This window comes from Pan paniscus, chromosome 11 (assembly GCF_029289425.2).
Source record: "Pan paniscus chromosome 11, NHGRI_mPanPan1-v2.0_pri, whole genome shotgun sequence".
NCBI lineage: Eukaryota > Metazoa > Chordata > Mammalia > Primates > Hominidae > Pan > Pan paniscus.
This window is the reverse complement of record NC_073260.2, coordinates 9687445-9818684: the sequence shown is the minus strand read 5'-3', so window position 1 is coordinate 9818684 and position 131240 is coordinate 9687445. Positions and strand designations below refer to the sequence as shown.

Sequence of the window (131240 nt, the reverse complement as noted above, 5' to 3'; positions counted from 1 at the left end):
GGCCACTTGTTCTGTCCCAACCAGTTCTGCATGGGCACAGTTCCCTGCAGGCACAACCCGACAGTATTCTCACCTCCGGTCCCCACGGGCTGTTCCGTGCTTGCTTGTGTTCAAAATGCTATGGGATCCACTCAATGTCCATGCATGTGCCAGATGGTTCCCCAAGACCAAGAAATCAATCGTGATTAACATCAAGCAGTGGCCAGATCAATCATGTACTTTCATACGAGTTCTCCCTTTTTTTCTATTCCCCCCTCCTTCTAGCTTTCCTGTGCTTGCGCTCCCTAACAGATTACTAGCCCTTCACTTTTACTTCAATTCTCAAGCCCTAGACAGTGGCCCTAGAAAGCAACCTTTGGTTTGAGATTTGGTGTTGGATTGTTCAGATCATACTTAATAGTGAAAGACTGAATGCTTTCTCCCTTAAAATCAGGAACAAGGCAAGTCACTACTTTCTGTCACTACTGCTAGTCAACACCATAAAGGAATTCCTAGCCAAAGCAATAAGGCAAGGAGAAAAGACATACAGCCAAGAAAGAAGAAAGAAAGAAAGAGAAAGAGAGAGAGAGAGAGAAAGAAAAAAAGAAAGAAAGAAAGAAAGAGAAAGAAAGAGAGAAAAGAGAAAGAAATCTGCCTGTCTTCACACACAAGACTGCATACGTTGGCTGGATGAGGTGGCTCATGCCTGTAATCTCAACACTTTGGGAGGCTGAGGAGGGCAGATCACTTGAGGTCAGGAGTTCAAGACCAGACTGGCCAACATGGTAAAACCCCATCTCTACTAAAAATACAAAAATTAGTGAGGCGTGGTGACACATGCTTGTAGTCCCAGCTACTTGGGAGGCTGACACATGAGAATCACTTGAACCCGGAAGGCAGAGGTTGCAGTGAGTCAGCAGCATGCCACTGCACTCCAACCTGGGTGATATAGTGAGACTCTATCTCAAAAAAAAAAAAGAAAAAAGACTTTATATGTTTAAAAATCCCATAGAACTAAGAAGTTTAGCAAGGTCACAGGATGTAAATCAATATACAAAGATAAAAAATAAATAGTATATTCCTGTATACTCCCAATGAATGACTAGAAATGAAAACTAAGAGATAGTGCTGAAAAAATAAATATTTGAGTATAAATCTGTATGCTGAAGGCTACAGAACATTAATGAAATAAAGAATACCTAAATAAATGGAGACATATACCATGTTCATGGATTAGAAGACTCAATATTGTGAAGCTGTCAATTGTGGTCAAGCTGATCTACAGATTCAATCCAATCCCAAAGAAAATCTAAGGATAATTGTTAGTAGAAGTCAACAAGCTAATTCTAAAATTTATATGAAAAAGAAAAGGAATTGGAATAACAAAAAGAGTTTTTAAAAAGAATGAAGTTAGGAGAGTGACATCATCTGATTTCAAGACTTAGTATTAATATAAAGCTACAGTAAGCAGACAGTGTGGGAATGGTAAAGGAACAGACATATAGGTCAGTGGAGCAGAGAATTCATAAATGGAACCACACAAATGTGGCCAAGTGATTTTTATTTATTTATTTTGGAGACAGAGTCTCACTCTGTCACTCAGGTAGGAGTGCAGTGGTGTGATCTCAGCTCCCTGCAACCTCCAAGGTTCAAGCAATTCTCGTTCCTCAGCCTCCCAACTAGCTGGGACTACAGGCAGGCACACACTACCATGCCTGGCTAATTTTTGTTTTGTTTTTTTTTTTAAAGATGGGTTTTTGCCATATTGGCCAGGCTGGTCTTGACTCCTGACCTCAGGTGATCTGCCTGCATCAGCCTCCCAAAGTGTTGGGATTACAGGCATGAGACGCCGCATCCGGCCAGCCAAGTGACTTTTGAGAAAGGTGAAAAGGCAATCTAATTGAGAAAGGATAACTTTTTTTTTTTTTTCCAGAAATGGGGTTGGAAAAACTGGATGGCCACATGTGGAAAAAAAAAAAAAAAAAAAAGAATGTCAACCCTTATCTCACATGTTATACAAAAATTAACTCAAAATTTATCATACACTTCAAAATAATATGTAAAACAATAGAGCTTTTAGAAAAAAAATTGGGGAATTGTAACCTTGGGATAAGCAAAGTGTTCTTAGATATGACACCAATGCATGATCCATAAAAGAAATAGTAAACTAGATTTCCTTCAATATTTAAACATTTACTTGTATTAATTTTGTTAAGAGAATGAAAAAATAAGGCCAGGCACGGTGGCTCACACCTGTAATCCCAGCACTTTGGGAAGCCGAGGCAGGCAGATCACCTGAGGTCAGGAATTTGAGACCAGCCTGGCCAACATGGTGAAACCCCGTCTCTACTAAAAATACAAAAGTTAGCCAGGCGTGGTGGCATATGTCTGTAATTCCAGCTACTTGGGAGGCTGAGGCAGGAGAATCGCTTGAACCCGGGAGGTGGAGGTGGCAGTGAGCCAAGATCGTGCCACTGCACTCCAGTCTGGGTGACAGAGTGAGAATCTGTCTAAAAAAAAAAAAAAAAAAAGAATGGAAAAATAAGCCGCAGTTTGGGAAAAAATATTTGCAAACCAAATATCCAACAAAAGATTTATATCCAGATTATATAAAGAACTCTAGGAGCTTAACAATAAAAAGACAAACAAGCCAGGCACAGTGGCTCACGCCTATAATTCTAGCACTTTAGGAAGCCAAGGTTCATGGGTCGCTTGATCCAGGTATTTGAGACCAGCCTGGGCAACATGGTGAAACCCCACTTGTACAAAGAATACAAAAATTAGCCAGGTGTGGTGGTGCACACCTGTGGTCTCAGCTACTTGGGAGGCTGAGGTGGGAGGATCAGTTAAGCCTGGGAGGTCAAAGCTGTACTACTGAGCCATGATCACAGCACTGCACTCCAGCCTGGGTGACAGAGCAAGACCCTGTCTCCAAAAAAAAAAAAAAAAGACAAACAATATGGTTTTTTTTTTTTTTTTTGACACAGTTTCATTCTTGTGGGTCAGACTGGAGTGCAATGGCACAATCTTGGCTCACTGCAACCTCCACCTCCTGGATTCAAGCAATTCTCCTGCCTCAGCCTCCCAAGTAGCTGGGATTACAGGCGTGAGCCATCACGCTTGGCTAATTTTTGTATTATTAGTAGAGACGGGGTTTCACCATGTTGGCCAGGCTGGTCTCAAACTCCTGACCTCAAGCAATCCACCCACCTTGGCTTCCCAAAGTGCTGGAATTACAGGCCTGAGCCGCCGCACTGGGCCACAACACAATTTTTTAAATGGGCAAACGATTTGAACAGATACTTATCAAAGAAGATATATGAATGGTAAATTAATGAATGAAAAGATACTCAATGTCATTCCCTAGTCACTAGGAAAATTTATATGAAAACCACATTGGGATGCTATTACACTTATTAAAATGGCTAAGTTCTAAAAAACAAACAATATCAAGTGCTATCAATATCATACCATGACCAAGCTGGATTTATTCCAGGAAGCAAGAGTGATTCAATAATTTTAAGAGTTTAAAAAATCAACCAACATAAGACTGAGCACGGTGGCTCACGCCTGTAAACCCAACACTTTGGGAGGCTGAGGTGGGAAGATCCCTTGAGCCCAGGAGTTCGAGACCAGCCTGGACAACATAGTGAAACACAGGCCAAGGTGGGGGGATCACCTTAGGTCAGGAGTTTGAGACCAGCCTGGCCAACATGGCGAAACTTCATCTCTACCAAAAATACAAAAATTAGCCAGACGTGGTAGTGCATGCCTGTAATCCCAGCTACTCCAGAGGCTGAGGCAGGAGAATAGCTCGAACCCAGGAGGCAGAGATTGCAGTGAGCCGAGATCTCACCATTGTACTCCAGCCTAGGTGACAGAGTGAGACTCCGTCTCAAAAAAACAAACAAACAAACAAAAAAACAAACAAACAAAAAAAACAGATTAATAAGAGAAGAACATAACAGAGGGCCAGGCGCGGTGGCTCACACCTGTAATCCCAGTACTTTCGGAGGCCGAGGCGGGCAGATCACGAGGTCAGGGGATCGAGACATCCTGGCCAACGTGGTGAAACCCTGTCTCTACTAAAAATACAAAAATCAGCTGGGCGTGGTGGTGCATGCCTGTAGTCCCAGCTACTTGGGAGGCTGAGGCAGGAGAATGGCTTGAACCAGGGAGTTGGAGGTTGCAGTGAGCAGAGGTCGCACCACTGCACTCCAGCCTGGTGACAGAGTGAGACTCCTTCTCAAAAAAAAAAAAAAAAAAAAAGCCGGGCGCGGTGGCTCATGCCTGTAATCCCAGCACTTTGGGAGGCCGAGGTGGGTGGATTACCTGAGGTCAGGTGTTCAAAACCAGCCTGGTCAACATGGCGACACCCCGTCTCTACTAAAAATACAAAAATTAGCCCGGTGTGGTGGCGTGCACCTGTAGAACCAGCTACTCTGGAGGCTGAGGCAGGAGAATCACTTGAACCTGGGATTGTGCCCCACTGCACTCCAGCCTGGGCAACAGAGCGAGATTCCATTTAAAAAAAAAAAAAGAACATAATAAATATATTTCATAATAGTTTTACTTGATTATGGGAGCTTTCAGAATGAAGACCCAAAGACCCAGGGTGAACTGTGCACTTTTATACTTAGGTTCAATCAAGTATAGACAACTGCATAGAAATATGATTGGACCAAAAGGGTGTGATCTAATAGTAAGAGGCTGAGTATGGAAACCCAGCAAGGCCAGTCTGTTTAGACTTTTCTTGGCCTCTCTGTGCACGTTCCTTCCTTCCAGGTATGCGGCAGGACGTTCCCTGGAATGAGGGTCCCATGACCTACAATCAAACAAGGTAGGTCAGAAAAATGTCTTTCTGGCCAGCTGTTACACAGAAAGGTGAAGGAGGGTTAGGGTCATATTTGTAGGCATTGTGGCTGGCTTCAGGGAAGAGGGTTCTGGTTTCTATGATCCACTTTGGGGAACAAGAATTGTAGTTTCCATGGCTCGCCTCAGGGGAGAATGAGGGGTGAGAGACAGAAGGGCAGGGAAAGGTCAGGGAGAAACTTTGCTTCTGAAGCTTTCACTTTGAGGTATTGTTTTCTGAGCCCCAACAACCTCAAGCCAGAAACAACCCAAATGTCCACCAATAGGAGAATGTGGAGCTATATTGTGGGCTAGTCACACAATGGAATACTAAACATTAAGAACAAGTGAACTGGCCGGGTGCAGTGGCTCACGCCTGTAATCCTAGCACTTTAGGAGGCCAAGGCAGGCAGATCACCTGAGGTCAGGAGTTCAAGACCACCCTGGCCAACATGGTGAAACCCCATCTCTACTAAAAGTATAAAAATTAGGGCCGGGCGCGGTGGCTCATACCTGTAATCCCAGCACTTTGGGAGGCCGAGGAGGGTGGATCACGAGGTCAGGAGACCGAGACCAGCCTGGCCAACATGGCGAAACCCCGTCTCTACTAAAACTACAAAAAATTAGCCGGGCATGGTGGCAGGCACCTGTAGTCACAGCTACTCGAGAGGCTGAGGCAGGAGAATCTCTTGAACCTGGTAGGTGGAGGTTGCAGTGAGCTGAGACCGCGCCTCTGCACCCCAACCTGGGCAACAGAGCGAGACTCTGTCTCAAAAAGAAAAAAAAGGATAAAAATTAGCCAGGCGTGGTGGTGCATGCCTGCAATCCCAGCTACCTAGGAGGCTGAGGCAGGAGAATCTCTGGAACCCGGGAGGCAGAGGCTGCAGTGAGCCGAGACTGTGCCACTTCACTCCAGTCTGGGCAATAGAGCAAGACTCTGCCTCAAAAAAAAAAAAAAAAAAAAAAGAACAATTGTACAATTGTGCTTCAGAACATCACACGTACTCCATAAATATATACACCTATTATGTACCCACACAAATTAAAAATTAGGCCAGGTACAGTGGCTCATGCCTGGAATTCCAGCACTTTGGGAGGCCAAGGTGGACGAATTGCTCAAGCCCAGGAGTTCGAGGCCAGCCTGGGCAACATGGTGAAACCCTGTCTGTGCCAAAACTATAAAAAATTAGCTGAGTGTGGTGGCCACACATCTATAGTTCCAGGTACTCAGGAGGCTGAGGTGGGAGGATTGCTGGAGACCAGGAGACGGAGGTTGCAGTGAGTTGAGACTGTGCCACTGTACTCCAACCTAGGCAACCTTGTCTCAAAAAAAAAATTAAAAATGTGAAAAGAGAATGATTGAGCTATTGTTACACAGAACAACATTGATGAACTTCACAAACATAATATGAATAAGATAAGTCAAATGTAAATGAATATACTGAATGATTTCATTTATAAAAATTCCAAAAACAGGCAAAACTTTTCTATGATGATAAAAGTCGAATCCATGGTAATCTTCTAGGAGTTAATGACTTGGAGGGTATGAGGAACGCTTCTAGATGCTGATCATGCCCTAATCTTGATGGTAATTACATAGGTGTGTTCACTTTGTAAAAATTTATCAAACTAAACATTTAAGATTTCTGCCATTTTCTGTATTTTATTCATTAATAAAATGTTTACTTGGCTGGGCGCGTTGGCTCACGCCTGTAATCCCAACACTATAGGAGGCCGAGGCAGGCAGATCACCTGAGGTCGGGAGTTCGAGACCAGCCTGACCCACATGGAGAAACCCCGTCTCTACTAAAAATACAAAATTAGCTGGGCGTGGTGGCACATGCCTGTAATCCCAGCTACTCAGGAGGCTCAGGCAGGAGAATCGTTTGAACCCAGGAGGCGGAGGTTGCGGTGAGCCGAGATCGCACCATTGCACTCCAGCCTGGGCAACAAGAGCGAAATTCCATCTCAAAAATAAATAAATAAATAAAAACAAAATGTTTAAGCAAACAGCTTTGGCTTGTTTTATATAGATATCATTCAAAAATACTTGATAAATACTAAAAGGTATAGAAGAGAATAAAAATGACCCATATTCTCCCACTCCTGTTCACACTCTGGTGGACCACCCCATTCAGTGTATACATATCCTAAAAGCCTCACTCACTGAAGACAAAATTTCACAAGCCATAGATCAAATGCTCAGGCTAGAAGGACACTGATATAAAAACTGAAGGCACCGGGCACAGTGGTTCACACATGTAATACCCAGCACTTTGGTAGGCTGAGGCAGGAGGATCCCTTGAGCTCAGGAGTTCGAGACTAGCCTGGGCAACATAGTGAGACATGTCTCTACAAAAAATTGATATTTATTCTTATTTTTTTGAGACAGAGAGTCTCACTCTATGGCCCAGGCTGGATTGCAGTGGTGCAATCGTGGCTCACTGCAACCTCCACCTCCCGGGTTCAGGCAATTCTCATGCCTCAGCCTCCTAAGTAGCTGAGATTACAGGCATGCACCACCATGCCCAGCTAATTTTTGTATTTTTAGTAGAGACAGGGTTTCACCATGTTGGCCAGGCTGGTCTCAAACTCCTGGCCTCAAGTGTTCCACCTGCCTCGGCCTCCCATAGTGCTAGGATTACAGGCGGCACCACCATCCCTGGACTTTTTTTATTTTCAGTTTTTTTGTGGACAAAATTTTTTCAAAAAAATTAGCTGGGCTACTCAGGAGGCTGAGGTGGGAGGATTGCTTGAGCCCAGGAGGTTGAGGCTGCAGTGAGCCATGATTGCACCACTGCACTCCAGCCTGGGCAACAGAACAAGACTTTGTCTCAATAAATAAATAAATAAATAAAAGCTCATGAGATGGAATAAACTCTTGACTAGACACAAAGAGAGAGGTGGATAATAGAAAGCTAAAACTGAAGAATTCACATAGAAGGCAATACAGCAAAAGTGATGAAAAATATCAAAGAAAAATTAGGAGAAATGGAGGATAATATTAGAAGGTCAAGCATCCATATGATAGGAATTTCTAGAAGTACCATATAGAGGGAATGACAAGAGAGGCATAGTCAAAGGCATAAAGGCTGAGAATTCTCAAAAAGTGAGTAAGTTCTCAGAATAAAGAGACATGAGTTCTCAGAATAAAGAAGTCCAATGAAAGACAGGCTAAATAAGTAAAAATACACATTTCGCCTAGATACACTGTAATTCAGAATGCCAAAAATAAGGATAAAATCTTAAAAGCAACTCTGAGGGAGAAAAACAATTACCTACAAAGAAATGACAAATAAACCAATAGAATTCTCCTGAGCCACAAAAGGAGCAAGAAAACAATGGAATAACACGTTTAGGGTGTTGAGGAAAATTAACTACCAACTCAGATTAACATACCTAGCTAAACTGTCAGTAAAGAGTGTGAGCAGGCTGGGTGAGGTGTCTCATGCCTGTAATCCCGGCAGTTTGGGAGGCCAAGGTGGAAGGATCGCTTAAGCCCGGGAGTCGAGACTAGCTCTGGTAACTTAGCGAGATCCTGTTTCTACAAAAAATTTAAAAATTAACTAGGCATGATGGCACATGCCTATAATCTCAACTACTTGGGAGGCTGAGGTGAGACAATCCCTTGAGCTGGAGAGATCAAGGCTGAAGTGACTCCTGATCATGCCATTGCAGCCCAGGCCGCGTGACAGAGCTAAAACAAAAAAGGGGAATGAAAGGAAAATGTTTTCTTCTTTTTCTTTTCTCTTTTTTTTTTTTTTTTTTTGAGATGGAGTCTCACTTTGTTGCCCAGGCTGGAGTGAAGTGGCACCATCTTGGCTCACTGCAAACTCCGCCTCCCGGGTTCAAGCGATTCTCCTGCCTCAGCCTCCTGAGTAGCTGGGATTACAGGCACCCACCACCACACCTGGCTAATTTTTGTATTTTCAGTAGAGATGGGGTTTCACCATGTTGGTCAGGTTGGTCTCAAACTCCTGACCTCGTGATCTGCCCACCTCAGCCTCCCAAAGTGCTGGGATTACAGGCATGAGCCACCGCACCTGGCCCAATGTTTTCTTCTTCTTCATTTCAACACTATCCACTTGGAGAGGAAAGCATTTTCAAACCTACAAATCCCAAGATTTTTCACCCCCAAACTTTTGCTGCAAAAACTCTTAAGAGAGATTCTCTGCCAAAAAGAAACATAAATTAAAAGGGAAGGAGTATCAAGGAGCGGTAGTGAACAAATAATTTAATAAATGATATTGGTAAATCTAGTTATTATCCTAGGATAGAAGTTCAGCTGCTCTGACAGAGATCCAAAATACTAGCAGCTCACAAAGATAGAATTTTCTTTCTCCTTAAGTAACAGTCTGGGCATAAATAGTCATACGGCAGCTCCGAGTTGTTGGAGACTCAGGTTCCTTATGTTTTCTTTCTTTCTCTCCTTTTTTCTTTTTTTTGAGACAGAGTCTCGCTCTTGTTGCCCAGGCTAGAGTGCAGTGGCATGATCTCAGCTCACTGCAACCTCCACCTCCCGGGTTCAAGTGATTCTCCTGCCTCAGCCTCCTAAGTATCTGGGATTACAGGTGCCCGCCAGTATGCCAGCTGATTTTTGTATTTTTAGTAGGAATGGGGTTTCACCATGTTGGCCAGGCTGGTCTCAAATTCCTGACCTCGTGATCTGCCTGCCTCGGCCTCCCAAAGTGCTGGGATTACAGGTGTGAGCCACCACGCCCAGCCCGGGGCTTTTCTTTGAGACAGATCTTTGTTCTTGTTGCCCAGGCTGGAATGCAGTGGTGCAATCTCAGCTCACTGCAACCTCCGCCTCTGGGTTCAGGTGATTCTCCTGCCTCAGCCTCTCAAGTAGCTGAGATTACAGGTGCACATCACCACCCCCAGCTAATTTTTGTGTTTTTAGTAGAGACGGGGTTTCACCATGTTGGCCAGGCTGGTCTCGAACTCCTGACCTCAAGTGATCCAACCGCCTCATCCTCCCAAAGTGCTGGGATTATAGGTGTGAGCCACCACGCCCTGCCCCTTATGTTTTCTTGCTTCTTGATCCCTGTAATGTTGCTCTGAACCCCCTAGTTCAAGATGGCTCACCACTGCACCCTCCTTCCCATCAACAGAAACAGGGAAAGGGCAGGGTGTGCTGTTTCCTTTCAAGAGTAGGATCTGTAAGTCACACACACTGTATCACTCCTCTTACATCCCATAATCCATAGCTAGCTCCAAAGGAGGCTGGGAAATATAGTTCTTATCGGGTCTACCACATGTCCAGATAAAAAATTTTATTACTTTGCAAGACAGGAAGAGTGGATATTGGGGGACAACCAGCAACTCTGCCACAACCATTGTCTGTAAAAACTATATAATCCTAATGAAATTTTTGACATGAAATAATATAATTAAATCAAGAAGGAAATGTATCTAGGCAAGAAAGCCTGGAGCAGGGATATGTATTGAATGATCATTTGTACAGTTTGCAAAATGACACTCATTCAGTGTCAAGTGTCTGCAAAAGAGTGAAATTTCCATCTAAAATCAAGAAGTTCCATCTAAAATATAATAAGAAAAGACTAAGACTTTCACAAAGATGGAAGACCATACAAATGACAATGTTAAGAATTAGATTGAGAGCCGGACGCGGTGGCTCATGCCTGTAATTCCAGTACTTTGGGAGGCCAAGGCAGGTGGATCACAAGGTCAGGAGTTCGAGACCAGCCTGGCCAACATAGTGAAACCCCGTCTCTACTAAAAATACAAAAAATTAGCCGGGCATGGTGGCAGGTGCCTGTAGTCCCAGCTACTTGGGAGGCTGAGGCAGGAGAATCACTTGAACCCGGGAGGCAGAAGTTGCAGTGAGCCGAGATTGTGCCACTGCACTCCAGCCTGGGCAACAAGAGCGAAACTCTGGCACACACACACACAAAAGAATTAAATTGATACACTAAGATATGTCAAATCACATTCAGAAGATGGGCAGTAAATTTATACCCTATCTAACTGTTAAAAAGGTGGAGTTCAAATTTCAGACAAAAGTAACAAGGGTTATTTTTCAAGGTTTATAATATTTCCAGACTTACTATAATGCTACAGTAATCAGGACAATGGGATGTTGGCCTTAGGACAAACCAAAAGATCAATGGAGCAAGGAATCTAGAAATAGACCCATATATATATATATATATATATTTTTTTTTTTTTTAAAGGCAGCTTAAAATAACAACTATATCTTCTTTTTTTGTTTTTTGAGACAGGGTCTTGCTTTGTAGCCTAGGCAAGGAGTGCAGTGGCATGATCACGGCTCAGTGCAGCCTCTCAACCTCTCAGACTCAAGCAATCCTCCCACCTCAGCCTCTCGAGTAGCTGGGACTACAGGTGTGTGCCACCACATCTGGCTAATTTTTAAATTTTTTATAGAGATGGGGTCTTGCGTTGTTGCCCAGGCTGGTCTGGAACTCCTGGGCTCAAGCAGTCCTTACCTCTCAGCCTCCTAAAGTGCTGGGATCACAGGCATGCACCACCACACCCAGCCAACAACCCTGTCTTTGAAAACTAAGAAGCACATTTCTATTTCATAGGTTCAAGAGGAAATTGTTGCAGGAACGTTATTTCCTAATCTTGATGCTTCCTTCCATGCAGTGGGAGCTAAATCTGCATGACACACCTAGCCTCTCCCTTCTCCTTTCCACCCTCAGGCCTGGAGAAAGAGTGACTTACCTGATTGGTGAATGTGGGAACCGTAAAATGGGCCCACTTGACTCACCCACTCCCTTTCTCTTCCTGGGAGTGAGTGAGCCGCCCACAGGCAGTGGTCATTCTCTGCTCCTGCACCTGCCACCGCCAGCATCACAGTGACCAGGGGTTAAGGTGGCCAAATCCCCCTTTTCAGAAACCCATTTGGCTGTTTTACCTACCCTCATCCTCCAATCTTATTTCTATCAGTTTTTTTAAAAATGATTTTTTAAGGCCGGGTGCGGTGGCTCACATCTGTAATCCCAGCACTCTGGGAGGCCAAGGCAGGAGGACCCCTTGAAGCCAGGAGTTCGAGATCAACCCGGGCAACAAAGCAAGACCCCCATCTCTACAAAAAAAAAAAAAAAAAGTTTTAACCGCAAAAAAAAAAAAAAAAATTTCCCTCCTCTGCTGACTCTTGCCTTATCTCTCAGTTAGTTCAGAATCCAGGAAGGAAAAGGGAAGTTATTCACTGAGCCCACTCAAAGACAACAGAAATCCCAATGGGAATTATGAAATATTTGCTCAATATGAAATATTTGCTCAATACAAAACAAAATTTGCAGAATGCAACTAAAAGGACATTTATGGAGAAATATATAATCTTAAGTGCATTTACTTTAAAACAAGAATGACTAAAACATACATGTGTAAAGCTTTCAACTAACTAAAGAAGCTTCAAACAAACAAAAAACAACAGTGGAAGGGAATAAACAATAAAGATAAGAGCATCAATGAAAAGGAAATCAACAATTACAGAATATTCAATAAAGCCCAAAGCTGTTTCTTTGAAATGACAAAATAGAAGAACATCTAGCAAGATTAATCAAGGAAAAGAAGAGTAAAGGCACAAATATCTAATATTAGGAATTTTAAAAAGTATGAAACTACAGATAGACTGGAAGTTTTAAGAATCATAAATGAAATAGAGAATTTACAGGAAAGCATAAATGATCAAAGTTTATTCAAAAACAAGAGAAACCCTGTCGGGCGCGGTGGCTCACGCCTGTAATCCCAACACTTTGGGAGGCCGAGGCAGGTGGATCACGAGGTCAGGAGATCAAGACCATCCTGGCTAACACAGTGAAAGCCCATCTCTACTAAAAATACAAAAAAAAAATTAGCCGGGCGTGGTGGTGGGCGCCTGTAGTCCCAGCTACTCAGGAGGCTGAGGCAGGAGAATGGCGTGAACCCGGGAGGCGGAGCTTGCAGTGAGCTGAGATCGCACCACTGCACTCCAGCCTGGGCGACAAAGTGAGACTCAGCCTCAAAAAAAAACACACACACACACACACACACAAAAACAAGAGAAACCCTAAATAAATCAATGGTCATTAAAGAAAAGAAATCAGCATTTTAAAAAATCACCCTTTGGCCGGGCGCGATGGCTCATGCCTGTAATCCCAGCACTTTGGGAGGCCAAGGTGGGCAGATCACAAGGTCAGGAGTTCAAGACCAGCCTGACCAACATGATGAAACCCTGTCTCTACTAAAAATACAAAAATTAGCCAGGCGTGGTGGTGCACACCTGTAATCCCAGCTACTCAGGAGGCTGAGGCAGGAGAATCGCTTGAACCCGGGAGGCAGAGATTGCAGTGAGCTGAGATGGTACCACTGCACTCCAGCCTGGGCAACAGAGCAAGACTCCATCTCAAAAAAAAACCAAAAAAACAAAAAAAAAAATGAGCCAGGTGTGGTGGCATGCACCTGTAATCCCAGCTACTCGGGAGGCTGAGGCAGGAGAATTGCTCGAACCTGGGAGGCGGAGGTTGCAGTGAGCCGAGATCGTGCCACTGCACTCCAGCCTGAGCAACAGAGACACCATCTCAAAAATAAATAAATAAAACTTAAAAAAATAAAAAATCACCCCTCCTACTCTCCACCTCCCCAGAGAAACCCCATATGCGGTGGACAGAAATGAGACCGAGATGTTTCTCAGAGGCAGAAGGAAGACAGGAACAGCTAGAGGTCTGGAAGTATTTGAGTCTCATGATCTCATCCTTACTCAGGGCTGCTCCATTCCTGTCCTTATCCCTGTTTTGTTTCACGTGGACTCCTAAGTTCTCCTTTTCCTTAGGCACATTCGGCTTGGTGTCTGTCATCGTATGTAACCTGAATACAAGCAGGGTACTAAATGTCCCAGTCATTTTCAAAAAATGATGGAGTGGCACAGTGTCTCACACGGTCCCAGGGTTCCCCTTTACACAAATACTTTCAAAATTCCACATTGGTGGCCACTGCTAAAAACAAGCTTTCCTTCTCTGTCTGCTTCTGAAACACCTCCCTAGCAGCTGATCCTACGTGCTTCCTTCCTTTGTGCCACATCAGCCCAGTCTTGGGTGGGGGGCTTCTGGTCCCACCTGCTGTTCTGCTCTTGGAGGGCCACAGAATCCTAGATCTCCATGCCAGCCACGCAGCCCCCATCCTCCCCAGTCCCCTGGGGAAATCTTGGTGAGGAATTTCAGGTAACTCAAGTTTGCCTTCCTGTTGTACTGAAACCCATTCTCTACCTCTCAGAGCTCTTAAGAGGATTCAGTGCAAGGTGTTCAGCCCCGGTCTGACACAGGGCTGGGCCTTAAGAGTTCAGTATATGACGTATCTCCTTCATCCTCCACCCCAATGCCAACACAGAGCCTGGCCAAGCAGCACTTCCTCTAGAGGGAAATTTCCTCTAGTAGAAGGCAGAGAACGGGAGGAGCTCTAGACCACTGGGTAAGAGACTTCGGGGGCTACCGAATGACAGAGTTAAAAGGGACTTCAGGGCTGGGCATGGTGGCTCACGCCTGTAATCCCAGCACTTTGGGAGGCTGAGGCGGGCGGCTCACTTGAGGTCAGGAGTTCAAGACCAGCCTGACCAATATGGTGAAACCCCGTCTCTACTAAAAATACAAAATTTAACTGGGTGTGGTGGCGTGTGCCCGTAGTTCCAGCTATTCGGGAGACTGAGGCAGGAGAATCGCTTGAACCTGGGAGGCAGAGGTTGCAGTGAGCCGAGATTGTGCCACTGCACTCCAGCCTGGGTGAGAGAGCGAGACTCCATCTCAAAAAAAAAAAAAAAGGAAAGGGAAGGACTTCAGGTGTGAGCAACCAGGTTATTGCTCGACCTTGAATTCTTCTTCTGGAAGACTCTGGCATACACAGTCCCTTGTAGTAAGCTCCCAGCATGGAAGAAGGCACCAAGACAGAGACTGGATAAGAACTGAGGGTCCATTGAAAGTCCTTAGAATCAATGCCCTTGAGCGGACAGACTCCCCCAGCAGCCCTGCAGGCATCGTCAGAGGATAACCCGATGTTCTAACCCCTCCTGTCAGGCCACCATCATTCAAGCACAACTACACATGTGGAGGCCCAGCCGGGAAACCAGTAGCTGGTCAAACGCGTTGCAATAAATATATTTTCAGCCAATGATAACTATTTAATTGGGTCCTAATTAATGAATGTTCACAGAGCATTTGTGATGCTTCAGAGAACATCCCCTGAAAGACACAAGTGCTATAAGTCTATTAGCAGTGGCATTTTAAGGCACTCAAAATTGCAGGTGTGCTAGATCCCAGAAGATTACATTCACTGAAAGTGAACATTAAAATTAGTGCCCTTGTGTGACCCCACCTTTCTCCACTCCTTCTTTCCTCCTTCCTGCTTCCAGAAACATCACGGGTCTGACAGAGCCATGTGGTGTGACTAAGGCTCTTGTAGACTCACAACATTTGACTCTCAGGCTGAGAACTAGACCTTCTCACCTGGGACTCCACGGGGGCAGGTGTGGGTCTCCTTCATTCATGGCTGCACCCCAGCCCCTAGTGTAGGGCTGGCCTGGCACCAATAAGGGGCCTCATCTCTCAGAAGGATGAATACATGAAATGTTAGCCTCAATTTATCAGAGCGCTGGGCTCCCAGCCTCTCCATAGCAGGATCACAGACTGCTGGGCTCCTAGCACCCTAGACTGAAGGATGTGGAGGGCAGCACCCCTATTCTGCAGATGCAAAACCAAGAAACTTCAGGGCTGCCGCCTCGCACTTCTGGTTGTTGGAGCAGGAGAGGAATGGAGAGAAGGAAGGAAAGGGGGCGAAGGAAAAGTCTTCTCTCCTGGTTATCAAGGGACACCCCATGAGCTGGGACAGCAACAGAAGCTCCCTCTCCCCAGAGGGCCCCAGGACCCCTCCACTTTCCCTGCTCTGCCCTCATTCTCCCCTCCACAGGGCCAGGAAAGGCAAGGTAGCTCTGGGAGCTGGGAGGACCCTGAAGGAAGAGTGTGGGCTGTGACCTGCCCCCATGGGCTGCACTCTCCCTCTCCCACGCTGGGGAATTCCACCAGGGCTCAGGGAGTTCTTTCGTCCGCCCCTGGGTGAATCTTGGACTCTTTTTTTGAGATAGAGTTTCATTCTTGCTGCCATTACAATGGCACAATCTTGGCTCACTGCAACCTCTACCTCCCGGGTTCAAGCGATTCTCCTGCCTCAGCCTCCCAAGCAGCTGAGATTACAGGTGCATACCACTATGCCTGGTTAATATTTTTGTGTGTATTTTTAGTAGAGATGGGGTTTCATCACGTTGGCCAGGCTGGTCTCGAACTCCTCGAACTCCTAACCTCAGGTGATCCGCCTGCCTCGGCCTCCCAAAGTGCTGGGATTACAGGTGTGAGCTACCGCGCCCGGCCAAAACTTGGACTCTTTTATTGAGCTGTTCTCCCCAATCCACCTTCCATTTCCGCTCAATGGGACTCACTAGTTAGCGGGCTATGGATCCACTGGGGAGGGTTGTGTGGCCCAAGATGATGGAGAAAGAGCTCCAGTTGGTCCTGGGAGGCCTTGGCCTTTTTTGGACCAGTTTCCCTGACTGGAAAATAAGCTTTGATTAGAAGAGCTCTGAGCCCCCTTGCAGCTCCAATCTGCTCAGATTTTATTTTTTTATGGACTCCATTCTTGAGCAGTGCAGCCTTGGGCAAGTCACCAAAGCAAAACCCTGGTAGCTCATCTGTAAAATGGGCACATTACTGGAGGAAGCCTGGCAGCAGGGGGGTAGGGGAGCTTCTCACCACTGCCCACTCCTTGCTGCACGTCTCTTGGGTCCACCTTGGAGGGGGTTCGCAGCTCACAGTTAAGAGCTCAGACCTGGGTGTCTGGCAAGGCTGGCTTTGAGTTCCAGCTTCACCGGTGACTGACTGCGTGTCAGCAGCTCAGGCCCTGCCTCTCAGTCTCCTCATCCATAGAAAGGAATGTAATGAGTACCAACTCCCTAGGATTGCTGGGAGACAATACCTTTAAGCTCATGGCATGTCCTAAGTGCCAACTCAGTGCCAACTGTCACTTTGTGATTGGCTGAAGTTTCCAGGGCTCACGGCCTGGAGAGGGCCACTGGCTCAGGGACAGAGCCAGAACCAGATCTTGAGGTCCCAAGGAGTGATGCACATGCAGCAGTGAGCACAGGCTGTCCCTGGCTGCCCTGTCCCCTCCCCCACTTGCTACAAACCTTTCTCTGAGAAGCCCAGGATCTCACGGAGGCTCTAAGATCTGCAAGGGCCCGACCCATCTCTGGAAGAACCCTATGTGACAGGCCTCCTTCCCTCGTCTGCCCCTTCCCAGGCTCTGCAAGGCCAACTCTCCCAGAAGGCAGCAGCATGTCCTGCCTGCTGCTTTGCTGGGCTCAGAGGAAACCCTGTCCCAGCCCGCCGGAAGGTGGTGACTTCCCGGGCTGCTGTGTCCAGAGGCAGGCGGCCAGGCTCCACCAGGACCCGTGAAACAAGAACTGGAGCCTTGACCCTGGTTGGTCTGAGTGTGTGTGCGTCCTTGTGGAAGTCATGCTTTGGACCTTTGCTTTTGGCTCCCTGTTTGTTCCTGGAGTGCCATGATACACCCACCAGCCCTGACCGAAATCCCCCTGCCTCCTGGACACAGCTCAGGCGTCTCAGCTGAGGCTCCCTCTCTATTTATGCACTGGGCTCCAGTATTTGCAGGCTTCTTTTAGAGCCTTAATAGTAAACTTTCCCGACTGGGGCTCACACCCATGGTTGTGCTTGAATGATGGTGGTCTGACATGAGGGGTTAGAAAACTCGGTTATTCTCTGATGATGCCTGCAGGGCTGCTGGGGAGTCTGTCTGCTCAAAGGCATCGATTCTAAGGACTCCAAATGGACCCTCGGTTCTTGTCCAGTCTCTGTCCTGGTACTTCCTTCCATGCTGGAAGCTTACTAAAAGGGATCGTGTATGCCAAGAGCTACTGGTGTTATCTCCTTAAACCCTCCCAACCTAGCCCCATGAGGTGGCGCCGACTGATATTCTATTCCCATTTGACAGCTGGGCCAGCTGAGGTTCCAAGTATAACTTGCCCAAGGACACACCCAGCCAGGAAGTGGAAGGGCGGAATTTAAACCCAAAGCTACTGACTGGACTCCAGAGTTCAGCTCTTACCCTCCTCCCTGGGCAGCCTCCACTCTGCCTGCCGGGGCCTGAGTTCCCAGAGGGCAGGGGCTGTTTCCGGCTCAGCCCAGGTGCCGTCCAGGGCCCAGTGCAAGGCCCAGGACCTGGTTGGTATCTAGGTGGCACCGAATGCATTCAGTCTACTGACAGAAGCAATACAATGTGTGTGCGTGACAGAGAGGCTGTCAGACACACAGGAACAGAGGGAGAGGAGAGAGAGAAAGAGAAAGAAAAATAGGAGGAGGCTCACGGGGTAGGCCGGTGTCTGGTCCAGAGCCCCTCAACCCACAGCCCAACCAGAGAGGAGGACCCCTGGTGCTGGAGAGTGGGACACCCGAGCCTACCCGCGGTGCTGGGCCCTACTCAAGGCTGTAAACCAGAATGTAGAGGTGGTAATAGGGAGCCGCAGACGGTCCGGGAGCAGGGGAGTGACGCAGTGCGGTGCCCACACCACCTGATTGGGTGCAGAAGACACCAGCCCAATCCCACGAGAGCTGGGCGGACCCGGCGGACCGCGAGGGAAGGAGGGGGTGGGCGCAAGTGGCAGCCCTCCTGCCCATGTCAGAGCCCACGCGACCGCTCCAGGCGGGCTCGTTCTGGGGGGAGAGGGGACGGCCAGCGGGAGCGGCCGGACTCTGGGATGTGGGGAGGCCGTGGGGGAACGGTTCACTGGCCTTCTGGGGCGGAAAGCGGGCGAGGCGACCCCCAAGAGAGCCCCGGCCGGGACGCGCGGACCCCAGAAGCTCGGGCGGGGGCGCCCCTCGGAGGAATGTTTCCGGGGCCCGGGCCGCGCCGCCGCCGCAGCCTTTCCTCCCTCTCCCCGCCCGGCTCGCCGGCCGCCCTCGCGCCCCCTCCAGGGCCCCCCATCTTCCCCCACCCGAACCCCACATCACTGCCCTCCGGGCCGGCTGCGCCCAGGCACTTGGTGCAGATGTAACCTCTCCGCGGGCCCCGCCTCCGCCGGGAAGCCGCGCGCGGTTGCCAGGAACGCGGCAGGCGCTCGGAGCTGGACGGCGGCCCGGGCATCTCGGCACTGGTGGCGCTCGGCCCTCCTGGGCGGCCCTGGCCCGGCCCTCTCCCCACTGGCGCCGCTGCGCTTGCTCCGATTCCCTCCGCGGGGCTGAGCTTCTTCACCGCGCTCCTACCCTCCGATTCCGGTCTCTTCCGCTGCCTCGGATTATTTCCCTCCTGTGTTCCCGCTCCTCCCCGATCACCTCCTACTCGCCCCCTTTCCTTCTGTAGCAGAGAGTACAAGAAAAGGGGTTCATCCACCCCACTCTTCGCCAGCCCGCTGTGGGGTGGTTGGGGTCCCCATGTCCCCCTTGGTAACACCTTCCCCACCGTCTCCCCAGGATCTCAGGAGCCCCCTCTCCCTCAGACAAACAGATCTTAAGCTGGGCTTTGTGGATGACCTTGGGTGGGGGGTGTCCCTGAAATTCTGTGTCACATTTGGGGTGCATTTGTCTGGAAAGGATCCAAACATTTCGTCGGTTTCTCAAAGACACCAGTGGTTAAGAAAGGTTAAAAAAAAAACAGTCCCAGGTCGGGCACGGTGGCTCACGCCTGTAATCCCAGCACTTTGGGAGGCCGAGGCAGGCAGATCACTTGAGGTCAGGAGTTCAAGACAAGCCTGGCCAACATGGCAAAACGCCGTCTCTACTAAAATACAAAAATTAGCTGGATGTAGTGATGCGCACCTGTAATCCCAGCTACTCCGGGAGGCTGAGGCATAAGAATCACTGCAGCCTGGGAGACCGAGGTTGCAGTGAGCTGAGATCTCACCACTGCACTCCAGCCTGGGCGTCAGGGGGAAACTGTGTCTGAAAAAATGAAAACAGGCCAGGTGCTGTGCGTGGCTCACAACTCTAATCCCAGCACTTTGGGAGGCCGAGGCAGGCGGATCACTTGAGGTCAGGAGTTCAAGACCAGCCTGGCCAACATGGTGAAACTCCGTCTCTACTAAAAATACAAAAATTAGCTGCACGTGGTGGTGCACGCCTGTAATCCCAGCTACTTGCTAGGCTGAGGCAGGAGAATCGCTTGAACCTGGGAGAAGGTTACAGTGAGCTGAGATCGAGCCACTGCATTCCAGCCTGGATGACAGATCAAGACTCTGTTTCAAACAAACAAAACACCACAGCCCCAGTGATGCCTCCCATGCACCTTACTAATCTATGCAGCACTTATTTATTGAAGACCTACTATGCTCCAAGTGCATTCTAAGCCCTAGGGCTGCAGCTAGGAACGCTAGACAAGGACCTCACAGGAGACAAAGGGGTCATGACAGGTGCTCTGGGGCTGGGAAGGAACTGGGGAGAGGCATGAAAAGGAATGACAGGTGGGCTTCACCCAGGGCTGAGGTGTGGGGTGTCTCTGAGGACTTTGCAGGTGCACTGGCACCTACCTGGCCTGCCCCCAGCCTCCCCACTTCCAGAACTTACCTTAGGAGTGCAGCTGTTGCCCACTCTGTTCCCACAGCTATGGTAAATAGGACTCAAAACATACTTGGGCCGGGGGGGTGGAGGTCCCCAACTCTACCCCACCCTCTGCTCTCAGTGAGCTGAGATCGAGCCACTGCACTCCAGCCTGGAGTTGAGCCCAGAGTGGCCCAAAGGTCTGTTATATGGAGACAGGCTCCAATTTTGAGTCTGTGTTTGTTCTGTCGTAAGAGCAACAGCTAGCATGTATTGAGCACTTTCTATGCAGCAAGCACTGCAGTAAGCATTTTTTGTGCCTTTATTCACCACTTGAGCAAGTTTTCTACAGAGCCCCTCCCCTTGCCAGGCACTGCGCCAGATGCTGGGGCTATGCAGTGGGGAGGCAGACAGGCCCTTGCCCTCATGGAGCTCACAGACTGGTAGAAGAGACAACAAATGAATTCAGAACGAAGCGCAGCCTGTCATAAGGACCAGAAATGAAATCAGCAAGGTAATGAGATGGACAGCAACCAGCCAGCAAGGGAGGACGGGGCGGCTGCTTTGGATAGGGGTGGTGTCTTGGGCTATAACAAAATGCCTTAGACTGGGTCATTTATAAACAATAGAAATTTATTTCTCACAGTTCTGGTGGCTGGGAATTCCAAAGTCAAGGCACCAACAGATTTAGTGTCTGGTTAAGGACTTGCTCTCTGCTTCCAAGATGGTATCTTTTAGCTGTTTAGCTGTGTCCTCACATGGAGGAAGGGCAAAAAGGTCCAAGCAGACTGCTTCAAGCCCTTTTTTTTCTTTTTCCTTTTTTTTTTTTTTGTGTGTGTGTGTGTGTGTGTGTGTGTGAGACAGAGCCTCTGTTGCCCAGGCTGGAGTGCAGTGGCAATCATGGCTCACTGCTACCTCTGCCTCCCAGGTTCAAGCTATCCTCGTGCCTCAGCCTCCCAAATAACTGGGATTACTGGCGCCTACCACCATGCCCAGCTAATTTTTGTATTTTTAGTAGAGGTGGGGTTGTACCATGTTGGCCAAGCTGGTCTCAAACTCCTGACCTCAAGTGATCCTCCTGCCTTGGCCTCCCAAAGTGCTGGAATTATAGGCATGAGCCACCACGCCTGGCCCTCAAGCCCTTTTTTAAAGGGACTAATTTCCTTTGTGAGGGCAGAGCCCTCACCACCTAATCATCTCCTGAAGGCCCTACCTCTAGTGCATTGGGGATTCAGTTTCAACGTGAATTTTGGAGGAACACAAACATTCAACCCATAGCAGGTGGGCAGGGGGCACTGGAGCTGAGACCTGAGGGTGAGAATGAGCTGGTCTCTCCAAAAGCCAGGAAGAACTTCAGAGGCAGAGGAACAGCCTATGAAAAGGCCCTTGTCATTTTCACAAAAATCTTGTCAGGTGGACACCAGTACTGTGCCTGTTTTACAGATTAGGAAATTGAAGCTCAAAAAAGTGAAACTCCTTCTTGGATGGAGTCACCCCTCTGGGACGAGATGGAGCAACCCCTGGAACCCAGAGCTCCCCTCCCCTTTTCTCTGCCCCCTTTCCCCGACTTTGATCCTAAGAACTGGCCAGCAGGCCTTCTGCAGGCAGCAGTGTGTGGCAATGTGCAGGAGAACGTGCTCAAGTCTGGATCAGGAGGCCTGAGTTCTAATCCTGTCCCTGCCTCTCCCAAGCAGGGTGATGTTGGGTGATTCACCTACCCTCCCTGGGCCTCAGTTTCCCTTCTGTGTCATCACCCCGGCTAGCTTAAGCAATAAGCATATCCTTATCCTAAGAATAAGATACAGCATGCCTCTCACAAGGTCACAGTCCAGCAAAGTCAAGGACATAGAGAGCTTAACAGACGATGCACACCCAGAAAGTGCTTGATGTAATCTGATCATAACTGTCATCCGATTAAATCAAGTGTTGTTACAGAAGTGGTTTTTAACCTGGCAAAAATGAGACAGGGTTTTTTGTTGCTGCAGGGCATCAAGAGAAAGGGCATGAGGGGTTGCCTTCTGGGTCTAGCTCTGTCACCCAGGCTGCAGTGCTGTGGTGCAATCATGGCTTACTGCAGCCTCGACTTCCTGGGCTCAAGCAATCCTCCCTCCTCAGCCTCCTGAGGAGCTGGGACTACAGACGCACACCACCATGCCCAGCTGGTTGTATTTTTTGTAGAGACGGGGTTTTGCTATTGCCTCAAACTTTTGCTAAAGGGTCTCTGGCAGCATGGCCCCATACCCCCTTTAATGCTCTTCCCCAAGCACTTGATCTCTGTGTGTCTCTTAAGGACGCAGCTCTAGCAGGTGCCATCTGCACCTTTGCCCATCAGGTACAAGGAGGAGATTCTGCTCACTTAGTCCTTTCCTCAGCAGGAGCTGACTCAGACCCCACTGTGCTCCCCCGCTGAGGTGCAAGAGACAGGAGGCAAGAAACGCTGAGCTGAGAGAATGGAGAATCTCACAGCTGGTGGTAAATTAGCAGTGAGGGCCAGGCGGGTGGCTCACACCTGTAATCCCAGCACTTTGGGAGGCCGAGGCGGGTGGATCACCTGAGGCCAGGAGTTTGAGACCAGCCTGGCCAACACAGTGAAACCCCGTTTCTACTAAAAATACAAAAAATTTGCCGGGCATGGTGGTGCACGCCTGTAATCCCAGCTACTCGGGAGGCTGAGGCAGGAGAATCACTTGAACCAGGGAGATGGAGGTTGCAGTGAGCTGAAATCGAACCACTGCACTCCAACCTGGGTGACAGAGCAAGACCCCGTCTCAAAAAAAAAGTAAAGAGAAAAGAAAAAAAGGAAAGAGAAGGTGGGACCAGGTCTTCGAGGCCTGAGGGCCACACAGGGGAGTCTGCTTGGATGGCATGGCTTCCTTTTCCACACGCTGCCTCAGAGGGGATGCTTTTGGCTGTAAGTAACAGGAAATCTGACCCCGGCTAGCTTAAGCAATAAGGATATCACATGGCACAACACAAGAGGAAGCCCAGAGGTGGGCAGTCCTCTGGAGTCCCTTCTTCAGTGGGAGCTTATTCCTCAGGGAGCAGCGGAGGCCACCTGCTTCCTTCCTTGAGCCCAGCAGGAGGGAGAGAGGGCCTCCTGGCTCCAGCCTAGACCAACCTAGATCCCCAGGAGATGCTGCTGTGTGCTGATTGGCTTAGACCAGACCTCCTGAACCAATCAACTGCCAAGGAATTGGCTGAGCCTAAACAAGGCCGGCACCTAGAGCTGGCTCATCCCCCAATCCAGTGCCGCTACACACTGATAAAACAGAAGGGCAGGCCAGCGAGGTGATTCATGCCTGGGAGACTGAGGTGGGATGATCACTTGAGTCCAGTAGTTCAAGACTACCTGGGCAGTATGGCAAAACCCTATCTGTACAAAAAATACATAAATTGGCCAGGCGTGGTGGCACATGCCTATAGTCCCAGCTACTGAGGAGGCTCAGGTGAGAGAATCCCTTGAGCCTGGGAAGTCGAGGCTGCAGTGAGCTATGATTGCACCACTGCACTCCAGCCTGGGCGATAGAGCAAGACCTCATCTCAAAAAAAAAAAGGAGGATGTTTGGTTCTTGTTTGCAAAAGACCATTCACTGCAGGGACAGGGACAGGGGCTTGGAGCCTGAGCCCCCCCTCAACCGGGCTTAGAGTGTGAGGGGCTGTGTCCACCTCTTCCTGGTCTCTGCCGCATCCAGCAAGCACAGGGCCAGGCATTTCTCAGCCCAGCATAGTCTGCACCACCCAATGCCTACAGATGAACCCACAGATTAATCATCCCGTGCCAAGTCCTGTGCTGGGCACTGGGATGCAAAATCTCTGGTGGGGACCACGGAAAAGAAATAGCACAGGGATAAGATGGCAGCAAATAGCAATAAAGGCCCCACTGTCAGAGGCATGTGAAGCAGAGCAACTCCATCTTGAATGGGGCTGGGTAAGATCAGGCTGAAACCTACCGGGCTGCATTCCCAGATGGTTAAGGCATTCTAAGTCGCACAGGATGAGACTGGAGGTCGGCACAAGGCACAGGTCATAAAGACCTTGCTGATAAAACAGGTTGCTATAAAGAAGCTGGTTAAAACCCAACAAAACTAAGATAGTGACGAGAGTAACCTCTGGTCGTCCTCACTGCTACACTCCCACCAGCGCCACGACAGTTCACAGATGCCATGGCAACGCCAGGAAGTTGCCCTATATGACCTAAAAAGGGGAGGCATGAACTGCCGGGAGCAGGGCCAGCAGTTGGGAAAGTCCGGGCGGCCCTCTGTGTCAGGCTGGGAAGGCCCTTGTTTAGCATATCATCAAGAAATAGCCATTAAAGTGGGCAACAAGCAGCCCTGGCTGCTGTGTCTATGGAGTAACCACCCTTTTTTATTTGATGGAGTCTCACTCTGTCGCCAGGTTGGAGTACAGTGGGGAGATCTCAGCTCACTGCAACCTCTGCCTCCCAGGTTCATGTGATTTTCCTGCCTCAGTCTCCCGAGTAGCTGGGACTACAGGCACTGGCCACCACACCTGGCTAATTTTTTGTATTTTTAGTAGAGACAGGGTTTTACCAGGCTGGTCTCTAACTCCTGACCTCAGGTGATCCACCCGCCTCGGCCTTTTGCCCAAGATCCAAGAACCCTCTCTTGGGGTCTGGATCGGGATCCATGGTGGGATCGGGATCCCAGCATGATAACAGAACCAAAGAACAAGATCTGGGGTGAAGGGATGGGAGATGCTGTGAGACCAGGTGGTCAGGGACGGTGTCTCTGAGAAGGTGACAGTTAGGCTGAGACCTGAAAGCTGAGAAGGAGCCAGTCACTCCAAGGACAGGGGCAGAGTGGCTCCTGGCTGACAGAACAGCATGTGCCAGGGCCCTGTGTCAATGCCTGCTCCTGGTGGGGTACTGGGGAATAAAAAGTCACATCAGTCCCTGCCTCTCCCCAAAGACAGGTGACCCACAGCAGCTTCACATATCATTGCCCAGGACCAGCAACAATGGGCCTGGCCATAAGCAAGGGGATGAACAGACAGGGAAATACTACTGAACAATGGCAGGGGAGGGCTACGGAGACACGCCTGGACAGGGACAGGTCCCAAATAGTATGCTGGGCAGAAACCAGGAGAGGCAGAGTGCGTGCTCTGATTCCAGTTGGGTGAAAAGGCAAAACTGTCGGTGGTGATGGAGGTCAGGCTGGCGGTTCCCTCTGGAGGGATGGAAGCCATCGGCTGTCTTGCCAACAAACATGTAAGAAATCGTGGGCTATACGTTGAAGATCAGGGCATTTTACCAAACGTAAAATATACATCAAGAAAGTACTAAAAAGAAAAAGTACTAAAAATAAGAGAAGATACTATGTGGCCTACAAGGAAAGAAAGAATCCCCCTCCCCACAGCCCACCTCCTTCAAACCAGGAATCTCCTGGCAAGCGTTGGTCCGAGGTCAGATTCGGGGCAGAAAACAACAGTCCCCGCTCCCTTCCAGAAAAACAACCCAAACCCCATCCCCCATCATCTACAGAGGATGGGGCTGGGGCCTTCCCCCTTCTCTTCTCCTCCCGGCTCCTTCCTCCTCCCTCCTAAGGCCCAAGGTCCAGAAGGGGGTCCCAGGGTGGGGACAGGGTGGACCAGGAGCAGGTCCGGCAGTTGGGAAAGTCCGGGCAGCTCTCGGTGTCAGTCTGGGAAGGCCTGGGCCTCGCCCGCAGCTGGGCTGTAACCCGAGCCTCTGGCTAAGCGGATTTCTCCCAGGGCAGGACCCCCTCCGGTTCTGGAATGCAGCCTGGGGCGGGAGGTGGAACTGAAGAGGGGGTAACAAAGGGTGAAACCGCTTTGAAACTCCGCTTCCTGCCCCCCACCAGCCTCCAGCCTGAACAAACACGCCCTCTCCTCGCTGGGCCTTTGTTGGGAGAGGTGGGGCTGGCCCAGGGCTGCAGTGGCAGCTTCCGCCCCTGCCAGGGCAACCCCAGCCAGGCTGGGGTCAGGGCTTCCACCCTCACCCCCACCACCCATCCTCCAGGCCCAGAAGCCCGAAGCCCACCTCCCACTCCCCTCTCCCCTTGGTTTCTCGAGGGTTCCGACTTGAGTGGGGACGCCAGTGCTAGGCCCACCCGGTCAGGATCCAGATTGGCCCCCCATGCTGGGGACCTGGCTGTCAGGGGGGTCGCACCACCTTCCCAAGAGACACCCTGTCCCCACATCCCCACCATGGTGGTCCCTGCCTCACCCCTGTCCGCTGGGTTTCAGTCTAGCTTTTTCCCTGTCTGTCTCCTTCTTACCCTGCACACCCTGAAAACTCATCTCCATCCAACTCTGCCTCACTCTCCTCTCCCACCCCACCATTCCCACGTGCACCCCGGGGCCCCAGCACACAAGAGCCCCAAGCCCAGGCTGTCCCGTCCCAGTGCCAGGACAAGACCACCAGCCCCGGTCCTCGGAGCCTCCCTCTCCCCGACGCCCCCTGGGACCCTCCCCTTGGCTGCTCACTCCCCTGGGGACTGTCCTCTGGCCATCCTGCTACAGCCTCCACTGCGGGGACCCTCAGTCCCCTCCTCAGCCACCAGGCCACAAACCCTGCAGGACAGCCAGGCACAGCGGATGGGGTGGCCTGGCGGCCAGGCCACTGGAGGCAGTCCCCAAGGAGCACTGGCGAAAGGGAAGCAAGGATATAAGTCATCTCGATGGCAACAGCCCTGAGGAAAAGGGGGTGCCGCCGAAGGTGAGCCAAGCTGGAGTGGGCTGGGAGCCTGCCAAGGACCCTGACGGCACCAAACCAGTGGGATATGGGCCAGTTGCACGGACCCTGCTGGGCTCCTCGGGACGTCTCCCCTCCACTAGCTGTGCTGATTTCACCCACACTGCCTGGGGGTCTCCCCTGGGCTCCCTAGCACTCCTGTGCCATCCCTGCCATGCACTGACCACTTTGAGCTGTCCTTGTCTCCATTGCCCCGCCCCCCCTCCCCTGCCCATCTGGACTCCAGGGCCCTGCTAATCGCCAGGCACAGGGTGAGGGAAGGAAGAAAGGGAGGGAGGGACAGAGGGAGGAATGCTCCACCAACTACTCAGGTGCAGGCTGCCCCGACCTTACGGGTCACACCCACCCTCCGGGGAGGAACTGGCCCCAGCCTGGTGCTGGTCATTAACTCAATGCCCGGACTCGCCTGGTTAATGAATAATTAAGCTGGACAGAGTCTGACCTCGGGATGACCTTGAGCTGCCCGCTGCAATGTCCTCCCCCAGTTGGATATGTGACCCATTCAGAGCGACCCTGCTCTTCTTCCTCCCTATTGGTAGGTTCTGAATCCTGGGGAAGGACCAGACAGGAGAAGTCCTGACCCCAACTCCCGAGGGCCCCGGCCAGCCCAGGAGGCCACCACTCCAGCACACAGGGCATGGGGGACTCCTTTCTCTCCACACTCCTTGCACGTGGGCCTCCAGCGCTGAGCGACGCTAGGTCCAGCTCTTCCCCTACCCACAGCCACCCCACCCCTGAGTTTCAGTTTCTCCATCAGTCACCCAAGGAGGATGGGCTCAGGATGACTGTGATCCCCTCCGTGTGGCTGTGGAAATGGGTGAGCATGTGGCAGCTGGAGCCAGATGCCTTGGAGATCACTTTGTCATGCATAAAACAGAACTTCAGAGCCGTAACCAGCTAGAAAGAAGCCCACAGCAAGCTGGGGGGACTGGGAGGAGGATAGGGTCTGCTGACCCACAGTCCTGGCCTATCTCCCCTTTATGCTAACCCTCCCTGTTGGGCTTTGTCCATTATTCAATTCAATTCATTCATTCATTCAGCAGCTATGTTAGGCAGGCCTCCGCATGAGCGGCCAGGGTGAACCAGGCAGGGTCTTGCCCTTGGGGAGGCCCAATCCAAGGGACGGAACCATCCAGAGCACTCAGCGCAGGTTTGCAGAGGACAGAGGCCCCTTCCCCTACCTGAGAGGTCAGAGGGCACCTGCAGCAGGGCCTCTCCCGTGCTGAGCCTCAAGGAAGGGAAGAGAAGAGGGAGGCAGGAGCTCCTGGAGAAGCAACCGCAAGAGCAAAGGCCTTGCAGAGAGAATGTTCCATTGGGAAAATTCCTAGCAGTTCGGTTTGCTTGGCTGTATTGAGACCCAATGAGCCACAGATAAGAGTTTTAAAAAAAGACTATAAGGAGCAAAAGGTTTGAAGCCAGGGTTTGAACCTGGGGAGAGTCTTGGTCAGATCTATTAAGTAATTGCGGTTTTTGCAATTCCTTTTTTTTTTTTTTTTTTTTTGAGACAGAGTCACTCTGTCGCCTAGGCTGGAGTGCAGTGGCGCGATCTCTGCTCACTGCAGCTGTCGCCTCCTGGGTTCAAGCGACTCTCCTGCCTCAGCCCTGCCCCCCCACCCCCCCAGGAGCTGGGATTACAGGCGTGCGCCACCATGCCCAGCTAATTTTTGTATTTTTAGTGGAGACCGGGTTTCACTATGTTGGCCAGGTGGGTCTCGAACTCCTGACCTCAAGTGATCCAACTGTCTTAGCCTCCCAAAGTGCTGCGATTACAGGCGTGAGCCACTGTGCCTGGCCTACAATTACTTTTAATTGCAAAAACCACAATTACTTTTGCACCAACCTAATACACTCTGGAAAGACAGCCCTGGCTGCTGCTGCGTGGAAAATGGCTTGAATGGAGCAAAGCCGCAGCCCTGGGTAGCTACAGGGATCACCCGGGCAGAGGGAATGGGGTCTGGATCAGTGGCAAGAGGTGGGAGAAAAGTTGACATATTCCAGCATTATTGGTGATTGACTTTCTTTTACTTTTACTTTTTTTTTTTTTGAGACGGAGTTTTGCCCTTGTTGCCCAGGTTGGAGTGCAATGGTGCAATCTCGGCTCACTGCAACCTCCACCTCCCAGGCTCAAGCGATTTTCCTGCCTCAGCCTCCCGAGTAGCTGGGATTACAGGCATGCGCCACCACACCCAGCTGATTTTGTATTTCTAGTAGAGTCGGGGTTTCTCCATGTTGGTCAGCCTGGTCTCAAACTCCCTGAGAGGGAAGCATGAAGGAGAAGCAGGTGGGGAAGACTGGGGTGGAGGGAACCCGGGTGGCCCGCAGGGACACCGAGGGGAGGTGTTCAAGGGCAGCAGACGTGATGGTTCTGGCGTTTGGAAGGTGATTAGACCGGAGATAGAAGTCTAGGAAGCCATGAGTGTGATGGACACTGCCCGGGAGAGCTGAGGGCCAGAACACACCGTCAGTTACTCGAGAGGTGAAGCAACAAGCGCCACGTGGGCGGCCTCATGAGTGACCTGCAGAGAGCCAGCAGGGAAACCGAAGGATACGTGTCAGAGATTGGGTTAGAGTGACAAGGCCATTGCTTAAAGGTCAAGTCTGGTGAGGCTGGTCTGGGTTCCCCCAGCTGGGGCTGGCACCAGGGCGGAACTATCACAGGATATTGTATGGAAAGTGGTAGGCGTGAGGAGTTCTGGGAGGGGTGGGATCTGTGGGGACAGAGGGTTCTGGAAGACGGGGGTGAGCTTAAAGTGCTTCTGAGGACAGTGAGGGCTAGGTGGCCAGGGGCAGTGTGGAGCTAGGGATATCTGACCTTCAGACCTCAGAATGGGGCCGAGGAGGCAGTGATCAGGTCAGGGTGTCTGTGGTACACGGGTCACAGTGGAGGTCCCTGAGGATGATGGGGTGCAGGAAGGGAGAGGCCAGCGTGTCGGCCAGGGTGTCTTTCTGGGTACCCAGAAGGGACACTCTGAGTGGGGAGAGAGGACTCTGGGTGACCCCAAGTCTTTAGAGGATGAGGGGTCACACCAGAAGGTGAGTAGCTGATCCCCGGTGCAGGGGTGACAGGAACACAGAGAGAGGGCGTTCGGGGTTGGCGTAAAGTGTTCTGAATTACTGAGATATCGCCCGCAAGCTGATTTTCTGCACCGGGGGCTACATCGCTGTCAGCCAGGATGCAGCCCAAGGACAGACATGCTTGTGTGTCTGGCTTGCCTGGGCAGCTCCAGTTGCGGAAGAGGAGAGCCCTGGCCCACCCCCGGCCTGCACTTTGAAGCCAGGGCTGTGAGATGGAGAAAAACTCGAGAGAAGCCAGGATCCACAGCCGGCCACTGGAGCACGGCACCTTTAGAAAAGAGGCCCGGGCGCAGCTGCGAGGAGCGCACACAGTGGACACAGGAGCGCAGCACGGCTCAGTAACCTCAGAGGCGCTTGAGAGGCTCCCTTGGCAAGGGGCCCAGGAGATCTCAGCCTGCTCGAGGCTGCGGCAGGCTCCCGCCCCTACCAGCCCTGCAGGCCTGCGGGAAGCAGGAGGAGGCCATTTTCCTGAACCCCAGCTGGGCAGTGGGAAGGCAGGGGTGAGGGGCAGCTGGGTGGCGCTGGATGGCTTTGGCCTCCCTCAGCAACCCCCATCAGGCAACCAGCAGCCGAGCTCCACCCCATTCTCTCTGTCCTCCAGCAAACCTGGAAAAGCACGCTCCTCCCCACGGCAGGCAGTGTGCTGTGACCCCTAATGAGTGTGCCCTTGCACACACCCAGGGCACCTCTCAGAATGTGCACAGAGGCACAAGCACCCACAGAAATGTTCGTGCGCTCAGGGGAAGATACCCACACAGACACACGTGTGTGAAGGGGAATGACACAGATGCATATGCAAAGAAACCACAAAGGTGTGCACAGAGATTGTGCATGGCACTCATGCATGCAACTACACATCAAACGTACAGATGTACATACAGCCATTACATACGCACCCGTGCAACTCCCGCAGCCACAAAGATGCCCGTTCCATGTGCTTATAAACATTCACAGAAATTTTCACCCGCTCGCAAATGTGCACTGAAAACCAAGTACAAATGGATAGACATGGGCACATGTAAGATGCACATACAAATGTCCACAAAGATGCACATATACATAAATGCTCACATGCACGCGAACATATACATGGTTGTGCATGCGTGGAGCTATTCGTGTTTCCACATCTGTCCATGCAGTCAGCATTACACAGACACAGCGAAGGAATGCAGGGAACTTTATCCCCCAATACGGCTCCCTGGTATCATGAGTGTTTAGAATTAAAGACCCTTAGAGATCAATAGATGCTAGAAGAGACTTTTCCCCTCCCTGCTTAAAGACCAGACAGATCCACTGAGAACAATTGTCCCCCTGCCCACCCAGCTCCTGTCTCTCAATCTTCCGCCTCTTCCAAAGCACAGGCTGAGGTTCCCTTATCTGCCTAGAGTCCAGACCTACCAAAGAAGAAGACAAAGACCTCTGGGCCCTTCTCTGAGTTTTCAGTAACTAAACCCATATCACAGGAAGGAAGACAAAGTCGGTCAATGAATCTGGATAGACTTTTGTCACAAATGATTGTCTGCTCTGCAGGCTGAATAGACTTACCATTGGATGTTCTTTGAGCCCATCGAATTCCCCAAAAATTCGTGTTTTTTTTTTTTGGTTTTTTTTTTTTTTTTTGAGACAGTCTTGCTCTGTCTCCCAGGCTGGAGTGCAGTGGCACGATCTCGGCTCACTGCGACCTCTGCCTCCTGGGTTCAAGCGATTCTCCTGCCTCAGCCTCCTGAGTAAGTGGGACTACAGGCACGTGCTACCATGCCTGGCTAATTTTTTGTATTTTTAGTAGAGATGGGGTTTCACTGTGTTAGCCAGGATGGTCTTGATCTCCTGACCTTGTGATCCACCCGACTCAGTCTCCCAAAGTGCTGGGATTACAGGCGTGAGCCACCGCGCCAGACCCTAAAAATCATTTACTATCCCCTTAAAGTCACCCATGCTTCCCCATCTCCCTTTCCCCTAAGAAGTAGGGTATGCAAGCATCTGTATCCCACTGGGATATGGGGCAGTCACTCTGACTCTCCCCATGTGCAATGGAATAATAAATTTATATGCTTTTTTTTGTATTAATCTAACGTTTTTTTTTTGAGATGGAGTCTCGCTCTGTTACCCGGGCTGGAGTGCAATGGGGCGATCTTGGCTCACTGCAACCTCCGCCTCCTGGGTTCAAGCAGTTCTCCTGCCTCAGGCTCTTGAATAGCTGGGATTACAGGCGTGCATCACCACACCTGTCTAATTTTTGTATTTCTAGTAGAGATGGGGTTTCACCATATTGGTCAGACTGGTCTTGAACTCCTGACCTCATGATCCGCCCACCTCGGCCTCCCAAAGTGCTAGAATTACAGGTGTGAGCCACCGCGCCCGGCCTAATCTGACTTTTTGTGAGGTGATTTTTCAGCAAACCTTCAAGGGTGAAGGTGAAGCTTTCCCTTCACCCTTACAACAGTCGTGTCCATTATGGTCACAATGCACATACACTTATATACATACGGAGACGTGTGTGCAATGTGTCCTCATGCTTAGAAAAGCCTAACTAGGCCAGGCACGGTGGCTCATGTCTGTAATCCCAGCACTTTGGGAGGCTGAGGCGGGTGGATCACAAGGTCAGGAGTTCGAGACCAGCCTGGGCAACATAGTGAGACCCCCCCATTTCTTAAAAAAAAAAAAAAAAATATATATATATATATATATATATATATGTTAGCCAGGCATGGTGGCACACACCTGTCATCCCAGCCACTTGGGAGGTTGAATGGGAGGATCCCTTGAGCCGGGCAGATGGAGGTTGCAGTGAGCCGTGATCCAGTCTAGGCAACAGAGATCCTGTCTCAAAAAAATAAAAGGCTAACGAAAGGTGCACACACACATTCCTCCAGATACTCACCCAGATATACACGTGTCGCCTTCACTGAAAACTATGAGGGCCAGGGCCATGACCCCCCTAGCTCACAGCTGCGTGTCTGATCCCTGGTACAGAGGTTTGCTAGACAGAGTACCGGGAATAGCCTAGGAAAAGCCTCAGGGGCAGGAGTATGAGAGGTGAGTGTGAGGAGTGGCCAGGTGTCCCATGTGGCTGGAAATGAGACACAGTTCAGGGGGCAGAGGAGGAAGGGAAAAACAGGACTGAGGATGGGCCTGGTTGGCCATGGCCTTGAGTGTCATGCTAGGGAATGGGTATTCAGGGCCCAGCAGCTCCCTGAAGTTCATCTTCCTCCTACTCTCCTCTTCCTCCTCTCCTTCCCTCCCTGCACTCCTCTGCTCACCCCCATGTGTCATGATGGCAGGTGGGATGTCAGATATTGATGAAGGGGGCAAACACAGGGCAGGAGGGAGGTGGGTGCCATGGAAAACACGTGGCTTTGTGGCCTTGTAGCCAGGTAGGCAGGTCTTGTTTGAAATCCTGGCTCTATCTCCACACTGGAAGACCTGGCTGAGTCACTGATTTTCTGCATGCCTCAGTGTTCCTAGGGCCAGGGAGAAGACCAGATGGTTTTGTGTTTTTTTTGCTGTTGTTGTTGTTGTTTTTGAGATGGACTTTCGCTCATCGCCCAAGCTGGAGTGCAGTGGCGCAATCTCAACTCACTGCAACCTCTGCCTCCCAGGTTCAAGGAGTCTCCTGCCTCAGCCTCCCAAGTAGCTGGGATTACAAGCATGCGCCATCATGCCTGGCTAATTTTTTGTATTTTTAGTAGAGGCGGAGTTTCACCATGTGGGCCAGGCTGGTCTTGAACTGACCACATGTGATCCGCCCACCTCAGCCTCCCAAAGTGCTGGGATTACAGGCGTGAACCACCACACCCGTCAACCAGATGGTTGGTATTTTTTGTTGTTTGTTTGTTTTTAAGACAGAGTCTCACTCTATCACCCATGCTGGAGTGCAGTGTTGTGATCTCAGCTCACTGCAACCCCTGCCTCCCGGGTTCAAGCGACTCTCCTGCCTCAGCCTCCCGAGTAGCTGAGATTACAGGTGCCCACCACCACACCCAGCATATTTTTTGTATTTTTAGTAGAGACGGGTTTTCACCATGTTGGCCAGGCTGTTCTCAAACTCCTGACCTCAAGTGATCTGCCCCCCTCAGCCTCCCAGAGCGTTGGGATGACAGGCGTGAGCCACCGCACCCGGCCAACCAGATGGTTTTGATCCTGCGATGCCATGGCTAATTCTCTCTCAGTGGCCCCTGTCAGCAGGTGCATTCTATAGTCACAGGAATCCCAGAAACCAGCCAGGTGTGCTCTTCAGACCTGGGGGAGCTGGAGACAGAGCCCTCTCCAGCGGGTACATGCCTGGGCTCCTTCGGGACCCACTGCAGTCAGGTGAGGGCTCAGTTCCCCCAGGGCCTCACTCTTGTCTTCTGCCAAAGGGGATGTTTGCGCCTACCTCACAGGCTGCGGTCAGCCACCAGCAGCTCAGAGAAGTGGCATTTTTTTTTTTGAGACGGAGTCTTGCTCTGTCGCCCAGGCTGGAGTGCAGTGGAGCGATCTCAGCTCATCACAACCTCTGCCTCCTGGGTTCAAGCGATTCTCCTGCCTCAGCCTCCTGAGTAGCTAGGATTACAGGCGTGTGCCACCAGGCCCGGCTAATTTTTATATTTTCAGTAGAGATGGGGTTTCACCTTGTTGGTCAGGCTGGTCTCGAACTCCTGATCTCATGTGATCCGCCCGCCTCAGCCTCCCAAAGTGCTGAGATTACAGGCATGAACCACTGCACCCAGCCCCCAGTGGCACTTTTTGTTGAAGTGTGACACATACACAGAAATGCATCCCAGGTGTTCAGCTCTGTGAATCTTTACAAAGTGAACTCATCTGTAATAACCATGTCCCAATCAAGAATAGAATATAGTGTGGCCCCCAGAAGCCAGGGGAGGACCAATTTTTACAGGACATAAGGCAGCCCCAGTCCCAACAGGCCAGCTTGTCCCTCTGTCATTTTCTGTGTCCCCTTGCAGCGAGCAAGGGGAGTCCAGAGGGGAAGAGGCAGGAACAGTGACCCCCAGCACTGGCCTCCAGCCCTCCCGCCCTGCCTCTCCTCACCATCAGGCCAGCGGAGGGGCTACCCATCGCCTCCCCTGTCACCAAGGAGACCTTGTTCTGGATCCTGAGGACGCCTCTAGAATCCCATCTGGGGAGCCAGGAAAGCTGGGAGAGGGAGAACACAGGGCCCCTTTGAGCCGCTTGTTGGACACCGCCCAAGGACTCACGACTTATAAAGGAAGACTTGAACCCAGGGCTGTCCCCACCAAAACCCACAGCCACTACAGCATTGGAGGCTATTACAGAATAGGAAACTGAGGCTCAGAGAGGCCAAGAACAAAACCAGACCTCCAAAGCAGGACTTCTGCGCGCAACACCCATGGGCGAACAGGAACACACAGGCTTCCCGCCGAGGGGCCGGACTTGACCCTGTCCCTCCGCGATCGAATACTTTGTGTTCCTCCGCCTTCGGGAAGGGGCGTAACCTCCTTCGCAGCACCCCCAAGCCCACCACGGCCTGGCCCTGCCAGCCTCATCCTCCTCACCTGTCCTCCGGCATTCTCTGCCTCCAGCATACCAGCCTTTCTCTGTTTCTGCAATGCTCAGAGCTCCTTTTGAACTTGGGCCTTGGCTCGTGTCGTTTCCCCGCGAAGCCTGCTCTTCCCTGCCCCTGCCACGTCCTACCTTCAAATGTCACTGACTCTGGGAGGCTTCCCCGGTGACCCACCCACCCCAGCGCACATATCCTGTCAGTCCCCTTGAACGCCCCCCAAGGTGTAAGTGCACGGCCATACAATGGTTTGCTTAATACCCATCTTGCTCCGAGAGAGCTGTGACAGGGGCTGTCTTGTCCTCAGCTGTATCTGCTGTGCCCAGCACAGTCCTGGCACACAGTAGATGCTGGATGAAGATGTGCTGAGGGCCGAGCGCAGTGACTCACGCCTGTAATCTTAGCACTTTGGGAGGCTGAGTGAGCGGATTGCCTTAGCTCAGGGGTTCGAGACCAGCCTGGGCAACATGGTAAAACCCCCATCTCTGCTAAAATACAAAAAACATTAGCCAGGCATGGTGGTGCACACCTGTAATCTCAGCTACTCAGGAGGCTGAGGCGGGAAAATCCCTTGAACCCGGGAGGTGGAGGTTGCAGTGAGCTGAGATCATGCCACTGCACTTCAGCCTGGGTGACAGAGTGACTCTTTCTCAAAAAAAAAAAAAAAAAAAAATGTTCTGAGACTCTGAGATGCATGAGGCTGTGGCTGGCAGGCAGAGGGGAGCCCGAAGGAGCCTTGAGGGACATAGGACCAAATACCATCTTTGTAGGAGGCCTGGGGAGGGGCAGGGCCTTGCTCAAGGTCACACCACCTAGTGGAGCCTCAGGATTGGAACTCACATCCCCTGCTCTCCAGCCTGGCGCCTCCCTTCCAAATGCAGCCTAGTGCTGGGAAAGGAGAGGGTGGCAGGCTGGCTCTGGGCAAAGACACTCCCCTTCTCCTCTTTGCTTCCCTCTCCTTCCTCTGTCCCTCCCCACTCTTCCTCTCCAACCAGGAGGCTGCCGAGCCAATGGCTCAGCGAGGGCTGGGGAGCCCTGACCTCCACCCACGCTCTACGATCTGTCAGCACCACTCTGCTAAGACCTCCCAAACCTCCGCACCCCCGCAGGCTGACAGGGCTGCAGGTGCCAGCGCTGACCTCCCGCTGCTCCTGTTCCTCTCCTTCCGCAGGCACCCCTCCGCCCCCCACCGCCACCTCCAGCCGGGTTCTGGGGTCCTCCTGGGCCACCTGCTTACTGTGTGTCCCTGGACACGGCGTCTCCCCTCGCTGAGTTAGTTTCCTCATTTGTAAAACGGGGATATGGCCCGTCTCCTAGAGTGACCGGGAAGATCGGTGGTATCAACGCAAACTACAGCCCGGCAGCTTCCAGGCGAACTCACTTCTCAGGACGCCTCTCCTGCTGTCCTCTCAAAGCGGGGGACGAAGCCACCACCACCCAGTTTACAGATGGGGAAACTGAGGCTCAGGGAGATCTGGAAACCTTCCCGGGCAGCTGGGCTCCGAACCCAGGGCTGCGAGCACAAGGGCTGGCTCCCGCCCCCGGCCCTGGTCCCTCCTTCCCCGGGGCATGGCCCGGCCGTGCCAGGCGCTCGGTGACAGCCCCCGCGGGGGAGGCCGGGCTGGGAAAGGAGAGGGCAGCGGGCGGGGGCGCCTGGCCGCGCGGGGTCGGCCGCGGGTCGATACGGCGGCAGGATGAATGGGAGAGGGGAGCGCGGGCGGGAGGAGGAGGGAGGAGGAGGGGGAGGAGGGAGAGGCCAAAGCAGGGGGAGGGCCCGCCCCCGCCGCCCCCCAGGCCCCCGCCCCGCCCAGCGGGCTTGGCCGGGTCTGCAGCCGTCAGCGCCAAGCGCGGCCCCGCGGCCCCACCGAGGGATCGATAACTAATTTCACCGCGGCAGCCGCCCCAGTTTTTTCCCGATAATTGCGCGCCGGCAGCTGCGAGCAAGGCCCCCAGCCCGGCGCGCAGCCCCGCCCGCGCGCGATCAATTGACACCGCCACCGGGCGGCAGGAAAACTCATTTTTCTCTCCCTCCCCGGCTCCGGGTGGGCGCGGGCTGAGCTCTGCCAAGGGCCGGGGGCTACGCGGGGCCGGGGCCGGGGCCAGGCCAGGGAGGGAGGGCAGGGCCCGAGGAGGGGGCGCGGGCGCGGGTTTGGGAAGGAGGCTTGCAAGGAATCCGAGGAGGCGGGGTGCCTCAGTTTCTCCACTCTACCACAGGGGCGTGGCCGAAGGCGTCAGGGACCTGGGGTGCGGGCGGGGCTGTCCCAGCCCCTCTCAGCTGTTGGCGGACTGGCTGATGGGAGGAAGGGCTAAGTCAAGCGCCACGGCCTGAATGCGTGGGTTCGACTCTGGACTCCCACCAGGGACCACTGTGTGAGGTTGCATCCGTTCCTTCCCTTCGTCTCTTCCTCTCTGAGCCTCAGTTTCCCCATCTTCTGAAAGGGGCCTGGCATATCCTGGGCAGGCAGATGGTGCATCAGAGGCAGTGATGCCCACAAGGAAGTGCTCCCCACAGGTGGCTTGGAGGAAATCCTTCTTCCTCAGCACTCATGGAGGTCCCCTGTGGGCCAGGCACTGTTATAGGCCTTCCGGGTGAGGACCAAGCAGTGACCACAGCTGACAAAACCCCTACCGTTGTGGAAGGAACATTCTACTGAGGCCATGGACGTACAATACCCAAGTAAGCAGTGAGAAGATGCCACTTGCCATGGAGAAAAATGAAGCAAGGTCAGCAGGACAGGGTGTAGGGTGCAAAGGCAATGCAGCCCCCAGGACCCATGGTGGGCCTCACCCTAGGCCCTCCTTGCAAAGCTCGGAGCTGCTCACTCCCAAACTGCCGGTTGTTCAAGGTCATGGGAAACCTGCAGACTTGGCATTTTCCAATGAGGATGGCCAGGAGGAGGGAGACCAAGAGGAAGGAGAAGCCAGGAGGTGGGGTGGGACAGTCTCCCTCTGGAAGAGTCCATAAGAGGGCCAGAGAGAGAGAGAGGGGTGGGGACTGGAGGGCACCAGGGCAAAGGGGGTACAGTCAGAGCTCCAATGGACACAGTGTCCTGGGGGGTCAGGTCAAGAGAGACTTGGGTTTGCTGGCCTGGTCCCAGCTGGGCCAGTGAGGCCCAGGGAAGGGCAGGGGCTCGCCCAGCCACAGTACTTACGGGAGACAGAGATGGGCTCCTAGATCCTGCCACCAGGCACAGAGAAGGGCAAGAGGGGCCAGAGAGGAAAGGAGGAAAGAGACTTATGGAGCGGGGGTGCCATTCTCTGTTTAGAGGGGTCAGGAGCCCCAATTTGCTTCCCAGAGGCCAGCTAAAGCTTCCTGGGAGCACCATGGGTGGTGCTGGGACTTCTACAGGACTCAGCATGACTCAAAGGGCCCTGGGGAATGTGTTCTGTTCCCCAGTACCCCACCCCCCAGCTACCAGAATGACAGAGGCTCCCCGATGGAGGCGGGTAAGCCGGGCAGGGGTGGCGGCCTAAGGCTGCTGGGGAAGTGGGGTGTTCCAGTGCTGAGCAGACCTGCTCCCCCGCCTCGGTTTCTTCATCTTAAAAATGGAGCTGGTGTTGAGGTGCTGAGGTTCTGTCAATCTTTCTTCCCTCCAAATTCCTGGCACGCCCAACCCCACGTCTGGGTTGAGAGTAGTGACTCAGCAGAAAATGAAGGCTACTGCTAGCAACCAAATGAGGTTAGCAGGGGGACTGGCAGGACGCCGTGGGCTGGGATTCGGAACAGCACATAGCTGGGTCTCACCCGCCTGAGGCCCCATCTATCCAACCACCTAACATTTACTCATCATTCAGCAAATATTTAGTGAACACCAACTATGTGTGAGGCAGTATGTGGGGCAGTGAGTGTAAGGTCCCCCCGCTTCCCCATCTCCTTCCTCTCCCCGCAACCCCCACGTCTCCACCTTCATTTTCTTTTGGGGTATGGTCAAAGGAGGCCTGGATTGGGAGTCAGGACTAGACTCAGGCCTGCTGGTGACCTAGGCAGGCCCCTTGCCCTCTCTGTGCCTGGGTGGCCCAATGGTCATTAGTGGACTCTGTGTCCTTCCTAAGAGAGGAGAGCTCTGGATTAACAGCAGCTGTGGGCTCATTCAGTCCCCATGAAGTGAGATGAAGGAACAGAGACCAAGATTCACCCAGGGTCCCAAATCCAGGAGGGAGAAGAGGGCAGAGCTCAGGTCCGCCTGACACCAGAGCCCTGCCCACTTGTCTGAGCTGGAGGGGAAGGAGTGCCCATCAGGAGAAAGTTTTGGATCCTGGATAGAAGCTGGGATGTGGGGTAGGGACTAAGGTGCTCAGAGTCCCCTTGTCCTGCCCCTCAGTTAGTGGCTTTGGCCACCAGCCATCTCAGAAAGGCCTCTGTCGGTCAGAGGAGGAGCTGCCCCAGAAGGCCATGTGGGGTGACCTTGGCCTCCTCGACGTTCCCTGGGCCAGCACAGGCACAGAACGATACTCTTTTTGTAAAGAGACATGTACTCACTGGGTCAGCAGTGAGGCAGGGGAGACAGCCTCACAGCTACAAGCACAGGATTTTTAAGGCTGGTCCCCAACCCAGCTCTGCTGCCCGCTAGCCCTGGATCCTTGGGCAAGCTGCCTCCTCCCCTGAGCCTCAGGCTTCCCATCTGTAAAATGGGCATAGTGGCAATTCGGTAGGCCCACTGTGCCAGATCCTGTGCTGAGCCTTCTCTGTGTCTGCACTCTGAGCCCTGTGAGCAGCACCCGCTATTCCATAACCCTCGTTCTTCTCGTCTTCACCTCGGAATCCAGCCATGGCAGTAGTTCTGTGCCACCTGACAGATCTCCATGCCGCCACTGCATCCAGAATGCAGCTCGGAATGCCCCATCTGGAGATGTGGGATCCTGCCCACCTAGGCCCCGGACCTAGGGACACAGTTTATGGTGAGGAAGGATCCCAGTGGGCACATGAGCGTGATGCCCGCCGGTCTCACCCTGGAGTCCGGGCCTGATGGAATGTAGGGGCGGCCAGCTTGTGCAACACCCCAAGCACAGAGCCAACAACCAGTCACAGGTGCCACGTCCCCAGAAGCTGGAACACATGGTCCAGGGACAAGTTGTAGAAATAGGATTGCCCGCCCCCCCGACCCCATTCCACCGGGGACCCCCTTGTGGATTTGTGCTTCTTGTCCCTGCAACTTTAGGTGTGTCAGATGAGAGGCCCCAGCTATCTGGGACAGGGGAGAGGGGAGAGAGGGCAGGGGAGAAGGGAAGTAGGGGAGGGCTCCACTGGGCACAGTGTGGATCCCACCGAACTCAAACCTGTGACTGCATCTGTCACACTGGGGCCTTTGTGCCAGGGACCAGGACCAACATGCAAAGAAAGGGGTTCCCACTCAGGTGGGTTCTGAGCTCTTCTCGGTAACCCTCTAGCATGAGCTGTCTGCAGGCACTGCAGATACCAGCACCTCGAAGGGGACTCTGACGGTGGACCCAGCGGGGGGCAGGGGCGGGGCTGAGTGCTACAAGGGGCGGACTGTGTTGAGCAGCTCACCTGAACAGCTTCAGACCTCTTGGCTTCACCTCCTAACCCAGGCCCAGCTGCAGTAAACAGACCTCACAGGCCTTGACAAGCTCCATACAGCTGTGAGCTGACAATGGCCCGCCCTAGGCCCCTGTGCTTGCCTCTTGCTTCCAGCCCGGGGCTTTGCTGATGCCACAGTGTGGGATCCCCCCACCTCCACCCCTCCACAGTAACCCACTCGGCAGTTACACATGCTCAACTGCAAGTGCAAAGGTGTGAACACCCTACAGGCCAACGCTTCCTCAAAGGCAGCAGAGCCCTGGAACCAATGCTCCCTCCTTTCTTCCCCTGGGCGGATGGTTCTGAGATGCATTTTGCAAGGCAGCTCCGATGATCCTGGGGGATCTGGCACCCCAGCTTCCATAATGGTGAACTCAGCAATGCACATTTGCATTGGCTTTCTTTTTTTTTTTTTTGAGACAGAGTCTCGCTCTGTCACCCAGGCTAGAGTGTAGTGGTGCGATCTCAGCTCACTGAAACTTCCACCTCCAGGTTCAAGCAATTCTCCCACTTCAGCCTCCTGAGTAGCTGGGACTATGGGCGGGCGCGTGCCATCATGCCCAGCCTTTCTTTTTTTCTTTTCTTTTCTTTTTTTTTTTTTTTGAGACAGAGTCTCACTCTGTCACCCTGGCTGGAGTGCAGTGGCACAACCTTGGCTCACTGCAACCTCTGCCTCCTTGGTTCAAGTGATTCTCCAGCCTCAGCCTCCCAAGTAGCTGGGATTACAGGCACCTGCCACCACACCTGGCTAATTTTTGTATTTTTAGTAGAGACGGGGTTTTGCCGTGTTCGCCAGGCTGGTAATTCTTGTATCTTTAGTAGAGACAGGGTTTTGCCATGTTGGCCAGGCTGGTCTCTAACTCCTGATCCCAAGTGATCCACCCACCTCGGCCTTCCAAAGTGCTGGGATGACAAGCGTGAGCCACTGCGCCTGGCCTTTGCATTGGTTTTCTTGCCGCTCCTGTTTTGCTCTTCCCGCTCCCCATCCCTCACTCTTGCCCCTAGGAGTACTCGTCCCAAACAAACTACAAGTACAACAGCCTTTGAGGCCTACTTGCAGGGGAGCCCAAACCAAACCAAAGCAGATGTTACAGGCTGAATCGTGCTCTTCCAAATTCATATATTGAAGTCCTAACCCCCAGGTCCTCAGAATGTGTCTGTATTTGGGGACAGGGTACTATGGTCTGAATGTTTGCATCCCACCAAAATTCAGGTTGAAACCTAATTTCCAGTGTGATGATATTATGAGGTGGTGGCTTTTGGGAGGTGAGAGCTCTGCCCTTACGAATAAGATTAATGCCTGTATCAGTCCGTCTTCGAATTTCTGTCAAGAAACACCTGAGACCAGCTAATTTATAAAGAAAAGTTTGATTGGCTCACGGGTCTGCAGGCTGTACAGGAAGCATGGTGCTGGCATCTGCTCAGCTTCTGGGGAGGCCTCAGGAAGCTTCCAATCATGACAGAAGGTGAAAGGGGAACAGGTGTCTCACGTGGCCAGAGCGGGAGGAAGAGAGAGTTGAGGGGGAGGTACCACACACTTTTAAACAACCAGCTCCCATGAGAACCCACCACTATCAGGAAGACAGCACCAAGCCATGAGGTATCCACTGCCAAGCAAACACCTCCCACCAGGCCCCATCTCCAACTTTGGGGATTACATTTTTTTTTTTTGAGGTGGAGTTTCACTCTTGTTGCCCAGGCTGGAGTGCAGTGGCATGATCTCAGCTCACTGAAACCTCCACCTCCTGGGTTCAAGCGATTCTCCTGCCTCAGCCCCCCAAGTAGCTGGGATTACAGGCGTCTGCCACTATGCCTGGCTAATTTTTTGTATTTTTAGTAGAGATGTGGTTTTACCATGTTGGCCAGGCTTGTCTTGAACTCCTGACTTCACGCGATCTACCCACCTCGGCCTCCCAAACTGCTGGGATTACAGGCGTGAGCCACCGTGCCTGGCCAGGGATTACATTTCAACATGAGATTTTGGTGGGACAAATATCCCAACCATATCAATGCCCTTATTAAAGAGGCTCCAGGGGCCGGGTGCGGTGGCTCACGCCTGTAATCCCAGCACTTTGGGAGGCTGAGGCGGGCGCATCATGAGGTCAGGAGATCGAGACTATCCTGGCCAACTTGGTGAAACTCTGTGTCTACTAAAAATACAAAAATGAGTTGGGCGTGGTGGTGCATGCCTGTAATCCCAGCTATTCGGGAGGCTGAGGCAGGAGAATTGCTTGAGCCAGGGAGTCGGAGGTTGTGGTGAGCAAAGATTGCGCCACTGCACTCCAGCCTGGTGACAGAGTAAGACTCCGTCTCAAAAAAATAAATAAAAAGAGGCTCCAGGGAGCTTGCTTACTCAGTCCACCATGTAAGGACACAGCAAGAAGGCACCATCTATGAACCAGGAAGCAAAACAGTCCTCATCAGGCACCAATCTGCTGGCACCTTGATCTCGGACTTCCCAGCCTCCAGAACTGTGAGCAATAAATTTGTTGTTTTTAAGCCGCCCAGTCTGTGATATTTTGTTTTAGCATCGCAGACTAAGTAAGGGTTTAAAAGAGGTGATTAAGTTAAAATGAGGTCATCAGGGTGCACCCCAGTCTGACATAGCTGATGTCCTTATAAGAAGAGGAAATTAGGACACAGACATATGCCATGTGAAGACTCAGGGAGAATGTGACATCTGCAAGCCAAGGAGAGAGGCTGCAGGAGAAACCAGCTCTGCTGACACTTTGATCTCAAGCTCTGGCCACCAGAACTGTGAGCAAATAAGTGTCTGTTGTTTAGGGCACCCTGTCCATGGCACCTTGCTCCGATAGCCCCAGGAAACGAATCCACAGATATGTTCTCTTATCATCTCCATTTTACAAGCCAAGAAACCCAGGCTCTGAGAGGCAAAGGATTCACCCAGAGTCCCACAGCTAGTAAGAGGCAGAGCCCGTATTCAAACCCGAGTCTTTGGGCAGCAGGGCGCAAGTCCTTGGCGATGGGGCTGCCAGAGGGCCAAGCTGGTCTTCAGACCCTCAGGTCCAGAATTCTCCCAGTCTCCTCCCCTGCGTTTGGTGGCTTCTCCCTCCAGCCACCCGCCTCCTTCCTTCACCTTGTTGGAGGCAGCTCCACGTCCCTGCCTCTGAGTCCCTGCCTCTGAGCTGCTGGCTTCAGCATTGCGGGGGAGCAGCCTTTCTCCAGCTCCTTTCCTCCCGGCCCTCCACTGAAGGCTCTTCTGCCAGCTGCACACGTGTACACACACACACACGCACACACACACACACACACGCAAACTCACACACACACACTTGCAAACTCACACAGTCACTCTCACAACTCACTCCTCACACACTCCTTACACACGCACTCCTCGCACACACCTCACATGCACTCACACACACGCACACACTCCTCACACTCCTCACACACTCCTCACACACACACTCCTCACACACACGCACTCCTCACACACGCACTCCTCACACACACTCCTCACACACACACTCCTCACACACACGCACTCCTCACACACACTCCTCACACACACACTCCTCACACACACTCCTCACACACACGCACTCCACACATTCACACACTCCTCACACACACACTCCTCACACACTCACACTCTTCACACACACACTCCTCACACACGCAGTTCTCACACGTACTCCTCACACACACACTCCTCATACACTCATGCACTTCTCACACACACTTCTCACACACTCACACTCTTCACACACACACTCCTCACACACGCACTTCTCACACGTACTCCTCACACACACACTCCTCATACACTCATGCACTTCTCACACACACTTCTCACACACTCACACTCCATGCTCACCCCTTTCCAGCAGCCACCCGAGGCTCTCCCTCCTGCCGTCCTGAATGTCTGTTGCCGCACAGCGGCTTTGGGGGCTCCCCTGGGGACCTCCACGCCCCCACCTGACCCTGCCCAGGTGGGTGCCCTTCTCCTGTGCCGTACCAAGGCCTGGAGCGGGGAAGGGTGCTGCTCAAGGAGGCGCCACAGCCCTCGGTGGGGCTGGGATTTGGCCCTGGTCTCGGGGCCAGCCCATCTCCAGAAGTGGCCTAACTCAGAGAATGAGACTGATTCCAAAATGTCGCAGCTAACGCAGGTCCTCCCCTGAGAGCAGACAGCAGTGTGGAGTGGGGGCTGGCATGTGCAGTCAGGGGTCACCCTGCCCTTCCTGCCGCCCTGGGGGCTCCAGTACGGCTGCCTGGCTCCTCAGGCATCCGGGCGCCCCGCAGAGACCCTCAGAGACTCCCACCGTGTGGGGAGGGGACGCGGGCAACCGCACGTGTCATGGGCCAGGCTCCTTGCCGGCTGGAGCCTCGGCACAGAGAGCCAAGCCAGGCCGGAGTGCGTGGTCTAGCCGAGGAAATACGTGCAATTCTTCACAAGCGGATGTCACTTCCTGCCCGTGACAGACGCTGGGAGAGGCTTAGGCAGTCAATAATGGGGTGATTGGAGCCAGTCTAGGGGGAGGCTGGGGAAGGCTTCCTAGAGGGATTGGCACCAGGGCCTAGATCTGAAGAATGAGTGGGAGTTGCCTGGGTGAAGAAAAAGGGAACAGCATTGCAGCTGGAGGGGAACAGCATGTGCAAAGGGCCTGTGCAGGGAGGGACCCGGGAAGTAAAGGGGCAGAGAAGGCCTGCCAGGTGGAGCCCAGTGACCTGGGGGGAGGTGAGTCTTCCAGATGAGGCTGGAAAGGCTCCCAAGGGCTGGGCCGTGCAAGGCCCTAAGGCCATGATGAAGACGCTTGTCTTTATCCAGCACAGGTTTGTGCTCAGAAGCCCCTACACCAGCTGCTGCGTGATGGAGAACAGGAGTCAAAGCACGGAGGCCGGCAGAAAATCAAGAGGCCGGTCCTGTGCACGGGCAAGAGGCCTCAGGGATATATTAGCTGGTAAGAATATTAAAGAAAAAAAAAGAAAAAAGACCAAAGACTCCAGCACAGCAGTGACTATAACATTCAGTCTTTATTTCAAAACTGGAGGAACCTTGGAGATTCCTGGTTTATGGACTCGTTTTAAGATGAGGAAACCAGAGACCAGAGAGAGGAAGTGCATTGCCCCTCAGTGGGCAAAAAGTATTCATTCAACAAATATTTATTATTTATTTATTTACTGTTATTATTATTATTTTGAGACAGAGTTTTGCTCTTGTTGCCCAGACTAGAATACAATGGCACGATCTCGGCTCACCACAACCTCTGCCTCCCGGGTTCAAGAGATTCTCTTGCCTCAGCCTCCCGAGTAGCTGGGATTACAGGCATGCGCCACCACGCCCAGCTAAATTTGTATTTTTAGTAGAGATGGGGTTTCTCCATGTTGGTCAGGCTGGTCTCAAACTCCCAACTTCAGGTGATCCACCCGCCTCGGCCTCCCAAAGTGCTGGGATTACAGGCGTGAGCCACCGGATCCGGCTATTTATTATTTTTGAGACAAGGTCTCACTTTGTCACCCAGGCTAGAGTGTAGTGGCAAGATCTCAGCTCACTGCAATCTCCACCTCCCAAGCTCAAGTGATCCTCCCACCTCAGCCTCCCATAGTGTTGGGATTACAGGCGTAAGCCACCATGCCTGGCCCTAATAAACATTTATTGAGCACCTACTAGGTGCCCAGGCACTGTGCCAGGGACAGGGGATATAAAGATGAGTGAGAGACCTGTCCTGCCCTACTAGGGGTGCACTAGGAACAAACAGCATGGTCTGAATGCAGGAAGGAGGAGAGGAAGAAAGGCAGGAGGGAGGCGGGAGAGAGGAAAGAGATGATAATGATGATGACAAAACTCTACTTACTGAGCATTTTCCAGCGCCAGATATTGTGTCGAGCCTTCTGTAAGCAGGAGCTTGTTAATTGCTGCAAGACTACTCAGAAGGGCTGCTATGCCATTTTACAGATGTCAGGATTAGGGTCAGGGAGGGGAAGCGACCCGCTCCAGGCCACACAGTCATGGGCTGCCTCACCCCAGGCATGAGTAAGGGGCAGGGCCCGCCGTCTGGGCTCCGAGGCCAGGCCAGGCCCTTATCCCCTTTTCCCCCAGAGCCGCTGCTCTCACCTCCTCCTGGCCTGACCAGGGGCCCAAGGAACGAGCTAAGGGGATGGCGGCTAGAGACACCAGAAGGGCCACTGGGCTGGTGACCCTGGGAAGTTCTGCTCCTTCCCCATCCAGCGGAAGGGCCCAGGCTGGGCAGATGAAAGTCACAGAGAGGTCAGGAAGGGAAGATGAAGCAGAATGTATTGGCACTGCTGGCGTCCACCTCCCCTCTCACCCTCTACTCTCTCTATCCTCCCTCTCCCCCAACAACAAGGCAACCTCAGTAAGTCCACAGTCTCCACAGGGAAAAGGGGTCTGGATGGGGAGTGGGCACCCTGTCCATCCCCCTTTCTCCAGCCCCTCTCCAAGGCACAGTCTTGGCCAAATCTTATATCTCCCCACATCACCTTTGCACACGTGCTGCAGACCCCTTCTGCACTGACAGCCTCCTTGCTCATGCATCCAGATGTGTGCATTCATCCATTCATTCATTCATCCATTCAACAAGTGTTCTGAGCCTCTACTCCGGGCTAGGCCCCATGTTGGGCACTGGAGACAGGGGGCACATGGCCTCAGAGTGCAGAGATGTCATGAGTGATTGTTGTAGATGTAGTTAGTGCTGAGACCAGGGGAGCAAATGGGGGATGGTGATGCCATGGGTTCAAAGGGGAGGGGCAATCACTCTGGTGGAGTAGCAGTCAGGGAAGGCTACCTGGAGAAGGTGATAAATTCAAAGACTGAGTAGGAGCTAGTCAGGAAGGAGGACTGAGGACAAGTGTTCCAGAAGGAATGGCATGGGTGAAGGCCTGGACTGCCATGAAACATGGCCCGCTTAAGGAATGGATAGGAGGATGGCAGGCCTAGGTCACATGGTACAAACTGGGGAGTTGGGGGGATGAGGCTGAGAGGCTGACAGGTGCCAGGCCGGGCAGGGTCGTGTTGGCCATGGTGAAGATTTCAACTTCTCCCTGGAGCAATGGGGGGCTCTGAGCAGGGGAGTAACATGGCAAAGGTGAATTTCAGAATGCTCATCCAGGCTGCAGATATACCTGCACACACATACCTCATGTGCCTTCTTGTACACACATGCCTGCAACCTGTACCTGTACACACATACCCGTATACAAGCACTCCTGCATACATGCATACCTGAACACCCAGACACCCACAGGGGTGCACCTGAGCACCCAGCCCTGAGCTGAGCTCTTCACAAACATGGCATCCCATTGGGTCCTCCAGGTAAGCTCATCCTATTATCTCCATTTTACAGAGGAGGAAGCCGAGGTTGGGAAAGGTGGAGGGACTTGCCCAAGTCACACAAACGACAACTCAGCAGAGCTGAGAATTGGCACCCAGGGCAACTGGAGTCCATCCTGAGCTTGTCACTGCTGGGCTCTGAGACCTCCTGGTGAAGAAGGACAGTGGCAGAGACAGCCCGACCCAGAGAAACCCAGCAACGCTACTTTCTAAGGACATTTTTCCCTCTCATTTGGAATCCTGAGCCTCCTGCTCGTCCTGTAGGCCACACCCGGCAAACAGGCGGGTTTCATTTCCTGGAGAAACCACAGATGGAAAGTCCCAGCCATGGGCTCCGTGTGACCTGGTGGCCTTAAGAAGCTCCCCCCGCCGCCCCTCAGCCCTTTAATCATTTACAAAGCAGGGCCACACAGAGCATCTGTTTTCTTTCTGGAACATCAGAGCTGGCTGGGAACTGGGAGAATAGCTGGAGCAACAGCCTGCATCCATTTCCTCTTGCTGCAATAACAACTGATCACGAGGTCAGTGGCTTAAACAACACAGATTTACTCTCTTACAGTCTGAAGTAAGAGTCAAGATGTCAGCGGGGCCGTGTTGCTTCCAGAGGCCCTAGGGAAATCCATTTCCTTGCACTTCCAGCTTCTAGAGGCCACCTGCGTTCCTTAGCTTGTGGCCTCATCCTCATTCTTCAAAGCCAGGCATGTAGCATCTTCCGGCTCCTCTCTCTCGCTCGGACCTTCCTGCCTCTCTGTTACAAGGATCCACTTTTGTGGCTAAAATGGGTCCATCCTCCCCAGCCTGAATGTGAAGACCCCCTCCTCCACGGCACCCCATTGCGCAGGACAAGGATGGGGCCCATCACTGCTGCCCAGAGGATAGGGATACCCTGTCCAGGTTTCCTGGGAAGGCATCAAGATGTTCCCAAGGCTCAAAGAAAAAAGAAATGGCTGGGCATGGTGGCTCATGCCTGTGATCCGAGCTCTTTGGGAGACCAAGGCAGGAGAACCACTTGAGCCCAGGAGTCTGAAACCAGCTTGGACAGTGATGGGCAAACCCCATCTCTACAAAAAATAAAAAAGTTAGCTGGATGTGGTGGTGCACACCTGTAGTCCCCAACTATTTTGAAGCGAGATCACTTGAGGCCTTGAGGCTGGGAGGTTAAGGCTGCAGTCAGCCATGACTGCTCCACTGCACTCCAGCCTCAGCAACAGCGTGAGCCCTGATCTCAAAAATAAATAAATAAACAAATAAAGATGCTCCCAAGGGTGCTGGGCTCTGTTGGCCCAGGCCTGTAGTCCTGCTTCCTTGCCAGAAGTAAGAGCTGGCCTAAGGGAGAGCTGAAGCTTGCTCTGACGGGGACCCCTAAGTCCCTACAGATTCTGCAGATTCTCCTAGGGATCGGTACCTCCTGGTTTGGGGAATGGTCCCAGGAGCTGATTAGTTGGGCCACACTAGGCTCTGGACCTCCCTTCTGGGGGGAAGAGGAGGGGACTCCAGGGCCTGGGACAAAGGGCATGTCCAGGGAGCTTGGAGCAGGGAAGCCCTGCCCTGCCCTATACCTACTGAGCAAGAAGCAAGAGCAGAAGGACTCTTGCTCCCTCTCTGAGCCTCAGGGGTCTTGTTAGGAAGATGGGGATACCCTCAAAGCCTCCCTCCTGGGTCCTGTGGGTCAGTGCAACTTGTTGAGCACGCCCTGCGTATTTAGAAGAGGCAGGGACGCCAGGCACAAATCTTGTGCGAAGCAGACATGGGCCTTCATGGGGCTTCCATGGTACCATGAAGACAGCCATGGCCCTGCCTGGGTCCTGGAGAGAAGGGGATGCGAAGGAGAGCTGCTGCTCGCTTGCAGCTCAGCTGACACCCAACACAGGCAAAAAGATCTTTCTGCTTCCAAGGCACTGAGACATGGAGGTTGTTCATTACCACAGCACAATCCAGCAAGAGGTGACCAACACACTTTCCCCAGCTGCATCTAGTTGCAGCTGGTGCACTCCCTGTAGGCCCTCTTTCTCACTTCTGTCTGCTGTTAGGGACTCTACAGCCCAGGACCCCAGGCTGGAGAAATCAGGAAGCTAGTTGATTTCTCCCTCTCCCTCAATTTCCACAATTCTTCAGTTGCTGGGGTCACATGACTCTGCAGTCCAGAACTCCTCCCCCTTAGCGATCGGCTCTTCCCCAACCCCTCCCCAACCTCTCTTCCCTGCAGCCCGAGAACTCCCTGCTTGCTGGGCATAGTGTCTGCACCCCAATTATGGGAGCAGAACAGAGGTCCCTCACCTGGGGTATGCCATGAGTAGAACTCAGGACATTCATGAACTTGGATGGAGAAAAAAAAATCCCATCTCCATTTTCTCTAACATCTAACTACAGTGTAGTATTTCCTTCCATGATGATCATACCCAGCAAAGCCAGAAGTCAGTGGTACCTGCGGCACCGTTACCGACAGAAATCACAGCTGTCTTCTGATGACAACAAAGCTGGTGCGGATTTCTCAAAATCTCACTCATCACTCCGTTACAGACCCGCCGCCACATCTTGTTAATGCTTAGTAAAGAGGCACATTTATTATCACATCACAAATGTGATTTATTTTTTCTTTTCTTTTTTAGATGGAGTCTCACTCTGTCAACCAGGCTGGAGTGCACTGGCACAATCTCGGCTCACTGCAGTCACCTCCTCTCAGGTTCAAGCGATTCTCCTGCCTCTGCCTCCTGAGTAGCTGGGATTACAGGTGCATGCCACCACGCTCTGCTAATTTTTGTATTTTTAGTTGAGACGGGGTTTCACTGTGTTGGCCAGGCTGGTCTGGAACTCCTGACCTCAGGTGATCCGGCTGCCTCAGCCTCCCAAAGTACTGGGATTACAGGCATGAGCCACCACACCTTGCCACAAATGTGGTTTTTAAAAATATCTTGATAGCCATATTTCCAGTGACTCGGTTTCCTGTGTAATCCTACATATTTGTTATGCATGTAACAAAGAAGACAGGGCATGAAGGTGTCACCAGATGCCACAGCGGCCCACAGCACAGAAAAGGTCACAACCACCTACTTCAGAGAAAGGCACTGGGGACCTTGGCTATGTGGACAAGAACCAGGAGCCTTGGGCTTCCCAGGCACAGCGGGGAAGCCTGCAGGGGCCTGACAGGTGGATAACCTAGTGCCCAAGGCAGGGCTGGGTGGAGGAGAGAGTGGCACCCTCTGATTGTCTGAGATCTCCATCCCTAGAGGACAGTACCACAGATTGGAAGCCAGGTCTTTCCAGAGTCCCTGTGACCTCCTCTTTCTACACGAAACCCAGATTGAGTAGGAAAATGTCCCCAGGAGGAAGCAGCCACTGCCCAAGGGAGACAGCTAGAGACTCGCTGGGCAGTCTACATCCCTGGGCTTCTCTCGGACCCGACAAGAGCCTGTCCATCCCTTCACCTCCACTAAGATCAGGGCACCCCAGGAGTTCCATCCCTTCACCTCCACTAAGATCAGGGCACCCCAGGAGTCTCGGCAGGGCCACCCCAGTCTCTGCTCTGCCCTGGAAAGGTCCTCGTTTCACACTGACTCAGTTTCAGTTTTGGAAGGAGGTCAGAGGTTGCCTCCATGTCCCTTCTCCCCACTGGTTCTCTGGAACCCTCCATCATAGATGTCCCTGCCCTTCCTTCCCTGCTCAGGAGCAAAACCCCCAACCCCCAGGAGCTGGCCTCTCTAAGTCCTCTTGGATCAGGCCAGGCTCAGCCCTGGAGGCCACAGCTCAGGCCCTGAGCCAGCCCAAGGGGCAGGGCAAGGAACCTATATTGTTGTGTGCCCAGCCCCTTTAAGGGGCCCATACAGACAAGAGCAAATTCAGTAGGTTGCATCATCCACTCTATAGTGATTAAACAGGGATGGTGGAGAAGTAGAGAAGTGTCAGCTCTGGAACCAGGTGGCCCTAGATTGAAATCCTAGCTCTGCTATTTACCAGCCAGGTGGCCTTGGGTAGGTGATTTGACCAATACCGTTCCTCCGTTTCCCCACCTTGAGTGTTATTGCAAGGATTAAATGAGCTACTACAAAGTAAAGTACTAAATATAGATCAGCTATTATTATTATTACTACTACTATTATTATTATGAGCCAGGAGATGGGGACTGAGACATAGGCTGCTGGGTATCTTCTCTCCTCTCCTCTTCCATGAGAATAGCCCACCCCATCCTTAGCTGGGTGTATGGCCACCTGGCCTAAAACTACATTTCCCAGCATCCCTTGCTGCTAGATGTGATCAAGTTCTGGCCAATGAGATGCCAGGAGAAGTGGTTTGGACCACTTCCTGGGAGTTTTGTTTAAAGGACAGAGGCAATGCCTTCTTTTTTTCTCCCTTCTGCTGACCAGAATGTGAGCATGGAGTCTGGAGCAGGAGCAGCTGTTGTGCACTGTGAGGTTGAAGCCGTGTGTTGAGAATAGCAGAGCAGCTCCTAATGGAGCTGGAGCCCCCAGGGGCCATGAAGCCCCTACCAGCCCTGGACTGCTTAGATTTACTTGAGCAAGAAATAAACCCTTGATTGTTTAAACCGGTGTGATTTGAAGTCTGCCCTGTTGCAAGCACAGCCAGATCCTCTTTAACGCAGGCACAGCGGTGAGTAACATGCACAGCCCCTGCCCTCTGGGAATCACAGTCTAGTTGGAGAGAGAGACAATAATCATGTAAACAAAGAAGGAAGTCGTGGTGGTTATGAAAAGAGCTATGAACGATGGGCCAGAGAACGTGGTGGGGAGTGGAGGAGGCATGGACCGACCCTGGGAGGACTCTTGGAGAAGGAGGCAGCTAGCTACCATCTAACTGGGAAGAGCAGGGAAGAGTGTCCCTGCAAAGGGAATGAAGGAGCACAGAAGGAGGCCGCTCAGCTCTGTGATTCAGAGCACAGGCCTCAAGAGTCGGGGGTCCTGGGCCCCTGGCCTGGCCCTGCCTCTTCCCCGGTGTGGGACCTGGGCAAGCCACTCCCCTTCCCCTCTCTGAGGCAAAGTGCTCAGCAAGTTCCTGACACATAGTAGATGTTCAACGAGAGATCATGGTTTTGGGTGGGGTGTGGTGGCTCACACCTGTAATCCCAGCACTTTGGGAGGCCTAGGCAGGCAGATAGCTTGAGCCCAGGAGTTCAAGACCAGCCTGGGAAACATGACAAAACCCCGTCTCTACAAAAAATACAAAAATTAGCCAGGTGTGGTGGCACAGGCCTGTAATCCAGCTACTCAGGAGGCTGAGGTGGGAGGATCTCTTGAGCCTGGGAGGCAGAGGTTGCAGTGAGCTATGATTGTGCCACTATACTCCAGCCTGGTGACATAGCAAGGAAGGAGAGAAAGAAACAGAAGAAAGAGTGAGAAGAGGGAAAGAAGGAAGGGAGGGAGGGAGGGAGGGGAGAGGAGGGAAGAAGGGGAAAAGAAGGAATAAAGAAAGATTACTGTTTTAGAAGACACAGGTGAAATGTGAATGAAATCAGAGATGGGGTAAAGCCTGGGAGGGTCTATTAGGTCTTTACAGCAGAGGGAGCATTTAGATTGGGTCCTGAAGGTTGCATAGGAGTTTTACTAAGATAGTGGGAAGAAAGGATATTCTAGGGGAGTGGATCACAGGCCCTTTCTATTCCCCATCCACTAGGCCTCTTCAGAGCCTAGCTTCCAATTTCTGTTTCTGTCTCTGGCCAGTCCATTCAAGGTGGGGTCTGAAATCCAGATTGAGATGTTCTTCTAACCCCAACTAAGCCCTCCTGCTTTTTTTTTCCTTTTTTTTTTTTTTTCTGATGGTGGAGGGGAGGGGACAGAGTCTCACTTTATCTCCCAGGCTGGAGTGCAGTGGCACAATCTCAGCTCACTGCAACCTCCGCCTCCTGGGTTCAAGTGATTCTTCTGTCTCAGCCTCCCGAGTAGCTGGGACTATAGGTGTACACCACCATGCCCAGCTAATTTGTGTATTTTTAGTAGAGACAGGTTTTTGCCATGTTGGCCAGGCTGGTCTAGAACTCCTGACCTCAGGTGATCCGTCCACCTCGGCCTTGCAAAGTGCTGGGATTACAGGCATGAGCCACCGAGTTTGGGCCCTCCTGCTTCTTTGGGTCCCATCCTATGAGTTTCCTCAACTGGGGGATGGGGACACTGTGGTCTGGATTCTATTGGTGCCCAGGTCCTGCAAGACCCCGTAGCAGACTCCCTGCCACCACTTTACCTCTGCCACATCAACCTGCCCTTCCCTCAACAGCAAGCCCTTCTTCTGTCTCCCCTCATAAAAGCCAGCTCACAGTTCCCACTGCCCCCTACTCTTCCCCTCCCTCCACTCACTCTCCTTAGCCCTAACCTTTGCTTTCAACTCAACCATGTCACTTCCTCCCAGAAGCCTTCCCTGATGTCTGTGGCTGGTTTAGGGCCTTTACGCTGAGCTGCCTGTAGTCTCACCATCACAGCACACATTTGTGGGTGTCTTTGATTCATGTCTGTTTCACTATACAGTGAGCCTATCCACAGAGGTATCCACAGCATTAGCACAGGGCCAGTACATAGTAGGTGCTCAGTAAGGAAGGAGGAGACTTAGTCCAGCCCTCCAGGAAAGATGAGAAAACCCGCTGAGAAGCTGGGCCCAGGTGGGTCAGGTCTCCTGTCTGCTGCCCCCAGGGGGAGCCCTCCATCCGGCCTCCCCTCTCCCCTCTGCCTGCTGAACCTGGCAGTGGAGTTGGGTAGGAGTGGGGGAGTGGGAGTTGGTGGTAGGAGCTGCAGATAGAATCCCCCAGGGAGGCAGAGGCGAGAACGCTGAGCTCCCAGATCTCCAGAAGAGCTACAGCTGGCAGGGAAGGAGGCGGATGAAGCTCACATCTGGTTCCACCCACCCAGGCTGCGGCTCTAGTGGGCAGCACCGCCCTCCCTGCCCCAGGACTAACCCCTGCCCCCATCTTCCCTCCTCCCCACACTCTCTGCCTTCCTAGGGAGGCACAGCTGCAGATTTAGCCGCAGATTCGTATGTGTGCATACAGCCCAGTTATATGTGCTGTGTGCGCATCAGAACACCAACTCCTGAGAGCTGACATTGAACCCCACCTTGAGACCTGAGGCCAATCTGCTATTATGTTAAACGTACTGAGCCCCTGCTCATCCCGGACAAATGGACGGCACCTGGGCCCCTCACCGCCCAGGTGGAATGGACGGCACCTGGGCCTCTCACCTCCCAGGTGGAATGGAGTTCCAGGTTTGATCTTGTTGGGATAGAAAGATTAAGGAAGGTGGCCGGGCGCAGTGGCTCACACCTGTAATCCCAGCATACTGGGAGGCCAAGGCGGGTGGATCACTTGTCGAGAGTTCGAGACCAGCTTGGCCAACATGGTGAAACCCCATCTCTACTAAATACAAAAAATTAGCTGGGTGTGGTGGCAGACACCTATAATCCCAGCTGCCAGGGAGGCTGAGGCAGGAGAATCGCTTGAACCCGGGAGGCAGAGGTTGCAGTGAGTCCAGCCTGGGCAACAAGAGTGAAACTCCGTCTCAAAAGAAAAAAAAAAGATGAAGGAAAGAAGAGGGGAGAAGACAGCTGTACAGTGGAGATGGATTTATTGAGAGTAAACCTGAGAAGGGCTCTGGCCAGCAGGGTCAGGAGCAAGCGACTCTTACAGCCTGAGGCTTTTTAAAGGGCCCGGTGGGGGAAGTGTGCTTTGAGAGAAGATCCTATTGGGAAGGAGTTGGGGAAGGGCTGGCTAGTTATGACGAATGGGGACTTCGTTAGGCTCTGTTGCAGTTAGGGCCTATGCTCTGTTGAAGCTATGGGTGGGACTGATATTTGCGGATATTTCTGAGACATGGAAATTTGATACTTTAAGATGGTGGAGGCCGGGCGCAGTGGCTCATGCCTGTAATCCCAGCGCTGTGGGAGACCAAGGCGGGCGGACCACCTGAGGTCGGGAGTTCGAGACCCGCCTGACCAACATGGAGAAACCCCGTCTCTACTAAAAATACAAAATTAGCCGGGCATGGTGGCACTTGCCTGTAATCCCAGCTACTTGGGAGGCTGAGACAGGAGAATCACTTGACCCCGGGAGGCGGAGGTTGAGGTGAGCAGAGATTGCGCCACTGCACTCTAGCCTGGGCAACAAGAGTGAAACTGTCTCAAAAAAAAAAAAGAAGATTGTGGAGTCTCGTTAAGATGGCAGTACTCTTGTCCTATCAATCCAGACTCTATGGTTAGATAGGGAGATGGGCTGGCGTGCTTTTTCTGGCTACTTCCTGCTGAAAGGGGGTCGTGAGATTGCTGGTTTTGGATTGACTGGAGGAGTAGCACCGTCTTCAGGTGTTGTTGGGGGGTAGTTTGTGAGATGGCTGTGATCCTGTCGGTAAGGAACATTTAACCAGGAACTGATTTGTTTGGTTTTCTTGTCGCTCCCTCATTCTTTGAGCTCTTTCCTTAAGTTTTGGACGGCATCCCTTACCAAGCCTGGCTGGTTGAGATAGAAGCAGCATTCTTCCCCTAGAGAGAGGCAGAGACCTCCCTTCTCTGTTGTAAGGAGGTCGAGTCCTCTCCGGTTTTGGAGGACTCCTCCGGCTGGGGAGTCTAGCTGGTCTTGAATTCTTACAAGGCCCTTGGCTATATCTTCTGAGGATTCTTGTAGGTCTGTGGAGAGAGACTTAAAATTTGAGAGTGAAGTGGCTAATCCCCCAGCTCTTAAACCAATGCCTGAGCTAATGCCCAGAACAGCCAATAAGGCAATGATTTGGATTGCCCTTGTCTGTTTGACATGCTGAATGGAAGGCACCGGCAGGGCTGGGTTAGGGGGAATTATTCCAAAGCCTGGAGAAAGGGGGGCCGGAGTACAGGTGCCTGTCCAATCGGTTGGGAGGCAGAGGTAAGTGTTGGTGCCAGGCAGGAAAACAAGCCTGCTTCGGAAATGCAGGTAGAGATATGAAGGGAAAAAAGGTGGATTAAGGGCCTTTGGTTGTTTGTGGTGGGTTCCTGGCTCCAAACAGACAGTGTAGATGCAAGGAGGCTCTGACGATGGTGAAGATGTGCTGGGAGTCAACCTTTGAACATTTGATGCGATCTGGAGCAGCACCAGTTATGGATAGCCACGGATAGAGATGTGTGTTGGGGATAGAGCAATTAAAGGAGGTAGCCGTGATGTGGGGGGTGGCTGTAAAGCGAACTGGTTGGAGGAGCAACCCACTGGCTTCTGGTGACACTTGATATTCAACCCGGTTAGTCTGATGGTCTGTAGGGTGCTGGAGAGAAATGGTTTTGTTACATTCTCCTGGAATGAGGGATCCTATGGGGCACATGCCCTGTGTGGCTGAAAAACAGTGGAGCCCATTGAAGGAGAGGGATATGAAGAGTAAGGGGTCCTTCAATAGAGGGGGCGGGGGGAGCATATTTTGTGTTTTGTTTTGTTTTTGAGACAGGGTCTCGCTCTGTTGCCCAGGCTGGAGTGCAGTGTTGCCATCTCGGCTCACTGCAACCTCCGCCTCCCGGGTTCAAGCAATTCTCCTGCCTCATCTCCCCGAGTAGCTGGGATTACAGGTGTGCGCCACCACGCCCGGTTAAAATTTTGTATTTTTAGTAGTGATGGGGTTTCACCCTGTTGGTCAGGCTGCTCCTGAACTCCCGACCTCAAACCATCTGCCCGCCTTGGCCTCCCAAAGTGTTGGGATTACAGGCATGAGCCACAGCGCCTGGCCGTGGGCATATTTTGTTAGAGAGTTATAATATGTTTGGAACAGTTTATTGGCTTGGTTAGCAAATTGGGTAGGGTAATTGCCAAGTACAGTGTCTGCCCTTTCAAAGCAGGAAGACCGCTTTTGGAGTTTATAAGTCAGGAATGTTTTTTGAGTTAACGTTGTAGAGAGAAGCGCCGATTGGGCTGTATATGCCAACAATGAGGAGAGTGATAGGCACATCCAACAATTATGGGCATAGGAAGGATTAGCTTGCCACAGCAGGGACTGAGTGAGATTCAAAGAAAGTTCCAGATGCTTAGCTTTGAGGAGTGACTTGATGCGGGCTGAGGATCCCATTGTAGTGAGGAAAGGTAAACTTAGGGGAGAGGGAACATCAGGCAGAAGGAAAAGAAAGTTATTTGGGTGGGGGAGAAATCCTAGGAGGTACCTTGAAGCCATAAGTCCAACAGAAGGTTAAAGGTTTGATTAGGGGAAACTAGAGGCTCCTCGTGAGGGGACCAGGTAATGTCTGAGCTAAGGAGTGTGAGGAAGAGGTGAAAATTGTGGGGAGAGAGCAACATAGAAGATTGATAGGCTTTTATTTATTTTTATTTTTATTTTTGAGACGGAGTCTCTCTCTGTCACCAGGCTGGAGTGCAGTGGCACGATCTTGGCTCACTGCAACCTCCAGCTCCCAGGTTCAAGCAATTCTCCTGCCTCAGCCTCCTGAGTAGCTGGGATTACAGGCATGGACCACCACAACCGGCTAAATTTTGTATTTTTAGTAGAGACAGGGTTTCACCATGTTGGTCAGGCTGGTCTCAAACTCCTGATCTCGTGATCCACCTGCCTCGGCCTCCCAAAGTGTTGGGATTACAGGCATGAGCCACCGCGCCCGGGTGATAGGCTTTTAATAGAGAGGTTTAGGTGGAAGTTTCTTCTTTGGGAATCCTGGTTAGGCAGACAGATGTAGGCCCCGTGGAAACACAGGAAAAGGTTGAGAGGGTTTTATTCTGAGTTGGTGGGGGGCTGGATGGTTTCTTTGAGGGATGAGGGGTGGAACCAATTAGGAATTCCCTTGAGCTTAGTGGCTGTGGGGTAGCCAAAATAATCTAATAAGGGCCATCCTGCTTGGGCTTAAGAGGGTTGCTGGGGGTTTCTCTTGGGGTTTGGAGAACCTAGTCTCACTGATGGAGAGAGGGGTTGTCTGTGCTTGGGAGTGGTTGGGGTAAGGTGCAGTTCACACATTTCCAAAGGAAACTGCGGACTGCCTGTAGGAGTGGAGTAACAAGGGAATCGGGGAGTGAAGGGGTTTTTTTGAGATGGCGTAAAAGAGGCAAGAGGTCTCCTGTACATGAATTAAATGCACTAATCATTAGGGGTTTGCGAGGGAGAGCCCTAATTTTGAGAAGGGCGAGGGGCAATAAGGTGGTCCAGTCTTTGTGGGTTTGTAAGGAGAATTTTGTGAGAGTATTTTTTAGAATGCAATTCATCCTTTCTACCTTCCCAGAAGATGGAGATCAGTAAGGAATATGGAATTTCCAGGTAATATGAAGGGCTTTTATAAGATTTGGGGAGGCCAGGCCTGGTGTCTCATGCCTGTAATCCCAGCACTTTGGGAGGCCAAGGCAGGTGGCTAAAATACTAAAGTATTTTTTCTACTAAAAATACAAAAAATTATCTGGGTGTGATGGTGGGCACCTGTAATCCCAGCTACTCAGGAGGCTGAGGCAGGAGAATCGCCTGAACCCGGGAGGCAGAGGTTGCAGTGAGCTGAGATCGCGCCATTGCACTCCAACCTGGGCAACAAGAGTGAAACTTGGTCTCAAATATATATGTGTGTGTGTGTGTGTATGTGTGTGTGTATATATACACACACACACACACATACACACAGAAAGTAGTTTGGCAGCCACAGTAGAGGCTCTTTTATTGGTGGCAGGGAGGCTTTCAAGGGGCATGAAACCATGTCTCTAGCTAAAAATACAAAAAATTTCCAGACGTGGTGGCACACGCCTGTAGTCCCAGCTACTCGGAAGGCTGAGGCAGGAGAATCGCCTGAACCCGGGAGGCAGAGGGTGCAGTGAGCCAAGATCGCCCCACTGCACTCCAGCCTGGGCGACAGAGGACAGAGCAAGACTCCATCTCAAAAAAAAAAAAAAAAAAAAAGATATTGGGGAATTTCTTGATTTGCTGAGGTCATTCTGGCTCATTTGTCAGCCTTGCGATTTCCTAAGGAAATATGACCCTCATTTGATTGGTGTTCCCTGCAGTGAATTATTGCCACTTTTTGGGAGCAAGGCAGCCTGTAACAAATGGCGAATGAGCTTTCCATTAACAATGGGGGTTCACTTTGTGGTGAGGAAACCGCGTTCACTCCAAATTTGGGCATTGGAATGAATGATGTTCTATGCATATTTGGAGTCAGTGTAAATATTGACCTGTTTTCCTGCTGCTAGGGTTAGGGCCCTGGTTATGGGCCTACCTGCTGGGAGGATGTGCCTGCTGGTAAGAAAGAGGCTTCTATGACTCTTCAGGGAGGGAGGACGGGGGTGTCATCACGGTATCCTTCCATGATAATATACCCTGCTGAGAAAGGAGGAACTCTGGACACACTGCTATCTAGAAAGCAGCCTGGAGCTCCCTTTATAGGTGCGTTGGTTAAATGATGGAACGTGATAAGGGAGTCATCAGTGATATCAGTGCGGCAGTGCAGGGGTGACTCTAAGAGGGGTGTTGAGGGTAAAAGGGTGGCGGTGTTAGGAGGGGAGCATTTACGGAGGGAGAGAAAGGATTGGAGAATGGCTGAGTGCAGGGTCTGGATGCGGGAAGGGGATACTGTTTGAAGTGCCCTGTGGCTGAGCATATCTTGCAAGTCATGTGATGAATAAACTTGCAGGGGTTTATAGAAGATGAAATTTTGTGCCTCTGGGATAATTAAAGAGGCTATGGCTAAAATGTTTAGGCAAAGAGGCCAACTTTTTTTTTTTTTTTTTTTTTTTTTGAGACGGAGTTTCGCTCTTGTTGCCCAGGCTGGAGTGCAATGGCGCGATCTCGGCTCACTGCAACCTCCGCCTCCCAGGTTAAAGCGATTCTTCTGCCTCAGCCTCCCTAGTAGCTGGGATGACAGGCATGTACCACCATGCCCGGCTAATTTTGTATTTTTAGTAGAGATGGGGTTTCTCCATGTTTGTCAGGCTGGTCTCGAACTCCCGACCTCAGGTGATCTGCCCGCCTCGGCCTCCCAAAGTGTGGGGATTACAGGCATGAGCCACCATGCCCAGCCGTGAGGCCAACTTTTATAGATAAGATCTAGCTGCTTGAAGAAGTATGCAACAGGTCCAAGAGAGTCCCCTGTGGGCTGGGCCAAAAGGCCTAAAGCTCCATTTTGGGAGCTGTGTAAGTATAAATGGAAAGGTCGGCTGGGGTTAAGGAGACCCAAAGCAGGGGCCCAGGTTAGAGCTTGTTTTAAGCAGGACAAAGCATGATGAAGTTCAGGGGTAGGGGCAATAAGCTCAGCGAGGTTTCCTTTTGAGGCCTCATATAATGGCTTGGCAATAACTACAAAATTGGCAATCCATAGCTGGAAGTACCCCATGAGTCCCAAGAAAGAGAGACAGTCTCTTTTGGTATGAGGGAATGGGATGCTCTGGACCATCTGCTTGTGTGTTGAGGGAATTTCCCAGGTGGCAGGGGTAATCATGAGGCCCAGGTATGAAACCTTGGAGGAGGCTAATTGGGCCTTTTTTTTTTTTTTTTGGACACCTGGTAGCTGTACTGGGTGAGGGAGTTTAAAAGGGTAACAGTATGCTGAATAGAGAGTTCCTCTGAAGGGGAACAGAGCAGCAGATCATCTACATAGCGAAGGAGGATGTGAGGTGTTAGGCAAAGTTTAGAGAGGTCTGCTTGAAGGGCTTGTCCAAAAAAGTTGGGGGGCTGTGTCTGAAACCCTGGGGGAGGACAGTCCATGTGAGCTGTTGGGAAATGTTGGTATCTGGATCCATCCGGGTAAAAGCAAACAGGTTTTGGGAAGAAGGGTATAGAGGTATAGTGAAAAAGCCATCTTTTTTTTTTTTGAGACAGAGTCTCGCTCTGTCGCCCAGGCTGGAGTGCAGTGGCGCAATCTCGGCTCACTGCAAGCTCCGCCTCCCGGGTTCATGCCGTTCTCCTGCCTCAGCCTCCTGAGTAGCTGGGACTACAAGTGCCCGCCACCATGCCCGGCTAATTTTTTGCATTTTTAGTAGAGACAGAGTTTCACCGTGTTAGCCAGGGTGGTCTCGATCTCCCAACCCCGTGATCTGCCCGCCTCAGCCTCCCAAAGTGCTGGGATTACAGGCGAGAGCCACTGTGCCCGGCCTGAAAAAGGCATCTTTGAGGTCTAGTACTGAAAAATGACTGGTATGAGGGGGGATTCTGGAGAGGAGTGTATAGGGATTAGGAACGACTGGGTGTGTAGGGATGACAGCAGAATTGATTTGACGAAGGTCCTGGACAAGCCGGTAGGACCCATCCAGCTTCCGGACAGGGACAATAGGGGTGTTATGAGGGGAATGGGTTGGAATGAGGATGTTGGCAGCTAACAGTTGGGAGATGATGGGCTTGAGTCCCCGAAGCCTCTCAGGGCTGAGAGAATACTGTTGGACTGTGATCTAATGAGAAGGATCCTTTAATGAAATTTTAATGGGGAGTGGTGGGCCACCACGACTGCAGAATTTGTGTTCCAAACAATAGGATTTGTTTGAGTTATAATGCTAAGGTCAGGTGTTGGCTCCTTAACTTCAGGTAGGGAGAATTTGGGTTCCTGGCATAAAAGTAAGTAGGGATGGCTTTGGCCAAGAGCCCAAAGGTGGAGGAAGCCACGCAATTTGTACAGCAGGTCTCTACTTAGAAGAGGCATGGGGCAATGTGGGATTAACAGGAAGCAATGTATGAGGGTGACGTCCCGAGAGGAACAATATAAGGGGAGTGTTTGGAGGGGAGTTTTCTGAATGCCCTTTATGCCAACAATAGAGATTAAGGAGCACATTAGAGGTGTGGGGAACAATCTTGGCAGAGGGAAGGACATGAGCAAAGGTAAGTGAAGGAACTTCTTGCCATTTGCCATTTCGATAAATGGAGTTATCTAAATCCCTTAAAATTTGGTGGTCGAATGTGCCGTTTTCAGGCCAACGGTTGCCCTTGGCCTGAGGCCAGGCAGTATTGCAAAAGAATATAAGGCACTTTACTTTAATGTCCCCCTTTATACCGAGTTTAGAAAGGTTACAAATCAGGAAACCTAGAGGGGAGGAAGGAGTAATTTGAGATTGATTGGAGCCCATTGAGATTTGGCAAGGAAAGGCCAGGGGTGTCTGCCGTTAGACTAGGCATCCCCAGAAAAAGGGCAGAGATGGGAGATCCTCTCAAGAGGAGGTAGACTGAGGGGAAAGGTCAGGCATCCCTGAACATCACCCTCCCAAGGTCTCTGATGGTCCTAATGGTCCCCAGGAGACCGGGACTGCGGACCTGAGTCTCCTGGGTAGCACAGGAGAGACAGGTGGGGGCAAACCTTACTAATTAGTGTCTGGTGTTGGATGTTTTAGAGGGAACCAGCAAAGGACCTCTCAAACTGGAGCCGTGGGGGAGAAGAAAGTAAATTGCCCAGATCCAGCGGTTGGAGGCAAAATTCTGGGTCCGGGAGTTTTGAGAACCCATCCAGGGGTAGCCCTGGCCACAGCCTCGAAGTCCTCTCTGGTCACTCAATTACCTCATGCAAATCACTTTTAAAAAAGAGGAAGAGTTGAGGGACTAGGCGGGAAGCCAGAGAACCCTCAGGATCCAGGAATTAGCCAGGGATGAGCTGTCAGGGCCCACTGCTTCCTGGGTTGCAAGAGTTCTCAGCCCCAAGACTCATCCCGGGTTTTGGCAGCAAGTATTGGAATAGAAAGATGAAGGAAAGAAGAGGCAAGAAGGCAGTTCTACAGTGGAGATGGATTTATTAAGAGTAAACCTGAGAAGGGCTTCTGGCCAGCAGGCTCAGGAGCAAGCTTCTCATATAGCCTGAGGCTTTTTAAAGGGCCTGGTTGGGGAAGTGTGCTTTTTTTTTTTTTTTGAGACAGAGTTTCACTCCTGTTGCCCAGGCTGGAGTGCAATGGTGGGATCTCAGCTCACTGCAACCTCCGCCTCCCAGGTTCAAGCAATTCTCCTGCCTCAGCCTCCTGAGTAGCTGGGATTACAGGCACCTGCCACCACACCCAGCTAATTTTTTGTATTTTTAGTAGACACCTGGTTTCACCATGTTGGCCAGGCTGGTCTTGAACTCCTGACCTCAGGTTATCTGCCCACCACAGCCTCCCAAAGTGCTGAGATTACAGGCATGAGCCACCGCGCCCAGCCCGGAAGTGTGCTTTGAGGAAAGATTCTATGTGGAGGAGTTGGGGAAGTGCTGGCTGGTTGTGACTGTTGGGGACTTTGTGAGGTTCTGTTGCAGTTACAGCCTTATGCTCTGTGGAAGCTATGGGCAGGGTTGACATTTGCGGACAGTTTTGAGACATGGAAACTTGATACTTTTAAGATGGTGGAGACTTGTGAAGATGGCGGCACTCTTGTCCTATTAGACACAGCCTGTTGGGGGCCCCTCTCTCTTAGCTCCTCAGGGGCCAGCATGGCCACCTCAATCCCACCAGCTTCGAGACCTCAACTTCTCTGTGGGCCTCAGCGTCCTCATCTGCAACTTGGAACAAAAACTCTGTCCTCAGCCAGCAGCCCTGGGGAGCTGGGAGAAACCAGGCAATCAGCCCACTAGGTGGGCAGAGGAGAGGGTTCCAGGAGACAGCTGCAAAGCCTCCTGGGACTCTGAGGACAGAGAATCCTGGGGGCGGGGCTGGAGCTTTCTAGGGGCTGCCAGTGGTTGAACCCAAGGGCCGAGGCAGCAGCTGGGGGCCCTCTGCAGTGAGGAGGTGGTCCCGGCTGGAGGTCGGGAGAGGGGTCACCCAGCTTTGCAATCTGATGGGCAGGGAGGAGAAAGAGGCTATGGTGCGCCTGCATGGGTGCATTGGAAGCTATAAGGCTCCAGTGCGCGGGGCCGATGGGCTCTAGGACCCTGGAATTCTCTCAGCACCCGCCCACACACTGACCAGTCCCCAAGGCTTATTAGTATTGTGATCGCTATGATCGAAGGACCCCCTCTCCCTGTCTCCTGCGCCCACCCACAGCTGTCCAGACTGAGGGATGCGAGGATGCCTTCCAGGTGTCCACAGCTGGGGTTCTGGGCCAGGGATTACCAGAGTCTGAGCAGCCTTGGGGAACGCTGAGGCAGGGGGCCGGGGAGGAGGGCACCTGGGAAGAGGGTAGGGCGGGAGGTTTATGGGAGGCCCCACAGGAAGAGAGGACGCCCTTCCCTCCCATCCCCCGCAGGGAGGAGCTGAGGCTGGAGCCTGGGAGGGGAAGATGGGAAAGGCGCTCCTGGCAGAAGGAACAGCGTGTGCTAAGGCCGGAGTGAGGCAGTAGCTGAGAACCAGTTCTGTCTGGCCAAGGGGCCAGGAGGGAGGAAGAAACGGGTGGCGCGCAGGGCACCCATGGCAGGGCCTTGAATGCCGGGATAACTCATTCCTCGCTCCTAGCGCGGGGCTGGGCCGCCCTTGGGCCCTGGGGAGGGCGTCAGGCGGGACCCTTTGTCCCTCCCTCCGTCCCCTCCCCTTCACTCTCCCCTTTCTCCCCCTCCCGCCCCTCCCCTCCTCCTCCCCGCTCTCCCCGGCCCTGTCCCGGGAAGGCTGGACCGGCCCGCGGCGTGCCCTTTCAAGTCGGCCTCCCGGAGTCTCCGGAGCCGCCCGAGCGCTGGGGCCGCTGGCGCGGACTTCAAAGCCCGCCGCCCTCAGCCTGGGGCGGGCGAGCTGGGAGGGAGGCGGGTTTCGGTGGATTCCCCTTTCATCCCGCGGCTGCAGCCGGGCGCAGACCTCGGGGAGGCCCGGCGCGTCCCCGCTGGGCAAGTCCCTGCAGGGCAGCGACCGGGAGCGGAGGGCTGGGGACGCCACGAGGCCGCGCCGCAGGGCGGGGGAGGCCTGAACCCAGACTGGGGGCTTCGGACCCGCCTGCGCTGTGGGACCTCAGGCCAGCGCCTACCTGTCGCTGGGCCTCAGCTTTCCTAAATGCCCTACTCCCTGCCCAGGACTCCCCGGCACGGGACCTTTCTGGGGAGGGGCATTCGGGAACAAACAGTGGCCCTTGGACAGCTGAGATAGGAACAGGAAGCTAAGCTGGGAGCCCGGGCTCTCCTTGGGGTACCTGCCCGACCCCACCCATCCCACCGGAGAGGAACCGCTTCCTGCATCAGCCAAGCCCTGCCCGCAGTGTAACCCGTGGTCCAGCCTGGCCCTCTCTGGGCCTCAGCTTCCTGGAAGGCGGAGGGGGTGGCGGCTGAATGCCCTCCCTCCGGGTTGAGGTGTAGCGCATCCCTTCTTGCCGTCCTGTTTCCCGGTCCCTAAAGTAAGGGTGGAGGGAAATGGCTCTCCCTTTCTGGTGTAACCATAAGGAAGTGGCTGCCTGACATTCTGTAGCCGTCCGCGTGCCCCATCCAAGCCCCACAGAGCCCTGTGTGTAGATTAAGAACATCCTTTTTTTAGGTGAACAGCCTGAGGCAGAGGGGGTGTCGCTTGCCCCAGGTCTCAGCTGGCAGGGAAACTGGGACTTGACACAAAGTTACTTGGGCTTTCCTCCACCTTCCTCCCTGCCCATGGTCCCCACTGATTGCAAAACAGACAGGGGAGGTGAGTCCAGGCTGGGAATTTGGAAAGCAGACACTGACATAACGTGGGGTGCAGGCGCAGGAGTAGTATCACCCCCGCTTTACAGACCCAGAAACGGACACCGAGAGGTTGCGAAGCCAGACAAGGGGCAGAGCTGGGTATTGACGCAGATTTTTGGGGCCCCAGAGACTTGAGGTTTAGCCACTGCCTCTGGGGTGAGAGGGGCAGGGCACTTACTGTGTGTCAGGCCCAGGCTGGGAAGCATCTTGATCAACACAAGAACCCCAGCTGGGAGGTGGTGGTGTAGGAAAGGGGTCCAGATCCAGACCCCAAGAGAGGGTTCTTGGATCTCTTGCAAGAAAGAATTCAGGGTGAGTCCATAAAGTAAAAGCAAGTTTATTAAGAAAGTAAAGGAATAGGCTGGGCATGGTGGCTCATGCCTATAATCCCAGCACTTTAGGAGGCCGAGGTGTGCGGATCACGGGGTCAAGAGATCAAGATCATTCTGGCCAACATGGTGAAACCCCATCTCTACTAAAAAATACAAAAATTAGCTGGGCGTAGTGGTGCGCGCCTGTAGTCCCAGCTACTCGGGAGGCTGAGGCTGGAGAATAGCTTAAACCTGGAAGGCGGAGGTTGCGGTGAGCCAAGATCACACCACAGCACTCCAGCCTAGCAATAGAGCGAGACTCCGTCTTAAAGAAGAAGAAGAAAAAAAAAAGAAAGTAAAGGAATAGGCCAGGCACGGTGGCTCACCCCTGTAATCCCAGCACTTTGGGAGGCTGAGGTGGGCAGATCACCTGAGGTCGGGAGTTTGAGATCAGCCTGGCCAACATGGAGAAATCCCATCTCTACTAAAAATACAAAAATTAGCCAGGCATGGTTGCATGTGCCTGTAATCCCAGCTACTCAGGAGGCTGAGGCAGAAGAATTGCTTGAACCCAGGAGGCGGAGGTTGCAGTGAGCTGAGATCGCACCACTGCACTCCATCCTGGGCAACAGAGCAAGACTCCGTCTCAAAAGAATGACTACACCATAGAGCAGTGCTGAGGGCTGCTGGTTGCCCATTTTTATGGTTATTTCTTGATGATATGCTAAACAAGGGGTGGATTATTCATGTCTCCCCTTTTTAGACCATATAGGGTAACTTCCTGTCATTGCCATGGCATTTATAAATTGTCATGGCGCTCGTGGGAGTCTAGCAATGAGGACAACCAGAGATCACTCTGGTTGCCATCTTGGTTTTGGTGGGTTTTGGCCAGCTTCTTAACTGCAACCTGTTTTATCAGCAATGTCTTTATGGCCTGTATTTTGTGCCGACCTCCTATCTCATCCTGTGACTTAGAATGCCTTAACCGTCTGAGAATGCAGCAGCCCAGTAGGTCTTGCCTCATTTTACCCAGCCCCATTCAAGATGGAATTGCCCTGGTTCAGACACCTCTGACAGTGATGCGACCATTGCGCAGGCCTGGGACTGAGACACAGAGAAGTGAATGGTGAGGCCAGGCACAGTGGCTCATGCCTGTAATCCCAGCACTTTGGGAGGCCGAGGCGGGTGGATCACCTGAAGTCAGCGGTTCGAGACCAGCCTGGGCAACATGGTGAAACCCCATTGCTACTAAGAATACAAAAATTAGGCCAGGTGCAGTGGCTCACGCCTGTAATCCCAGCACTTTGGGAGGCCAAAGCAGGTGAATCACCTGAGGTCAGGAGTTCAAGACCAGCCTGGCCAACATGATGAAACCCTGTCTCTAATGAAAATACAAAAATCAGCCAGTCGTGGTGGCAGGCACCTGTAATCCCAGCTACTCTGGAGGCTGAGGCAAGAGAATCACTTGAACCGGGGAGGTGGAGGTTGCTGTGAGCCGAGATCGCGCCACTGCATTCCAGCCTGGGCAACAGAGCGAGACTCCATCTCAAAACAAACAAAAAAATTAGCTGGGCGTGGTGGCACGCCCCTGTAATCCCAGCTACTCTTGAGGCTGAGGCAGGAGAATCACTTGAACCAGGGAGGTGGCAGTTGCAGTGAGCTGAGATCACGCCACTGCACTCCAGCCTGGCGACAGAACGAGACTCCATCTCAAATAAAAAGTAAATGGTGGGCCCCAGTCTCACCAGAAGTGACTGAGTCAGAATTGGAACCCAGTCTGTCTGGCTCCTATGCCCCTGCACTTGATTTAGAGCTTTGCCCAAAGAGAGCTGTACTGCTTACCCACTCGCACCAAACACTGCATGGTTCCAGAGCCCTAGAAGGGTGTCTCTGCGTGGGGCCTAATCTGCCAAGAGGGGGCAGTTTTAACGGGCTTCCAGCATGATGCTGAATGTACCCAGGCTGGTGGGCTGGGACAAGTGCCCAGGTATCTAGCAGATGCCACCCCAGCCCAGAGATTTAAAATTCCTCCCTGGAAAATCAGATAATCAAAGAAGTCAAATACCGTGAAATGAATGTGATCCCTGCCAGAAGCCCAGAGGGAACATCTGAGAAACATTGCATTGCAAGTGCAGGCACGGGACCCTCCCCCTTGCCGTATAGGCAGGGAAACTGAGGCACGGTATGTGGCAGGGAGATGTTCACAGATAGGATCCCTATCCCTTTGCGCAGCGTTCATTCAGGGCCTTCTCTGTGGCAGGCTCTGTGTTAGGGACCTGTCCAGTCTCTGCATTCTTGGAGCTCAGGGGCTACTGAGTATGGTCCATGTGTGCCAGCAATGCCACCACTGTTCCGTCCTGATTGTGGTAAGTGCCACACAAGGAGAACTGTGGGGAGCTGGTTTCATTTGGGAGGGCTTCCCTGAGGAGGTGACATCTGAGACCTGATGTTAAGTGGGAACCCATGAAGCTGGTAGAAGAGCATTCTGGGTAGAGAGGAGGGCATGTGCAAAGGCCCTGGGGTGTGAAGGAGTTTGGCTCAGGAGCTAAAGGAGAAGCCAGAGGCCTACTGCAGAGTGTGAGGGGAAGCACAGAGGGGGAAGAAGGAGAGAGGAGGGAGGAGGCAGAGGGGCCAGGGCCTTGGGGCTCAGAGGAGTCCCCAGGACTTCAGTGCTGGGGTGCCGGGGGGAGGGACAAGCAGGGGGAGTCAAGGCTGGCAACCAGGAATCCTGCCAGACAGACGTGCTCAGGGACACCCCAGGACTGCAAACCCCAGGAGAGTCCTGACTGGGAACAGGAGAGCAGAGGGAGCGGTCTCCAGTCTTGCTCTAAAGCCTGCTCTGTTCTCTCCTAAAAGAAAAAGGAGATCAAAAGGAAAATTTGCAAGTTAGATTTACCCTCAATTCTATTAAATCACCAAAAACTGTCGATAAATAATATTAAGATCTTTTTTTCTTTTTGAGACGGAGTCTTTGTCACCCAGGCTGGAGTGCAGTGGCATGATTTCGGCTTACTGCAACCTCCGCCTCCTGGGTTCAAGCAATTCTCCTGCCTCAGCCTCCCAAGTAGCTGGGATTACAGGCATGAGCCACCCTGCCCGGCCCATAATATTAGGGTCTTAACTCCACAAACGCTAGAAATTTCAGCCTGGAAGGCCCATGGAAGCCATTCCCTGTCCTCCCAGCATTGGGGATGGGGGAGGGGAGCCAAGAGGCTCTGGGTGGGAAGGTCTGGCCGGGTCTGTTCAGCCAGTGGGCCCCTCCCCATCCTTCTTGGGCAGGCCCCCAGGTAGACCTAGGGGTGTCCCCAGGTGTGGTCTGGTCCTTCTCAGAAGTGCAGTGTTTACAGGGATGGGCTGTTCCTCTGGTAGGATGGACAGCTTCTTGGAGGAGGGTGGTGAACACCTTTTTTTTTTGAGAGGGAGTCTTGCTCAGTTGCCCAGGCTGGAGTGCAATGGCGAAATCTCAGTTCATTGCAACCTCTGCGTCCCGGGTTCAAGCGACCCTGTCACCTCAGCCTCCCGAGTAGCTGGGATTACAGGCATGCGCCACCACGCTTGGCTAATTTAAAACATATATTTTTAGTAGAGATGGGGTTTCACCATGTTGGCCAGGCTGGTCTGGAACTCCTGAGCTCAAGTGATCTGCCCGCCTCGGTCTCCCAAAGTGCTGGGATTACAGGCGTGAGCCACTGAGCTGGCCAGGGGTGAGCAACTCTTATTCCTTGTCTGGGGAAGGAGGGAAAGAGAGTGGAGGGAGAGGAAGGACAGGGAGGAGGAGGGAGTCAGAAGAGAAGAAAGCGGGAAGGAGGAGGAAAGAGAGAGGGAAAAACAGGGAGAAGAGGGGGAGAGAGGAGGCAAGCAGCAGGGAGGGAGAGAAGGAAGAGAGGAAGGGGGAAAGGAAAACAGGAAGGAGGGAGGGAGACATGAGGGAGTTAAGGGGGAGGGAGGGAACAAGTGGAGAAAGCAAAGGAGAGAGAAGGGAGGGAGGAAGGAGGGGTAAGAAGGGAGGAAGAAGAAAATTAGGGGGTAGAAGGAAGGGGGCAAGAATGTGGAGGGAGGGGAGAAATGAGGGAGGAAAAGGGAGGAGAGAGGAAAGGAGAGAGGAGGAGGGGGAGAATGAGGGAGGGGAGGAGAGGAGAGGGGAGAGGAAGAGGGAAGGGGGAGGAGGCTGTGCCGAGTGGCAGTCACTGGGGAGGGGTGTCCCCACTGTCTGTCACTTCCCTTTCCTCCTGGTATCAGCTCCTCCCCGCTGCTGGCCTTGGGCCAGGGATCTCTGGGTGGTGCCCACCTAATCCTCACAAAAGGACTCGACCTCAGTCACCCAGCTCACCAGACCCCAATCCTGGGCAGTTCACCTGAGGTCTTCCACCCCAGGCCCTCCCTGGGCCTAACCCACGGGTTGACTCAGGAGCCAGGTGCCATGCGTGTCCATGCGTTCATGCGTGTGCTCTGTGTGTGTGTGCGTGCGCGTGTGTGGTTAGGAGTGCAGACCTGGGCAGGACTGACTGGGCCTGGATCCTGGCTTTGCCACTTCCTGGCTGTGTGACCTTGGGTGAGTGACCCAACTTCTCTGTGCCTCAGGTGTGAGGAGTAAATGAGTAAATCAGAGAAATCCCACAGCACAGTGCCTGAAATAGAGTTAGTGTTCAACTTTATCTACTATGATTATTATTCCAAAAAGGCTGACCATGAGATTTCTTTAGGAACGGGCTCTAAACTGGAGGAAAGGGTTTGTGGATGGGTCTCAGAAGGTCCTAGAAGGGCCTAGAACTGGTTGTAAAGTTTTTGTGGTTGAGTGGGGTGTTTTTCTGGACAAAGCAGGTCCTCAGCTTACAGTGTTCTCATGACCCCTCAGGTTGTGTCCCTTGCACCAGGGTGGTGGCACCTCCAGTACTTTGGAGGTTTCATCCCACACAACTTTTTATTGATTGATTTATTTTTAATTAGTTTATTTTTTAAAGAGATGGTGTTGGGGGGATGGGTCTCACTTTGTTGATCAGTCTGGTCTCAAATTCCTGGCTTCAAGCCATCTTCCTGCCTTAGCCTCCCGAAGTGCTGGGGTTACAGGTGTGAGCCACACACAGCTTTTGAGGGGCTGTTGTCACCTGCCCCCGGCTAGTCAGGACAGGACCCAAGTTGTCCTGCAGACCTGCCATAGTTGCCCACACATCAGGCCACATGTGCTCAGGGAAAGTGAGCCCCTTCACTCAGGAATTCTTTAAAGGCTGAGACAGCAACGCACTTTGTAACTAAACCAGTGCCCTTCTCCAGGATGGGGAGGCACAAAAGCAGATTTCAAAGGCGAGCTTTGGATAAACAAACACAATAAAAATAATGCTTCGAACCCAAATGCTGAACTGAGCAGCAACCCCAGGCACATTCAGCCAGCTGATGCCAGTCCTCCCTGGCGCCCAGACGGGCCCAGGGGGCATTCCAGGAGCCTCAGTGGTACAGCTGGAGCCTAGGAGACCAGGCACCCACATCAACCCGGTCCCCCCAGTGAGCCACCTGGCCCCACCCCACCCTCCAGGCCTAGCTGGGACTCCCGCCAGCTCCATCCTGTGGCTCCGTCAGGCTGAGAGGGTCTATTACCCAAACCTCACCTGCTGAAGCTGGGGGCTTCCCCATCTGGTATCAGGGAGATTGTAAGTCTGTGGTGAGGGGCAGTGCCCGCCTGGGGAACATGAGCCTGCTCCTGGGGGGCCACTGCAGCTTGGTGAGTTCCAATCCTTGTTCTGCTGTGTGGCCTCAGGACAGTGGCTGCACCTCTCTGAGCCTCATGTGGAACTGGGGATCATCACAGTACCTCCTTGGCTCCCTCCTTGGCAGCCCTTGCAATTAGGGCAGGAGAGAAGCTGTGGGGAGGCCGAGGGGGGGTTGGTGAGCACGCAGAAGGACATGGATTCCACTGTGCCAAGGCCAGGCTCTGCGCCTGGACCACCAGAACACCCACACTTGCTGTGTGACACTCTGGGCTCCGGTTTCTCCATCTATACAATTCAGTGGCCTTGAGAGAGCCTTTTATGATTTCCTGCTTGGACTGTGAAGTGAGAAGCTAAGTGCAGAAGAGTATGTACAATACAGAATGTATGTGAAATCCACACGAAAATTTGAAAACCACGCAGGCACACGCCTCCTTGTATGTGCACAGAATACCTCCGGGAGGTACACAGGAAACTGGGTTACCCAGTGGGAGGGACCAGGGCTAGGTGAGAGGCCAGGGGGGAGGGGCTTTCTTCCCACTGGTTTCTTGTTGGTGCCTTCCAAATGCTGTGCACAAGCATGTTATCTAGTCAATACACAGGTGTTTTTTGTTGGTTTTTTTTTTTTTTGAGGTGGAGTCTCGCTCTGTTGCCCAGGCTGGAGTGTAGTGGCGCAATCTCGGCTCACTGCAACCTCTGCCTCCCGGGTTCACCCCATTCTCCTGCCTCAGCCTCCCGAGTAGCTGGGACTATAGGCGCCTGCCACCATGCCCAGCTAATTTTTTGTATTTTTAGTAGAGACGGGGGTTTCACCGTGTTAGCCAGGATGGTCTCGATCTCCTGACCTCGTGATACGCCCGCCTCAGCCTCCCAAAGTGCTGGGATTACAGGCGTGAGCCACCGCGCCCAGCAGTGTAGGGGTATTTTTAAAGGCCTCTCTGGTTGGGCGCAGTGGCTCATGCCTGTAATCCCAGCACTTTGGGAGGCCGAGGCAGGTGGATCACTTGAAGTCAGGAGTTCAAGACCAGCCTGGCCAACATGGTGAAACCCTGTCTCTACTAAAAATACAAAAATTTCCAGACGTGGTGGCACACACCTGTAATCCCAGCTACTTGGGAGGCTGAGACAGGAGAATCGCTTGAACCCGGAAGGCGGAGGATGCAGTGAGCTGAGATTGCATCACTGCACTCTAGCCTGGGCAACAGTGTGAGACTCCACCTCAAAAAATAACAAGAAACACCTGTCTCAAAAATAAAAATAAAAGTCCTCTCAGAGCTTTGCTGCTCCTGACCTGCCTGATGCTGGCCTAGCTCCCAGGGAGCTGCCCTGAGGGGTCCTGGGGAGCCACAGCAGGGTTTTGGGGTCAGGCAGGACAAAGCTCACTCCTGACTATCATCTCCAGGGAGCTGCCCATCTGACCAGCCTCGCTCCAGCCCCTCGGCCTCTCTGTCTGGCCGATTCTTCCAGGAGACCCTCTGCGACCCTCTCACCAGCCCTCCGCCCAGCTGCAGCTCAGCATCGCCATAATTTAGTGTCTGTGTATGGGGTAGCTACAGTCTGTGGGGCCCAGGGTAAAATGAAAAGCAGGACCCCTCGTGCCTCATGTATTGCAAATTTCAAGATGGCAACCGCATAGCATGAAGCCTGTGCAGGGCCCTTCTACGCCTGGGGCCCTGTGCGCCTGCAGGGGTCACACATCTGTGCAGCTGGCCCCATCTATATCTCCCCAATCCAGACACTGGCTCCCCGGGACAGAGTTTGCCAGGATAGCCAGCCTGGACGCACTGGCTATGGCCCTGCTGGGCTAGTGGAAATCTAGGCCAGCTTCCTGGAGGAAGAAACCTCAGCCTCAGAGGAGGCAGCTGCTCTGTGCTCCCCTGCACAGCTGCCTGAACCTCCCTTTCTTATATGATTTCTTATCTGGAGCTCAGCTGTGTGACCCTGGTCAAGTTACTTAACCTCTCTGTGGGCTGGTCTCTTGATCTGCAGGGATTGGGCCTACTCCCCAGAGACGTGCCCTCCTTCAAGGGGAGGTAAGCTTTAAGCACGGACGTGTTAGAGCAGCATCTGCAAACAGCACTTGCTCGATAGCTTTCGTCCTGATTCCTCTGCGATTTCCTGCTGGACTCTGAGCTCCATGAGGTCAGGGCCCGGGTTCATCTTGCTCTCACAGATTCCTGGCTGCCCTGATTCACATGGCCAGATAATCCACATGACCAGAACAGCTGTGGGCTGTGTTAGAAGTTACTAGAAGTTAGTTGTGGCCGGCCTGGGGAGGTGACGTCCCCCAGAGAACATGCTTCGGGTCACTGAGATGGCTGCAAAGTGTATGGGCCAGGACGTTCCTATTGGAAGATTCTTTTGAGGTTTGCTGCGCTCTTCAGCCATCAGAGAAGTCTTCCCAGAGCCAGGCAGGGGGGCTCCCTGGGAGTTTGGGGGCATCACTGAAGCCCCCTCAGCTGCCAGGTGCAGTAAATAAGCCAGGGAAACATTGGTGGGTGAGTCTTTAAGGGTGCCCAGGCTCCATGATGGCAGAGGCAGAGGAGCTGCTCCCGGCTGCCGTGCTTGGGGTCCGAGTCTGACTGGGAGAATTCCAGAGCCCTAGAGACACCTGGCCCAGCCTGGTGAGTCCAATCCCTGCTTCTGGCCTAGACACCATCCAGCATCCAAAGCTGGCTCCGATGGGTCGAAACAGCAGTGAGCATCCATCCCCCTTCTTGGTGCTGTTCATAGGGGAATGTTGAGGCTTGTGGGGCTGCCCGGAGGTGGTGTCACATGTCCCCATGGAAGGGTTTCACTGCCTCCAACAGGAAGGGGCAGACCATCTGTCACTTAGGGTGTATTTGGGAGGGAAGACAGAAGGACCCAGAGAGGCAGAAATGATGGGAAAGGGTGAGGGTGGGCAGGTGGTGGGGGTGGGGTCGAACAAATGGCCCCGATAAAGGCAGAGCAGCTGGAATGAGCGCTGGGCAGCCCCACACAGCTGGGAGGCAGGGTGTGTGGTGTGTGTGTGTGTGTGTGTGTGTGTGTGTGTGTGTGTGTCTATCTTGGCTAGGGGAACACCAGCCCTTCCCTCTGCCTGCTCAACAGCCCTCTCATGTCTGTTTCCTCCCCTGGTCCATGCTGAGAATTGCATCACCAGCCTGCCTGTGGGACCGGAAAGGCAGTAGCAGTCACTTGCCTTCCCCTGTGTTCCTCTGTGTTCTGACCATACCCCCACCTGGCTGCCGTCAGAAAGCCCAGGTGTCCACCCCATGCCCTGCACAGAAGATTGAGGCCCTACTCTGCTCCCAAGGCCTCCCATCCCAGCACTTGTCACTGCATCCTGGAACTGCTCAATTTGAGCGATGTTCCCCATGACTCTAGGCTCCCAGGGGCAGGGCTGCCCAGGCAGGTACCCACTCAGGGCCCAGCACGGGTGTGATACTTGGCTGAGTCTCTTTGGGCTGCTTAACAGATGACCAGAGCCTAGGCAGCTCCGAAGCAATAGAGTGTATTCCTCCCAAGCTGCAGGCTGGCAGTCCGAGATCAGGGCGCTGGCATGGTCAGGTTCCCGTGAAAGCCCTCCTCCGGGTTGCACACTGCTGGCCTCTTGCGGTATCCACACAAGGAGGAAGGGGCAAGGCCTTTCTGGGACCTCTTTTTCTTTTCTTTTATTTCTTTTTTTTTTTTTTTAGACAAAATCTTGCTCTGTTGCCCAGGCTGGAGTGCAGTGGCATGATCTCGGCTCACTGCAACCTCCGCATCTTGGGTTCAAGTTATTCTCCTGCTTCAGCCTCCCCAGTAGCTAGGATTGCAGGTGCCCACCACCATGCCCAGCTAATTTTTGTATTTTTAGTAGAGATGGGTTTCGCCATGTTGGCCAGGCTGGTCTCAAACTCCTGACCTCAGGTGATCCACCCACCTCGGCCTCCCAAAGTGCTGGGATTACGGGCGTGAGTCACAGCGCCCGGCCTCAGGCCTCTTTTATAAGGGCAGGAATCCCACTTGTGAGGGCTCCACCCTCATGACCTGATCACCCCTCAACGGCCCCACCTCCTCAAACCATCACATCAGACCTGGGGTTCCAGCATATGAATTTTGGGGGGACACGTTCAGTCCATAACAGAGCTGAATGAGCCGCCTGCAGAATGGCAATCGGCCCGTGGGGCAGCTGCCATCCCTGGAGCCCCACTTGGGGCTGGCTTCCCTTGGCCCTGCATCTACAGGGCTCCCTGGCTCCTGGCTCCTTCCTCTCCCTCCCACCAGGCTCCTGCCTGGAGCCAGCGCCCTCTTCCCCACTCCAGTCGTGGGTCCTGCCCACCAGCCTTGAGGCTTCCAGCTCCTTCCGGACCCTGTGCACCTGCCCAGTTCCACCCTCTCCAAATAAACGCCTCTCCTTCCTTGACCTTGCCCTGATCCTCCCTGCTCCGAGGTGCCCCATGTGCGGCAGGAAGAAGCAGCCTCCACAGGACTGCGGTCAGCGGGAGACGGGGCTTCCCCGTGAAGAGGTGCTGAGTGCGAATGCCCACTCCAACACCTGGTCACTGTGTGATCTTGAGAAAGAGTTGAGCCTCTCTGGGCCCTGGCTTCCCCAACAACCAAAGGCTGTACAGAGAGCGGCTTAGGAGAGAGCTCCTGTGTGGGCCGCCGAGGGCTCTGCTGGCTCAGGACATCTGTAGGACCAGTTCCAGCTCCAGTGGGCACCGCCAGCACGCCCAGGTGAGACCGCCTGAGCCCTCAGGGTTTCAGTGTCCTTATCAGCAAACGGGCTAAGGAGCCAGCTTGCAGGGGTGCAGAGGCGTGGGGAGGTGGGGACACCTAGAAAGGGGCAGTGACCTCCTGCCTCTCCCAGCTCTGCCTTCTGCCTTGGGTCAGAGTCATTCCTCCCCCTCCCCCCAACTAGACCGGGCTGCCACTCTCCCCTGCCCTGGCTGGGCACAGGACTGTCCATGACCAATGGCAGGGGTGGGGTTGGGGGGTGCGCCTGCCTTGATCCCAGCTGCTCAGATGGGTCTGAGTTGAGGGGAGCAGAGCTTTCCTGGCCTCCCTGACATGCTGCTTCCTGAAGCCCAGGAGGGGCAGCCCCCCACCCCACACCCCACCCCACCCCCGCCAGCCCTGAGTGGAAATGCCCCTCGGAAAAGGGCCCTGTTGGGGCCCCTGGGGAGGCCCCCAGTCTGGGGTCTTTGCCAAAGAGGGTGAGAGAGAGGTCCCCGGAGGGCCCCCGGGGAAGAGCTGGGGTTGGGTCCATCCCCTGAATGCCTCGCTCCCTCTTCCTCATCCCCTCCTTGGTCACCCCAAGTTCATGGTGGGGGACATGCTGGTGGACAGACAAGTGGCTACAGAGGGCCAGGGGGAGGCGTCTGGGCCTCCAGGGCAGCAGGTGACCCCGAATGTGGGGGCTGCGGCCCTGGGAGACCCCGTGAGAGGCCGTGTATGTGTGAGGTCGGCCTGTGTTCACCGGCTGTTTGTAGGGCAGGAGTCCGGGTATGTGTGTGGTGTGTGTGTCTGAAGGGGGTGTCTGTGGGGCGTTGTTTTGTCTGTGTACCGTGTGGGTGTGGCCCTGTGGTGTGCCTGTGTGTGTCTCGGGGTGCGTATCTCGGTGGTGGATGTGAGTGCCGAAAGCGGCGGGACTGAGGCTTCCGTCCTCCATCTGTGGTCTGCGGGGAGGGAGTGGACAGCGCAGGGAGCGGACAGGAGCGCTGCGGGATCCCGGGGCCTTGCGGGCCGAGCCACAGGGGAGGGGGGAGGGGGGAGGAGGGAGGGGGAGGGGAAAGGGGGACGGGGAGGGGAAAGGGGGGAAGGGGGGGTAAGCGGTAGGCGGGGGCCAGGTCTCCCTGCAGGCCCCGCCCCCCCCACCGGCGTGGTGCCCCCGGCGCGAGCAAGGGCGTGGAGTCCGGGGTCGCGGGGGCGCCGAGACCCGCCCCGGGGGCTCCACGCGGACTCCGGCTTCAGTGCTCGGCGCTGCCGCACGGCTGCAAGCCTAGCAATTTTGGGCTGAACAACAAAAGCGAGAGAGAGGGAAGTTGGGGGGCGGGGGCGGCGCGTTTCCCCCCACCCGCCAGGGCCGGTCGCGGGCTCGGAGCAGGTGCCAGGAGGTCGCGCGGCCGGAGCGGGGCTGTGCGGGGCCAGCAGCGCGGAGGCGGAGGCGGGCGGGCGCGAGCGCCGCGCGAGGGGAAAAGTTTCCGACCCTGGAGCGAGAGGCTGAGAAGTTTCGGCCGCGCCAGGCGGCGCCAAAGCCAGGCCAACACTGCCCCCGCGTGGGCGCGCCGCGGCGCTGCAGCCGGCGCAGGGGTCGGGGCCCGCCGCGACCCTTGGGGTAAACTGAGGCTCAGAGAGGGCGACGTGGGCTGCGCAAGGCCACCTGGAGGAGGGGCCGTAGAATCAGGCCTGCTGAGACGGGGGACGGGGCGTGAATGTCCAGAAAGGGAGACAGAAGGGAGGGGACGTCCCAGGGACTGAATCCCACTCCTCGTCCTAGATGTGTCTCCACCCCCTTCCTTCCAGTTACCTCCAGAGTCCAGCAATCAGGTACCCGGTGGAGGGGCGGTGGCAGTGCTGTCTTCTTCCCATCCCTGCAGAGTTTGTCTAAACTAAGCCTAGCTCTATTGCCCTTCTTCTGGAGTTAGGGCGCCTCTCCCAAAAGGCGTCCCCCATCCACAACCCATCCGGGCCCTAAGGACCCCCACCAGCCACCGCCCAGGCCAGTCCCACCGTTTGCAGCCCATTCCTTTGCCATTAAACAAGGCGCCAGGGTGTGGATTCCCTGCTGTTTCCTCAGCGGCCAGGAGGTGGCGAGAAAGACCCGGATCCTGGGCAATGGCGCGGGTCTGGGGGCCACTGACAGCTTCAGGGAAAGAGGCGGCGGCTCAAACTTTGTCCAGGGGGCTGGAACGCAGGTGTGGCAGGGGCAAACCTGGTGGGCAGGGGCTGCCACCTTGTCTTTCGCCACCTCCTGATGCAGATTTGAACATCCACCCCCTCATCCCCAGACTAGGAGAGAAACCGTGGGCCCCAGCCCGTCCCACACAGGTGCTTTGCCTTCTGGGACCAGAGGGTGCCAACCCTTCCGGGGAAACGCATGAGACTAACACAGGGCTCTCTTCCCTCGGCTGGAGTCTGGACGCCCTCACTCCATTGTGGATGTCAGATGGAGGCTTGGTTGGGGAGGACAGAGGCTTGGGGTGGGGGTTCCCCACCCCTAGGCTGAGTTTCCAGCAGGTGCCTGCTTCAGGTGTGGGCTGATCTAGGTCAACAGAGGCTTGGTCCCAAGTTTTTTGGGTTTCGTTGTTGTTGTTGTTTGTTTGTTTGTTTTTTGAGACAAGGTCTTACTCTCTCGCCCAGGCTGGAGTGCAGTGGCGGGATCACAGCTCACTGCAGCCTCAACCACCTGGGCTCAAGCAATCTGCCCGCCTCAGCCTCCCAAGTACCTGGGGCTAGAGGCGTGGACCACCACGCCCAGCTATTTTTTTTTCTTTTTTTAAGAGACAGGGTCTATGTTGCTCAGGCTGGTCTCAAACTCCTGGGCTCAAGCCATCCTCCCACCTCGGCCTTCCAAAGTGCTGGGATTACAGGCATGGACCATTGTGCCCAGCATGTTCCCAGGTTTGAGGTATGTGGCAGGGTCTCCCACCTTCCAGAAGAGGGGTTCACTACAAGTCCTGAACCCCAGGGATGCCCTGTCCCCACCCCTCAGCCTCATCCTGGCTGTGTCTCCACCCCCTTCTTTCCAGGAACCCCCAGAGACCAGCAACCAGGTACCCAGAAAGGCTTGTGGTGTGACACCTACTGGCAGGTCCCAGCCACCTGGGATGTGCCTTTATTTGTGGGGCAAGGAAGGACGCTCCTCATTGCCTGGCCCATGTGTGCCCCTGGCCTTGGGTTCGCGAGTGTTCACCTCTTATCTGGCTACAGTGTTGCGGAGGCCAGGAGGAGATGGTATCCCTTAGGGCAGCCTTGCTTCAGGACCGACTGCAGCACCCGGTTGGGCAGGAGGGACTGCTAGAGTGAGACAGAGGACCAGCTGGCTGCTACCAGGACCTCGGGGCAGGGGACTGGGCTCCCAGTGGGATTCTGTGCTGAAGCCCTGTTGGGCAGGTAGTGCTGTCAGCCCCATTTTAAAAGATGAGGAAACAAATGCAAGGTCAAGCACGGTGGCTCTCGCCTGTAATCCCAGCAGTTTGGGAGGCCAAGGCGGGCAGATCACCTGAGGTCAGGAGTTCAAGACCAGCCTGGCCAGCATAGTGAAACCCTGTCTCTACCGAAAATACAAAAATTAGCTGGGTGTGGTGGCGGGTGTCCCCATTGCAGAGGTTGCAGTGAGCCAAGATTGCACCACTGCACTCCAGCCTGGGCGACAGAGCAATACTCTGTCTCAAAAAAGCAGAGAGGAGAGGGGAGGGGAGGGGAGATGCAGAAAGGAACTGTGATCGGAACCCAGGCACCTGGTTTAGAGCCACCCCTTGACTGCTGCCCTTTGAGGGAGATGCAGGAACACAGGGCATGGCCACTGCAAGCCCCCACGGTGACTTGGCTCTCAGGGAGGGTCCACTCCCAGCCCCAGCCACTCCACCAAACAGGGCTGCTCCCGGAGCCAGCTGCCAGCAGGGGCTCACCAGCTTCTGGGTCCGGGAGCAAGACCATTTGCCCACCTGCTCCAGGTTTCTGTGCGGGTCCAAGAAGGCTCGGAGGCTGCTTCGCGGCCTCTGAGCAGCGGCCTTCTTCCATGAACAGAAGGGCAGGCTGCTGTTCACGGAGGTGTCCTCAGAAAGGTAGCCCTGTGTCTTCTGGGCGGACCTGGGGGAGACAGGACCCCATGAGCTTCCTGGACTCTGAGTCCCCGGCCCACCCGTGGCTGGCAGGGCCCTTGAGGACTCACACTGGCAACCCGCCTGCTGCTGGGTGGGGAGGTCTGTAGGCAAGGGGGGTGGGGGGCCCTGGCAACGTCCACGAGTCCCATCCCCTTCCCTGGAGCCTCACAGGCCAGCGCAGTCCCAACACGAGGAGCTGGCCAGGGTCTCCTCCTTGGCCCCAGGGTACAGGGCTTTGGGCAAACTCTCCAGCCGTTTTCCGACACTCCCAAACACCCGCTCGGACGCCACTGGCAGGGCGGCCTTCTGGTTCACAATGACGCTCTGTTGGACTGCAGGAGAGAGGGCAGGGTGAGATCTCTGCCCAGGAGGAGGGCACTGGTGCCCCCACCCTCTTTTCCTCCCTCTGGCAGGCAGGGCCGGTCAGAGCCCTGTCTCCATGGCAACCCCAGGCTCCCCAGCGCCTTCTGGCTGCCTCCAGAGAAGCCTTGGGTTTTAAAACCACCTTGCGTGACCATTTCTGTTATACCCAAGCTGTGCCCCTGCGCACCCCCACTCACGCTGCAGCCGGAAGCGTGCCCCCTTTCTCGCAGTGGGGAGACCGCTTACCCCATCATAGAAATCCCAGAAACCATGCTGAGAGCGTTGAGGGCTTCAGGGAGGGCTGTCTCAGGGATGGGGGCTCTTCCTGTCCAACAGCAGCCATGCGAGGTGGTCCAGGGACCCTGAGTTCCCCAATGGCTGCCCCAGGATGGAAAGGGCTGGGAAGCAGCAGGCTGGCCCCCACGTCTCCTGGGCACCCTGCTGCCCGGGACACCATGATAGCTCCTTATGGCCAGTGGCTGACACGGAATCATCTCCTGTATGCACCAACTGCCATTCACATGAAATTGTTTCTCTTGGGCTTGTCCTGGCCTTGGATTCCCAAGAGGGGCCCGGGGTCACTCTGGCTTCTATATGTGGCTCTGCATCACCCACACAAGCCCATCCTGCTTCTGGGGCCTTGGTTTCCCCACCAAACAAACAGAAGTTGGGCAAAAATCACAGCTTCTAACTCCAGCTTCCTGTCACACTAAGGGGGCTGCGTCAGATCCCTCCCAAATCAGCGAAGGTCCTAGGTTTGCAGGGCATCGCCCACAGCTAGACCTTGAGGCAGACATTTCCTGAAACTGCACATAGTGGGTGCTCAATAAACAGCTAGAGGACATTGACTGTTGGGGACCCCGGGGGCTGCTGGATCCTGAGAAGAGGCTGGGCACACAGAAAAAGGTGGAGCTTAGTCAAGGTTATACCAGAGTAAGAACAGGGACTTCTCGCCTGCTTCTCGAGACACACTTCAGAAAATTCACTGGGAATGGCCAGGCGCGGTGGCTCATGCCTGTAATCCCAGCACTTTGGGAGGCAGAGGCAGGTGGATCCCTGAGGTCAGGAGTTCGAGACCAGCCTGGTCAACATGGAGAAACCCCGTCTCTACTAAAAATACAAAATTAGCCAGGGGCGGTGGCGCATGCCTGTAATCCCAGGTACTCAGGAGGCTGAGGCAGGAGAATGGCATGAACCCGGGAGGTGGAGCTTGCAGCGAGCCGAGATCGCGCCACTGCACTCCAGCCTGGGCGACAGAGTGAGACTCCGTATCAGAAAAAAAAAAAGAAAAAGAAAACTCACTGGGAACTGCAAAACAGGCACCATTACATCCAGGGTCTGGTGGCTCTTAGCTTCCTTGCTGGACCTGGCAGTGCCAACTGTCTCCAGGAGAGAGAAAGTTTCCGCTTCCCGGCTTTTCTGGGCACCTCCTCAGGCAGGCTTCGAGGTCTGCCTTCATGGATGTCAAAGGAAGATGCTTCCAATGGCATCTGGACCTCCTCCAGCCCCTGTAGGCTGTGGGGACTGTGGAGGGGAGCAAGTGTGGGCTCTGGAGGCTCCGGCTACGGGTTTCAAGGTGGGCAGATACAGCATATGGGAACCCCTTGGCAGCGAGCAGTCCAAGGTGCTGCCTGCGTTGGAACACCTCCACTGGACTCTGGACCCTCTACTTGGTCTTCGAAGGTCAACCTGACATCCTCCAAGGAGGCCAGTTCAGGCACATCCTCTGCAGGATCACTGATCTCTTGGCCTTTGCAAAGCCAGTCCCTCACTCTAGGGGCCCGGAGCTACAGCCTCTCTGCCCTCCTGGCTAGAACTTTTGGGAGTCTCGAGGCTCCCCATCCTGTCTGCCTACCTGAGCGTCTGCGCTCCCAGTAGCGGAGCGTTGTGTCCTGCAGGGTCTCATCAGCGAATCGCACCCGGAAAGGGCAACGCTGCCTGCAGGGCCTAGAGCCTTCCCCCGAGGGGTTGTGGGTCAGCGCAGCCTTGAGCTTGGGGACCTGTGCACCGTGGGGCCTGCTGAGAGAGGGGAGAGGGGCCTGTGCTCGAAGCCCCCCACCGTACCCCAGCACACACGCACCAGCCCCAGACTCGCTGTGAGATCCTGGACAAGTGCCCTACACTGGTCTTGAAGAATGGATAACGCCAATCACAGCAGCCGGCCTTAACGGAGCAGTTCCTACCTGCCAGGCAGGCTCAAGCACGCGCATACACGAACCCACCAAATGCACACAGTCCCCACGCAATGCTGTTATCATTCTCATTTTATAGTTGAGGAAACAGAGGCACAGAGACTATTCCAAGGCGATGCAGCTGTCAGGCATGGAGCCAAGACCTGCATCCTGGTTCCAGAGCTGGCGCCCTCGCACGTAAAGCAATTTAGCAGAGAGAATAAGAATGCCAGCCCAGGAGTCATGCAGTCCTGGGTTTCTGTCCTGACCCTTTTGAGCCTCAGTTTTCTTGTCTGAAAATGGGAATCATTGTGCCCACTCTACAGGGTTGTGAAGAAAGGAAATGGGCCGTACAAGCATCCAGCCCAGGGTCTGCAGGACCCAGAGGAAACATCACTAACAGGGAGCTGTTTTTTGTTTTTGTTTTTGTTTTGTTTTTGAGACAGATTCTCGCTCTGTGGCTCAGGCTGGAGTGCAGTGGCGTCATCTCGGCTCACTGCAAGCTCCGCCTCCCGGGTTCACGCCATTCTCCTGCCTCAGCCTCCCGAGTAGCTGGGACTACAGGCGTGTGCTACCACGCCCGGCTAATTTTTGTATTTTTAGTAGAAATGGGGTTTCACCTTATTGGCCAGGGTGGTCCCGAACGCCTGACCTCAAGTGATCCACCCCCCTTCGCCTTCCTAAGTGCTGGGATTACAGGCATGAGCCACCGCCCGCCCGCCTGCCTGAGCTGTTCTTATTGTAACTGTCTATCTCAATCATGCCCCATCCCAGCCACGTGGCCTTTGGCAGACTGTCTCCAAGTCTCCATTTTGCAGGGTTTTTTTCCCTTTAAATTATAGGCACAATAATACCATCCTCCTGGGTTTGGTGAGTATCAAATGATTTACATGAGGCATGTAGGACATGGCCTGGCACAGGGTTTGGCCTTAATCAAGGGTATCTATTATATGTATATTTCATAGATAACATTGTTCCATTTATTGTTATTAATTTCAGCCTCAACCGGGTGCGGTGGCTCACGCCTGTAATCCCAGCACTTTGGGAGGCAGGCAGATCAAAAGGTCAAGAGATCAAGACCATCCTGGCCAACATGGTGAAACCCCCGTCTCTACCAAAAATACAAAAAAATTAGCTGGGCACGGTGGCGTGCGCCTGTAGTTCCAGTTACTCGAGAGGTTGAGAATCACTTGAACCCAGGAGGTAGAGGTTGCAGTGAGCCGAGATCGTGCCACTGCACTCCAGCCTAGCGACAGAGTGAGACTTCGTCTCAAAAAAAAAGAAAAAAAAAATCAGCCTCAAGGGCAAGGCTGCGGGAAGGCCTGCTTGACCCACCTATAGCTCTGTTATTGAGGAAGGTCATGGCTGACCGTTAGTATGCACATATTTATATGTCTGCATCCGTTCATCTGACCACATCTGTATGTCTGTGTAGATGCAGAGGGAATGCTTTTCATCAGCCCCCAAAGAGCCATGCAGTTGGGAGGTGTCAGGACAGTGCCTGGCTACATGCCTTGGGACCTAGTCATCTAACAGTTGTCTGCTCAGGAACCCCTGCTCTCTGCTGGCTGCTGGGCCAGGCAAAGGCATAACCCAGCTCTGCCCGCCTGCCTGAAATCTCAGCATCTTCACTCGAGGGCCACTGGAGCCTGTTCTGAGGCACCACAGTGTCCCCTGCAGGGCCTACCAGGGAATCTCACACACAGTAAGGTGCTCAAGTATTTGCTCTTGAATGTGAAAGTCCGTAACTGTGTTTGTCTCTGCTTTTGCTCACATTTGAGAGAATGAATTCCATACTTTTATTTATTTGTATCTTGTGAGAAGTCATGTGTATATTTGGCCTGATTGGTTGAACGTTCTGAGGTTGGTAAATGTGTTTCACTGTTTGTTTTTTTTTTTGAGACAGGGTCTTGCTCTGTCACCCAGGCTGGAGTGCAGTGGCACGATCTTGGCTCGCTGCAGCCTCAACCTCCCAGGCTCAAGCAATCCTTCCACCTCAGCCTCCCGAGTAGCTGGAACCACAGGCATGCACCACCACGCCCAGCTAATTTTTGTAATTTTTGTAGAGACAGGGTTTCACCATGTTACCAAGGCTGGTCTCAAACTCCTGGGCTCAAGCGATCCTCCTGCCTCAGCCTCCCAAAGCACTGGGATTATAGGCGTGAGCCACCATGCTTGGCCATGTGTTCCATTTCTAGTCCCTACTCTGATCCATCAGGGGTATCTACCTGGAGTACTGTGTGAGGAACGGTTCTGAGGCTCAGTGGGGAAATATGATCCATTAGTTTTGTCTGCTGTGGGTATGAGATGAGGAAGAATGATATGTTTGTGATGTATTTACTCTCCCTGGTCTTTAAACTCATGGGCAGTGCCGTTCACCCTTCACCCCTGCTTAAGCCTGGAGGAATTTTAACCTGGAGGAACTGTTTCTGTCTTCTTTTCCTCCTCTGTTAAAACTATGGTGTCTAGGCCCAGGTAGGTTCCAATTCCTAGGCTCTTCTCTTACCTCCATCCCTTAGTTTTCTCCCAATATTCAACATATAGTAAAACCTAATAAAAGTTAGAGTAAGAAATGGACAAATGATGGTGGGATGGGTAAAATGATGGAAGACTGGGTGGGTGGGTTGATGGGTGGATGGACTGATGGGTGAGTTAGTGAAAGGGTCTGAATAGAACTGAACTATGAATGTATGGGTAGATGGACAGATGTGTGGCTGGATGATTATGTAGATGGGTATGTAGGTTTGTGGATGGCTTTATGACTAGATTAGCGATGGACAGTGTCCTGGGTTTACAAGTGGATGGAAGGATTTGTAGATGGTTTATCATTGGATCAATGGATGGATGGATAGAAGTGTGGGAGTTTTATTTTTTATTTTTTTATTTTATTTTATTTCATTTTTATTTGAGATGGAGTCTCACTCTGTTGCCCAGGCTGGAGTGCAATGGCACAATCTCGGCTCACTGCAAGCTCCGCCTCCCGGGTTCACACCATTCTCTCGCCTCAGCCTCCCGAGTAGCTGGGACTACAGGCGCCCGCCACCACGCCTGGCTAATTTTTTTTTTTTTTTTTGTATATTTTTAGTAGAGACGGGGTTTCACCGTGTTATCCAGGATGGTCTCAATCTCCTAACCTCGTGATCCGCCCGCCTCAGCCTCCCAAAGTGCTGGGATTACAGGTGTGAGCCACCGTGCCCTGCCAAAGTGTGGGAGTTTTAGATGGATGACTGGCTAGCTGGTTGGCCAGGTAGATGAATGGATCCACAGGACACCTGATTCATGGGTGGGTGGGTGAGTGAATGTATGGATGGATGGAGTCATGGGTCCATGATAGATTAATGGGTGGACAGAAGGATGGATGGATAGATGGAGAGATTCATGAACGGGTTGTAGAAGACTTGGTTCATGGATGAGATGGATGCAAGGATGGATGGGTGAATGGGAAAATGAATATATGAATAGATTCATGGATGAATTATGTGTTGGAAGAAGACCTCATTAATGGATGGGTTGATTCATTGATGAACTGGCGAATGAATCTTGAATGGGTTGGTAGAAGATCTGATTCACGGACAGACATATGTAAGGATGGATGAATGGGTAGATAGGTGGATAAATGAATACATTCATGGGCGAAAGAGGAAAGAAAGGAGGAAAGAAATGCCCCTTTCCTCCACTACCCTACCCTTATCCCGCCCAACACTCACTGGTTGGCCTTTCTGACAGTGGTGAATTGTGAGTGATCACCCTTCAGGGGCCCCAGAATAGGTGTCTGCTGGAGCAAAATCTTCGTAAGACTATCCTGGAGGTGCGATGACTGGCCCCTTAAAGACAAACAGGCCACATCTGGCATGAGTGGCCAGGCTGTCCCGCCCTGGAAACATCGATGGCAACCCCGTCCCCACCAAGAAGCGGACTGACGCTTACCACAGGTCTGGGAGGAATGAACAGTTGGGACACCGCGGAGACCCTGGGCAGTGCTCTAATACAACCCTTTGATGTTGCGGTGCTGGGGATGCTGGAGCCAGGAGGAAACAGTTGTGAGCCTTGGCTGGGGGACGGTCCTTTCTAGTCCTGTAGCCTCGGGGTGATGGCAGACCAGCCCTCAAGGACGGGTTGCGAGGGCTCTGAGATACTCAGCTAACATTAGCATCCTTCTAGCCTGGGTGGTGGGGGTGGTGGGTGCGGGGACACAAGGGACCACCCCCCACCGGAAATGACTCGGGCCCGCCCCCCGGGCCCCGCGGGCCCTCACTCAGTGGCTCCGGCTCCTCGGCGCACTTCTCCTGGAGCTGGTGCAGGAACTCACGGGACCTGCTGGGGAGGAGCTCTCCTAGGAAGGCGCCCAAGAAGTCGGGGTCCTCCCTGGCCACGCGCCTCCGGGGGCGCTCGCGCTCTCCAGGCCCTGGCTGCCTGGGCGCCGATTCCCGGGACGCGCCGGCCGACAGCAGGGGAGGCGGCAGCAGGGACCGCAGCAGCCCCCGCTTCCGCACGGCCCGCCGGGTCGCGGTGAGCAAGGCGGGCAGGCGCGGCGGGAGGCGTCCGACGCCCACCCCGGGCTCGGCGTCCCCTTCCGGCCACCACGCGGCGCCGCCCCCCGGGATCCTCGAGCCCCCGGAGCCCCGCGCGCCCAGAGCCGCTCGGAGCGCGGGCGGGGTCAGCTTGGGCAGCCGCGGGTCGCTGCTGCGTCGGAAGTCTCCGTCGCCAGGGAGCCCCTTGGGCGCCAGGTCCTGGGCCCCTGGGCGAATTCGACGCCAGAACATGCTTGGCCCCGCACTCAGCTCACCGCACCCTCAGCGCGCGTGGGTGGGGGGCGCCGGCTGAGGTGGGGAGGCCATAGTCCAGCCCCAGGCCATATTGCCCCGGGCGGGGGGCAGCGCGGTGCGGGGTGAACGCCACCGGCCCGGCGGACAGCGAGTGGCTTCAGGCGGGAGCTCCCAGAGCCTCTGTTTCCTCACCTGAAAAATGGTGACAGCAAGAGTAGCCAACTTTGGGGGTTGCTGTGACGTTTAAATGAGCAAGTACATGCCAGTCTTAGAAAAGCAAGCTCGGTACAGTGCCAGGCACGCTGGCCAAGCTTACACATAGACTAGCTCCCATTCTTAGTATTTAAAAGTTATTATTATTTAGGATTTAGTCCCAGCTCCACCACTTATTAGCTTTGTAACCTTGGCCAAGCCAATTAACTTCCCTCTGCCTTCCCTGGGGGCTCTGGTCTGCAGAACGGGGATAATAGCAGCACCTGCCTCTCTGCAGCCGTGAAACGGCATCACCGCTGGTAGAGAGCACACTTAGCCTGCCTTGCAGTGTTCAAATCGTGGAAGCTGTTACCGTCATTAGCGCTCTACTGGGAATTAGGAAACCTGGAACCAGCTTGAGGGAAGAGAGACCTGACCAGCAGCCTCCCAGCCCTGGTGCTGCCTCAGAGACCCCTGGGTGGGGAGCCTGTTGAAAATACAGATGACTTACCCCCAGCCCCCATTCTGATTCAGTACGTCTCTGCTGGAGCCAAGACAGTTTTTTGTTCTTGTTGTTGTTGTTAAAGAGATGGGGTCTTGCTAAGACGGGGTCCTGCTGTCGCCCAGGCTGGAATGCAATGACACCATCATAGCTCACTGCAGCCTCAAATTCTTGGGCTCAAGTGACCCTCCTGCCTCAGCCTCCCGAGTAGCTGGGACTACAGGCATACACCACCACAGTTGGCTAATTTTTGTATATTTTGTAGAAATGGGGTAGAATTTTTTTGTATTTATGTTGCGCGGGCTGGTCTTGAACTCCCGGGCTCAAGTGATCCACTTGCCTTGGCCTCCCAAAGTGCTGGGATCACAGGCGTGAGTCCCCACTTCTGGCCAAGACACAGACTTTTAACAAACTCCCCCTTTGGGAGGCAGAGCCCCAGTCTTACTCCCAGCTCTGACACTGAGGGGTTTCTAAGCCTGCTTCCTCCCAACCACACCCCACTCCCAGATTGTTGTCAGCTCTGAGCTGACTCCTGGGCAGTGTCACACTCACCCTGGTGGGCTTCTGGGTGGGGCCCTAGAAGGTCCTGTGAGTTTAGAGCTCTCTACAGGCAGGCTGTAGAGCCCATCATCCTTGCCTGGTGCCTCTCCCAGCCCCTCCCGGCTGCCTCTGGGCCGCTTCAGGGTCATTGTGATCCGCCCCTCACCCCTGGGCATCTGAGTAGCAGTGGGCACTGAGGCCTGGGGACTAAGGGTGGGGCTATTGTGCCCTGGATGCCCTGGCCGCAGCCACCTGGGGCACTGGGACTCTGACCAGGGCAGCCAGGCCTACCCTTTCCAGATCTGGGAGGCTCAGGCTGGGTGGCTCTGGAAGTAGAACTTCCACCCCAAGACCAGGCAGTCAGAATACAATGGATCTAGAAATGAACAGACCCTGCGGGGCACGGTGTCTCACGCCTGTAATCCCAGCACTTTGGGAGGCCGAGGCGGGCGGATCACCTGAGGTCAGGAGTTCAATACCAGCCTGGCCAATATGGTGAAACCTCGTCTCTACAAAAAATACCAAAATTTGCCATGCATGGTGTTGTGCACCTATAATCCCAGCTACTTGGGAGGCTGAGACAGGAGAATCACTTGACCCTGGGAGGCGGAGGTTGCAGTGAGCTGAGATCATGCCACTGCACTCCAGCCTGGGTGACAAAGCGAGACTCCATCTCAAAAATAATAATAATAATAATCCAAGGTCTGGGTGCTAGGTGTGCTTCTTGCTATTGAGATGTCATTTCTTTCAGGCAGTCTCAGCTGACAAAGAAATGTGTGTGTATACTATTAAACACACACATATCTATAAATAATTCTATAGGTAACCATCTGTACTTATATTAAGCTAAACATGAGCTCATGCTGACATCTCCAACTCTAATCCGTTACACGGATCATTTGAGACTCTGTCTCAAGAAAAAAAAAAGAGGCCAGGTTCCAGTGGCTCATACCTGTAATCCTAGCACTTTGGGAGACCGAGGCAGGTGGATTGCCTGAGCTCAGGAGTTCGCAACCAGCCTGGGCGACATGGTGAAACCCCGTCTCTACTAAAATACAAAAAAATTAGCCGGGCGTGACAGCGTGTGCCTGTAGTCCCAGCTACTTGGGGGGCTGAGGTAGGAGAATTGCTTGAACCCAGGAGGCGGAGGTTGCAGTGAGCCGAGATCGCGCCACTGCACTCCAGCCTGGGCAACAGAGTGAGACTCCATTTCCATAAAAAAAAAAAGAGCTGGGCACAGTGGCTCACGCCTGTAATCCCAGCACTTTGAGAGGACAAGGCGGGTGGATCACGAGGTCAGGAGATCGAGACCATCCTGGCTAACACGGTGAAACCCTGTCTCTACTAAAAATACAAAAAATTAGCTGGTTGTGGTGGCGGGTGCCTGTAATCCCAGCAACGCGGGAGGCTGAGGCAGGAGAATGGTGTGAACCCAGGAGGCGGAGCTTGCAGTGAGCGGAGATCGCGCCACTGCACTCCAGCCTGGGCGACAGAGCAAGATTCCATCTCAAAAAAAAGAAAGAAAGAAGAAAGGAAGGAAGGAAGGAAGCAAGAAAGAAAAGAAATTAACAGACCCACTTTCAAGTCCATGGTCTGCTGTTTTGCTGTGTGATCCTGGAGAAGTGTCTTCTTTCTCAGGACTCCCTGGGCCTTATCTCTGAGTCTTGGCTGGGAGAGGGCCAAGAGGAAGCTCATAGTATTGTGAAGCTGGGGTGGGAGACAGAGGTCATTTACATGAGTATTTCACTGGCGTGGCATAGTTTCATAATTTGAAAATGAAGAAATGACTTTGTAATTCAAATAACAGAGTGACTCACTAGAGAACGCGTCGCCAAAGATATATTCTATTTTCTGTCAATGCTTCTCACCAGGGATGGAGGGACATACTTTCCTGGAGAGCTACAATGTTGAGTGGGGGAGGGAGATATTTTTGTATTTATTTAAAGGGTATGTGTCTTTTTTTAATGGCTGCGAAACACCAGATTAACTAGACGGTTTCTTTTTTTCTTTTCTTTTCTTTTTTTTTTTTTTTGGAGACGGAGTTGCGATCTCAGCTCACTGCAAGCTCCGCATCCTGGGTTCACCCCATTCTCCTGCCTCAGCCTCCCGAGTAGCTGGGATTACAGGTGCCCACCACCACGCCCGGCTAATTTTTTTGTATTTTTAGTAGAGACGGGGTTTCACCGTGTTAGCCAGGATGGTCTCGATCTCCTGCCCTTGTGATCCACCCGCCTCGGCCTCCCAAAGTGCTGAGATTACAGGCGTGAGCCACTGCGCCTGGCCTAACTAGATGGTTTCTAAGGAGCCCTCCAGCCCTTGCACTCTGCAAATATTTATCAAGGAACTACTATGTGCTAGGCTTGGGAATTCAGAGATGCCAGAGGCTTTGAGGTCAGGGAGCCGGCCAGTCCTGGGAAGGCCTTGGAGCGTGGCTGTGGGGAAGGGGCTTGCTCTTCTGTTGACAGGAAATAAGACTGGGCTGGATTTTTAGGCATACAGAGAGCTTGGATCAGAGCTGCCCCCTGGCGGAGGGTTCCGGACACCCCCACCGATTGAAATTGCCCAGGATCAATCCCTTTGCTTAAAGACACAGAAAATGAAGCTTGGGAGAGGGGCTCAGACCAGGGGTAGCAGTTGTGACCTAGAATAGTCTAGAGGGTATGCCAAATAATATGCACATACACACATCCTGCGGACTCAATGCAGAAGGGGCTTTTTAGCATCCCCTTTCTACCGTAGCTCTCAGCACATTTAGAGCAAACACACTTTAAGCACCTTCTGTGTGCGTCGCCCAGAGGAAGGAACACCAGGATAGTATTATTATTATTTTATTTTTGAGACAGAGTTTCGTTCTTGTCACCCAGGCTGGAAAGCAATGGCGCGATCTAGGCTCATTGCAACCTCTGCCTCCTAGGTTCAGGCTATTCTCCTGCCTCAGCCTCAGAGTAGCTGGGACTACAGGCATGCACCACCATCCCTGGCTAATTTTGTATTTTTAGTAGAGACGGGGTTTTGCCATGTTGGCCAGGCTGGTCTCAACCTCAGGTGATCCGCCTGCCTTGGCCTCCCAAAATGCTGGGATTAGAGTCGTGCACCACCGCGCCCTGCCAACACAAGGATATTATTAATAGTATAGGAAAAATGAACTTAAGATGGATATTGTCATTATAACAGCTTCCATTTCCTGAGAACCCACTGCAGGTGCTGAGCTGAAGGTCTGACGTGCAATGTCCCACAAGTTTAACCCTCTCAGAGCATCAGAAGTTGAGTAATTATTACGTTGCTCAACTTCCTCTTCTGACAGGAGACTGAAGCTCGGAGATGTTAAGAGGCTCTACCCACCTGCAAGCTCCCGTTTCCATCACCGCTGCCTCGGAGATAGCTCCAGAATTTCTTTGCATGGGAGGAGCCTAGGGAAGGGCCACGCTTTTGGAATGGAAACGTCATGGGCTTGTTTTGCTCATTTCAGTGGGAATCCCATGGCACTGCCGAGAGTATTTCTTTTTATTTTATTTTGGGGGGTCGGTATTATTTTAAGATGCTAATGGAGATGGGTGGATTTGAGGACCAATGGCTTTTCTTTCCCTTTTTACTCAAAGCCCGCACAACACACTCGTTTTTAGAAGTCCAGCCTGCAGCCTCCAAACGAACTGTTGTACGTGCTGGGGACGGGGAGAGGGCGACGCTGCGGCTCTTTTCCGTTCGGGAGGTCCTTCTAGATTCCCAAAAGTCAATTTAGTCAAGTTTTGAGCTGTAACCTGTGTTGGGCGCGGTGGCTCACGCATGTAATCCCAGCAGTCTGGAAGGCCGAGGTGGAAGCCTCGCTTGAGGCCAGGAGTTCAAGATCAGCCTGAGCAACAGGGTGAGACCCCGTCTCTAATTTTTTTTTTTTAAAGAAGTCAAATTAGGCCAGGTGCGGTGGCTCACGCCTATAATCCCAACACTTCGGAAGGCGCAGGCGGGCGGATCACTGGAAGTCAGGAGTTCGAGACCAGCCTGGCCAACATGGTGAAAACCCGTCTCTACTAAAAATACAAAAATTAGCTGGGTGTGGTAGCTCACGCCTGTAGTCCCAGGTACTCTGGAGGCTGACGCAGGAGAATCGCTGGAACCTGGGAGGCAGAGGTTGCGGTGAGCCGAGATCGCGCCACTGCACTCCAGCCTGCTTGACAGAGCAAGATTCTGTCTCAAAAAAAAAAAATTTTTTTTTAAATTATTTTTCAAAAGAAGTCAAGTTAAATCCGGAGCCCGCGCGGGGGAGGGGCGAGCTGAGCGAGGGGGTGGAGCCAGCCATGGGCCCGCCCCTAAACGCCCGGAAGTGACGTTGGCGGACAAAGGCAGCGCGCGCCGCGAGCTGTCGCGTCTGGTCGTGGTCTGGCGGAGCTGCGGTTGGCTTGTGGCGTCTCCGCCGCCGCCGCCCTCCCTTCCTCTTCCCCATCTTCTTCTCTCGGTCCCGGGAGCCCCCGCCCGGAGTGAGTAGCGCGAGGCGGTGCGAAGGGTAGGCAGCCGCCGGGAGAGGGGAGGCTGCGACCCCTAACTGTTTCGGCGCCCTGAGGTCCCGGGTCCCCGGCTCGTCACGTGACCCGGCGCGTGGGCGCGGGCCGGCACAGGCCCCACGTGCGCGTCCCCAAGAGGTCTACGGGCCGGACCTGGGCAGGGACTACGGAGCAGTCCATGGGTCGGGGTACAGGAGGAAAGTCAAGGCACTCAAAGCCCAGGCGGGGCACTCCCCCACCCCGGTCCCCAGACCGCAGCAAATCCCTTTCTCTGAGCCTGTTTCCCTTCCGAGAAACAGGGATATGGAGAGCGCCCACTTGGAGGATGGATGGGAGGAATCGGTAAAATCGGTAAAATGCCCAGTTCAGAGCCTGGCACAGTTAAGTGCTCGCTGCACAGAAGTTGCTGTCGTATTTAACCTTGGGTCCCACCCGAGCGCCAGCCCGACACAGGTGCAGCTCAAAAAAGACAGCCCGAGAGCCCTTGCGGCCAAGGTCAGCCTGTCTGCGGGGAGGCTGCCATATCGAAAAGCCCAGACTTTGCTGCGCACCAACTGTGTGATCTCTCCCTCTGGGCTTTGGCTTCTCCTCTGTACTATAAGTGATTGCCACAACTGGTGTCAGAGGCCCTGACAGCGGGGAGGGACAGTGTAACCGGTGGTTGTGGTGTGTAGAATGATTGTCCAGTGAGATGGGATGAGCCTCTGGGAGGAACCAGGGCTGGTATAAGGAGCCTGGATTCCCTCCTTAATTCTGTTCTCGGCTTCCTGTTTGTATGTTTAAAGACACGTCACTTCCTTTAGTGTGCTGGTTTTTCTCTATGTAAACTGAGGACTGTGCGGGGGTTGGAAGGATGCATGGAGCGTTTTGGTGGAGGCCGGAAGCCCTAGGATCACAAGGATAGCATCTAAAAAATCTCGGTGGGGCTTCTGTGCTTATAGGCAGAGGAAGCTCACTCCCCACTCTGGCTGATTTGCAGAGCTGTTTGAGTCTGCTGGCTTGGCCGCCCAGCATACCAGTAACAGTCCCCTAGGTGTGTCCAATACAGCTTCTGTGGCATTCTAAGGCAGTTTTCCCATTTGATCCTTATAGTGGGCAGAGTTGACAAGAATCTCATTTGACAGAGATTTCTAAGCTCAAGAGAGAATATGTGCCCGGCACTGTGCAAAGCACTTTAAGCTTTTCATATGCACTTTCAATCACAGCCTTTCTGTAGAGTCGGTATTACTGTTCCATTTTATAGGTGAACTGAGGAATGGTGAGGTTTAATGTCTTGTCTGTGCTTACACAGCAGGTGTGCAGAGCCAAGATTCAGATCTGGTTCATCTGGCTCCATCAGAGCCTTTGTTAGTTTTTAAATGTATCCCCTGTTTTGTCTTCTTCCCTTCCTTTCTCACTTCCTTCTTTTTCTTAGAGCACTCTGCCGTTTGCATGTGGCCTGCTGCTGTCCACAAAGATCCAGGGAGGATGGACTCTGTCCACTAGGCTGCTAGAGGGTGGAGGTAACTTTTAGGCAGGCTTTTCCGTAGAGACTTACGTGAGGAGGATGAGATGACTGCAAAAGTCTGCCAGTGACAGTTTCAGCACTGTTTTCTTCCATAGGTCGTGGGAGAAGAGATGCAGTACCCTGGGTCTGAACACCTTGGCGGGGAGGAGGAGGCAGCAGCCAGGTGACCGTGAAGGATGTAGGATCACATTTACTGGCTGAGCAGCCATTTACCAGGCATGAGGGGTTTGTCTTCCTCTCTGAGATAGCCTAGAGTGCACACAAAGCCCGTGTGCTCCTGGCCCCCTCCCAGGCCCTTCAGCCACATACGACATCTGTGCTCTGGAGCAGAGTGTAGCAGGACCTCCCGCTGTTGGCCAACCGACCTTGCTGTTCCCTCGGACTCTTAGGGACCTCCTCCTGCCCCACTCCAATCTGGACACCACGAGGCAAAATGTAGCCAGGACCGCAGGAATCCCGTTTATTAATGAATCAGCTGTTAGGGCAGATGTCAAAGTCAGGCTTGCTATTTCCCGGCCAGGATGTGCCTCCCCTGGCTTGTTCCCAGAATTTGCGTGTAAGTGGAATTCTTGTAAATTAGATTATTCAGGGGACCCTGACATTTAAAGGAATCATGTTACAAGGCTTTTGGTAAAGCACAGAATTATATTGTCGGTAGCAGCCTTCAGGCCTTCAGTATTTACCAGTTCTGAATGGTTGGACTTTTGTCTGTAGGATTTTCTTAGAGTGGAAAATGGCTATAGCTGCACAAAGCCCATTCTTGCATTATTTGGCAACCAATTAGTCAATGCCCACCTGGTATCAGGCACTGGGCTAATGGTGTACAAGGTAATGTCTCTACCCCCAGGAAGCTGCATGCTGGGAGAGGAGACGGATGGAGTCCAGCCTGGTATGTGTTTGCCCCCAGATTTATTCTGTTCATTTGATCAGAGGTGAACTTTCTGTTGAATATTTGTGTTTCATGGGATGCAAGAGAAGCATGGTGATAAATCTCAAATGTTGCCACTGCTCTCAGGAGCTCCCCGGCCAGGCGAGAGAGAGAACTGAATACAAAACCTTCAGTTTGCCAAGTTGGGCAGTGAGAGGGGACAGGCTTGCTCTCGCCATGGTCCAGTCTGAATGGGAGTTGTGCCAGCATGGTGTGGAAGAGTAGTAGTTCGTTTTTTAACCTTTGTCTTCAACCAAGTGTTTTTTGTTTTTTGAGACAGGGTCTCGCTCTGTTGTCCAGGCTGGACTCAAACTCCTGGGCTCAAGCAGTCTTCCCACCTCAGCCTCCCAAAGTGCTCAGGTTATAGGTTATAGGTTATAGAGTAGTTTTGAATGCCGTCCTCTCTGAGTGACTGATGGAGGGCTGTGACATGGTTGCTCCGGTACCTGCTGGCAGAGGGGCAGGCAGCCCACCTAACCTGGTCCTTATGCCATCAGACCATAGCAGCCACCAAACCCAGCTACATGGTGACATTCAGATTGGTGGCCCTTTTTCCTGTCAGCCACCCTGGCACATCTAGCAGTCTTGAGGATTGGCAGGTCTGGTGGGAAGAAGAATTCATTCTTCTTCTTCTTCTTCTTTTGACACAATGTCTCACTCTGTTGCCCAGGCTGGAATGCAGAGGCAGGATCATGGCTCACTGCAGCCTTGACCTCCCAGGCTCAAGTGATCCTCCCACCTCAGTCTCCCTAGTAGCTACTAGAATGTGTGTATTTTTGACAGAGATGGGGTTTCTGAGCCGTGGGCTTCTTTCTCCTTCCGGCAGTGTTGTTCCCAGTGCTGGGACACCAGTGTGGGAGCTTTGTGGTCAGCTTGCGGGGAGGGTGTTATGTGCAATATTTAGAACTAAGGTCTTCCCCAGCCTGTTACCCCAAAGGGCTCCCTTATTGGTGAAGTGATTGCTGCCTTTCTTCATTGTGGCTGAAACCCTTGTGCGTGAACAGTAAAGTGAGGGGTCAGTCTGCGAGCGGATTCAAGAATCTGAAGAGGGAAGCCAGGTGCAGTGGCGTGCGCCTGTAATCTCAGCTACTTGGGAGGCTGAGCAGGGAGGATGGCTTGAGCCCAGGAGTTTGGGGCCAGCCTGGGCCACATAGTAAGACCCCATCTCAAAAAAACAAGAATCTGAAGAGAGGTTTAAGCAGGCTTCTCTCTAGGCACAGCCAAAGGATTCTGCTAAGGGTGAAAAGACCCAATCACGGATCTAAGAAGAACCCCGTTGCATCTGTTAGAAGTATTCTTGAGCTGGCTGGGCGGGGTGGGCCTACTGCTTCTGGAAAGTTCCTTCTCTTTCAGGACAGGTTCAGAATATAGTAGTGCAGAATATAGTTCTGGGGCCAGTAACAAATTTGACCAATGAAAAATCTTGGCTGGGTGCAGTGGTTTCTGCCTGTAATCCCAACACCTTGGGAGGCCGAGGCAGGTGGATTGCTTGCAGCCAGGTGTTTGAGACCAGCCTGGGCAACGTGGCAAAACTCCATATCTACAGAAAATACAAAAGTTAGCCAGGTGTGGCGGTATGTGCCTGCAGTCCCAGCTACCCTGGAGGCTGAGATGGGAGGATCACCTGAGCTGTACTCTAGTCTGGCGACAGTGAGACCCTTTCTAAAAAAAAAGAAGAAAAAATTCTCCAGCTTGTCTTGTGTTTAGTTTCCCTTCTCTTTCCTCATAATTGCTTCCCAAAGGCCTCGTGCTCCTTCTCAGGGCGTTTTCCCGTTTCCCTCTGACCACTTCTCTTGAAGCCCCTAGAGTGTTCCTGGGTCTTAAGCTTTGAGTTGTGTTTGAGGACTGTACCCGAGTTCCATATGTGGACTCTTCCGTGTTGACCCTGTAGCTCCAGGGGTCAGGCAGACGGTCTTGGACCTACGATTTGTCAACTTTGGCGACAGGCATTTGCTAGAAGCCCCCTGCTCTCCTCGTGTGGAGGCAGCACGTGCGAGGCGGTGAGCTGCAGCTCCCAGTCAGCTGCGCGTTTTCCACCGAGGGTATTTTCCCTTTACCATGGGTTTATCAGGATGTAGCAGCTGCTGCTGCTGGGATTCCTACCACCCACTGTTGCTGTGTGTCCTCAGCACGGCCACTGCCATTCTCACTCTGCCTCCTTTAGGTTAGGCCTTGGCAGTGTGGGAAACACATCAGCCGAGAGTTGGTGCCCAGCATGCACTCGAGGCCGCCCTCATCCAGGCCCCGTCTGCCTTTCCGAGCTCACCTTCCACAGTCTTCCCCCGCTCCACTCTCCGCCCTCTGATGGCCCATGCTGTCCCACGGCTGCTCCCTCTGTCTGTGCCCCACCCCCTCCAGCACTCCCTGTGCTTGGCTGCCCAGCTTGGGCTGCCTCCTCCAGGCAGCTGCCCCTATCTGCTGTTGGGAGGAGATTCCTCTGCCCTTTGAGTGTCCTTGGCACTTTGTGGGTCCCTGAGAATCCTTATTGTTCTGCTGTGTATTTTCTTTCCCTTTGTTCTTTGTCCTCCTGGACTAGAGCTCTCTGAGGTCTTGGCAAGCCTCACAGCAACTAGAACAGCCCCTAAGCATGGTGTGCCTTGGTGACAGCACTGTGCCTTGGGAAGCTTATGGCAGGCTGGCCGCCCGTGGAGCATGGAGCCGCCCAACTGTCATCGCTGTCCTGAAGGGCGAGGTGGGCCTGGGCTCTGCTGCCAGGACCCAGCTGAGGAGGCTTTCTAGTTCTCTCTCCTTCTACCGTGGCAACCGTCTCCTCATCCCCCTGCCGTCTCCACCGCCGCCAGCAGTCTTCAGAAGCATCGGTCTTCCCGGGCCACTCTCTGTTGGGCCTCAGGGTGGTTGACTCATTGCTCTGTAGGATGCAGTCGAAACTGCTAGAGTTGACTGTGAGACCAGGAACTGGCAGCCGCGAGGGCTGTCTGTCCTTCCCTCCAGGAGCAGTGCCGTCGCCCTCCACCTACTGCGCTTATTCTTGCCCATCCATCGGTTTCAGCTTACGTGTCCCCTCCTCAGGGATGCCTTCCCTGGTCCCCGCACCCGAGTCCACTTCCTCCCTCCGTGCTCTGCTGGCACTGGCGCTTCTCCTCTGCAGCCCTCCCTGCAGGTGTGGTTGTGTCTGTAGAATTGTTTTCTGCCTGGCTGTCTGCCTGGTTCACAGCCCGGTGCCTGGCACAGAGTCCCCACTCCTCGTTAACGGAGGACTGGACCCCACCGTGAGTTGTTGCTGTGCTCTGAGCCAGAGGAAGGGAGGTGTGGAAGCTTCCCTGGCCCTCCAGGGTCTGCTGGTGCTCTCAGCTTTGCGGTCGTTTCTCTTTATTGATCAGGGTTTTCTGTGCCCTGAAGCCACTGAGTCAGGTGTCATATAGAGCATGTCAAGAACTTGAAGCCAGGCCAGGTACATGGGCTCACACCCGTAATCCCAGTACTTTGGGAGGCCAAGGTGGGAGAATCTCTTGAGGTCAGGACTTCAAGACCAACCTTTGTAACATAGTGAGACCCCATCTCTACAAAAAATAATTAGCCAGGCATGGTGGCACACAACTGCAGTCCTAGCTGCTCCGGAGGGTGAGGTGGGAGGGTCTCTTGAGCTCTGGAGTTGGAGGCTGCATTGAGCTATGATCACACCACTGCACTCCAGAAAAAATGAAAATGTAAAAGAACTTGAAGCCAGGACTTGGGGCGGGTGCTCTGAGTGCAAAAGACAGAAGATGCTGTTATGCAAGGGGTAGAAGCAGATTTGGGGACCCTGGACTTCTCTCTGCACTCAGCAGGATGTGTGACTTGTTAAGCCTGGTGTGAGACTGGCCCTCTGCCCTGGGGGCCTTTCTGCCCGGGTCCCTGGCCCGCTGACTCACGCCCCCTTCCTTACCCAGGAGAGTCGCGGTTGCTGATCGTGGTGCTTGAGTAGAGCCGTGGTTGGTGACAGCATGACGAGCGAGGTGATAGAAGACGAGAAGCAATTCTATTCCAAGGCCAAGACCTACTGGAAACAAATCCCACCCACAGTGGACGGCATGCTTGGGGGGTATGGCCACATCTCCAGCATCGACATCAACAGCTCCCGGAAGTTTCTGCAGAGGTTTTTGAGGGTAGGCAGGTCTGGCGTGCTCTCCAGGAGAGGCTGTGGCTCTGGTGGCACTGCCGAGTCCATGTGGGGTGCCACCTTTTACACATGTAACACTGCAGGGTCATTGGCTATCTCTTGGTACCTACCCCAAAGCCTTGAGGAGCTGGGCTGGGTGGGCACAGTGGGGTAACTTCTAGATTGTGGACTTAGCCTCAAGGTTACCAGACAGGAGCTGGCTGTTAGGCAGAATTGAGGTGCCTGAATTGGGCAAACTTCTCTTCAACTGTTGGGTTTTGCCAGGGACGAAACCCTTGCTCTCCTGCCATGTCCATGGGTGTTTGGACTGAGGATGTTGGCTATTCTGGACGAAGACTCCTAGTTACGTGCCATGGTTTCCACCCTCTGCTCCACTCCCAGCCTTTTCTGTACCAGGCTGGGACCCCCAGTCCTGGAGCCCCCCACCTTCTTGTCTCATGGCTGGCACTGGAGGCTGCTGTTGGCCACCTGCTCCATCCAGCGCCTCCCCTCCCTCCATGTTCCCTCTCTGCACCCTTGTTCACCCGTTGCCCCGCTTCCATTCTCCCCATTCCTCTCTGCCGTTGTTTACCTGGAGACTCGGGAGAGATTAGTGCACCTGTTCAAGTTATCACCTTTAAGTGGAAATTAGCTTTCATTTAGAAATGTGTGGCCCAGGGCAGGGGCAGTGGCTCACTCCTGTCATCCCAGCCCCTTGGGATGCCAAGGTGAGAGGATTGCTTGAGCCCAGGAGTTTGAGACCAGCCTGGGCAACAGACCGAGGCCCCGTCTCTACAAAAAATAAAAAAAAAAAAAAATGAGTTGGGCATGGTGGCACATGCCTGTAGTCCCAGCTACTTGGGAGGCTGAGGTGGGAAGATGGAGGATGGCTTGAGCCCAGGAGTTCGAGGCTACAGTGAGCCATGATCCCACCACTGCATTCCAACCTCAACAGAATGCAGAATGCAACCTGAACTTTCAAAGATAAAGGAATGTGTGGCCCAGCAGTGTGTCCTCCATGCTCATCCCCTCGACTCCGTACAAGCTGGCAGCCAGCACAGACCTCCCCACCAGTGCTCAGCTTGTGCGGAGTCCTGGAATCCTGACTTGAGTCTAAGTCCTAGGGCTCGTGAGGAAGGGCCCCACGTGCGGTGACAGGGTCCCTCTGATAGGTTATATGCCTCTGCTTTTCAGGAAGGCCCAAACAAGACAGGAACGTCCTGTGCCCTGGACTGTGGAGCTGGCATTGGCAGGATCACCAAGCGGCTGCTCCTGCCGCTGTTCAGAGAGGTGGATATGGTCGACATAACGGAGGACTTCCTGGTTCAAGCCAAGACCTACCTGGGGGAGGAGGGCAAGAGGGTGAGGAACTACTTCTGTTGTGGGCTCCAGGACTTCACCCCGGAGCCGGACTCTTACGACGTGATCTGGATCCAGTGGGTGATAGGTGAGGGTCCCACCGCCCTTCCCTGCTCACTCGCGTTCCCCATAAGGTGTCGGGACCAGGGCTTTGCACTCCTGCAGCAAGTGGGCCAGTGAGGATTCCCCAATCCGCCCAGGCCCACCCCCACCCCGTACTTCCCAGGACCGAGGGACAGGCTCGGCCTAAAAGGTAGATTTCTTCCTTCTAGGTTTTGTTTCAGTTGAATACCTGCTACCATCCATTTGGGTGCAGTTTTTTGTTGAAAAAATTTTAATGGCCAATAACTTACTGCATTCAAAGTGAGGAGTTTTATAAGGGTTTTATTTTTAATAAGATGAATAGTTTAAGCTTCGTGTCTAGCCCTGCACCCTCTTAGCCTAACAGCACACCTCGAGCGCTGTGCCCTGGGCTGCTGACCTGGCGGCAGGCCGCTAGCAGCAGTCGGCCACCTCCTGAGGCGGGCAGCACAGGCCTGCTGTGGACGCTCTAGGTCTGGCCTTGTATTTTGTGGTCTCAGAAGCCTTTGTGGGGACTTCTAGGGTAGGGAAGGCAGTCTCTCCGGGAGCTCCTGCAATGCCAAACTCTTAGCCCAGGTTCACTCCTCCGATCCAAGCCTGGCAGGGGTGGGGCATCATGGTGTGTAGGTATCAGGCAGGACTTGTAAGCCACCCCGTCAAGTCAAATTCTGGCTTAATGTGTCTTTAGGTAGATGACCTCTGAGCCACAGTTTCCTATTCTATGAATTGGGGTTTAGTGAATCTCTCGGGACTGCTGAGAGCCAATGAGGCCATGTGTGCACACAAAATGCTGGGCACAAATGAGGGGCTCAGCGGGGCTGAGAAATACATCCCATCCAGTGCCGACATCCGCTTGCATGGTGCCCTGGTAACCTTGCCTCTGCCCTCCCCAGGCCACCTCACCGATCAGCACCTGGCCGAGTTCCTGGGGCGCTGCAAGGGCAGCCTCCGCCCCAACGGCATCATCGTCATCAAAGACAACATGGCCCAGGAGGGCGTGATTCTGGACGACGTGGACAGCAGCGTGTGCCGGGACCTTGACGTGGTCCGCAGGATCATCTGCAGTGCAGGCCTCAGCCTCCTGGCCGAGGAGAGGCAGGAGAACCTCCCCGATGAGATCTACCATGTCTATAGCTTTGCCCTGAGATGAGCCGGGGCTGGCAGGAGAAACTGAGGAACCACAGTCCTGGTGGGGGGAGCTGGCAGCTGGGCAAGATCCAGGCGCCACACTGGCGGTTCGTGAGTGTCGAGGCACCACTAAATATAGCTGTCTGCCGTCCACTCATTATGCGGGCTCTTCTTCAAAAGGCAAGGTGGGACCCGGTGGGGAGGGTGCTGCTGAACCAGCGGTGAGGCAGGAGCCCAGACCCTGCTCTCCTGCGAGATGGGATTGGGTGGAAGGGGCTCCAGGGCTCCTGGTGCTCCCCATGTGGGAATAGGGTGGCCACATCAGTAACCGATTCCCTGGGCCTCCAGCCCGGCCTTCCAGCCATGGGCCTGGCTGCCTGAAGAGGAAGGAAACCACCCCCAACTTGGTTGCTGGGGACTTGAAGACTTCAGTGTGATCTTTACCTAGGGGAGGGACAGAGCTGGGCTGGTGGAGCCCATGGGTGCTGCCTGATGATGCTGTGTGGGGGGGTGCTCACGTGCCAAGTCCTGCTTGGCAGTGGAGACCTGGGGCCCTTAAAGTGTTACAACAGCCTGCAGCAAGGGAAGTTCCCCGTAGCCTCAGTCTTCTCTGGGCTTGAGGCTGCTCCTTGGCAGGCACTTAAAGTAAAAAATAAAATGGGGCTGGGCGCCGTGGCTCACGCCTGTAATCCCAGCACTTTGGGAGGCCGAGGCGGGCAGATCACGAGGTCAGGAGATCGAGACCATCCTGGCTAACAGGTGAAACCCTGTCTCTACTTAAAATACAAAAAAAAAAAATTAGCCGGGCGTGATGGCGGGCGCCTGTAGTCCCAGCTATTCAGGAGGCTGAGGCAGGAGAATGGGGTGAGCCCGGGAGGCAGAGCTTGCAGTGAGCTGAGATTGCGCCACTGCACTCCAGCCTAGGTGACAGAGCGAGACTCTGTCTCAAAATAAAAATAAAATAAAATGGGGGCCGGGCACAGTGGCTCATGTCTGTAATCCCAGCACTTTGAAAGGCCGAGGCAGGCGAATCACCTGAGGTCAGGAGTTTGAGACCAGCCTGACCAACATGGCGAAACCCCGTCTCTACTAAAAATACAAAAATCAGCCAGGCATGGTGGTGGGCACCTATAATGCCAGCTACTCAGGAGGCTGAGGCAGGAGAACTGCTTGAACCTGGGAGGCAGAGGTCGCAGTGAGCCGAGATTGCACCATTGCACTCCAGCCTGGGTGACAGAGTGTCTCGAAAAAAAAATAATAAAATGGGACCTCCACACTGTGGAGGCCCTTGCCAGTCTAGAGTGGTGCTTCTTTGCAGGGACTTGGAAACAACCCCCCAAACACAGCATCCCCTCACACCTGCCACCCACTTCCTTACCGGCTGCTGTGGGAGCCTCTATCCTGAACTATGGAGGGGCGGGGTGGAAATTTTATACAGGGACCTTGTTAAGGCCAAGAAAGTCAGTTTAATCTTATAATATAAATATATCATTTAGTCACCTCAGCTTATCCCCAGAGGTGTTTACACAATTCCCAATGACCAATGCAGCTTGGAAGGGACTGAGGCTCGCAAGTGGGTGGCACAGTTGGCTCTTCAGTGGCTCCAAAGTGAGCCCCTCACAACAGGAGACACTTCAGAGAGGTCTGTCCCCAGCCACGCACTCATGATTGCTTTTTAGCAGAAGTCATGGTCGCTGAGGCCCTGGGTTTGGCAAAAGCACAGATGCCAGCAGAGCACAGTTCTGGTAGGTGGGGCCACGGCTGACCTGGCCCCAGAGCTACAGGAACAGGCAGGGGCCAGCTTGGCTTGCAACACCATGAAACAAGCCTGTGGGGCCCTTAGTGTCTTCTCCCGCAGAACCCACCAGAAACACTTCTGTGAGTAACAGAACCTGGAAGGAAAAGGGGCAGGGGTGGGGCCTTGGTGGCACCGCACAGGACGTGCCCCAGGCTTCCTCTCCAGCTGCACTGCCACGTGCGGCCAACAAGAGCCCCACAGCCCTGGGGATGCTGAGGCTTGGTCCTTCCCAGCTTCTGCAAATGCCCTGGCACTGCCCTCCAATTCAGAGGGTATAAACATCAATCCAAGCCCTGTTCCTCTTTCCAACATGGGGGGGGACTTGGAGTGCCGCTGGAGGGAAGGGGGCAGTCTCTCTGGAAGAACCAGAGCTGCACCCTTCACCACTGGAGTGATCACAGCTTCAGGCTCTACCTGGTTGGCTTTTCTCATGAAGGATCCCGTCTCATCTCCCAGATCAAAAAGACCCTCTTCTAGGGCTGTCCCAGCATCTACCAACAGGCTGACCTGAGCTGCCCGTGTCCCCCGTTCCTGTAGCCTGAGACCTATCAGATGTCATCTTCCACGGAGCCACTGTGCTCGCTAAGGAGGTACCACTTCAGCCTGTCGGGCAGAGGCAGGGCTTTGACCTTCACATCCACAGGCCACGGCTGAAGGTAGAGCCGGATGGCCACACGGCACAGGTGCTTGAGGGGCGGGGGATAGCTCTCCAGCTGCCTCAAGGAGAAGTGGAGGGCCTGGATCTTTTCCGCCAGGCTGCCCACAGGGTGGATATCGAAGTTTTCGGGCAGCTGGAGTTTCTGAGAGTTGGTCACCATGAGATCCAGGACAGCCTCGGCTTTGCGCAGGAGGTCCGCGTGGCTCTCGTCTTCCGTGCAGCCTGGGTGGGAACAGAGCCTCTCAAAGATGATGTGAAAGCCAGACCAGCAGGACGCGCCATGCAGGGAGCAGTTGTAGGCGGCTCCGGACTCCAGGAGGAAGCGCAGGAGAGGGAAGTGCAGTTTAAAGCTCTTGAGGCAGATGTGGGTGAGGGACTCGTGGGCTGGGCACTCGCTGGGGTCGGCCCCGTGTGCCAGCAGCAGCCGTGTGACTTGGAAGCAGAAGCGGTTGATCATCTGGGCCTCCTCTTTGTCCCCTCCCACGGTCTCACCAAGCAGGAAGATGATGCAGGTGAACACTGTGTCCCCATCTTTGGTGGTGGCCTTGACGTCTGCCCCTAGAAGAGCCATAGAACAAGAGATGCTGGGAGGCCTTCAACCCTGGCAAAGCAACAGCACACATCGAAGGGGCGGGTGAGAGGACGAGGCCTAGGAGCGCGCCAGCCTCACCTCCTTCCAGTAAGAGACGGATGTTCTCAGTATTGTGGATCTGCACCCCGTCGCTGCTGGCCAGGGCATGGAGCAGAGCAGTTTTTCCTAGGGAGGGAGGGAGAGCAAGGAGGAGCAGGAGGCCAGGAAGCCCAGGTCAGGGCAACCCAGAGGAGGTGGCAGAAATCCAGACACTCAGAGGATCAGAAGATGAACTTTCAGAGACAACTCTCAGCTCAGGTGAGGGCTGAGGGTGACGGGCTTCTGGCCATTCCCTTTCCACCCAGAGAAGTGGGAGCAGAAAGGCCAGGAAAAGTAGGATTTTTCTGGACCCCAAGATGCTACCTGAGATGTCGGCTGGGCCTCTCCCAATGGGAAGCCATTGTTTCTTGGAAACTAAGTGCACACATGCCCTATTTCTTCCTATAGAAGGCCCTTGAGGGCCAGCACAGGGACAATGACTGCACTGCCTCTCTGAAGCCTCTGAGCTCAGCAAGTCAGCAGAATCCCTGTGTGCCCAGCCATGCTGTGCCACCAGCCAGGGCCAGCATCCAGCCTGCCCACCTAGCTGTTGTCCTGGGGCACCCTGGGTGTCCCCCACAAGGTGCCCGGGGGACCAGCTGTCCTGCTTTCCTGCAGGAGGCACCCACCATGCTTGTCAGCAGCATTGACATCAGCTCCAAGGTCCAGGAGGCGCTGCAGGCAGGGCAGGCGCTCAGGCTCCTCGCTGGCCAGGTCCAAGGGGCTACTCTCGTGGATCTGAGCCAAGCAAGCACAGTCAGGTTGGCTTGGGAAGCTGCTCAGGCCCCTGCCCAACCCTGCTTCAAAGCAAGCTGGACCTGGCACTTACCCGGTCCCTCCGATTAACGTCGGCCCCGTGATGCACCAGCAGCTCCACCATGTCCGGCTGGTTCCGCAGGACGGCGATGTGCAAGGCCGTGTAGTAGGTGACTGGGTCTGAAGGTGCAGACACAGCTCATGTGGGTCCTATCTATCCGCATTCTTATGGGGCCCCCGGACCCAGAGCCCAGCCCCAAACTCCCACCTAAAGTGTCCAGAAGCACAGGCCCAGCCTCCTGTCACCATCACGGGTTAGGACAGAGCTGTCCTCACCAGATACTAGAGGGCCCTCGGGGTATTCTAGTGGGCACACTACTGAAGCTGTTGGGGGCTTCAGTTTCCTCTTCTGTAAGAAGGGACCATAAAACGGGGCGCACCCTCTCAGAATGGCTGGGAGGCCGCGCTACACAGCAGCTCCGGCTGCTCCGCTTTGTAGGCCTGGTGGTAACAGCCAGGTTCTCCAAGCTGGTCTCCAAGTCACTGGCTTCAGAACCGGCCCTCCCGTCTCAGCTCCTTGACCCTCCAGGAGCCCAGCAGACTCCAAGCCCGTCTTCGGATGGGGAAAGGAGACGTGCCTGGCTGTCTCAGGCCCCTATTAGGTCACAAGGCAGCCCTGCCTGTCTCCCGACTAACCCTGCCCTCCCCGGGCTGAAAAACACAGAGAAAGGAGCTCGGCTCCATCTCCATCCCTGGCACTCAGGAGCCAGGAGCCAGGGTGTCCTGTGGTGATTTATGCCTAATGCAGCCTGTTTTCCCCTCTCCCTACGGCATGAGAAAAAAAAACACAAATTGGCTCAGAGTAAGTAGCAGAAAATTACCTTCCCTTAGCTCTGGGCACAGTGCCAGCAGCCGCATTTTTGCATTAATGGAAGTGGGGATTAATCTGGGAGCTGGGGAAAGTTTGCTAATCAATCACATGGTAGAAGCAGCAACACTCGCTCTTGGAACAGAGGTGGGAAGAGCCATGTGAAAACCCGCAGGGGGTGGGAGGCCACCCAATGGGAGTTTCCTTAGTTGCAGCCACCCAGGAAATAAAGGGGGGGAAGTCACTCCTCAGAGGATGGTAGAAGCCAAGGCTGGGGACATGGGCGCCCACCCAGCGTCGGGCCGCGTTTAAGCCACCTGCCCACCCCCGGGGCTCTCGCTGACCTTCAAAGTTGAGATTGGCCCCATGCCGCAAGAGAACGTCGGCCGCCCGCGTCAGCCCCAGCTCAGCCATCTTGAGCAGGGCGTTGCTCACGCCTTCCTGGTAAAAGGGAGAGTGGGCTTTCCTCTCCAGCAGCTCAGTGAGAACAAGGATTCGGCTTTCCTCGCTGGCGACATAACTGGGCCTGGGACAGGAGAGAGGCTGAGGGTAGGCACAGCTGTGGGACCGGGTGACCGCGCAGCCTGTGGGTTGGTGGGCTTTAGTCCTGCTATCATCATCAGCAAGCAGGGCCCTGGCTCTGTGGGTCACAGGGGCTTGGGGGAAGCTCTGAAGTAGAGAGAGGGCCACGCTGCATCTCTTAAGACGGGAGCAGACTGGGATTTGCGGAGAATGGGCTGGGTCTGTCTGCGCTCTCCTCCCGCGTTGCCCAGAGTCTGGTCGCAGACTTAGGTACAAAGCCTCACACACCTGGGCTGCTGGGACTGAAGGGACCACCAGCCTGGAGGCCAAGAGCCCAAGCCCGACTTTGATGCTTCTTCCTCAGAAAGCCCTTCCATCCTCAAACCTGCAGGACCCCAGCCCCGGCAACACCTGCAGCCAGGACAGCAACACAGCCTCCTCCCTCCCCTCACATTGAGACCTTCAGCTGATATTGATGAAGAAAGCCTACGTTTCTACCAGAGTCCCTGGATGGCGAGACTCATCATTACCACGTGTTGGAAATTCCAACTGACAACCCCCTCAACACCTGAGCCGAGCCCCTTCCTTCTGCTCTCCCCTCCCTTCCACCTCGCGTGCCGCCGTACAATTACTTGTCAGTCTCTCCTCTGGAGCACACGCGCCAAGAAGGCGGGGGTTTTGCTGAGCCACTGATGGACCCCAAGTGCCTAGTACCATGGGCAGTGAATGCAGATTCGCTCCCGACACCTTTCCTGCAGGTCCACGACAGACCAGCTCTTGTCTATAAAAACGCAAACTCTGCTACAAAAGCCCACCTTCACACTGCTCTGGGGTAACATCTGAGGCCTCACGGATTCCACCCTGCTCCTCTGCCACGCCGGGGGGTGGCACAGGACAGGCAGGCGACAGGGTGGGGCTGAGGCGCAGGCCCTGCGACAACCCGCGGGCCTCCGCCCTCGGGCCCTCCCCGCCCTTCGTCTCCGCCATGCAAGGGGCAGGAGTGGGATCCGCGCGGGGCAGCGAGCACTCCGAGCCACGCAACCCCGGCTTCCGCCCGTCCCTTCCTCTGTCAAGGGGGACGCATCCACCCCGCCCGGCTTGTGGTGATAAAGTGGGACGCTGCGGGGTCGGAGCGGCCTCGGCCAGCTCACGGGAGGGGGTGAGTTACCGGTCCAGAGACTCCTGCCGCTCGGGGTCCTGGATCCCCAGGGAGCCCAGAATCGCATCCACCAGCGGCTGGTACTCGAAAATGATCCTCCGGAAGCCGTGCAGGAACGGCATCGCCGTGGGCCCCGCGCAGCAGGGCGGTCGCGCTTTCTGCCGAGGCCGAGATGCCCAGACGCCGACCGGAACGCTCCGGCGGCCGCGGACCCCACCTGCTCCGCCAGTCCAGCCCCTGCGCCCGGCCGGGTCCGCTCCTCAGTCCAAGCCGCGCCCCCGCCGGAAGTGACCCTCGTACTTCCTGCCCGCGCCGACTCAGGGTGGGCCACATGGCGACAGCGCCCCCTGCGGGCTCGGAGGACCTCGGCGCGTCCTGGGGCACGACCGCCAGGCCGACTCGGACGATGTCCAGTGGGCGGCCCCAGCGGAGTGGGGGAGTGGAGGATCGAGCCAAGCCAGATCCGAGACTCAGGCGGGTCCGCCCCTTCCTGCCAGGGCCCGGCCCGGCTCGGCTTCGCCCTGCGATCCCGCCCGCGACCGCTGGGCGCCGTCCGAGTTCCGCCGGTCGTGCTCTCGGCCCTGCCGCTGCCCCACTGGCCCTGGGCGCCCCTGAGAGCTGAGGTCATCAGACACTGCCCCTTCCGGTTCGGGCTGGCCCTCGCCTTCCGTGAAGAGGGGCTGGGCCACCTCTGTCACCACCCGGCCCGCTGACTGGAATGATGAGGACCAGGGTACTCGCACGTCCCCTCCTCAGTTTCTTATTCTCTGTCCCGGGGAGCACCTGGCCAGGACGGCTGCTAGCCCTCTCCACCTCTGCCTTGATGGACTCAGTGAATCTTGTTTTTTGTTGTTGTTGTTTTTGTTTTTTGGGGGGACGTAGTCTCGCTTTGTCGCCCAGGCTGGAGTGCAATGGCACGATCTCGGCTCACTGCAACCTCCGCCTCCCGGGTTCAAGTGATTCTCCTGCCTCAGCCTCCCGAGTAGCTGGGATTACAGGCGCTGGCCACCACGCCCAGCTTATTCTTGTATTTTTAGTAGAGACAGGGTTTCACCATATTGGCCAGGCTGGTCTCGAACTCCTGACCTCGTGATCCTCCCACCTCGGCCTCCCAAAGTGCTGGGATTACAGGCATGAGCCACGGTGCCCAGCCCGAATCTTGTGTATTTTTTAGAGACAGGGTCTCACTCTGTCTCCCAGGCTGGAGTGTAGTGTAGTGATCATGACTCACTGCAGCTTTGAACCCCTGGGCTCAGGTGATCCTCCCGCCTCAGCCTCCCGAGAAGCTGGGAACACAGGAGTGTGCTACCGCCTGTCTCTGAACTTGGATTTCCCCATCTGTAAAATGGGTAGAATCCCCAGCACTTTGAGAGGCCGAGGCAGGTGGATCACCTGAGGTCAGAAGTTCGAAGCTGCAGACCGGCCTGGCCAATATGATGAAACCCTGTCTCTACTAAAAATACAAAAATTACCCGGGCATGGTGGCAGGCGCCTGTAATCCCAGCTACTTGGGAGGCTGAGGCAGGAGAATTGCTTGAACCCGGGAGGCGGAGGTTGCAGTGAGTGGAGATCGCACCATCACACTCCAGCCTGGGCAATAAGAACGAAACTCTGTCTCAAAAAAAAAAAAAAAAAAGTATAATCACACTCACCTGAGATGCTGGAGCCAGCGCACTGTAATTGTTGGTGGAAGTGGAATTCAGTGGGAAGGAGCCAAAACCCTCTGGTTCAGGAAGGAGGGGCGGAGTGGGCAGCCGGGTTTAAGCCCCTTTAGGGCAACACCAGCTTGGGCTTCCTAGACGCAGCTCCAGGCCGCAGAGTCCACAGCTGCCAGCACATTTCTGCCTTGGTTCTCGCTGTAGGAAAGAAATTTCTCCCTGGGTGAAATCGGGAAATTCTGCTCACATGGAAATGGACATTTCCAGCTTGCCTTGGAAAAACCACTTTTCTGGAGTCGAGGCACCTCCCCTTGGGCCACGCATTTGAGCCTCCTCTCCCATCTGGAGTCTGCGGGGGAGGCCTTGATGCCTTCTTGCTTCTGGGAAGCTGACGATGAAGAGGGGTTTCCCGCCCCAGCAGTCCACATCACAGCGTTGGCCTCCTGGGCCTTGCTCTGCCAAGTTGGGCCCCTCTCCCTGGAACCTGCCAGACAGCGAGAGTTGCCCAGCCCAGGAAAAAAACATTTAAAGGCTCATTTCAAGACAATCCGATGGGTCTTAGAGTAAACATTTTTATATTTATTTATTTATTATTATTATTATTATTTTTCAGACGGAGTCTCACTCTGTTGCCTAAGCTGGAGTGCAGTGGCAGGATCTCGGCTCACTGCAACCTCCAACCCCTGGGTTCAAGCCTACCAGGTAGCTGGAATTACAGGCATGCGCTACCACGCCAGGCTAATTTTTGTATTTTTAGTAGAGACGGGGTTTCACCATGTTGGCCAGGCTATTCTCGAACTCCTGACCTCAGGTGATCCACCCGCCTCAGCCTCCCAAAGTACTGAGCTTACAGACGTGAGCCCACCACGCCCAGCCAGATGAAACATTTTTAAATGGGCAGAGTAAGGCCCTCTACCATGTGCAAAACAAACTGTACAAGAAAACGCAAAGCATGTCCAGGTCCAGCAACGAGCCTCAACCGGCAAGGCTGAGGGTGCGGCAGCAGCGGCTGGTAACTGCTGGCTCTGGTTGTTAAAGCTGTTGTCAGATCCAATGACAGGCTCTCGGAAAACCGCCTCCGACGCCAGGCATTCAGAGTGCCTCAGTTTGCTTCCTCTTCCATTACCTAAAGGAGTAGGAAGGAGGGGTGGGGGTGGGCAGCTGGGTTCAAGACCCTTTAAGGCAACACTAGCTTGGGCGTTCCAGAAGCAACTGCAGACCACGAGGGTCCACGGCTCCCCACACATGTCTGCCTTGATTCTTGCTGAGGGAAAGAAGTATCTTCCTGAGGGAAATCGGGACATTTTGCTCACAGGGAAATGGAGATTTTCCAACTTGCCTTGTAAAAATCAGAAGGGCCCAGATTCTTACCAGATAGCGATTTGCATCCGGATGGGGTGCTTGCCCTGGGTGCACCTGCCTGGCCATGACTCTGAGGGTTTGGAAGTGTCTGCCCCTGCTTGAAGGGTCCCCCACCCTCTCAATGGATCGCAAGGCCCTGAATGGTACAGCCACTCTCAGGCGACCCAGGTCTTCACAGCCCCTCTCTCATTTGATCACACAACACATTTGATCACATGACACCATGCCCGTGTTGAGTCAGGCCTCGGTCTCCTCACCTATGTGATGGCCTTCGGCCCTCAGCCCTCAGGAGACGGAGGCCTGACTTACCCAAGGACGCATGGTGAGTAACTGCGGGAGGTGCAGTCCCGTGGGGTCCCGGTGGAGCTGGGTGGGCTGACGTCGTCTGAGCCCTGCTTTTGCCCTAGGGCTGCTACAACAAGGTGCTGCAGACCTGATGGCTTTAAACAACAGAAATTCACTCCTTTACAGTTCTGGAGGCGGAAAGGGCAAATTCAAGGTGTGGGCAGGGCCACGCTCCCTCCAAAGACTCCAGAGAAGGTCCCTTTCTTGCCTCTCCCACTCCTGGTGACCACAGGGTACCTCGGCTTGGGACAGCAGCACCCCAGTGTCCACCTTCCTCTGTCTCCACACAGCCTTCTTCCTGCTGTCTATGCCACTGTCCAAATCCCCCACTCCCTTCTTTATCTTTTTCTTTTTCTTTTTCTTTTGTTTTCTGTTTTGAGACATAGTCTCGCTCTGTCGCCAGGCTGGAGTGCAGTGGTGCGATCTTGGCTCACTGCAATCTCTGCCTCATGGGTTCAAGTGATTCTCCTGCCTCAGCCTCCCGAGTAGCTGGGACTACAGGCGTGTGCCACCACCCCCAGCTAATTTTTTTTTGTATTTTTAGTAGAGACAGGGTTTCACCATGTTGGCCAGGATGGTCTCGATCTCTTGACCTTGTCATCCGCCCGCCTCTGTCTCCCAAAGTGCTGGGATTATAGGCGTGAGCCACCGTGCCCAGCCTTCCCCCTCCTTTCTAAATGGGCATGGGTCACTGGATTTATAGGGTGCACCCAAATCCATTATGGCCACATCTTAATTTGATTACATCTGCAAAACCCCTTTATCTGAACGAGGTCACGTTCCAGACACCAGGACTAGGACTGGAACACATCTTTTTGGGGAGCACACATAAACCCACTGTCACGAGTGACCCTAGGCATGGCCCTTCTGGTCTCTGGGCCTCAGTTTCCTCACCTATAACCTGAGGGCCCTCCCAGCTCTGACAGTCTTGGAGCCAATGACGAACTCCTTGACGTGGCTGGTGGGCTCCGCCGACAGAGAAGGAGTGGGGGGGGGGGCCATTATAATAACAACAACACGAGCCCACTTGTATTTACGGAGACCCTTGTACATGCCAGGCAGTAGATATGCTGAATGTTTGGTGCACTGATCTCCCTAAATCCTGTTAAGTAGGTGATATTATTACCCCATTTTACAAAGAAACGGGCTCAGAGAGGTTTGGGCGCTTGTCCCAGGCTGCACTGTGAGGTTGGGCCTCCAGCCCCGGTTGGTGCAACTTTTCCACGCTTCCTGCCTCCGAGACTTGAGTGTCCTCAGCTCCTCCAGCTCTGGGCTCACGAGTCTGGACATGCAGGAGGGAGAGCTAACCCCCGCCCTCTCACAGCCCTGGGGCACCACCCTGTGGGGCCGGCCCTGCTGCCTGCCCGCCGCCCAGGCTCCTAACTTTAGAGGGCTTTGTGCCCCCTGACCTCCCTCCTGTCAGCAAGGGCAGACTTGTTTCCTCCATCTGCCTCCCATTAGGGCTCTGTCACTCAGAGCCCCTGGTTCCAGCTCTCCGCTTCTCTCTCTTTTCCTTGTCACTGCTACTCACCGCCTGGCCAGCCCAGCCCCTTCCTGCCACCCACCTCCAGAGATCTTCAGCAGGATGGGGATCCTGGGGACAAGGACCCAGAGCTCAGCCCTGTCCCTGCCTCCTAGTCCTCGGGGAGTTTGGGAGTCACTCCGACTCGCCAATGTACAGAGGGGGATGACCTTAATATATAAAGAGCTGCTAAAAATCAACAACAAGAAGGCAAAAACACCAATAAAAACATGGGCAAAGGACATGCACAGGCAAGTCACGAAGGATGAAAAATGGTCAAAAAACAGGGATAGACACTCAGCCTCTCCTGCGGTCCAACAATGATGGTAGCTGGTAACACGTGGGGTCCTTCTCTATAACAGTCCAACAGAGCCCATTACAGAATAGCAGGTACCATATGGTCCCATTTAGGAAAATGTGTGTGTGCACGTGTGTGTGTGTGTGTGTGTGTGTGCAGGAATCATTCTTGAAGGCCCCATGCTGAGATGTTAATGGTAGTTGTTTTGGGTGTTGGGATCTGGGAATTTTTACTCTTCTTTGTATGTGGATATATTTCCTCTTTTTTCTCCAATGAGTGTGTCTTACCTGAGACTTATTAATAAAACATTATGTAAGCCCAGGGCAGAGAATCAGGCCCTGACACCCCTCCTGGGGTTGAAGGCAGGCCCTGAACACCAGCAGGGGGTCCAGGCCTGTCCATAAAGCCTTCTCCCTCTCCCAGCCCATGGAGTGACAGCCTCCTCCTCAGCACGCAGGCCACTCACCCTGGAGGTCCCCTCAACCTGGACTAGCGCTTCGCTCACTTTCCTCCCGAGTGGCCGTGAGTCCACCCGCCCACCCACCCAGGCTGGCTGTAGGAATGGCCAATCGGCAGCAACTGTGGTCTCTGCTCGAGTGTGTCCTACTCCCATGCATTCAGTAAGAAGCTCAACAAGTCTCCTCAGTTCATCGCGACACCCCAGGAAGTGACCCCAGGACTCTGGTGTCAGAGTCTAGGAGAGATGGCTGACCAAGCCAAGGTCAGCGAGTGAGGGGCCCAGGGAGGGGGCTTCACACCCAGGGCCTGGCTTCCAACCCCTACTGGAGCCCCACAAAGCGCGTACTCACACTTGCACACACACCACTCAAATACACTCCCACACGCTCACACGCACCCCACACACCACTCACACACACACCACTCAAATACACGCACACACGCTCACACGCACCACACACACCACCCACACACCACTCACACACACCACTGAAATACACTCACACACGCTCACACGCACCACACACACACACCACTCACGCCACTCACACACACACACCACTCACACACACACACCACTCACACACACACCACTCACACACACACCACCCACACACACACCACTCAAATACACGCACACACGCTCACACGCACCACACACACCACCCACACACCACTCACACACACACCACTCTCACACACACCACCCACACACACACCACTCACACACACCACTCAAATACACTCACACACGCTCACACGCACCACACACACCACCTACACACCACACGCTCACACGCACCACACACACACCACTCATACACACCACTCACACACACATCACTCACACACACATCACTCACGCACACTAGCACACACACCACTCACCCATACGCACCACTCACACTCACATACCATTTACACACCACTCACCCATACACACACCAACATACACCACTCATACACCACTGTAACACACACTACTCACACATACGCCACTCACACCACACACACACACCACTCACACACACACGTGCCAGGCTGGGCAGCTCCAGGGAGGAGTAGTCTGGCCCCATCCCAGCACCTTCGCCCTCCACAGTGCCTGCTGTCTCCCCAGCAGGGGCTGTCCCTTAGGAGGCCCTGGAGGGGGAGAATTAGGGAACCCCTGCCTTGTATTTCTTCTCTTTTTTTGATTGGCGGCGTTTCCATAAAGTGAGATATTTAGAAACATAGACATCACCACAAGGACCATTTCAGAGCCTCCAACTTCAGCCCCCGGGCAAGTCCCCAGGGCACCGGGACAGACGAGGGCCCGGCATATTTCTGAAGTGTGGTCATGGAAGTGCCGCCCTCCACTTCCCTCCCTTCTGCCCTTCTTCTCCTGCCTGGCTCCCCGCTCCTTTCCTTTCCTCCTCCCCCCACACCCTGACCCCACCCTGACCTCCGACCCACATGACCCAAGAGTGTCCCTGCAGGAGGCCCAGCCTGCCTGTTCCTGCCACAGTCCTCAGGCTGGAGGGGCAGGGCCTGGACTCCTGGGTTCCCAGAGGCCTAAGAGTCTGTCGGCTCAGGGGAGAAACTGAGGTAGCAGGGGCTGGAGCAGGGGCCGTGCGGTGGGGCCGTGTGGCAGGACAGTGGCTGGGCCAGCGAAGGGCTTTTCTGTCCCCTCCCTTATTCTGTTTACTGTCCTAAGAAGCACCAAGGAGCATTTCGGGGGCCCCAACCCCCAGGGCGACAAGCCCCAGAGACCTCTGTGCTTCTGATGGCCGGGCTTGCTTTCCCCTCCCTACCCGCCCCCACCAGGAAGCCCTCCCTGCCGGCCAGAGCCCCCTACTCCTGGCACAGAGACTGCCAGGTGGTTCCTGGTGCTTGGTCCAAGGGTGGGGCCTGTGACAGCCAGGTAAGGGTGGGGCCAGGCCCCAGTGAAGCCCCCAGGTGGGCAGCCCAGAGCCTGGGACGGGATGCCGCAGGACCCCTCTTTCTCTACTGTTCCCCCATGCCCACAGGGAAGGCCCTGCCTGGTCCCCGCCTCTCCCAGGTGAGGTAAGTCAGCAGCCCAGAGCAGGGTGGGAAGGTGCTGAGCGCCCCGGGGGTCTCGCCCTGCATCTGGAGGGAGGCTGGGGCCTGGACTTTGGCCTGGGCCTCTCTCAGCCTCACTGCCCATCTGCACACGAAGGGGTGGGCCCAGGGTTCCCCTAAATTTCTTTCCACCCCAGAAGTCAAGTGTCCTACTGAGAGCCTAGCAGGCAAGGATTCTGCCCATGGCGATTCTTCCCATGGAGGAAGCCTTCCAAGAAAGGCTTCTTCACCTCGGCCCGTCCCGGGGGCAGATCCTCGCCTTCTAAACTCGGGTCAGCCTGCCCCCACTTCTCCCAAGCCCGGCGAGGAGATCCCAGCTCGGGCTCGTCTTCTCTAAACCTTGCTCATTCTGCCCAGTGGAGGCCGGGGAGGGCGCCCAGTAGGTCTGAGCCTGCCCCAGCTCTGGCTGGTAAATGGGCCCAGAGTCCTGATCCCAAAGATTCCCCCATCTCACCCCGGCTGGCAACCACTTGGCATCAGTCGCTGGCAGGCCAGCCCCAAGGTCAGAGCTCTGGGGTGGGGGCCGCTGGGGCCCCTCCAGCCACTGCAGCCTGACCCAGGGTGGGTTCAGGAGCACTCAGACCCCTTTGGAAGTGGCAAGGGCAGAGGCAGGGGGCCAGAGTCCTTTGTGCTCCCTGGGAAGCCCCCCACTCCACCCCCACTGGCCCTGCTTGGCAGAGCCGACGGCAGGAAGAATCCGGTCGGCCATCCGTCAGGGAGACGGAGTGGGCCCGAACAAGGGCTGTTCGAGGAGGAGAGCTGGGGAAATTTGATCATTAAGAAACCCTCCTGGCTGTCTGGGGGAATTTAATTAAATTGCTGGAGAGGGCTGAGAGAGAGGGCCACATCTGGAACCAATATGTGGGCTTTGATTTTTTTTCCCCCTTCTCTTTCTCTCTCTCTCCCTCTTCCCATCTCACTGCTGTAAAAGGAAATGTAGTCGAGCCTTGGAGTATTGGTTCCTCTGGGACAGAATTCCAGGCAGATTGAGAGGGAGAGAGACGAGGCAGACAGAAACCAAAAAATGAAGACAGTGAAATCGTGATGGACACAGAGAGAGGCAGAAAAACCGATCAAGAAGGACCGAGAGAGGCAGAGGCAGGAAGGAGGGGGAGGTGGGCCAGGCTGGGCTTTGGGATGTGGTTATGAAGGTGTAAGCGATGACAAGGTTTAAAGACCCATTTTACAGACAGACAAAGGAAGTCAAGTCCCAGAGAATTGCAGAAACCAACATACCAGGCCAAGAATCCCTTGGGTGGCCAGCATTGATCAAGCCCCTACGTCGCTTGGTACATGCCTCGTGGGGTGAACCCTCCCGACACACCTAGGTCATAGATACTGTCATTATCCCTGTTTGCAGATGACAGGGGATGTGACTAGCCCACGATGACAAGGTACAGGAGTGGCAGTGCCGGGATCTGATCCTCAGTCTGTCTGGGTACTGTCTAGACATGCTGCATGGGTCACTTGGGTTATGATGATGTCATTTGGCAGCTGTGGAGTTCGTGCTTGCTGGTGCCAAGCACTGGGCTAGGCTCTAGGGAGGCAGCAGTGTGGTTGTTGGGCCCGAAGCTCCCCGCAAGCGTGGGGCGTGCTAGGTGCCGAGTGCTAGCGGGAGCCAGGGCCAGGTGGCCTCACCTGGGCAGTCAGTGGTGGTTGAAGTGGGCCCTCCACCTGGGCAGGAGTGAACTGAGAGAGGAGGTGGGGGCAGAGGCAATGAGGCCTCTCTCTCTGCCCCTCTGGAGGAGGAACCCTCCCGGCCCCAGGCCCCAGCACCGGGCTGGTCCAGGGTGGGTGTTCATGGCCTGGGAATGGCGGATGGTTTTCTTACCTTGACCCCCAAGGCTGAGCTATCTGACACTGGCCTGGTCCCCTCTTTCAGACAGTTTCCAGCATATGACATGAGCCATCTGTCCCCGGTCTCCAAGCTTACTGGTTCCTCCGAGGTTCCAGAGCGCCCAGGCCCACACGAGTCTCCCAAAGGCCTTTCAGCCAGGCCTGCAGGTGGAGAACATGGCCTCTGGCCTGGGCAAGCAACCTCTGGGGTAACCATCTCCCCTCTGAGACCCAACACCGGCTCCTAAAACCCAACTCCAGCCCCTTGCTACCTGCTTCAAAGCTGGCTTCAGCCCCTGCAGAGACTTCCCCCTAGAGGGGCCCTCGTCCCCGGACAGCCAGGGGCCCCTTCCCTGCTCCCATCCTGCCAGGGTGACTGATGTCCAATCCTGCTTCTGCCATGGCACCTGCATTCTCCTCCACTGCGTGAGTGGAACGGCCGACTTCAGTCTTCCTCTCTCGGCTGTGGCCCCAAGGGCAGAGGCCACTCTACCTGGTCCCCAGTGTCCAGCCCAGGGTGAGCAGAGGAAAGAGCTTGGTACATTTTTAGTAGACATGAGGTCTTGCCGTGTTGCTCAGGCTGGTCTCCAACTCCTAAGCTCAAGCAATCCTCCCACCTCGGCCTCCCAAAGTACTGGGATTACAGGCGTGAGCCACCGTGCCCAGCCGAGCCCACTCTTGCAGGTGCAGCCGCATTCAGGAGGTGTAGGGGGGCCAGGTCTACAGATGGCCCGGCACCTATGGATGTCCCATAACCTTGGTGCATACAGAGTTTAAAAATATAACTTGAGGCCGGGCGTGGTGGCTCATGCCTGTAATCCCAGCACTTTGGGGGGCCGAGGCAGGCAGATCACCTGAGGTCAGGAGTTCGAGACCAGCCTGGCCAACATGGTGAAACCCTGTCTCTACTACAACAACAAAAATTAGCGGGTCATGGTGGCGCGCACCTGTTGTCCCAGCTATTCGGGAGGCTGAGGCAGGAGAATCACTTGAACCCGGGAGGCGGAGGTTGCAGTGAGCCAAGATCATGCCACTGCACTCCAGACTGGGCGACAGAGTGAGATTCTGTCTCAAAAAATATATATAGGCCGAGCGTGGTGGCGGGTGCCTGTAGTCCCAGCTACTCCGGAGGCTGAGGCAGGAGAATGGCGTGAACCCGGGAGGTGGAGCTTGCAGTGAGCCGAGATCGCGCCACTGCACTCCAGCCTGGGCCACAGAGCGGGACTCTGTCTCAAAAAAAAAAAAAAATATATATATATGTAAATATATATACTTATGTATTTTAATATAAAATTTATATATATAATTTTTATATAAAATAGAAATTTATATATTTTTTATATATATATAAAACTTGAGCTCTTGGGCATGCAGGGGAAAGTGAGGTACAGTGATACCAAAAATGCTACTGTGAGTTGCAGCCCCTGGGAGCAGGTAAGGCCAGGTGCTCTGAGGATCCTTTGCACGTGCTAGGTCTCCTGCCTGGCCACATCTAGACCTGGCCCTCCTACAGCCACTGAATGCAGCTCCACCTGCAAGAGTGGGCTCAGCTGGGCTCGGTGGCTCACACCTGTAATCCCAGCACTTTGGGAGGCTGAGATGGGAGAATTGCTTGAGCTTAGGAGTTGGAGACCAGCCTGAGCAACACAGCAAGACCTCATCTCTACTAAAAATAAAAAATAAAAAATAAAAAAATTAGCCAGGTGTGGTGGTGTGTGTCTGTAGTCCCAGCCACTAGGGAGGCTGCGGTGGGAGGATCGCTTGAGTCCGGGAGATTGAGGTTGCAGTGAGTGTGATTGCACCGCTGCACTCCAGTCTGGGTAACTGAGTGAGACCCTGTCTCAAAAAAAAAAAAAAAAAAGAAAGAAAGAAAAGAAAAGAAAAAACAGGCCGAATGCAGTGGCTGACGCCTGCAATTCCAGCACTTTGGGAGGCCAAGGTGGATGGCTCACCTGATGTCGGGAGTTCGAGACCAACCTGGCCAACATGGTGAAACCCGTCTCTACTAAAAATACAAAAATTAGTTGGGCATGGTGGCACATGTCTGTAATCCCAGCTACTCGGGAGGCTGAAGCACAAGAATCACTTGAACCTGGGAGGTGGAGGTTGCAGTGAGCCAAGATTGCGCCACTGCATTTTAGTCTGGGTGACAGAGTGAGACTCTGTCTCAAAAAACAAACAAACAAACAAAAACAGTGGGCTGAATGCCTCTTCCTCAGGGAAGCCCTCCCTGATACCCCTCTCTCGCCCTCCCTTATGGTCCCTGATCTTCTTGCTCCTACATTCGCTATCAGTATTGGCTCAGTGACTTCCCTGCATTTCTGGGCCATCTGATCACAGCTTTATCCCCAGTGCCCCAACCCAGTCCCGGATGGTGGCCGCCGCTGTTTAGTGGGCCCCAGTCTTGTTGTCAAGACACGAAGGTTTGAGGAAACTGGGGGCTGGCTCAGTGAGTGGGCTGGTGAGAGGCAGAGCTGGGACTCAAACTCAGATCCGTGTGGGGCGGAGTCACTGGCATCACCACTGGGCGCTATTTCCTCCTGGGGCAAAGGAGGGAGGCCTCCAGGAATCAGGATTCAGGGCTGAGCAGCGGGAGGCAGGTGGGGTGTGGGTGGGAGGGTGGAGGACCCGAGGCCAGGATCTGAGGCCAAATTTGCTGTACTGAGATCTGGGTGATTTGATGGGGCAGGGTATGGTGGGGCATAAAATACGGCTACCTGCACTGAACTCCCCGGGAGGGAGAGGGAGAGGGAAGACCAGTGGCCGGGAGAGCAAGCCAGACTGCAGGGCCATTCACACGTCCCGCTAATCTGAAACAAACCAACGGGGAGGCTCAGGGTCCCGCTTGGAGGCCCTGACAGGGTGATGATATACAGATTTTTAAATAAATGTATCTCATTAGGGACGCGTTGTCCGGTGAGAGAAAAATGATGTCCTTCCCTGCCCTGCCTCCTATTTCCAAAAAAAAAAAAAAAAAAAAAAAATCCAATGCTACAGCTAAAAAGGAAATTGCATTAATACAGATTGTTTTATTTAAAAAACCTTGACCTCGACTTCAAAAAAAGTCATTAGACATTCTCTCTCTCAAAGGCTGCCGGAGTGATTACGGGGAGGCCTGCTCCTTTCTCAATGACTTACTGTTTCTGCACTGCTCAGGGAAATGTGTGAGGGATCGGGGAGTAATTTAAGGCTGCCCGCAGAAAGGTGTGTAAATCTTTGCACGTCTAAAGAAACTTTACCAGACCACTAACTCAGAGGAAAAGAAAACTGGAAGAGTCCGCACCCCCTCCTCCTTTTTTCCGTTTCTTTCCTTTGGAACTCTGATCTCTTTGATCGTAAACATGGTCATATTTCACCCCCAAAATATCAGCAATCAGCGGACTAAGGAAGTGGGAGCCCACGGGGAGTTTCGCCGCCGATTAGGCCCTTGGTTTAATTATTTAACGCCTGCCTGGATCGTGCAGGCTGTGAACACACCCTCCTGGCGCGGGTTCAAGAGTAAGTTATAAATAATAATAACTATTATATCCCCAATTAAGCCCGTGAGCTGAGAGCCTGGTCCCAATCCTTAGCCCCGCCTGGTCCTCAGCCACTGTGCTCCCCATCCTCACACGCCCCCCCACGCTGTGTGCAGTGGACAGCCTCACACAGCTCCACCGCACCACAGGGGAATCGCAGCAAGATGTAGGGCCCAGGGAGGGAGGAAGGCAGGGCCTGAGGGCTCCGGAAGGCTCTGGGAAGGCTCAGGGCCCCCCAGGCCTCAGCCTGTGCCCCTCGCCTCAGGCATCCTTCCCACGACTCCCAGGGAAGGAACGACAGGGGAGAGTGGGGAAAGTTTGCCAGGAGACAATTTGGAGAGCAGTAGTGGGAGTTGGGTCCCAGATTCGCAGTTAGTCCTTTCTTCTCCGAGCCTCAGTTTCCCCATCTGTAACTGAAGGGAGTTCTCCAGCAAGGGTCATCCTGGGAGCTGTGTCTGTCCCAGAAACCCAAAGCCCACAGTTTGGAAGACGTCTTTGTTGGAAGAGTGGTCAAGCCTGTCCGAGTTCAGTCTGCAGTAACCAGGCTGCCGCAGCTGGACCGTAGCATCTCCTCAAGAGGCCCACTGGGGTTCACGGCCCGGTGCACACCCGGGATGCCTCAGTGTATAGTAGGTGCTCAATAAATCATGGTGGTGTGAATCATTCAGGATTGTTTCCCATTGGGCTCCCTGTGAAGCCTGCAGTCCCTGAGGGGTGGCAAGGGGGTTGCCTGGCCTACAGCCCTGCTCTCCTGGAGCCCTGCGCCAAGTAGGCACCCAAAAGTAGCTTGTCATTTGTTTCCACACCCAGATCTGGGCCTGTCCTTGCTCTGCTGGGTCCTCAGGATTCCAACCTACCTAACAGCCCCCACAGCATTGGCCAAAGTACAGTCCACCTCCCTGGTGCCGGGCATTTCCTGCCAGGTGGGCAGTGGAGACCCTGACCACCAGCATTCGACCAGATGCTCACTCTTGGGCTCGCCGTGTAGGGAGCCCTGCTATGTGCCAGTTGCCCCCGCCTCCTGTAGCAGCTTCTCCTGTGTAAGGCTTTGGGGACTTCATGGTGAAAAGGACACACAGAGTCTTTGGACTCTCATCTACAGCGTCAAGAGGGCACAGCAAGCAGCTTACAGTGAGGAAGCTGAGGCTCAGAGAGGGAAGTGAGTTGCCTAAAGTCACACAGCAAGCCCACAGTGGGACCGGCCTTGAACCCAGCAGTATCTTCCCACTTAGGACAGGTTCTCTCTCTATGTTGGCTTTCTCGAAGCCTTTCTTCCCATCCGTAGGTGATGTTCACTGAATATTTTCAACATATGGGCTCCTGCTAGGCTTTTTATTATACATGGATCATTTCATTTGATTCTCAGAACCCTAGCAGGGAGATGCTATTATTACCTATGGCTTCACAAGGGTGGAAACTGAAACCCAGAGAGGTGAAGTGACCCAATCAATGTCCGGCAGCTGGAGAGTGTCGAATGTGGGGCCAGCACCTATAAAAGATTTAAAACAAAAACAGGAAAACAAAGAACCATGTGGGAGGAGAAGAAAAGGGGGGCTAATACAGTGACTTGCCACCTGGACAGATAGAGCTACTGTGATTACGTCGTAACACTAGCTCTGGGTTTCCTGGTAGCCAAGGCAAAAAGGGGAATACAGCAGGTTGCCCAGGTTTCATTATTTGCTTTTGTTTGTTTGTTTTTTTGTTTTTTGTTTTTTTAAAGGAGAGACTATAATTCTTCAAGAAAAAAAAAAAACTTCCTGGCCCTTAATTCTCATGGAACAACTTGGCGTGATGGTTGAGAGGCTGACAAACTTACTGGGACACAGAGCTTAAGCTCTCTGAGCCTCAGTTTCCCTTCCTTGCATGAGAGTCGTAAGGAGGCTTTGAGACAATACGGTTTAGTATTAATACATTGCCTGGCTTACAGTAAGTCTCCTTAAGTGGGACCCTGCTATTGTGGAGCTCATCTTTATCTTTGAATTTGCAAGTAGGTCAGAACCTTTTTCAAAGGGGTGTACAATTTCGACCCTCACCAAGAGCTGAGCGCCAGTCACTTACTTCAGCAGGGTATCCCAGTCAGGAGATCCTCAGGAAGGAAACCAAGGCTAGGAAAGGTTGGGCAGCGAGCCAAGAGAGAGAGCCAGATATTCTACCCCGCTGAGCTCAGCCTCCAACTTCCCAGGGGATAGACTGGGGTCTGGGATGAGCAGGGAGCTCCACTGTAATCTCAGCCTGACACAATATTTACAGAACGCTGTGGTCTGTCACGGTCACACCTAGTCACGTCTGAGTCACACCAGCCTGCGGTGTTTATGATTCCCCAGACACACAGCAGTGAGCACGACTTCGCCTGTGTGCCTTTGTGTCCCCTCCCTGTTCAATTGCCTTCTTCAGAACAGGCTCTTGGGTCTGTGGCTGCAGGGGCTGATCAACTGAACCAGAAGGGCTGCAGGATTCCATCTTGTCCTTGGTCTCTGTTTCCCCATCTGTGAAACGGGCCTAGTCCTTGAGTCATTGACGATCAAGTGTCTTGCAGAGGTTGTGATGGTTTAAAAATGACACTAGGCCGGGCATGGTGGCTCACGCCAGTAATCCCAGCGCTTTGGGAGGCCGAGGTGGGCGGATCACAAGGTCAGGAGATCAAGACCATCCTGGCTAACACGGTGAAACCCCATCTCTACTAAACATATAAAAAATTAGCCGGGCTTGGTGGCGGGCGCCTGTAGTCCCAGCTACTTGGGATGCTGAGGCAGGAGAATGGCGTGAACCAGGGAGGCAGAGCTTGCAGCGAGCCCAGATGGCGCCACTGCACTCCAGCCTGGGCGACAGAGCAAGACTCCGTCTCAAAAAAAAAAAAAAAAAAAGAATGACACTAATGTAACTCAGTAAGAAATAGAGAACTGTTCCAGTGGAAAATCAGTAGTGAGGCTGGGTGCGGTGTCTCACACCTGTAATCCCAGCACTTTGGGAGGCCAAGGCAGATGGATCACTTGAGGTCAGGAGTTCAAGACCAGCCTGGCCAACACGGTGAAACCCTGTCTGCCTGTAATCCCAGCTACTCAGGAGGCTGAGACACAATAGTCGCTTGAACCTGGGAGGTAGAGGTTTCAGTGAGCTGAGATTTCCCTTCTGCCTTCCAGCCTGGGTAACAGAGTGAGACTCCATCTCAATAAAATAAAATAAAATGGGTAGTGAATATAAACAGACATTTCACAAGTAAGAAACGCAAGTGGCCATTAAATATCAGACACTTACCTTTAGCAATAACTCCAGATATGCAGATTGAAACAGAGAAATACCTTTTGAAATTTAAAGTAAATTATAGTAGTTTGTGCTAGCAAGGATACAGAGAAGCTGCCAGGAGTAGAAGTTGATACAACCTTTCTGAAGACAAAGCGGTAATATTATCAAAAGTCTTCAATCTGTGCAGAATCTTTGACCCAGTGTGTTAGTTTTTTGTTGTTGTTGCTGTTTTGAGACAGAGTCTTGCTCCGTCGCCAGGCTGGAGTGCAGTGGCACAATGTTGCTCACTGCAACTTCCTCCTCCCAGGTTCAAGCAATTCTCCTGCCTCAGCCTCCTGAGTAGCTGGGACTACAGGTGCATGCCACCACGCCTGGTTAATTTTTTGTATTTTTTAGTAGAGACAGGGTTTCACCATGTTGCCCAGGCTGGTCTCGAACTCCTGAGCTCAGGAAATCCACCCGCCTCAGCCTCACAAAGTGCTGAGATTACAGGCGTGAGCCACCGCACCCAGCCCAGTATGTTAGTTTTCTATTTGTTGTTACAACTCATCACAGGCTGGTGAGGTGGCTCACACCTGTAATCTCAGCACTTTGGGAGGCCAAGGTGGGTGCATTACTTGAGACCAGGAGCTTGAGATCAGCCTGGGCAATGTGGTGAAAATCCCATCCCTACAAAAAATTAGTCAGGTGTGGTGGCCTGCACCTTAGTCCCAGCTACTCCGGAGGCTGAGGTGGGAGGATGGCCTGAGCCCAGGAAGTCAAGGCTGCAGTGAGCTATGATCACACCACTGCACTCCAGCCTGAGCAATGGAATGAGACTTTGTCTCAAAAACAAAACAAAACAAAACAACAACTTATCACAAACCTATGATTTTAAAAACACAAATTGGGCCAGGCGTGGTGGCTCAAGCCTGTAGTCCCAGCACTTTGGGAGGCTGAGGTGGGTGGATCACTTGAGGTCAGGAGTTCAAGACCAGCCTGGTCAACATGGTGAAACCCCGTCTCTACTAAAAATATAAAAATTAGCCAGGCATGGTGGCGCACACCTGTAAACCCAGCTACTGAGGAGGCTGAGGCACAAGAATCGCTCGAACCCAGGAGGTGGAGGTTACAGTGAGCTGAGATGGTGCCACTGCACTCCAGCCTGGGCAACAGAGTACTCGCTCTGTCTCAAAAATAAATAAATAAATAAATAAATAAAACACAAATTGATTATCTTAGCTTTCTTGGAGTCAGAAGTCCCGGGCTACAATCCAGGGGCTGGCGGGGCTGTATTTCCTTCTGGATTCTGTTTCCTGCTTTTTCCAGCTCCTGGAGGCTACCTGCGTTCCTTGGCTTGTGGCTGCCTTCCTCCATCTTCAAAGCCAGCAACAGCCAATAGAGTCTTTCTCACATCACATCACTCTGACAGCAACTCTGCTGCCTCCCTTTTCCACTTGTGATTACTACATGGGGCCCAGCCAGATAATCCAGAACAATTCTCCAGTGTTAAAGTCAGCCGATAGGCAGGCTTAATTCCATCTGTTACCTTAATTCCCCTTTAACACATTCATGGGTCCCAGGGATTATGATATAAACACCTTTGGAAGGTCATTATTTGCCCACCACAGCCTATTCTAGGTATTTATTCTTTGTGTGTGTGTGTGTGTGTGTGTGTGTGTGTGTGTGTGTGTGTGAGATGGAGTCTCGCTCTGTCGCCCAGGCTGGAGCGCAGTGGCGCGACCTCGATTCACTGCAAACTCCGCCTCCCGGGTTCACGCCATTCTCCTGCCTCAGCCTCCCAAGTAGCTGGGACTACAGGCGCCCGCCACCACGCCCGGCTAATTTTTTTGTATTTTTAGTAGAGACGGGGTTTCACCGTGTTAGCCAGGATGGTCTCGATCTCCTGACCTTGTGATCTGCCCGCCTCGGCCTCGCAAAGTGCTGGGATTACAGGCGTGAGCCACCGCGCCCGGCCATTCTAGGTATTTATTCTTAAGAAAATAACGGTGTGGCCAGGCGCGGTGGCTCACGCCTATAATCCCAGCACTTTGGGAAGCCAAGGTGGGTGGATCACCTGAGGTCAGGAGTTCCAGACCAGCCTGACCAACATGGAGAAACGCCGTCTCTACTAAAAAGTACAAAAATTAGCTGGGTGTGGTGCTGTATGCCCGTAATCTCAGCTACTCCGGAGGCTGTGGCAGGAGAATCGCTTGAACCTGGGAGGCAGATGTTGCAGTAAGCCGAGATTGTGCCATTGCACTCCAGCCTGGATGACAGAGACAGAGTGAGACCCCCTGTTCAAAAAAAAAAAAAGAAAGAAAGAAAGAAAGAAAGAAAAGAAAAGGAAAAAGAAAATGGGGAAACTGAAGCCTGAAGAGTTTAGGAGCCTTAATGAAAGCCCATAGTGGCCGGGCGTAGTGGTTCACACCTGTAATTCCAGCACTTTGGGAAGACGAGGTAGGCAGATCACCTGAGGTCAGGAGTTCAAGACCAACCTGACCAACATGGAGAAACCCCATCTCTACTAAAAAATACAAAAATTAGCTGGGCATGGTGGTGTATGCCCGTAATCTCAGCTACTCGGGAGGCTGAGGCAGGAGAATCACTTGAACCTGGGAGGCAGAGGTTGTGGTGAGCCGAGATTACGCCATTGCACTCCAGCCTGGGCAACAAGAGCAAAACTCCATCTCAAAAAAAAAAGGAAAAAGTCTTGAACGCCTCCTGTGTGTGTTAAGGCCTTTTAGGAATGGGTTATAGGTGATTTTTATTCTCTTAATTCTAATGATGCTTTCTAAAATCTCAACCATAACATATTACTTTTGCAATAAGAAAGGTTACCTTTTCATTTTTAACATGTGAGCTTTTGAGACTGGGGCAAATATGAGTTTTCACTGAAGGTCAGACCTAGAACTTAGCCTCAAATGGAACCACCAGTGAATAATCAGCTCCTTCTCCACGAATCCCATCTGGTGAGCAGGGGCCCTCTTGGTTTCCCTTCCCTTTCTCCCTGGCCGGCTGCAGTGCCCGGCTCAGTAACCACAAGTTGATCTGAGAGGTTCCGAATGGGAATCCTATTTGCCCTCCATTTCCTCTTCTGGGTTAGCCTCTCAGATTTATCAAAATCATCATGAAATGATTTATTTTTAGCCATATCCCTTTGGGGTGATGAGTCCCTGAGTTCTGCCCTCCTGGGGTTCCCTGGAATTTCCTTGGGTGTATTCCCAGGCTGGATCAGAGCTGACGCTCATGCTCAGCAGGTTATAAAACAGGAGGTAAACATACTTCCACTTTTATAACATAGGACTATAGTATACAAACCTAAACATAAAACTATATGTAGGACTGTATATTATAGAACTTTCTTCATCTCTCTAGATATATAGAGATAAGCTACAAAGATATATTCGAATTATTTTTAGTTCATCCCTTTTTCTTGTCTTATTGCTTTCTTGTCTTATTGCACAGTGCAGCAGTCTATGCCCTTTGCCCCACCCTTCCATCCCTGCCCCAACCCCAGCCCTCATCCCCAGGCTGGGCAAGGGAATAGGTAGCAACAATAATGATGGTAAATCCACAAGAACCCTTTGGATTGGTTCCTCTACTATCCCTATTTTACAGACGATGGGACAGACTCAGGGAGGATGGGCAAGTGACATATTCAAGGCCACGCAGCCAGTAAATGGCAGTGGGTAGATTCATACCCATGTCCCTCAGCTGCACAGTCCGAGTTCACCATCCTTGCCCTGTCTACTTCTCAGAACATATGTTTATTTTATTTGTTTTATGTATTTATGTATTTATTTATTTTTTGAGACAGAGTTTCACTCTTGTTGCCCAGGCTGCAGTGCAATGGCGAGATCTTGGATCACTGCAACCTCTGCCTCCCGGGTTCAAGCAATTCTCCTGCCTCAGCCTCCTGGGTAGCTGGGATTACAGGTGCCCACCACCACACCCAGCTAATTTTTTGTGTTTTTAGTAGAGATGGGGTTTCACCATGTTGGCCAGGCTGGTCTCAAACTCCTGACCTCAGGTGATCTGCCCGCCTCAGCCTCCCAAAGTGCTGGGATTACAGGCGTGAGCCACTGCGCCCAGCCAGATATTTAAAAATAATCATTGTTAACATGTATTAAATGCTCACTAGGTACCAGGTGTCCTTTATTTATACATTGGTTTATTTAATCCTCCTAACAGCTCATTTTCTTTTTCTTTTTCTTTTCTTTTTTTTTTTTTTTTTGAGATAGGGTCTCTTTATCTGCTGACCTTCCCTCCACTATTGTCCTATGACCCTGCCAAATCCCCCTCTGCGAGAAACACCCAAGAATGATCAATAAATACTAAAAAATAAATAAATAAATAAATTAAATTAAATTAAAAAAAAAGAGATAGGGTCTCACTCTGCTGCCCAGGCTGGAGTGCAGTGGTGCCATCACAGCTCACTGTAGCTCAACCTCCCAGGCTCAAGCAATCCTCTGATCTTAGCCTCCAAGTAGCTGGGGACTATAGGCATGCATTGCCACATCAGCCACTTTTTTTTTCTAGAGATGAGGTCTCGCTATGTTGCCCAGGCTGGTCTTGTACTTCTG

The 131240-nt window shown here is 53.6% G+C and overlaps 4 protein-coding genes across 19 annotated transcripts; 1 reads left to right on the top strand and 3 right to left on the bottom strand.

Moving 5' to 3' along the window:
* The first annotated feature begins 48571 nt into the window (after window positions 1-48571).
* NTMT1 (N-terminal Xaa-Pro-Lys N-methyltransferase 1) lies at window positions 48572-104082 on the top strand. Of its 15 annotated transcripts, none has more exons than XM_063594144.1 (5): window positions 48572-49079; window positions 51168-53163; window positions 101148-101363; window positions 102551-102803; window positions 103690-104082. In XM_063594144.1, the coding sequence occupies exons 3-5, from the start codon at window positions 101202-101204 to the stop codon at window positions 103944-103946; spliced, it is 672 nt and encodes a 223-aa protein (XP_063450214.1). In that variant the 5' UTR covers window positions 48572-49079; window positions 51168-53163; window positions 101148-101201; the 3' UTR covers window positions 103947-104082. The 15 variants fall into 15 exon arrangements, with proteins under 15 accessions (XP_063450214.1, XP_008974166.1, XP_003822410.1 ...); XM_008975916.5 differs by lacking the exons at window positions 48572-49079; window positions 51168-53163 and adding exons at window positions 94652-94798; window positions 96425-96492; XM_055117127.1 differs by lacking the exons at window positions 48572-49079; window positions 51168-53163 and adding exons at window positions 94660-94798; window positions 96425-96492 and having other exon boundaries at window positions 102551-102718.
* On the bottom strand, window positions 79168-85689 carry LOC100994982 (uncharacterized). Its single transcript, XM_063594366.1, has 4 exons — window positions 85662-85689; window positions 84011-84259; window positions 81962-82124; window positions 79168-81778 (listed from the first exon to the last, which is right to left on the bottom strand). Exons 1-4 carry the CDS (start codon window positions 85687-85689, stop codon window positions 81127-81129), a joined length of 1092 nt encoding a protein of 363 aa, XP_063450436.1. The 3' UTR covers window positions 79168-81126.
* Window positions 85248-92861, bottom strand: LOC134728557 (uncharacterized protein C9orf50-like). Its single transcript, XM_063594146.1, has one exon. The coding sequence runs from the start codon at window positions 89087-89089 to the stop codon at window positions 88484-88486; it is 606 nt and encodes a 201-aa protein (XP_063450216.1). The 5' UTR covers window positions 89090-92861; the 3' UTR covers window positions 85248-88483.
* On the bottom strand, window positions 103084-111299 carry ASB6 (ankyrin repeat and SOCS box containing 6). 2 transcript variants are annotated; one of them, XM_003822361.6, is made up of 6 exons: window positions 110365-111282; window positions 109019-109200; window positions 107880-107986; window positions 107680-107788; window positions 107051-107137; window positions 103084-106938 (listed from the first exon to the last, which is right to left on the bottom strand). In XM_003822361.6, the coding sequence occupies exons 1-6, from the start codon at window positions 110475-110477 to the stop codon at window positions 106271-106273; spliced, it is 1266 nt and encodes a 421-aa protein (XP_003822409.1). In that variant the 5' UTR covers window positions 110478-111282; the 3' UTR covers window positions 103084-106270. The 2 variants fall into 2 exon arrangements, with proteins under 2 accessions (XP_003822409.1, XP_034785150.1); XM_034929259.3 differs by lacking the exon at window positions 107680-107788 and having other exon boundaries at window positions 106834-106938; window positions 110365-111299.
* Between the last annotated feature and the right edge of the window lie 19941 nt (window positions 111300-131240).

Coding starts and splice junctions, on each gene's coding strand:
- LOC100994982 (XM_063594366.1), bottom strand. CDS start 85,689: ATGACCTTCCTCAATAACAGAGCTATAG. Junction 84,260..85,661: donor CCTCAATAACAGAGCTATAG/GTGGGTCAAGCA, acceptor GCACTTGTCCAG/GATCTCACAGCGAGTCTGGG. Junction 81,779..81,961: donor TGTTGGGACTGCGCTGGCCT/GTGAGGCTCCAG, acceptor TGTCTCCCCCAG/GTCCGCCCAGAAGACACAGG.
- LOC134728557 (XM_063594146.1), bottom strand. CDS start 89,089: ATGTTCTGGCGTCGAATTCGCCCAGGGGCCCAGGACCTGGCGCCCAAG.
- NTMT1 (XM_063594144.1), top strand. CDS start 101,202: ATGACGAGCGAGGTGATAGAAGACGAGAAGCAATTCTATTCCAAGGCC. Junction 101,364..102,550: donor TTCTGCAGAGGTTTTTGAGG/GTAGGCAGGTCT, acceptor TCTGCTTTTCAG/GAAGGCCCAAACAAGACAGG. Junction 102,804..103,689: donor CTGGATCCAGTGGGTGATAG/GTGAGGGTCCCA, acceptor TGCCCTCCCCAG/GCCACCTCACCGATCAGCAC.
- ASB6 (XM_003822361.6), bottom strand. CDS start 110,477: ATGCCGTTCCTGCACGGCTTCCGGAGGATCATTTTCGAGTACCAGCCG. Junction 107,987..109,018: donor GGCCAATCTCAACTTTGAAG/GTCAGCGAGAGC, acceptor CTGCACCTTCAG/ACCCAGTCACCTACTACACG. Junction 107,138..107,679: donor CAATGCTGCTGACAAGCATG/GTGGGTGCCTCC, acceptor CTCCCTCCCTAG/GAAAAACTGCTCTGCTCCAT.